The sequence below is a fragment of the Pinus tabuliformis genome, chromosome 9 (genome assembly GCF_031772625.1).
Source record: "Pinus tabuliformis cultivar Carrire ecotype Pingquan chromosome 9, CPIR1, whole genome shotgun sequence".
Classification (NCBI taxonomy): Eukaryota; Viridiplantae; Streptophyta; class Pinopsida; order Pinales; family Pinaceae; genus Pinus; species Pinus tabuliformis.
This window is the reverse complement of record NC_142307.1, coordinates 1,923,550,968-1,923,695,146: the sequence shown is the minus strand read 5'-3', so window position 1 is coordinate 1,923,695,146 and position 144,179 is coordinate 1,923,550,968. Positions and strand designations below refer to the sequence as shown.

At 38.5% G+C, this 144,179-nt stretch overlaps 1 pseudogene; it reads left to right on the top strand.

Moving 5' to 3' along the window:
• Window positions 1-52,095: 52,095 nt before the first annotated feature.
• On the top strand, window positions 52,096-104,938 carry LOC149156638 (putative L-cysteine desulfhydrase 1; annotated as a pseudogene).
• The last annotated feature ends 39,241 nt before the right edge of the window (window positions 104,939-144,179 follow it).

Below are 144,179 nucleotides of genomic sequence, written 5' to 3'. Positions count from 1 at the left end.
CGAAGGGTCGAGAACCCTAAGACTCCAAACCCTTGTGAAGTTTCTGAGGCAGACAACTGTTGAGTGGAGGTGAGACTGGGGTACTACCTCATTAAAAACAAATCCTTAAGTACCGATTCCGCATTGATTCATACAATCAAACAATCAACCAACATATCATAACCTTTGCCACGGTGTGATACACATCAACAGACGGAAAGCCGGGATCACGTGGGCTGGCCCCATCAAGTGGTATCAGAGCAGTGTTTTGAGGAAGTAGAAAAAAATGGAAGTGCCAACACGAGGACATGGAAGAGGTGTACGCCGAGGAGCAGATGAAGGATTGAGAGAACAGATTAGAGTTCTTACAGCTCGTTTGGAAGCAGTGGAGGCGGGTAGGCGAAGAGACCCGGAACTTGGAGATGACAATGAGGAGGAAGCAGTAACTGCTACAGACAGGTCAGATGAAGAAGCTCCAGAATTGAGACTGTTGCGGTCAGTTTTATTAGCCAGCAGCAAACCCAAAACAGAGATTTCCACTTACGATGGCAGTCTGTCCGCAGATGTCCTGTTGGACTGGATAAGCGAACTAGATAAGTATTTTGAAAATGAGGAAGTCAGTGAGGATAGAAGAGTTAGATTCGCTGCAACCAAATTAAAGGGGAACGCCCTCTTGTGGTGGGACAGTGTCCAAGCGGACAGAAAACGGATGAACAAATTGTCGATACGAAAATGGTCAAGAATGGTGGCAAAATTGAAGGGCAGATTTCTGCCGAAAGACTACCAGGTTGAACTATATCGGCGAGTACAGAATTTGAGACAGAAGGGTATGACTGTCAAAGAGTACACAGAAGAGTTTTACCGAGTAAATTTACGTGCTGGTTATATGGATGATACTCCAGAAAAAACAGCGAGGTACGTAAATGGCTTAAGGATGGAAATATTGGATGAAATCAGTATTCTTTCTCCCCGGAATATTGAAGAAGCCTTTCAGAGTGCTGTGAAGGCTGAGGAGAAAATCAATCGAAAACAGAATAACAGGAGAGGGAGAGGGAATGGCAGAGGACGAGGACAGTGCTACGGCAGAGGGAAAACTGCCGCAAACAGCGATGAAGGCAGTAGTTCCAGAACTTCAGGGACAACAGAGAAAGGAGAAAGCACCAGAGGAGGTCGGTCATATCAGCGAGGACGAGGAAATGGCCGCGGAAGAGGGACTAATGTCCAGTGCTACAGGTGCCATAAATGGGGGCACAGATCCTTCGAATGTCCAGAAGTTGAACAAGTAGGCCAGAGAGGAACACTTATGGCACAGCCTGAGGAAGCTGAAGCACAACCCCGGGAGGTGGAAGACATGGCGGAAACGGGGGAAGCTTTAATTTTGAATAAAGTGTTGTTAAAACCAGCCAAGGAGGTGGCTAAACCAACACAGCAGAAAGCACTATTCCGGACAGTTTGTAAATCACATGGAAAGTGCTGCAAGTTGATAATAGACAGCGGAAGTACGGACAACTTAGTTGCCACCGAGATGGTGGAAAAGCTGGGACTGAAGCGGCTAAAGCACCCCACACCTTACAAGGTGTCGTGGCTACAGAAAGGCCACCAGCTATTAGTGGATGAACAATGTGAGGTAGAATTTCACATTGGCAAGTACCACGACACAGTGGTCTGCGATATTATGCCAATGGACGTGTGCCATATACTGCTTGGAAGACCATGGCAGTATGACCGGAAGGTGACACACGATGGGAAGACAAATTGTTATAAGTTTACTAAGGATGGGGTCAAACACACACTTGTACCCATCAAGGAGGAAGATACAGTAGAACCAAGCGGAACAAAGGCACTGTTAATTGGAGGAAAACAGTTTGTGAAACAGGTGGAAGAAAATGAAGTTAATTTTGCAGTTGTGAGGAGGATGAAGCCAGTGTTGTTGAACTTGGAAAAATCAGAACTGCCTAAAGAAATACAGGAGCTGTTGGAAGAATTCCAAGACATTGCGGCTGATGAGTTACCTGATAAATTGCCTCCCAAAAGGAGTATCAGCCATCACATTGATTTTATACCAGGATCAAGCTTGCCAAATACGGCAGCGTACAGAATGAGTCCGAAGGACAATGAAGAAGTACGCAAACAAGTGCAGGAGTTGTTGGATAAGGGACTAATCAGAGAAAGCCTGAGCCCCTGTGCAGTACCAACGGTGCTTGCACCTAAGAAAGGTGGAGAATGGCGAATGTGTACCAATTCGCGGGCTATAAACAAAATTACGATTCGTTACAGATTTCCCTTACCCAGAATGGACGACATGATGGACTGTCTTAGTGGGGCAGCTTATTTTACAAAAATAGATCTGAAGAGTGGATACCATCAGATCAGAATTAGAGAAGGAGATGAGTGGAAAACAGCCTTCAAAACCAATGAAGGGTTGTATGAATGGCTGGTCATGCCATTCGGGTTGAGTAATGCTCCGAGTACATGTATGAGGCTGATGAACGAGATGTTGAAAGAGTTTATTGGCAAGTTCGTGATAATTTACCTGGACAATATTTTAATTTTCAGCAGAACGAAAAGAGAGCATCTTCAGCATATTCGAAAGGTATTTGAGAAGCTGCAGCAGAACAAACTGCTGATAAATTTAAAGAAATGCACTTTCTTGCAGAAGGAGCTGATCTATCTGGGATTTGTAGTTGCGGAGAATGAGTTAAAGATGGACCCAGAAAAGATTGCAGCGATTATGAGTTGGCCGTCACCAAAGAGTTTGTTTGAGGTACGTAGTTTTCACGGTCTAGCAAGTTTTTATCGAAAATTCATTAAAAATTTCAGTGAAATCTGCGCACCAATGCTAGAGACCATAAAAAAGGCCAGCCAACCTTTTTGATGGACCAAGGAGGCAGAAAACAGTTTCCAACTTTTGAAGCGGAAAATAACAGAGAGGCCGATCTTGAGACTACCCGATTTTAGTAAACCTTTTCAAGTTCGTTGTGATGCAAGCGGGACAGCTATTGGCGCTGTACTCATTCAAGAGGACATACCAGTTGCGTTTTTTAGTGAAAAACTAAATGAAAGTCGGCAGAAGTATTCGTCATATGACAAAGAGTTCTATGCAGTAGTCCAAGCTTTAAAACATTGGAGACACTACCTACTAGGCAATGAGTTCGTCTTGTTTTCCGATAATTCAGCATTACAATATATAACGCAGCAGCACAAGTTGAACCACAAGCATGCCAAGTGGGTGGAATACTTGCAGAGTTTCACTTTTGTGTTAAAACACATAAGTGGGCAAGCCAACAAAGTGGCAGATGATTTAAGCAGAAGAGCCTTGCTCTTACAGGAAAGCAGCATACAGGTGATGGGATTTGAATATCTGAAGGATTTGTACCAGATGGACGCGGACTTCAAGGAAGCTTTTGAAGCTTGCCAAAATCCCGTATTGAGGAATACAAGCCCATGGCTAGATTACAATTTACAGGAAGGATTGTTGTTTCGAGGAGGGCAACTATGTATTCCGGACTGTTCGATGAGGGAAAATTTAGTAAGAGAAAAACATAGTGGTGGACTGGCGGGACATTTTGGTATCGACAAGACTTTGGAGCAGCTCGGACATTTTTACTATTGGCCTAAAATGAGCCGGGACGTGCAGAGATATGTAACCAGATGTAAAGTCTGCCAACTGGCAAAAGGACACAACCAAAACACTGGATTATACACACCCCTACCTGTTCCAAGTAGGTCGTGGGATTCAGTCAGTATTGATTTTGTCCTAGGATTACCTAGAACGTAGCGGGGATATGATTCAGTGATGGTGGTGGTGGACAGATTCTCAAAGATGGCTCATTTCATTCCTTGCCGGAAAACTAGTGACGCCACGAATGTGGCACACCTGTTTTTCACAGAAGTTGTTAGATTGCATGGCTTACCCAGGACTATTGTTTCAGACAGGGATGTGAAATTCACAGGACATTTTTGGCGCACCCTATGGAAGAAGTTGGGCACGCAATTAAATTTCAGTTCTGCTTATCACCCGCAGACTGATGGACAGACAGAGGTGGTGAACAGAAGTTTGGGAAACTTATTGCGGAGTTTGATTGGAGAAAATTCATGATTATGGGATCGAGCTCTTGCCCAGGCAGAATTCGCTTATATGATTCGCCCAATCGTAGCATCGGATTCAGCCCATTTCAGGTTTTGTATGGTATGCATCCTCGGGGAATACATGAACTGCGAGATTTGGGACAGCTAGAACGGAGAAGTGCAGATGGAGAAGATTTTGCTGAAGCAATGAATGAACTTCATGAGAAAGTCAAATTAAAATTGCAGGACAACACGCAGAAATACAAACAGCACGCAGACACAAAGCGACGGGAGGTGCATTTTGATGTTGGGGACGAAGTCCTTGCGCACTTGCACCGGGAACGGTTTCCTAAGGGCACGTGTAACAAGTTGAAATACAAGAAAATCGGTCCATGTAAGATTCTGCGAAAGTTTTCAGCCAATGCTTATGAAATTCAGCTGCCACCCGACATAGGCATTTCACCTATATTCAACGTGGCAGACCTGTTCCCATATCATGCCCAGGCGGAAGATGATAGTATGGTACAACCAGAACGGGACACCCAGTTAGAGAGCAGTCCTTGGAAGAAGCAGTTACCTTCGGCTCGGACCCATGAAATTGAAGGGATCCTCAGCACCCAGGTAGCCAAAAAGACGCGCAGAAAGGAGTATCTGCGTTACCTCGTCAAGTGGAGAGACCGTCTAATGGAGGACAGCTCGTGGCTCGACGCGGCACAGATTCAGAAGGCTGGTTACTCGGTGGAGGAGCTCATGGAACGGAGCCATGAGTTCCTGTTACCCCGGGAGCCTGATGTAGGAGCATCTGGTCAACAGGGTAAAGTCAGAGAGAAGGCAGACAAAGTTTCCAAAGAGGACTGAGGACATGGTTTGATGGATGGGCAGTAACACTGCCTTGGTTATTTTCTTTTCTTTTACTATTGTTATTATTAACTATGTACTCTTTTTTTTTATTATTACCAGAACCAAAGAAAAACAATAATGTGGTAGTTTTACTTTTAATTAGGAACAGTAACAAATTAGGAAACATTTCTGTTTTTGGAAACAACCATATTACGGTTGGAAAGATACAAAGGCAAATAGAATGTGTCAGTTAGCAACCAACTGTAGAAACTAATGATATAACCAACAACAGTTATGTAATGAACAACTGCTTTTGTAAACAGAATTATAAAAGGAGCAGAATGAACCATTGTGGGGGTTCCGACTTCGTGAAAACAAACAAGAGCAGAGAAAACAGAGAAATAAATATTCTGAGCATTCATATATATATTGTGTTCAACTGTGTGATGGTGCAGACAAATATATTAAACTAGACTGTTAAGCAGAGCATGTTTCAGGTGTTGCGTAAAGAAAAGCGATAACGTGCTAGAGGAAGCAACAAAGCCAAGCACACACAACCGAATCCCAGGTATGAAATATAACACACAGGCCTTATCGTTCATAAAATCACAGTTCCATATAAATAAGCTATATAGCGAATAGGTACATTACACATATAAAATCCCTGTGTAAGTTTCCATTACATACTGTCGAAAATAGTAAAACGACTCAGGACCACAGACACGGTCATAAACCTACAGTGAACGATAATGAATTTACACCAAGGCTCAACATCGTAATCTCAACCAGAGAACAACGAAAGACCGACTCAAGAACAGAACAGCCTAGGGTCTGCATGTAAGTCCGACCTTGAGGGTCGAAGAAACCCAAGTAATAACTACCAAACAGCAAAGAAAAAGAGCTACCCGGGATTGCAGACTGCCGAGGACATGATGATGGCAACCGTGCACAGTCCCACCTGCAAGGAAATGGGTATGGAAATGTAGTTAGGCCGGCAACATAAACAGTTAAAGAAAACATAAGGAAGGAACAAGAACACAAAAAAAAACCCCAAAGTCGAGTTTACCTGTCCACGGCAACAGGACCTCCAACCAACCCAGAAGAAACACCTACCCACGAAGGAGCCGCGACATAAGAAACAGGAAAAGGAGCATACAAATAAATCTGGCATGGAACATTAATTTACCGAGTTTGCTTGCGGAATTGCCAGCTGAGAACGTTGTCACCGAACCATCGAGAACAGAGCAGTCACCAAAACCGTTGCAGAGGAGCACGAAAGTTATAAGAGGAACAAATTGACAACAGCAAGGAAACAAACCCCAATCATTCACAGGCATCCACGAACTGTATAGATACAGAAACCTTAAAGAGCTCCAAGGAAAACGACTAAAGCAAACCAGAATAATCACTGAGACCCTAACCGCACAGCAACGCTTCGAAACTTACCATTACAAGTAGCAAACGCCAGAGGAACAGGCAATGTCAAACACATAGCCGCAACCACCGTTAGAAGGGTAGCTGGGTATCGAACCAGTGGACCAAACCATCCAGAAACAAAGAACATTACAACCCACAAACAACAACCGGAGATCACATGCTCGCAGAGCGAAAGAGGAATGACAGCGACCGTGAACAACATAAGTGAATAGGCGCGAAGGGTCGAGAACCCTAAGACTCCAAACCCTTGTGAAGTTTCCAAGGCAGACAGCTGTTGAGTGGAGGTGAGACTGGGGTACTACCTCATTAAAAACAAATCCTTAAGTACCGATTCCGCATTGATTCATACAATCAAACAATCAACCAACATATCATAACCTTTGCCACGGTGTGATACACATCAGCAGACGGAAAGCCGGGATCACGTGGGCTGGCCCCATCACATCATTTTGATCCAAAATATACAATGCTCTCTTAAACAAAGTACAATGCATGAGATAGAAATTGAAGTGATGGTTTGAAGATTCAATGCATGAGATAGAAAATCACATTAGAGAAATTTTGAGGTCTAAAATGGGCTTCTTAAGGAATATTATAAAATAATAGTGGAAATAATAAAATAAGATTAAATTACATCATCAAATTTTAGAAAGAAAAAATGAAAATTTGTTTTTTGAACTCGTATTTTCAACTTATCTCCTTACGGTTTTACTCAAATTTTGAGTGGGAGTACTCGTTGGATGCAGAATTTTATTCCTCATCCGAGGAGTACCAATGTTGCATACTTTCGATGGACGCCCCTACATGAAAAATGAGAAATACATGAAAAAATGATATTGCAATCATGTTTTTCATGTATTTCTCATTTTTGATGTAGCATGGTCCATCGTAAGTATGTGGTTTGTTTACTACTTGGATAAGGGATTAAATTATGCATCCAATGAGTGCTCCCACTCGAAATTTGAGTAAAATCGCAAAGAAATAATTTGAAACTACAAGTTGAAAAAATATATATATTTTTTTCTTTAATCTTTTTACTTCTTTTATTCCAAAATTGGTGAATCATCCGCATTGTTGACATCATCCTTTTGAATTTTATTAATTCTTATAAAAAAAATTTACATCATAATTACTCCAATAATTAATATTTTGAAAATTCAAACATTGAATAATGGTAATTGCCACACAAATGCCCAGATGCAATTAGAGCAAGAGCGCATTGGTTATCAAATGCCCACATGCAAGTAGAGCAAAAGTGACATTGCATGATTTAAGTAGTGGTATCTATATCGTTGAATAGTGTATGGTCTTCATCATTTTATAGGCAACATTTGAAGTTTTAGCAATCATATTATTTAAGTTATTATTCCTAAATCTTAGAAATAAATAAATTATTTTATTTTAAATATGTTAGGATTTTTCTATGGTTAAGAAAAGGAATATTTACATTATATAAAACTTAATACCATTAAAATTATCAAACAATTATTAGAATGCAATTTTGTTTTATTAATTTAATTGAGAAATTTAATATTTATTTTAAAAACTTAAAAGATAAAACTAGTAATTAAATGCTCTATTCCAACAAATTCCAATAACAAGGTAGCTCATGGGATTTTGCATCCTCATCTCTCACCAAAAGTATAAAAAGAAAATTATAAAAACAAACGGGCAGAAGCTAGATAATAAGAAAAAAAACAAAACAACCTTTTTATATCTCACTTTCTTTACATTTGCATTCTCTTTATAATTTGTAAAATCTTTATTAATTATCCAATTAAATTACATTTACAAGCCCAGCATCTTACAACCGTTGACTTAATTTATTTTAAATTATTTTAATTGAAAAGGAAAAAAATAAATAATATAAAAAATTATATTAAATTCATAAATTTATAAAATCAAAAAAACTATACACATGAAAATGAAAATGGAAACTTTTACAACATCCAAATTTACAGATGCGGAAACCTTCTTCCGAGAGAATAAGCTTTAAAATGTTTCCAGTGTTACTTCTTCAGACACAAATGTAGCTAAAAAGACCAATAGGGTTCTGTCCAAAATTAGTAGCAGTTTAATGAATATGAACGAAATTCCCAAAATTCCCCAAATATTTAGAAAAAAATTCGTTCTCTAAAATTACATTGAGGGTCAGCGCAATTTGAACTTCCATAACATCTGGCTCTACAATATCATGGATCTGCAGGGCCGGCCGTTCACGCATCACCAAAGGCAGATACATTGCCACTAGTGCCTTCGCTGCTTTCCCCTTCCTGTTTGCTGCCTTCCTCCTGTTGCCCAGCAAAACTTCCTGGCTTCGCGTATCGAAGACAGTATTCTAATACACGCAGCCAAGAAGAAATGAATAGTCGCAGAATTAAAAAATAAAACCCAACTAGCATGCATTTTGAAATGTGTCAATCTTGTAGTTCTTGAACTAACAGAGAGGGTATTGTTTTACTGAACTAATGCAACTAATAAAAATTATTTGTGTCCTCTGCATCTAAATCTTTCAATTTACGGGAATGGCAAACTAGCTGTCTGCGTACCCTGTAAACACTGAAGAAATTTTTAGATACTGTGGACAAGTAATTCAGATAAAGAGTATAAATATGTGAAGTGAATCAGAAAACATCCTTGGAATATATTTCCAGTGCAAACTGAGACAAGCATCGATGAATATACCTTTCACCTTCTCCTCATAAGCATTCTTGTCACTCTGAATTAAGGCCCCAGCACCGAAATTTAAAGGCTCCTCTGCATTCGGATATAATAAAAGTTGGGGAAGAAATATTTCAAATACATTCACGAGATCTGCAAATGCAATACAAGAAGTAAGCAATAGATTGAACATAATAAACTCGCTGTAAACTTGGATGAAAAATCGAGAGGCTTTTTTCTTAGGAATCACAAAAACAAACTCAGTTCCCGTACAAATATAATCAAGAAAAGTTGTGTGGTTAATATATTTCTTCCTTACCAAATGTTGGAGACCATTCCTGTTCAAGAACGTCAAGACAAACTCTGCCAAATCTGAAGTGCCAAGAAAATTAAACCTACTTAGAAAAATAGCAAATGATCATGTTTAAAATGATACATCAATGATCAAATGGAAGAATTAGGGTGACCCAGCACCACCAGTCTTGAGTCTCGCAAAAATTTTCTGTTTTAAAGGGATTCTGCACAGCTAGGTCTTTCATGTATCTCAGATAGCAACATAAAACTAGCCTAGCCAAGCGTAACATTTTTCCCTATGCAGTTAAGTTATATAGTTAGTATCTCACCAGCTTCTTGCAAACTACATTCCAAACTTCAAACTGCATGCACTACAAACCAGAGTTCAATGGATATGCATGCCCTGCATACTGAGGACAAAGAAATGGTGTGGGGATACCCTCTGCATTTGGCTATACATTGGGAATGCCCCTTGTGGGTGTTGCCCATTTGAGACTAAATGAACATCACTTGAAGTTCTTCTCATGGCAAAACAGGGGAAGCCAAACTGGAGAGTAAAGATTGGTGGAAACTCATGGCCATCTAAAATGTCAGCAGATTTTTCAAAAGATCCTTTCCATTTACAATAACCTCTTCTTCAATATGTGACCAAAAAATTAAGAAGCACAGAACTTTAAACCAGAACAAATGAAATTATTGACTAAATTATATATGAAGTGGCAAAATACTAGAACATTTTGCTAGTTTGAAATGGGTACTTACATCTCAGCAATGTTGGGATGGTAGATCCTATTCATAAAACGAATAGCTGGTGGTGTGAATGGATAAGCAGTTGATAATTCCACATAAACCGTCCACACTCCATCTTGGTAAAGACCTAACTAGATCATGACAAACAGTGAATTCTTCTTAACATCCCACCAATCTACTCATTACAAAATTAGACAACGCCATTAAGTTGCAGCAGAAGAGCTGATGTCATGACAACACCATTTGATACACGCACAATAAACTAATAACACAGCCGGTAAAAACCCATCATCAAATCTAATATTGCTATTCCAATAACGCATCGACATTGGGCCAGTCAAAGAATCCTTCAAATTTGCAAAACAGCTTCTCATAAGGCAATCTTCAAATATATTAAAATTTAACCAAGCTAAACCTTAAAGATGCACAAGTTTAGGTCAAGACTTGAGAATTCAAAGGGTTTAACAATAAGTAAATTCATATATGAACTCAGAAATTGAGACAAAAGCCGAAGCAAACAACCTACATGCAAAATGGCAATGGGTTGTGCCAGCGCTAATTGTTCTATTGATAGGAAATAGAATCCAAAAGCACCAAACCATCTAATTATTTAGTTTTATGAGATATGTACAAATTTTCCTATCTTTTCCACTTGGGAAAACTTTAGCAATGTAATTTTTTCCTGAAGTAGCTCAGCTTGTCACCTAGAATAATTCGAGAGAAAAAGAAAACAGTTAACTCTCATAGAGTTCATTCTAGCTTCAATACAATGTAACCTAATTTACTAAATTATTTTCCCTGGCATGGGGTATTTCCTATTATAACTAACAGAATCCAGGTCTCTAATAAACCCAAAAGAAAAGAAGAAAAACAATGGAATTCTAACTTACTGTCTGGAGGTCCCGTGAACTCCACATAGAAATTATTGTTTGAATTCTCTACATTCTTCACTTTAAAGCCTTTCATCATACTGCCATTGACCAACACTTTCCAGTTAGCCAACGCACAACCAACTTCGTATGATTTCATGTAAAAAATGTTATGAAACCCCAAGAATTTCATAAAGCTTGCAGTATCTTATGAAGGAGAAGGGAGAAAACCATGATATGGCATTACTTTACAGTAACTCCAACCCATAACAGATACCCAGATGAACAAAGAAAAAGATATATCATATATTATGGGATTGGCTTTGAAACTTACAGCTTCATGATATCTCTGTTCCTGCGGTTGCCTGGTCGACTGGACATGGTATTCAATTGAATGCAAAACCCAACTGTGCCTTTCCGAGGTATTAAAGATTTAGTTGGGGCATGCAGCCTATAATCCACCACAGCGTTCTGAGAGCTCACCAATAAATTCTGGGGTGGTGGGTAATGGTGTTCTGTGGGTAGTGTTGTAAAAGGAAGAGGGAAATGAAATTCCAAGAGAAGAGACGTAAGAACCCACGAGCGATGAGATGTGAACAGAATGTGATTCAAACTGTAATAATACATATGAAAAATGTGGTCCACAAGTAAATATAAATATCTTTAAATATAAATATAAACGTATATTTATATTTATAATATATAAACATATTCAAATCTTTAAATATAAATATATATCATGATCCAGGTAATTTCTTTCATAATTGTTGTGCTAAAATGTTAAAAAAATGTTTTCCAAATTTTTTTATTCTAAAATAGACATCGCATATAAAATGAATATTTTAAAGAAACTAAGAATAAATTATGTTCAAAGTACTTTTATATACTCATCTTAGGTAACAGAAGCTGTGCGTTATAATTTAGAATTATTTTATAAATTAATAATTAAATTTTATAATAAAAATATATCTATAAAAATTATTTGTAACATCCTCTATAGTTATTTCAAAGTATGTATGATACATGATGGGTTAGCAATTATTCTCCAATGTTTGTGAGAATTACTAGATAAGATGCTTACAAACAATGTTTTAATAAACTTTTTTAATTTAAACTAAGAAAAAGAAAATTACGAATAGCTAAAAATGATTTCATATTGATATACTATATGGATTAATAAAAAATATTTAAAATTGTTTTTGTGTTGTTTAATAAATTAAAATATATTAATTAATAAAATGAAAATATTTAAAACTATGTTTATTTGGTTAAGAGTTTTTTTCTCAATAAAGAAATAGTTTAATTATTCAAAATTTAAAAACGAATGAAAGACTATTTTTTTACTAATTCCATGATTTTCCTCACAATAATGAATTTTTTTTACTAATTCCATGATTTTCCTCACAATAATGAATCAACCTATATTTACAGATAGCAACTAACCATGGAATATATATATATATATATTGAATTATTGAACTTTTCACTTTTAAATCTAATTTATATTAGTCTATTTGCTCTGTAAATAAGTGTTTGTGGTAGCTTAGTCCATATTACTAAGTTTAAACAACACCATGAATAACTATATTTAATACAACTAAATATATTATTGTTCTCAAAGTATGAGAGCATCATGAGGCTACCATTTGTCACAAGATTACATTAATCACCATTAAGTGGTTAATAAGTTTTAAAATATAATGAATAAATATATTTAATACAACTAAATATATGATTGTTTTCCAAGTACAAGAGCATCATGAGGCTACCATTTGTCACAAGATTACATTAACCATCATTGAGTCAAGTGATAACAACGATCTCATTCAAGGACTAATTCCAGAGATTATTTAATACAAATTCAACAATAAATCCATAAATCCATTGTTATAGTCTTGGCCTTTGGCAAAGGCTATAAAAGATAGGGAAAATCTCAATAATTAATCCTAAATGGAATAATGAAACATACAATCTAACTACTAGCCTAGATCCATCTAACTTCAGATCTATCATGTGCCGATAGGGATCAAATCTCTTGATGTGCAAACCTTCTTTTTGGAGTGTATAATTTGAGAAAAGGTTTGCACCTTGAGAGATTTGATCCTTCTTGGTGAATGATAGATCCATAGATAGGTAGATCTAGGTTGGTTCCAATTGGGGGCAACAATGTCAAATTTTTAGATTATCATTATTATGTATATGTTTGAGATAAACTTCGTACTTTGAAATTTACATTATGTTTTCTTTGCTTGACATGACCATGTCATTCTCTTCTTTAATTTAGTCTATATTGTTTGCCTTGAATGGTTTGTATGTCTGTGTTTGGATGCTTCGAGTGGTTTGTGTGTTTATGTGTTTGGTTTTTTACGGTAATGTTTGTGAATGTTGCAGTTGTTTTGTTACACTTCTATATGTGTATGTAATTGTTTGTTAGTAGTTAGTTGGTGATGAAGAAGGGAGACAATCTTGTCACTAGTTTGCAAGAGGATTGATATTGCACATCTATTTCGTTTAATTTTAGGTATCATAACTTTTGAAATTTTATTACTCTTGAAATTCTAGGTATCACAACTTTTGACAACTAATTAATTCTTAATTGTGTCTCTCTAACTCCATAGTGTCACAACTTTTGACATATTAGTATTGACACTATTAGTTTTGCCACCTCTTCATATTGATTATGTGAAAAGGGAAGTTGAACTCAAAAACCATTCAAATATTTAACTCGAGCTATTGTAGTAAACATCATATTGTGTCTCTCTTACTTTCCAATATTAATAAGTTGAATTAATATAACGCAAAAATCAATGGACATTGTCAATATGTTTTGTGCTTACATTGAAATCAATGAACACTATTAATCCAATCACTTTAAAATTAATGTACCATCATACATCCAGTTACATCAAATAAAAATGCAACATCTACACTGAAATTGGTGCATCTAATGCAAACAATCAAATAGGATTATAAAACAACATCTACAATATAATCAATGCATCTAATGCAAGCAATCAAATAGGATTAAAAATCAAAATCTACACTAAAATCATTGCATCTAGTGCAAGAAATCAAATCTAATTAGAAATCAACATTTACATTGAAATCAATGCATCTAGTGCAAGCAATGAAATAAGATTAGAAAACATTTACACCAAAATCAAAGCATCTAGTGAAAGCAATCAAATAGGATTAGAAATCAACATCTACACTGAAATCAATGCATATAGTGCAAGAAATAAATTAGGATTACAAATCACCATCTGCACTGAAATCAATGCATCTAGTGCAAGAAATATTCTTCCCTCTCTCCCCCCTCCATCTATATCTATATCTCCCTCCATCTCTCCTTTGTCTGTATATTCCCCCCACCCCCCCCCCCCCCCCCCCCCCCCCCAAATACACACACACTCTCTCTCCATATCTATCTATCTCTCTCTCCCTCTCTCCCCCCTCCATTTGAGTGCAAGCAATCAAATGAGATTAGAAATCAACAACTACACCAAAATCAATGCATCTAGTGCAATTATTCACATAAGATTAGGAACCAACATTTACACTAAAATTAATGCATCTATTTAAGTGAATAACATTGTATCTCTCTCTCTCCTCTCCGCCTCTCCTTCCCACTATATCTCTCTCTTCTACCCTCTCTTTCACTGCCATATATATATATATATATATATATATATGTATCATTTGTTTATGTATCTCACCCTTGTCACTCCCTCTCTCTCTCCACCTTACTACTTTATGTCTTTCTTCTTCCTTCCCTCTCTCTCCCCCTCTAACTCCATCTCTCTCTCTCCCTCGCTCTCTTTCTTCCTCTCTTTATATTTAAATTAATATTAATATAAATATTAATACTATTAAAATTTAATACCTCTCTATTGCTCCCTCCCTCCCTTTCTTCTTCCTTTTCTCCCCCCTCCATCTATATCTCTATCTTCCTCTATCTCTCCTTATTTTTCCCTCTATATCACCCATTAAATGTAGAATTATCCTGTAGATTCACAAGCTCATGTAATCTACTAAAACAAGAGACAAGAATATACTTCTACTCTTTACAGCAGAAGCCCATAAAGATCGAGCAAAACAATAATCGATAAAATGAAGAACATCAATGGCACATAACACAATAAATATCTGGGTAAAGCCACAACTCAAAACCCCACTAGTTATATTGCATTAATTATAAATCCAAGATGATAATACAATGCTTGTTCTCACAAGAACAATCCCAGCACTCAGTAAAATCAATCTCCCAGCTCACAAGCAAGCTCAAGCCAAATCCAGGCCTCTTCTCTGCTCTCCAAGCTCCCAATTTCCTTGTGCCCTTGGTTAAAGAATTTGGATGAATACAATATGTTATGCTCAACCTGCACAAGTATTTCCTATCCTCCGTCCGATGACTTTCTTTGGCCAATACTTAGCCAAATTTCCAAGTCTCTAAGCTTCTAATTCTTTGCCCAATTCTTGAGAGAATTATCTTTTATTTAAAGGTAAATTCCTCATCCATAACTACGCAATTCCTTCTAGATTTAGTTCCTAATTGCATGCACCATCTATACAACAAATAGTACAATGTCCCTGCACTCTAGTCTCAACTCGGTCTTTTTCAAAATCGACATGCATGAGTTTCTGGTGAGGGAATCTTCAGTGAACTAGAGTACCACTAGTTGAGTGCACTAATGCATTCACTGACTGTTAACTCACTATTATTTCCTCAAATTGTTTGGAACTAATTTAATTGGACTTAACTCAGTAAACTGAGTTAACTAATTACAACTCATACTTAACTCATCCTAGACCGCTATAATATAGGGAGAACATATACATGACTTAAGAAAGTCTTCCAACTTGAAATTCCTAGGTTAACTAAGTCAACTCACTCTAGTCAACTATTACAAGTTGCTATGAGAATAAAATTCGATTTTAATTCTCAGTTTAATTCAAGGACAAATTAAATTGGAATTTTTGGATTCTATTTTTATCATTTCTTGTTGCTATTTTCAACATTAAATATACACACTCTCTCTCCATATCTCTCTTTCTCCCTCCCTCACTATCTCTTCCCCTTCTCTCTCTATCTCTCTCTCTCCTCTGTCACTCTCTCTCTCTCCCTCTTTACCTTTCTCTCTCTATGTATTTCTTCCTTTTTCCCTCTCCCCCTTCCTCTCTTCTTTTCTCTTTCTTCCCTCACACTCTCCTCTCTCCCTCACACTATCTCCCTCTCTCCCTTGTCACTCCCTCTGCCCACCTTTCTCTCTCTATGTGTTTCTTCTTCCTTCCCTCTCTCCCCTTCTAGCTCCATCTCTCTCCCTCCCTCTCTCCTTCTTTCTCTCTTCCTTCCTCTCTCCCATTTGCCTCTATCTCTCCCCCCTAATCCCCTCTCTCTATCTCCCTCCATCTCCTCAACTCTATCACTATTTATCTTGCTTTTATATATTATATTAAACATAATATTATATTAAAACTATTTAACATATATAAATATAAATATTAATATTGATTTTGTGATTTTAATGTATTAATATATATTATATTATATAAAATCTAATATTATGTTTATATATATATATATATATATATAGCCCCAAGGGTTAGCTCAGTTGGTCAAAATCAGTGCCTCGCCATCGAGAGGTCACAGGGTCCATTCTCCCCGAAGCCCTTGGGGTCAAGCCTAGCTAGTTGGCTGCAGGGCTAGATTCCCTTCGAGGTCAATCTGCCCAATTTTTCTGTGGACGTAGCGCTACCCGTTGACTAAGGTGTCCGTAAACCACAACAAAAAAAAACAAACAAACAAAGTAATATATATATATATATGAATATTAATATTAATTTTATGATATTAATATATATTAAATTTAATATTATATTAAAATTAATATTATTATTAATATTATATTTTGTAATTAAACCTTTAATATTAATATTTTAATAAAAAATTTAAAAACCATATAATACTAAATTCTAAATATTATAAAAAATATGGTTACATTGTTAAGTTGGTTTTCTTGGCTATATTACTTACATCCAATTAAACACAAATGAGCACATATAGTTTGGTCCTTCTAAATTATGCATTCTATGTGAAGCACAAGTTCGTGTATTGGATATATTGGGCTTGGAGTCGAAGGTGGATAGGTTGTACTTTTAATTACTTACTAAAGTGGTTCGTATTCCTATCAAACCGATTTATGCCTTCGGAGGTTGTTAAACGATGGACTGCAAATGAATCTTTGGTGGCTTTTTATTTGATCACATTGAGGAACTCAGACTTTAGTAAAATGGAAGTAATGGAGTAGAAACCGATTTATGCCTTGGGAGGTTGTTAAACCATGGATGCAAATGAATAGCTTTGGCAAAACAAAAGCCGAAAAATAAAAAGGATGTAACTAGTTTGAGAATGGAAGAAATCACTCCCAACAATGATGTAAAGAAATTATTAAATTTGAAATTACAATTCTGAAAAATATAGATGGCTAAATTTGTTCATTCTTGTTGTTACTTGGGAGTTCTAACCTAGCAATCTATTCATTTTCAAAGAATCTAGATAATTCCCCAATGAATATTGTGATACCAAGGGTTTGTTCTTATCTAAATCAGATCTATTACAATAAAATAAATACTCAAATATTCATTATTTTGAGATTTTAAAGCAAAAATATATTCTTTCTTAAATATATATGTATTTAACAAACATGAGATCTTCGTTAACATGACAATTTATTCATTTTGAAATGTATAGATCATTCCAAATGACTATGATCATACCAAGGGTGAGACCTCATTAACATGGCAATCTATTTATTTTGAAATAGCCTAATCATTTTAGAATGAATATGATCATACCAAGGGTGTGGTCTCATCTAAATAAGATTTAATAAAGTTAAATGGATTTTAAAAATATTATGCATCAGAGAATATATTAAGTGCATAATTTAAGTTTTAAAAATTCTTCAATTATTTAACCTATGTTGTTTACAATTTTATTTAATTAAATATTATAGTAAGAACATTTTGACTTCCAAAAGAGTTCACTTGTTAAAAATTTGAGTGCTCATTTGGCCCCCAACCTTGCACATGTATCTGTTGAGTAAGCACAAATACAACATTCATATGGTTCCATGCACGCAACCACTAATTGGGAAATGTGATACGTGATATAATTACTAGTATGATATCTTTATTCACGATTGACGAAGAAAACAAATAATTAAGTTCATATATTAAGAATATGAAATAATAGAAAAAAAATCATCTCCCTGGATCGAATTACAGGTCCAGGGATTGGGAGTGGTTGTTGACAAAATTCCATAACAAAATTAAATGTTGGACTCACCGCTGGCTTTCTCTTAGTAGTCGATCCACTTTGGTACAAGTCATCCTACAAAAATTTTCAACATTCTAGGCACACTTATTTGCGCTTCCATCACTTATTATTTCTAAGATTCACTCTATATTATCTCGTTTCTTATGGTCTGAAACTAATATGGTCGGAAATTTCATTTGGTAAAATGGGAAACTATTTCCAAACCTAAGGTACTTGGAGGCTGGGGCATACTGAACACCAAAATTTCTAGTTAGTCCCTGCTTATAAAATCTCTTTGGAGGGCTTTATTTGGTGTTGGAATACGGGGGAGATTATAAAAGAAAAGTATCAAAAGAGAGTGGCCTTCATTGATTGGCTCAGAATAGGTGAGATTGGTAGGGAAAAGGGATCATACATTTGGATGAGCTTTCAAAAGATCAATTATTGGTTTTTGTTAAGAATTTATTGGTCGTTTGGTATGGGAAATAAGATTATTATTGGTCGGGATCATATTTAATGGGTGTACGCAATGAGACGAGATTTTTTGAAGCCACTATAGAGGCACTACATCACAGGGGTATTTTCTACTTGGCACTGGTGATCAGCAGATGGAACGGTTTTCACCCAATTTCGAAAGCGGTTGCGGAGATTGGCTTACATGGAGACAAATCCTTGGAATGGAATAGATACGTCCAGAATTTCACATGGGCTAGGCTATGTAGGAACTTGAGGGGTGACTCGCTTATATGGGGTGGTATGCTACAAAAAGGCTCCATTGTGATAGCATATAACTACAAGTACATAATGAGTAATATATACAATTCTACTGCCACCCCTTGGTTCCTTTGTATATGGAAGTGGCATATTCCTTTGAAAATTATCTTATTTACCTAGTTGGTCTGCCACAATAAGATATTATCTTGGGATAATCTTAATAAGAGGGGTTATCATGGCCCTGGATGGTGCCCCCTCTATGGTATTGCTGGTGAGTCGGTTTCACATCTTTTTCTTTATTGTTATATCACTCAACAGATTTGGTTACAAATACTCTCTTATTGCAGGATTCCTTATAGGAAATTTGAATCTGTGGAATTATGTATATGATGGTGGACAACCAAACATGGATCACACATATTCATACCCCTATTTTTCATATGGGAAACTTGGAGAGCACAAAACAATTGTATATTTGATGGGATACAAATCAATTGCCTTCGTATATGCTCTATGATTCTCAACTGTCTGGACGTACAGGAATCACACATCATGATCATAAAGGATCAATTTGTAATATATGTACCTGCACAAATTTGTTTTTCGGCTGGCTTCTTCGACGGTGTTACCCAGAGAGGACAGTATGGATGCAGAGTCTGGATTAGAATTAGCGAAAGAGAACATTATAAGTTGCATTGGTATGTTGGGGAAGGTACAAACTCCAAGGCGGAGACATGTGCTTTGTGGGGGCTTCTCTAGTTTCCGAGAGAGAAATCTACGAAGACCATCCACGTCTGTGGTGATTCTAAGACTCTTATTGTGTAACAGTCCAAAAATAAATATCTAATTAACTTTTCTAATTAACATTAAATTCAACTAAGAATAGTGCTTACCTGTCGTAGAAATAGGCTTACCGCAACAAGGTTTGGGGACGACTCTCCACCCAACCGTAGGCTCAATTGTGCAAGGATTTGCTACAACTGGCCACCCCCGAGCCCTCAATCAACGTACTACTGCCAGTGACTCCTATGTCTTAAAAACACCATTCTCCCAAGAGAATGAAAGATAGAATCTTGGAAAGATGGAATGCAGGAATGCCTCTCATCTTCCTCACCATCTATTAAATAGAACAACATTGGAAGGGGAACCACATGCACACACTCCATGTGTCTACATGCAACTTTCTTTTGATTTTTAGCTTTCTTGTTTTATTTCTTTACTTTTCTTTTGATTTTTAGCTTTACTGATTTTTTTTATTGTTTTCTTTGTTTTATTTCTATTTATTCTTATTTAGAGCTTTAGTATAGTTATTACTATTTTTATTTTTTTATTATTTTTATTTATTTTCTTGTATATTTTTAAATATCATTTATTATTTAACATTTATGATTTATTATTTTTATTATTTATTATTAAGTGATTTATTATTTATTATTTATATTATTATTATTTATTTGTATTATTTATTATTTGTATTATTTATTATTAAGGGGAGGGATATTACATACTCTCCCCCTTTAAGGAACTTCGTCCCGAAGTTATGTTGAATTATGTATTATTTATTATTTTTATTATTTATTATTTATTATTTTATTTACTTCCTGTTGCCAACACCCTCTGCTGAACTAGTATAACCAGTAGGCATCGAAAGTCCCCAACACCCCGGGAAATCTCAAGGAATCTCTGTCCTTTTTCCCACTTTGGGCACCAGGCTAAGCCTGACCCGGTCTGTATCCTAGTCCAAGGCTGGCCCCAAGGCTCGCGCCTGACTCAGACCTCATCTGCCCCAAGGTAGGCATCCGGTCTGGTACTCAATGACCTCGGGCATCTGGCAAGGCTGGCCCACTCCCTCCACAACTACTAAGGCGCACAGCCCCAGGCATCGAAGTCCTTTACATCCCTTCCAGACTTCGGCATCCCAATCCAATAACAGGCACCAAGCCTAGAACATCAGGCACTTGGCCTCCTCAAGATGGTCCCATAGCTCCTCTAGAGCTATCCATCAAGAGCTATACACAAGACAAAGGAACCACTGGCATATGTAGTGTTGATTGAGTTTTGTCCCCAACCCATATGGTGTTACTTATTCTCCCTCGTGCGTATGGGCTCGCACGAGATCATCAAATAAACCGGCCCTCTCGGCCCATTTGTGGAGTCCTGTGAATCATCACATCTCAACATGCATCCAATGCATTAACCGTACCCTCATAGTATCATAGGAAATAATCCACATGCCAACTCTTGCATGTCATCATGAGAACATTAATCTTTGTTAATCACAACATTATGAATAATAAGGAACTGCATGCTCATGCATGTCATAGATTTGTATGGAACTTTCACATGCTTCAGTTATACGATCAACATAATTATATTTAAGACATATCATGACTTCTCATAAATGAACCACATGTCAATAATCCTCATAGTATAGCATCATAATTCGAGTTGGTGCTGTATGCTGCGTTATGCATATCCTATCCATCATGAGTATTGAACATTAAATACCTATCATCACTTAATGAATGTGTCAATCTACCTTGACATAACGTCATAATACCTATGCATATCGCTATTATCATATGGATACATTATCACTATAAGAACCATATGTAAATCATTATCCTCGTACCATGAAACATTGTCAATATGTTTTCATCAAGTTGTCAATTATTTTTCAATAATCATTTCGACTTCTTTCTACTAGGTAGTTGATCATTTACACCAACAGTATAATCATATAAGTATATCATTAATTTTCACATGAGCCTCGTCATCTTGAGTCTTAATCTCTCATCATATATTGTTCCTTCCCCAAGGAAATTTTGGTGAAATTCCTTGTTTAAGATATTACTAGTGATACCACCATCATCTATCTCAAAATTAAAATCCCTTGATTGTACATCCATTTACCCTTTGGCTTACTGATTGCAATATCGCTATATGCAATCACATATAAACATTTTTTCGTCATGATTTAATTTTATATCATGCTTAATTTACTTGCACGAGGATTGGTTGATTCATGTTGACTTATTTAACAATTAGCACTTCATCCACAAAAATATTTTCTTATCGTGTCGAGTTCGTAAAGTTCATATCTCAATACCACTTGATTTCTTTATCATAAATTCAGTTTCCTCAAGCTGGGCAAAAGACTTTTTCTTATTACATAGTATCATTATTTTAGATTTTGAAACAATTGGAAATACTACTACCATCATTGTCCATGAGAAACTTAAATGTGAGGTGTTATGTGAAAACGACCTCTTTTAACGTTATGGGAAGTCCCACTCATGAGTCAAGTTCAATCTCTATTAATTGACTTTCACTTCTTTTGTCACTATGTACACAATCCTTCTCAAGGTATCCGTATAAGATTTCTAGCAACATTCCTTCCTATATCTTCCTCGTTTATTATCATTTGGTCATCATGCAACTTCACACCTTCACATTTTTTTAAAAATATGTAGATCATCATTATGACCATTACCAATCATGTTTCTAGCTCTACTCTAAAAGAACTTTCTTCTTGATAGAACATCCCTTCATTTCCTCCTACCTGATATTCATAGATATATTTTTCTTTTTCTCCCTATCTTGATTTCCTACTTTTCCATATCTATTGGCTTCAAAAATGGAAGTTTCTTCACTTCATTCTATTTTATTAAATTGACTTGAATTTCTCACCTCCAATCATTGTGGTTTCTGTTCCTCCTCTTAAAACTTAGCACTGATATACTTTGGAAATGTTGTTACTCTTTCCCTGAAAAATAAATTCATTAAGATGGCCACCAAATGTAATCCGCTTATCATCAACATAATAAAATTTCCTGATCCTTTATCTTTTTATCCATAATTCATTCATATAGTTAGTCACCTATGGAAAACTTTACAATGTGGCTCTCCCATTGTTATAGATGTTGTTATGCACACAACTTATCTTCTCCAATCATTCTATTTATCATACCTTCCATGTTCCTTAAAATGACCTTCATTATTACCATGATTTTTCAACTTCATTAGTTGATTGCCAATATTTTCTTTTTTTTATATGCATCATCCTTAGATAGACCTTATAGTGATACCTTTAGAGTACCAAGTCATGAGTATACCAAACTCTTCCATTATGTTTTAAAATAGGTTGTTTCTTCTTGATTTCTTACCCCTATTGTGATACTTCTTCTCTACCACCTTAAAAATCTGATCCAAGTTGGCCATAATCACATGAACTATCATTAGCAAGTTTCTCCTTTCCATTTCTCTTTAGACATCTTTATGCACTATATGCAATTAAACTTGAATCACGAAACCTCATGTAACATTATACTTAACATCTAAACTGAAATCCAAGTCTGTACAATTTTCCATTGAGAATATAATAGTACATGAGCAGATACATGTAATCTGAATGGCAATGGCAGTGCAAAATTAAATTTATTAGAAGATCATATTGAGAGAGTCGTGTTCTTGCAATAATAGACCAGAGAAATGCCAAGCAACTGCTATCGCTAAAGGACAATGAGAACAACAATCCAACCCAATTAGTGAATAGTATGATCAACATTCAAGGAAGGTCATCTCTGTGTTTTTAGATCAATTTGAATAGTAAAATAGTGAACAGATTTCACTATTTTAGAGTACTTCAATTGGTGACAAATTTCAACTTCAATTATCCAAATACTTCAAAAACTGTGTTGTAAAATGAACTAGTGGTGAGTAGTTACACCAGCATTAAAGATTTGTTACAAAAACATGCCAGTATACCATATCAATAGTGCAATCTTTCAGAGAATTATACATCGTCAATTATGGGTAGATTATCACCATCCAAGATTACAAGATTATATATTTTTCCAATGAATTAATGATTCATAACAAAACTATATACTTTTAATTAGGTGAGTCATTTAGAATTTCGCTTTGTTATATGTTTTTAATGGAGAGAACCATTGTAGTTGATTATAGCACTTTTTGTGTTTAGAAAATGATAAGAGGATGCAAGCATAATCAACTCAAGAAAATGAGATAGTGGTTTTACCATGTAATGAGATTCTAATGCGAACAAAGTACCAAAGAATCCGATGTCTATAATGATGCATGAGAAAACCAATGAGGAACTAATGAATGCACCAAACTTTAAGTTATACCAACGTTATTCTGTTGTCAAGAATCCGATTGTTGTAGCTTATTGCCAAGAATATATCAGTCCTTAGATACCAAATTGGATAGCTAATTAACGATTTCTAACAGTGAAATCAAGTCACCCGCATATGCATGCAATGATCGCCAAACACTGTAATAAGATTCATCACTGAAGAAGCATAAAATAAGAGCCAAAATACTTAGATTATTGTTGTGATAATTATGCAGTGAATTTTGAACCAGATATGTATTAACCATGCCAAATTTTTCAACAAAGTTTTTGAAGATTCTTGATTCATTTCAATCTACTGTTTTGGTATATTTTTCCCCTACTGCACGACATGCAATCAAACCATTGCCAAATTTGAAACTGTTTGATTGATCATGCAAATTACTAATAATCACTAATTTTGTAGTATTAAATCATGGAAAACATGAGTTGGAAGGTAATAGTGACGTCTGAATAAAACTCAGAGAATCATAAAATCAAAATTCGAATGAATAATGCTTAAGAATATTGGTGGCATTATTGTTTTAAGAAGGTACTTGAATTCTGAAAGAAAATTTATTCACCATGACTTTGAAATTATATGTCACACCAATATTAAGTCTACAGATTCATGACTTTTATGTGCTAGGATAAATTGAAATTTTGTGCTGTAGAGTGAATTATTTTAAGTATCTGTTTAAGCAATCATAACTTATGTTAGAAGAAAGATGTTATAAAAAAATTAAATGCATTGCTTTTAACAAAATAAATTGTTAAACAAATTTATTGAATGTATCTTGAGATTCTTATGACCATTAAATGATTACTCTAAGGGGTTTTAAGAAATCAAACAGCGAAAGAAATATTCCACACCATAAACAAGAAGAGACACTGCCACCCGGCCCAAAACCGGATCGGATGACTGGGAAGGTTATCCCTCCCCAAAAGACAAAATAAAATCATTTTATTAATAAGATGGTCCACCTGCAAGCGCACCTGCGAAGGCAACACCATATCAAACCCTTAACAAAGCTTTAATAGCTACCGGGTTTTTTTTTTTTTTTTACATTCCTTAATTACAACATAAGGATTGAAACAATACCAGGATAATTAGCCTGTTCATTCTGGAACTTTGAATTATACATATCCACATGATGATTCCTAAGAAATCTACACATGAGGATTCCAATATCCCTGTGACAAGTCCGCGTTGTCCTGGAAAATGCTTATTCATATCTTTATTTTTAACGATATCCGATAATTGGACTAGTCGATCACTGATTCTTTGCCAGATGTGAAATAATGTTTATGTAGCAACACCGGTTTTGTTCCCTCATACTAATGTGGTAGGTGCAAGCCTTGAGAGCTTAGTTCCCAGGTTCGGCTGGCTGCTAGACCTGGCTGAGGTTTGACTAGACTCCAAACCCTACCCGCAGAACCAGTCTTAACTAAACTTCTGAACCTTTTCTCGACAAATGCAACAAAACATAACGTAAAAGAACATTTTAATAGCAAAAGAAATAGTGCATGCTTCAATTATTGGAATTTCTGAGTAATATGTATGGTTCCAAGTATAATATTATAAATGTTCCACATACTCAAAATCTTTCGTGAAACTTTCAAACATTTTTCGAGATCCTGAATTTTCCGAATCTTCCCCTCTTTGAGACCCTGCCGAACTTTTTTCAAACCTGGTATATGGTCTTGGGCGACTTTTGACGAATAGATATCCCTCGGTCACTGCATAGCAGCCTAAGATTTCCTAATTGTAAATCTCCTATTGCAAGGATTTTTGTACCCTCTTTGATCGAAATGGGTTCATGATAAAAGAACAAGAAGGAAAAAGGAAGAGAAAGAAGCAACAAATACAACAATTGGCTAAAAAGATGAGAATTGACAACAAAACGATACCATTACACAAATATAGCCAATACATTTGTTCTTGACAAGGTACTAGATAGATGCTTATGTGGAAAAGAACCTAAGTAAACAGGTGTAAATAGTTGTTAATGTTCACGGAGAAATGAATTCTTCCACACCAGCCCATGTCTAAGGAAAAGTTGCCTATCTCTATGAAATAACTCACACAAAAATCTTGACCCAATATTATTTCAATATGCCCAATAGTCTCCATAAATCCATCTCATTTTTTTATTTATCTTAACCTTTCATTGTAAACATCCCTATATATAAATATTCCCCTTAAAAATATCTTATATTAAAAATAATATAATAATTTATATATTTTATATAAAATAATTAACCATTTAAAAAAAACCATGGCCAAAATCTTAACTTTAATTATAAGCATACCTCCCGTGTCTCCATATTCACTTTCTATATAAAAAAAAATTTTAATTAAAAAAAACTCTTTTACAAAAAAAAATAAGATAATATTTTTTTTAATCAAAATAATTTCCCATCTTTTAAATATATATTACCATTTAACTGCATATTATTATTTATATATAATTATTCTTCCTAACTTTCATACACATCATTATTTTTTTGAGATGCGTTACAAATATTTTTTCATTATCAACATATATCACTATTTACGTGCATATTATTCATTATATATGATTATTCCTTTAACTTTCCTCTATTCCCACACCAGAAGTGAGAATTATATTTTCAACCCCTTAATCCTCAATAACGTTAATTTTTTTATTATTAAAATATAAAAGATAAACGGGAAATGAATATACAATTGAGTGGTTAAGGTGTTTTTAAATATTTATTAACAAGTTGTTGGTACTGGTTGGTATTGCGGGTCCATCGACGGCAACTTTCTTATTCGTTTTGAGTAGTTGCAAGCCAAACAATCTGCACACCAGGCTCACTCTGAAAGCGACAGCTTTTAAATTCCGAAACCTACAACTTTAAGAATGACAATAACATGTAACCAAATTTTTAATTAATTCAAGAACTTTCGTCTCGTCTATCAATTAATAATCAATCAAACTCCGAGTTACAAGTCTGTGAGACATGTGATGTGCTACACTAAGGAGTAATATGCATTACGGATTTTTAAAATTTATAAAAATTCAAACTCAGTTTATACTCCAGAAATGGCGTTTGCCAATCATCACACGGCTTAATCCACAGAGCAGCACGACAAATAACCTTGGGAGAGAAGCTTGCATAGATTTAAGATCATTATAGCAACAACCATGGTACTATAAAAGAATAAAGCTTACTACATATAATTTTGGATTAAAAATTTGTATAATTATTGGTGGACAATAATATAAAAATCCAAAGGTACAACTGTCAAATGAGAAAACTAGGGATTTAGAATATCAGAACCGGAATATGAAAACTCAGATTCAGGCTCTAAGAACCTCTCTGGATGAGAAAGAGAAGAAAAATGATGAGTTGGCACTAGAGGCAAAAGATGCACAAAATAAATGTGAAGAACTCAAAGTGTCTTCCCAAAGGATGCCTGCCCAAAGGATGCTATAAAGAATGACACCAAGTATTAAATCTGTTACAAAGAATTACAGCAGTGTGTTGAAACGTTATCCTATTAAAAGAAAATTGAGTAAAACCATTCATGCATAACAAAACAATTACATTTCACACCAGCTGGGCAATTGTAATGGGATATAAAAAAAACATTTAGAGAATAATGTAAAGTTTACTTATACAAATATTCACAAATCAATCGACAAAACTCAATTAAGTTACCGAATACTCAAAATGAAACAAAATTCAGGAAAAGTCGCACACATTTTAGCTCAATGATAGATATATTGCATACCTCACAATTTACGGTACCTCGTAAGGATCATCAATACCAGTGAAGGAAAGAGTGGCTTTTACAAGAATAGAGAAAATAAGAGGGGTTTTATTAATACTTTTCATGCAAAATGAGATTGAAGTTTGGCTGGATCACAATAAGCACAAGCTCTCTACAGAAATCATCAACATGCTTCGGCAGCATCTCTACCAATACCTTCTCTGCCAGCACTATGAAGCATAGACGGATGTACGGAACCAAGTAATAAATCCATAATATGTACAGGATAAGATTTGCAGCGGAAATTACTCATAGGAATGACTTTAAAATAAACACCTTCAAAATATAACTATGCTAAAAAATTTACATGTATAGCAAGAGTTTGTAGAAAAAAAATATGCGGCCTCCCGGAAGTACCCATCCTGTCTTTCAAAACAAGTCAAGTTAAAAATTCCAACAAAATAATTTTTTTTTTCTCTAAGATGCCCATAGGCCCTAAGGGTTGAGCCAAAGGCTCTGATACCATATGTAATAGTCCAAAAATAAATATCTAATTAACTTTTCTAATTAACATTAAATTCAACTAAGAATAGTGCTTACCTGTCGTAGAAATAGGCTTACCGCAACAAAGGACGACTCTCCACCCAACTGTAGGCTCAATTGTGCAAGGATTTGCTACAACTGGCCACCCCCGAGCCCTCAATCAGTAACTCCTCTGTCTTAAAAACACCATTCTCCCAAGAGAATGAAAGATAGAATCTTGGAAAGATGGAATGCAGGAATGCCTCTCATCTTCCTCACCATCTATTAAATAGAACAACATTGGAAGGGGAACCACATGCACACACTCCATGTGTCTACATGCAACTTTCTTTTGATTTTTAGCTTTCTTGTTTTATTTCTTTACTTTTCTTTTGATTTTTAGCTTTACTGATTTTTTTTATTGTTTTTTTTGTTTTATTTCTATTTGTTCTTATTTAGAGCTTTAGTATAGTTATTACTATTTTTATTTATTTTCTTGTATATTTTTAAATATCATTTATTATTTAACATTTATGATTTATTATTTTTATTATTTATTATTAAGTGATTTATTATTTATATTATTATTATTTATTTGTATTATTTATTATTTATTATTTATTATTATATTATTATTTATTATTTTTATTATTTATTATTTATTATTAAGGGGAGGGATATTACATATTGATGGAATTTTGAGCAATACTTCTTATGGTGAATGATTCACCAGACCTCTGAGGATCGATGGATCATATTAACACTCTTATAAGATCATTCCAAAATTTCCACATTCAACATGTCTATAGGGAAGCAAACAAAATTGCAGATATACTATCCAAAGTTGGACTTAGTGCGGATGCCAATGCCATCAGATTCAGTTATTACTTGGATGGAGCAATCATTGATGAGGGCTTCATAGATTTTCCATAGTGGAGAAGTCTGGGAAACTAAGGGAGCACTTTAATTGACATATGATTATATAATCTGTCCAGCTTTATTTTGTGTTGAAACATCTTAGATATTTTTGTGATGAATTTATCAAACATAGATACAGTTAGTAGTTTCCATACTATGCATGACTGGTTTGTAAGCAACTGTAATGGGAATATTGGATGATATATCTTCTTTTGTCAAAGGATATATTTTTGATCTCTCATGATTGAACCATATGTACTAGTAAAACTTTTTTCTAATATAACCCATATTTTTTTTCTTCTGAAAAAAGTAAAAGGAATATTTAAGATAGTGACAACTAAATAAAAATCTAATAAAATTAGAGATTTTATTTTAAAAATTAGTTAATTTAATTTTATAAATTTATAATGTTAAAGTAGTTAAAAAAAATTAGTCAAAAGTTTTGTACTTGTCCGAGAACACTTGAAATTTCTTTATGGCCATTAAAACTTAATAATTTTAAAAAATAAATAATATATTTTGTTAATATAAACAATATAATAGATACAATAATTTATATTTAAAAAATTAATTAATATAAAGTTGGTGAGATATTGATGGTTACAGTTTTGGTCTCCAACATGAACTGATAAGGAAAAATTGTCTATCTTATTTTTCAATTTTTTTATTGTATTTAATTAATTTTTTTTTTCTTATTTTATAAATTATATTTATTTTACTTATTTAATAAAATTATTTAAAAAAATAATTCTAAAAATATTTTGCATTAGAAAAAGCACAAAGGTAGCCTTTATGTCTCATTTTTGTAACATTTACGTTATCCTTTATAATTAATCTAACATTTATTAATTACCAAATCAAATTACATTTACAAACATTATATCTTACGACTATTAACTTGTTAAAATCTATTTTAAATCACTTTTATTAAAAAAATATCAAATAATATTAAATGATTATTAACTTGTTAAAATCTATTTTAAATCACTTTTATCAAAAAAATATCAAATAATATTAAACGAGGTACTAATTTTTTTTCCTCTCTATATATATAACCAAAAAAATTGTGTTCCAAAGAAATCACATAAAAATAAAAAATACATTAAGATTTAGAAATTTGTAAAAGTAGGAACAAAATTCAATTAACAGTACTGTTTCGTTCATTTTTCCCTTTAAATGACCTTGGAACAAAGTATTCAGTTTTTCATTTCACTATAGGACATATTTTCTTTAACTTTCTTTCGGATATTATTTGACAGGAAGGTAGGAATCTAATAGAATACTTCAAATATTTTATTACTTCAAAAAAATACCAAGGAATTTAACTGAACAATATTAATCTCTTGAATAGTGGAGATGAACAATATCATTTTAAGTTAAAAAGGCACAAAATTCTTGAACATGAGTATGGTGCAAATGTGTTCCAGCATTAGATGTTTCTTCAGACACACATCTACCTCAAAGGGCCAATAGAGTTTTATCCAAAACTTGTAGTAGTCAGTGCAATTTCAACTTCCATGAAAGTTGGATCTAGAATATCATGGGTGGCTTTGTAGGGCTAATTGTTCCCTCATCACCAAAGACAGATACATTGTCACTAGTTCCTTCACTACTTTCCCCTTCCTATTTGCTACCTTCCTCATCCAGATGTGAAGCAAAACTTTCGGGCTTTGTGTATCAGAGACACTATTCTAAAAAACAACCAAATAGAAATGAATGACATGAATGACAATTGTCGCCTGCAATACTTTCATTTGTGATAATAGTTCTTTAGAGGAAGTTACTTCATACAAATATCTGCTAATTGGCATCCATCATAAGCTCAAGCGGAATTACAACATTGAGAAAAGAATAAATGGAGGTTTGAAAAAGATTACTATAGGTGTTGTATCTTTGAAGACAATTCTAGGCTCGGGAACTATGCCAAAGCATCCAAGTAAGGGTTTTAATTTAATTCGATGACCAATGAATCAAACCATTAACACTTGCATAATCCAAAGATTTCTAAGATTTTCAAAGTGTTGATTTTCATTCCTAACAACATACAATTCTTCAATTGATTTTGAAAGGTGAAAGGGAGAAGATATAAGATAATTAAACATTCATATTGAATACTTAATTAATCAGATATAGTATATGTGCATAGATAAACTTCTACAACCAAACACTTATACATTCAAGAGATGACAGAAGGCAACAATTAAATGATGTAGAGGTACTAATTTAAATAGCCTGTTCAATTAGCTAATCTCCATAATGATGATAACTTTGCAGTGGGTTCGAAGGGAAGTTAATATTTAACTTAGCCTTACCATAACTCCTATGATACCTTGAACATATGATGAACAACAGAGATGAATATACCAGAAAAACTCACATGAACACAAGTGTTGTTAAAATTGAAGTCAAAATCCTTTGACTATGTTCAAAAACTTTAAGAAAAGTACAATTATGTATCTTGGCTATCACAAAGGTTATACCCTTATTACTTAAAATTACAAAGTATTTATAGAGTGTAATTCAAAAATATCTAATCTAATATAGTCCTTTACAAAACAAAGTTTTATCCAAATTGATTTGGATATATCAAACTAATACACTACAAAAATAGATTTTTCTGAAACTGATTTGCATATTCAACACTCTATTTGAGGGTGTTGTTTGTAATTGTTGCTTCGAAACATGTTTCTGCTTTTTGTATTCCTTATTTTACTATACTAACACCTGGAAATATGTATTCAACTCCTATTTTTTGTGCTACTTCCCTGAAATGATGCCTTCGGTTTTACTCAATAAGCTTGAGTAACTTGTACCACCTTTCATCATCTGGAATTGAGAATTTAACTACTCTCTTGTAGGATTCATCCACCTCCATGTACTTTTCAAAGGTTGGTCTGCTAATAAATAAATGTTGGATTTCATGTTGGATAAATAAGTCATATTCTAGACCTTATAGAAAATCATTAACACTTATGACTCCCTTTACCTTAGAAAACTTTGACCTGTCTGCTGCTATGTCATGCAATTTATGCTAGTAATTTTCTAGTGGAATCAATTGGCAACTAGAATCTCTCAGAGATGGAAGTCCTTTTTTCTGTAGAATGACAAACTTTCTGTGAAATTTCTTAATATGAGTTTCTAAGTTTTGACATTTATTTTCTAACTATAACATCAAATTTATTTTAGTCAAAAGTTTCTTACTTCTAAGACTTTATCAATCCTATATTCAATTCCCAAGTCTCCCAATTCATCTTTAGTCTTTGAATTTAACACCTTGATAATATTTGTTGTCTCCCCTAGTTTATGATCCAAATCTTCTTTAATTTCTCCTATGGTTTTTTTTATTTCCTTACTAGTTGTTCATGTTCAAAGATTATCTCAATAGATGCCCAGAGCTTTGAAATTGTTGAATTGATTTCAACCCAGATCTTTTCCTTTGCTTCAGATAATGTTTGGCTTTGTGAGTGATTCATTTGAGTATTTCTCAAGTTGCTTGGTTAGCTTGAAATTTTTTTTTATTTCAACTATGTATGCATTATCTGATTTGATTTTGTTCTCTTCCATCCTCTACAATGTTGCCTTCAATTTTTCTATTTCCACATTTCTTAGGGATAAATCTCCCATGGCCTTTGATAGTATTTCAGTGGCTTCCTCATTGGTTAACTTTGTCTGTACTGCAGAAGTTCCTGCACTTGTCTACTGTTATTTTTCTTTTAATAAGATTTCCATATCAACTTCCATTTTTTGTATTTGAATATTTTGCTCCATAATCATCTTCAACATGTTCCTTTTTTTCCTTCTCTAAATTTCCTACTTATTTAGTTTGTGGATGCTCTGTTGTAGGTAGTTTCAGTTGTTTTCTGAGTGATTGGATGTTTGCATTTCTATTCTTGATTACTTCTTCAACAACATTGACATTATTAGGATATAATCCTAGTTTATTGCTAAATCCTCCATCCCTTTTATTCTGGTATCCTGGGCTAAGGAAGACATTCTATCTAGCTTGAGCTGAGAATGAAATTTTTTTTCCCATAGGAAAAATCGTAATTTCTATTAAAATGAAATTACATTTTGTAAATGCATTTAAGCATATTCAAATAGAGAGGCACTGCCTATCTTCAACAAAATTATGTTCAGGGACATATGTGATCAAAACGTTGATACTTTGTGTCCTCGCAGGGAGGTATCAATGGCTGTAAATATACTAAATAAGAGTTCTATATATTAATCTGGCAATTTGTGAGTGTAGATAAAATGTCAAAAAAGAAGCTATGAATATTTACAGATGACATATATATGAATTTTGTTCTTCCTCTGAGATCAGCAAAAAATAAATTTATACTGCGATATCCATAAATGGTCGATGGTAAAATTGGTAGTGTGCACCATCACACTATTCCCAGATCAATCAGTTGTCCAGATCCCTGTTCGCAGCCTCTTTGGATAGCCTGTCATTAGCTATGTTCCGCTCCCTGTAAATATGATGGCATGTAAAAGAGTCAAATGATGTAATCAATCTTAGTGCTTCATCCAAAATATGACTCAAATTATAAGCATTGCATCTAGAAGATTATCTAGCCAATCACAAACAACTTTTGAATCCCCAAATATTTGTAGATCTCTACAGTTTTTCTCCAATGAAAATTGAATGAGGAATTTTGCTGCGGATAATTCGACATAGTTATTAGTGCCTCTGCTGAATCCCATAATAATACTGTATGAGTGATGTGCATTAATATGAAGGATGGCGCCCCCACCACACCCATTCTCTTGTGCAACACTGTCAAAGTAAGCCCATGACCTCTGATAATCAATCGTCTCAAGTATAATGTTGTGTGGTCAAGGGGGTGGTGCATCTTCGGGGATGAGGGAGTAATCAGCCAGCACGCAGGCAGCAATGGAGGGCCAGTGAGGGGAGTCATTCCGGAAGGTGAGTCTGTTCCGGGCAATCCAAAGGGCCCAATAGACAAGAAGAGGGATATTATGTAGCCTGGTAGGGGAGGTAGAGGTGTGTTACACAGTAATTTGTCACCATCCCTGTTACTCCTCTTGTCGTACCTTGGAGGACTCATCCCGGGAGTTATAAGAAGTGACAAAGTCTAAAAACACTTGCATTATGTTCCCCTGAGTATGTACTTCATGTTCCCTGAAGACACCTCCTACAGATTATCCCTGAAAAGTGCTCTTTTTCCATTGGCGCAAGTCCACAGTATCTTACCTGCGCCAATCATGGAGATCCTCAAAAGAGGGCGCGACCATTGGCGCTCTGTCTTAGAGCAACAGTCGCGCCAACCAAGTTTGGTCATGCTTTTTGCCTTAACGCACGCCCGACTGTTGTTTCCTTCATTACATGGAGCTTTTTGAGGATAAAAAATCAGTCTTATGTCGAGCTCTATCCTATCTCCATCTTTAATGGCTTTTGGGGATAATGTTAATCCACAATAGGTGTCCCGGTTCATCGTATCCTCCTCCCTTCTTCATCTATATAAGCTTGTCCTTATGCATTGGACAAGCTAGTGATAGTCGTTAGTCATGGAGTGCTAGATGTTGAGTTCTTGAGTTCTTGGAGGAACGCTAGTGAATGCTAGAGAGGTTATGCTGCCGGAGAGGAGATGCATTGCAAGACACATATAGTTACTCGCCCAGCCAGGAGAGGTTCAACGTCAGAACCATGGTTGTAACTTTTCCTGTTTATTATTAATTAATGAGCGACTGCTATTATAGTTCCAATCTCATTGTCTATTATGGTGATGTGTTGATTTATTTCCTTTCTGACTGAAATATAATTGTGCCTTGGTAGATGTTATGTTGGTATCTGTCTCTTCCTTTGCATGTGCAGGTGTTCGTTTATGATCTGTTGGAGCGAGGGAGCGGGAATATCAACTCTGCTTCAATCATAGCGTTGGACTCCAGGTTGGTCTTCTTAATTCACCTTTGATGCATAACTAGGAACTTGCGTAGCAGCGTGGTTTGATTGTGGCTAGTTCTGTTTTAGGCTAGTGGGATCGCCTCTGTCCGCAGAGGGGATTTACCTATCCAAAAATTTGGCGACTCCACTGGGGAGAAGCTATTTGGAATTTGTCTTGCATGTTAATTTTCTTCTGCTTGCTTGAGTGAATGAGCTTCCTGAGTCAGTTTTGAGTTTATTCTTTACTGTTTGACCCATCTGAGCACTATCAACCCGACCTGAGGTCGTATCATTTATTTTTCTAGCCTGCAAGCTTAATTGGCGCGGTTATTGCTCTGACAGTCGCGCCAGGTGGCGCATGTTGCTCAAAAGCAACTTGCGCCAATCCTGTGGTAGCGCAAGTTGCAGGCTGACAGTCGCGCCAACCCTGTAAATTTTGCCTGTGTGTGGGTGGAAAGCTCTTTCAGTCTCTTTTTATACCTCTTACAGCCTCTGGAAGTGTGTTGAACCTCTGCTTGACTAGTCAGCCTTTATCCTTCAGCTGTTTGCTTATTTCTATTGATTTTCGTCTCAGCCCTAGAACATCTAGTGACTTTGCATGTCTAGCCTTCTGTGGGAAGTTTTGATCTCTTGATTATCCAGTCAACTTGTTGGTTGTGTTCTGCACCTATCCAGTGATTTGTTAAACCTTGATCTTCTATACTCCTAAGTGATTCACTTCTAACCTCTTTGGATTTCACTTGACTTCATTCGAACTTAGATTACATGGTTCAGTGAAAGTCTTTGTGTTTTTCCTTGCTTGCATAGTTCATTTTGGCGTTTCAGAATTGGTTCTACTTCATTGAGTGAACTTGGATTGTGCATATCTCTTAAAATTTGTTTAAATGCATCATGCCATCTTAAAGGAAAGAAAAACAAAAAAATCTTTTGCATCATATTAGTTAGCATTTGTTGTTACTTGTTGCTATTAAAAAGAAAAAGAAAAAATTTCACTTCTTGTTATTAGCTGCATTAGGATCTTTGTTGTTTGTTGAGTGATCATTTCGTTTGTAAAGATCTCAACCCTCCTGTAGATAGAATTCATCGAATCAAATGATATAATTTTGGCATATAGTTTGCATTTAAGAAGTTTTTGAGATATCACATACGGTAGGACCAAAAAACTGAAACATAATCGAAGATAAACTTTAAAATAAAATCAATGAACATAAAAACGCATTGGAACATAACGCAAATACTCTAGAGGTCTAGGTTAGAGACGTGTTCCGGCGTCTTTAAACCTGGTAGTTTATCGTCGAGTGGTTGGGTGATTCCTCCACGGTGAAACGATAGGTGCCAATACGGATTGTGCTCCCACGTACCATCGCGTATATATTGGGAGACCCCTATAGGAATAAAGCCTTTATCCATAGGAAGCCGTGTCAGCCGCCCTACGATTCGCAATGCAGTGAACACAGCATTCACGAAGATTGACCACCCGTACCCTAAAAAGTATTCTGTGGTTTTGCGAAAAGTTTGGCACACCCTCTACCTAGAATTCCAGAGCAGTCACTTTTGATCCTTTTCGGACTCCTTAAACGAAAAGGTGCCTGTGAGCGTCTTGTCACTTCGTGCTCATTAAATATTCGAAGGAGACTAGAGTCATCTTTTATCCTTTTCTCGACTCTTAAAAAATGAAAAGGTTAAGTTCAGTGTCTTAAAATTTATTGGCCACGATAACATCTACCCAATTAGCTTTTGTTTCTGTTAGTTCGAAGTAGGGGTTGTCTCGGTAGACTTCGTAAGTTTCATCCTGGCGGAATTACCAGTTTCGTCTTCTACCGAAACACTGGTTGTGAGTCTTCCTGTGGTTCTAAGTATACAACCACTTAGTTCTCGTGCCCCAGGTGACGAGACTTACCAGTTTCATTGGAACCCTACGTGGGAACCTTTTGAGGACGGTGTCCCTTTCTGGGACCATACTTCTCCTCGTGTGTCAGTCCCACCTGCTTCATCTAACATGGATGATTTGTCCCCTACAACGACCGATGAGTCCGTTGTGACAAGCGGTGAAATTCCCACCCCCACGGACCCTATACATGTTAGTAGTACACCTACTACCACAAATTTACCTCCAGGATATAAAGCTTTAAGAGATGCTATGCCTTCTGGAACTCCGTTTACAAGTCCCATTTGGCCATCACACACTTTCCCTACTACGGAGCCTTTTACTCCACAAAGTCGCAGTCTATCTGTTACCTCTGTCGCGACCACTCCAACGGTTTGTCCAGCCTCTTCGACTCCTATTTCTGGTCGTCCCTCGGCTTCCTTGTTTGGAGTCTTTGATTCCATGACAAATGTCCCAATACAGGGGCCATATGATCCATATTTGTCATCTCAACCGGTTGTTGAGGTCTCAGTTCCATTGTCAATTGACTGGACCTCCACCTCTTTCCATGGTGGTCAAGTTTCATCTGCGCAATCTCCAAAACAACCCCCTCAAGACCAACCAGGGCAATCCTTTCATGGAAACCCTTTCGTTACTGGTACTCCCTTTTCCTCTTCTTATATGCAACCTTCTGGCAACTCAGGTTAGTCATCTTTTCAACAAGTCCAACCTGGTACCCAGCAAGGTTATCCTGCTGGACAAATTGGTCAACAAACTATTAACCCAAGCCAATCCAATGTCCAGTATAGTCCCATTTCTGGACAAGTTACTCAACCACTTGGTCAACCTACTGTCCAGTATTCACAACCCTTTGGGCAAGCTGGTCAGCCTCAAACACAGTTGGGCCAACTAATTGCCCAGCCTTCTCAGCCATCTAGCCTGTTGGGACAACCTTCAGCTGCGCAACAACACTTCCAATCCCTACAGGTAGGCCAACCTCAGTATCAGCAGGTACAACCTTCTGGACAGATTGGCCAAACTCACTATCAACAAGGTTTTCCTTCTGGCCAGATAACCCAACTTATCGGACAGCCTACTGGCACTGCTCAATCCGGTCCGTGGCCCCAAATGGGACCCCAATACCCATCTGGTCTTCAAATGCAGGCTGGGTCTCAATCACAAACTTTTTATCCAACCCAGCCTGGTCCTCAAACTCAATTTGGAGCCCCACCACCGTACGGCTACCAACAACCTCAAGGGCAATTTTCGTTTGCCCCGTACCAGAACTACCAACAACAGCAAGCGAATCCTTCGCAAACTTATCAACAACCATACAGCGCATCTACAGCAGCGTTTGGTAATCCTTATGCTGGGGGGCAATATACAAATCCCTATGGCCAATCCACTATGGGACCAAATCCGTCCGGACAAAATCCATGGGGGCAACCACCACCTGGTTGGAACCCTGGTGCTCCACCCTACCAGCAGCCCCAGATGTCTTTCAATCCTCAATTACCATTCTTAGCAACTTTAGAATTACCGGATGTATCCAAATTAACCAATGATCCTATTCTTCATAATCCTTATTGGCCTCCAGTTCCAACTAAAATACCTGGTGACTGTCCAAAATTCGATGGTAAAGCCAATGAAGACCCGCAAGCCCATGTTATGACTTATCATTTGTGGTGTTCATCTAATTCATGGCTTGACGATTCAATTCGGCTTCGCCTTTTTCAAAGGACTCTCACTGGCTCTGCCGCTAAGTGGTATATTGAACTTCATCGCGGGTCCTTTCAAGATTTCAATTCTTTGGCCATGGCATTTCTCACTCATTTCCAGTTACCCATTCGATACGAAACGGGTACACACCTCCTCACTTCCTTAAGACAAACGACGGCTACGCATATCTCTGATCATATCCATGAATGGAGATGGTGCAGATGCATGATCAAATTTTGGATTCCCGACCAGCTTCTTACCGATTGGTTTACAACTTCGTTCGTGCCTCCGATAGCTCGGGATATCGCCATGGGGGCGTGTGTCACTGAAGAGCAAGCTATTGCTCGAGCTCAGTACCTTGACTTGGTTTATTCTCAGTCAAGTACATTATATGATTATTTGCCTGATGTCCCAAGACAAGGAACGTCTAAAGCCCCGCTAACACCCACTGTTGACGGTATCATTGGTTCGGTTAATTCATCCTCAAAGAAAAATCCGGTGAACCCTGCGAAGCAAAAAACATCTGCTTCGAATGGACAACCTTCCCAGGCATTTCCTGGTTCGAATGTTACTTCTGAGGTTAATGTCGTCCAATCTAATACGGCAAACAAGGCTTCGAAAGAGAAGAAAAAAGGGAAAGCGAAAAATAAGCCAGAACAACCTAAGCAGGAAACCCCAAAACCTCAACCCGAGGACGGCACTAAACACAAACCCAGGTATCCTTGTTTTATCTGCGATGAGGATCACTATACCAAGGATTGCCCGAGGCAGTCCGAAGTTAGTCGTTTGTTAAAAGGCACCCCTGGGACTCCTGCGGTGCTCAAAGAGCCCTTTCCCACCCAACACACTCAAAAAACTCAAATGGTGGCTGACCCTACTCAGCCTCCCTCTTCCTTTGGTTCTCAAGTGTTTATGGCTGGTACAGTACCCATTAATATCAGTACTCGAACGAAAGATTATCCGTCATCTACCGGGAAGGAGCCTGAGGTTCCCTCAAGCGCTCCTCCGTTCAGTTCAGGCCCACTCCACATCGAGAGACCTACCACTGAAATGCCTCTTCGACCCCCTCCAAAAGGAGTACTCCGGAAATCCTCGTACAATCCGAATGCTCGTGCTGCACAACACTACAACATCGTTGAGGACTTAGCACAGACTCCGTCGGCTATGTCCGCTTTAGAGGTTCTCCAAAGCTGCCCTTCTCAGAGGAAGTCCATGCTATCTGCCATTGGTGGCATAGACCCGGCCGATTCGGATTTAATAACTTTTGACTTAGAACGCCACACTCAGAGACTGCCTCCCCAAATCGCCTTCCTCATACAGGTAATTATTGATTCCAAGACGATTCATCGTACAGTTATTGATGAAGGTGCCTCAACATGCATCATGTCTGTTGCCTGTTGGAAAGCTATTGGATCTCCAACGTTGAGCCAGTCTCCCACTACTTTGGAAGCTTTCGATGGAAGAACGTCCCGTCCTTACGGTATACTCCAACGTTTACCGATCTCTTTGGAAGGGAAGACGGTCGAGATGGAAGTTGAAGTCGTTGATGCTACTCTAACCTATAACCTCCTTCTCGGACGTAGCTGGATATACGCAATGCAAGCTGTTGCTTCATCTTTCTTCCGAATCATCCGTTTCCCTCATCAAGGGAAGATCGTTACCGTTGACCAGCTCTCCTTTTTTGCTTCTTCTTCCGAAGGCACCATCCCGTTTGTGGAGCATACCTCCAAATTACCTAAAAGTCTGGGAGCTGGACTTTTCAAAGATCCTGATCTTATGGGTGTTTTTCCACTCCCTCCTCTAAATATCGCCTCTGTCAATATGATCGCTACTGGCTCTGATCCGTGGCTCGTACCCCCCACAGAGCAAGTAGATTCCTGGGGCGACCGGATGCCGTTGAGTCCTGCCGAGTTTAATTACGTTGAAATCATTGCTGCCTCGGCTCTCTCTTTTGCGCTTACTCCATCCTCAGGACTTCTAGATGAGGCTTCTTCGGATTCTCTAAGAGAAACCTTCCTCTCCGACGAAGCTATTATTGAGACTATGTCTCTGGAGGAACCTCCCCGATATAGTTCTCACCATCGTTCCTCATTTCTCCCTGCTTCGCAGCATTTTCTGACATGCCTCGAGCGGTTTGCTCCTTGTCTCCCATCACAAATCCTTCAAACACCTATTCAAATTAATCAGGTTTTCTCTGAAGGAAATATGGCAAACATTACGCGAACCCAACCCCTCGACATCTCTGTTAAACTCGGGATAGTCGAGCATCTTCACATCGGAGTCACTTGTACTCCAGAGGAGATTCAACTTTATTCCAAACTTTTTCGCGAGTTTCGTGATGTTTTCGCATGGTCCTATGAATAAATGCCCGGCATTGATTCTAGTATAGTGATGCATGAAATAATCACGTACCCAGATGCTAAGCCTGTTCGTCAATGTTTACGCCCTGTACACCCTCGGAAGGCTACAGCGATTAAGGCCGAAGTAGAAAAACTTCTTAACGCCGGTTTTATTTACCCTATTCCTCTTACAGATTGGGTTTCTAACATTGTACCCGTAACTAAAAAACAGGGTGCGATCCGAGTTTGTGTCGATTACCGTGATATAAACAAAGCCTGTCCTAAAGATAACTTTCCAACACCATTCATTGATCAGATCATTGACGAGTGTGCCGGCAGTGAAATTTATTCTTTTATGGACGGTTTCTCTGGTTATAACCAGATTAATATTGCTCCTGCTGATCAACACAAAACTGCTTTTATTTGCCCATGGGGGACTTTTGCCTATAAGAAGCTCCCTTTCGGCCTTAAAAATGCCGGTGCTACCTTCCAGCGTGCAATGTCTTATGCATTTCATGACATTCGGCATATTGTGCAACCTTATCTGGATGATCTTCCTGCTCATTCAGCTAAACGTCAGGACCACCCTAAACACCTTCGTGAAATCTTTCTTCGCTGCCGATACTACCGAATCAGGTTAAATCCTCACAAATGTGTCTTCTGTGTTGAATCTGGCAGACTTCTCAGGTTTATCGTTTCTAGAGAGGGCATCCGTTTGGATCCCCTTAAAGTCGAAGTCATCGTCAATCTCGCTCCCCCAACTTCTTTGCATCAGTTGCAGAGTTTGCAGGGGAAAGCCAATTTTTTACGTCATTTTGTTCCCAACTATGCCGAGGTGGCTAAAGGTTTTACACGATTACTGAAGCGTGATACCCCTTTTCATTGGGATGCCACAGCTCAGGAATCTTTTGAGCGTCTCAAGAGTCTCCTTGTTTCTGCTCCATTGCTTCGTCCTCCGAATTATTATCGCGACTACACATTGTATTTAGCCGCCGCTGATACCACTATCGGCATGGTTCTTGTTCAAACTGACGATGATAACACTGAACATGTTATTTATTATCTCAGCCGCAACCTGTTAGACACGGAAACTCGATATGCTTATATCGAAAAGTTGGCACTAGCCGCAGTTTGTGCTGTACAACGCTTCCGTCATTATATTCTTTTGCGTACTACTACTGTGATTTCTGATTGCAACCCCGTGACGCATATATTGTCACGCCAGTTACTGGGGGGCAAATACTCAAAGTGGATTGTTATCCTCCAAGAGTTTGACTTGGAATTTACCACTACCAAGTCTAAGAAATCCCTTGTGTTTGCTGAGTTAATTTGCTCTTTGCCATCTTCTCCCTCGACCTCGCCTGTAGAAGATCAAATTCCAGATGAAACCCTGTTCCTCATTAGCACCCTCGATCCATGGTACGGAGATATAATCACATATCTGCAAACGTCCTCCTTCCGCCCGGGTGTGTCTAAAGACGCTCGGCGGAGGATTCGTCATCAATCTCAACCATACCGTATCATTGGAGATACATTATATCGTCTTGGTGCAGACTCTGTTCTCCGTCGTTGTCTTACTCTGGAGGAAGCTGAACGGGTTCTAAATGACTGCCACTCTGGTGCTTGTGGCGGAGATATGTCCGGATATGCTACAGCCCAAAAAATCCTTCGTGCTGGCTATTTTTGGCCCTCTATTTTCAAGGATTACATCCTTGTCGTCCGCTCTTGTCATGAGTACCAGATATACCAGCGGAAAATGCGAGCGCCTTCTGCTCCGTTGCACCCTGTGGTTTCCGTCGGCCCTTTTGCAAAATGGGGCATTGATTATATGACCTGTAACCCTCGCTCGGCCGGGGGGCATGGGTTTGTCATCATTGCCGTCGATTACTTTACTAAATGGGCCGAGGCGATGCCTACATTAACTGAAGACGGTCACACTGCGGCGCAATTTTTATTCAATCATGTTATTTCGCGATTCGGCGTCCCTCAAGCCATTGTCACTGATCACGGAAAGCATTTCTGTAATCACATGATGTCGGAATTAACAACCCAGCTAGGCTTGCAACACGATAGTTCAACTCCATACTACCCTCAGTCCAATGGTCAAGTTGAAGCTGTCAATAAAATCTTGGTTACAATGCTTCAACGTATCGTTGGTGTGCATAAATCTAACTGGCATTTGATGTTATTCCCTGCCTTATGGGCTTACCGAACCTCCGTAAAGGATGCCACTGGTTTCACTCCATTTCAACTAGTTTATGGACTAGAGGCTACCCTTCCAATTGAGTGTGAGATCCCTTCATTGAAATTAGCCGTCGAGATGCTTCCCAACACCACCCCGTTAGAAGAACGCCTTCTTTACTTAGAACGGTTAGATGAGACTCGTCGCCTGGCCTCTTTGGCCATCGAAACGCAAAAGAAGCGAGTCAAGACTCACTTCGATCAGACCGTCCATCCACGTTCTTTCGTTGAGGGAGACCTAGTCCTACTCTATGATCAAGTGAAAGATAAGCTAGGCGCAGGAAAGCTCAAGTCTATGTGGCTAGGCCCTTATATTGTCAAGAAAGTCCTACAGAAAGGGGCCTACGAGCTGATTGATTATGAAGGAAACCCTCTTGGGAAGCCCCGAAATGGGTTTTACTTGAAGAAGTACTATGTGTGATGCTGGTACATTTTATTGTGTACATACATGTACTTTAGTGTGTTGTGTGTCGATTTTCAAGACATAGCTACCACTTATTGTGTTTTTCGCTTCTTATGCAGATGCCGGATGCACCTTATGTTGGTTTCGCTGATGGTGCCTGCCGCAGTACCCGCGATTTGTCTTCTGCGCCCATGGGTAATCTACGATCCTCATAGCGAGTTAATAGATTGCCAGGGTGTGTGTCTAGGCCATACTACTAACAATGTCGCCGAATACTGTGCTGTAATCGAGCTACTTGCTAGAGCAATTCATTTCGGTATTCGCGCATTGATAGTGAACCTGGACTCTCAACTTGTTGTTCACCAACTCAATGAGCAATATTCCGTCAGAAACCATCATATTCTAAGGCTGTATTTACGTGTAAGGTTGTTAGAAAGGCATTTTTATTTTATTACATATCAACATGTTCCGAGACAATTAAACACATTATCTGATGCATTGGCCAATCATGTATTAGATAGACATTTGCATAATTTGTAACTAAAACAGTATATAAGCAAGCACATGAAAACACAATAATGAACCATAAACATATGTATATATATATATATATATGTGTGTGTGTCATAATGTTTGTGCCGCGCGCATTACATAACCCAAAAATAATACATGTCCAAGTCCCATACAGCCGCTGACAACATGTCTCTCAAAATGTACAAAAATGAAACCTAGGCGTCTAAGCACGGTGATGCTCATGATAGCATGTCACCGCCCGCACCAAACGTCTCAACAGACGATGGACGCGAGTAGATACTCCCACCGTGTGTCTCTGATACGCTCTAGGCACGTCGGCCAATCTGCCATAATCTGGTATTCCTCGAGTAAGGGCCTCAAGGTTCTGAACTAGATCATCCTCACCCTCCACCTGAGGGTCTGCTGCAGGTTGTGCTCTCCGCACATTATGAGGCAAGTCGGCTGGTCGCTCTGCACCAACATCTGCATACATATAGGTGCTGTAAGAAACAGACATGTATTACAAAAACTTGAATATGTAAAAATATTAAAAACATAAAGGGTTCTTACCTAGCTCCTCGTCCCAGTCCTCTCCCTCAGGCAACGGGAGGTCTGGATCTCCAGTAAAATCAGTGCCCGCATAGGGCCAGTCCTCCACGACGATCAACTGGTGTTGGAGCCAAATGAAGAACTCGGGCCTCCAGGCCATCTGCTGGCCCCCACCTCCTCTAGGCATAAGTGGTGCCCATCGAGCCAACCTCGGCTCCCGTGGCACCGGGTCTGCCACTATGCCTCCCGGGATCCGGAATATCGGTAACCGCTCCAGGAAAAACGACACTATAATGGATCCATATCCAAACTGCTTATTGCCATCACGCTTACACTTGGTAAGCTGCCTCTTTATATTTGTTGTCACTGCCGATGCCCAATCAAACAGTGTCGGTTGCAGACACTCAGTTGCCAGCAGTAAGAGATTCTTGCTGGCCTCGTGGGGTGCCTGTATCCCAGCCATCCAGGTGATAGTAAATAATACCACTCGTAGCACCAAATCTGGGATAGTGACAATGTCCACCTTGGCACTGTTGGATCCAAACTGGGCCCCAGGACAAACCCTTTCCATTACCTCACCCATCTTTTCCCCGGAAGGCCTGCTACCGGACAAGATGGGCCGTACACCCCGCCGAGATAGTCCAGTAATAAAATAGACATCAGAGACATCCAACTCCAATGTCTGGTCCTTCAGACGGAATACCTGATCCTCAATATCCCAGGCATCCACGATAAACCTTAATAACTCGGGCTGTGCACGTAGGTATGAGGTAAGGAAGAATTTTTTCAAGCCACATTCTCACAATGCATCCATACATGTGTCATCTTCCATCGCCATGGCATCTATGGCCTCGTGTTCTCTTTCTCTCCATTCTATTGACATTTTGACCGATACCTGCAACCAAAAACCGAAGATGTCATCAATAAATAAATGATGAAATCAAATATCAGAGAAAATTGCAAATCCAACGGTGAAAAGAGGGTAAAATTTTAGTTCGCAGGATTGGCGCGACTATTTTCAAAACAGTCGCGCCAATGGCGCGTCTCCTTTAGAGAAAATTGCCCATTGGCGCGGTCCCGTGAAGAAAACTCGCGCCAATGGGCGCAACCCTAATTTTTGCAATCCTCCTTGCAGAGGATCATTCTGTGGAAGAAAAACTAAATAAATGAAATAGAAATGGAGCTAAAGATGAGGCCTCTTACCTGTTTCAAACGGCGGCTCGAATGGTCTCCTAGATTGGTCGCAATCAGCAGTTGAAATTGGCACCCAAAACCCTCCAACGGTAAACTCACAAGGTAAAAAGTGAAAAGTAATTTTATTTTTTACCATTTCACTATTTGTAATTTCTTTTGGCTTAAAAATAAATTAAAATAACGTTTTGTGGAATATTTTTATGTCAAAGTAGGGTTTTACGTTGTTTTTGTATGTTGATAGGGATTAGTGCCACTCAAGCAACATAACGAGCTCCCTTTTTCGGCTTTTTCGAGCTCGGTAAAACACGAGAAAAGGTTACTATAAGGTCTGCTTTCAGCTCTTTTCTGACCATTTAAAGAGAAAAATATTGCCGAGTCGCTCCTCTTGACTCGTTAAATGTTAATAAGGGGCGGTCGTTTTAAGTTCTTTTTGTCGACCGTTAAAACATAAAAAGATTACCGGGTTTTTGTCGTTTCAAACTTGTTAATGGTTACGAAACGACGTGGTTTTGACCGCTTTTTTACTTTTTCAGGTCAAAATCACTAATTATGAAAAGTACTCCTCGATCGTAATGATCAGGCGGTTCTTTCGGGTATTATTTTATACTTTTTCGGGCCCGAGAGACACAACTTTACGAAAAAGGACATCCCTGGAGTTTCCTTTTCTGCTGTCTTTTCAAACTCTCTAAACATGAAAAGATGCCGAGTTATTCCTTTGTCAAACTCGTTAAAACTTAATGACATCGGATTTTGTCACAACACAAGCATATGCTATCCCCATCAAGCTTGTTAAAAATAACTGGGGTACTCGCCAGAAATGGCGGGGGAAAAAGAAAATTTTTGAACCATAATTATTACCGTGACAGCAGTATGTCGCTCTTGAACATGGCACTTTTCTGCTTTCGTGTCCGGGGTGGGGATATCTCATCTCACATCTTTCACTTGCTTCCATGGATTTGGGTACCTTATTTGACCTCTCATCCACTCATTGCCTCGTCATCATGACCTTTGATACATTGATGTCAAATACTGCCGATTCCATTAATGTACCGCCGATATGTTCAAGAGAAGTTGACCTCTGCAAAGAAACAACCTCCCTCTGATAGTTCACACAATCTTGATTCACAACATTATCTCTCTGTCTCGTGTCGATGATGTGGGAAACATTATGGCCCACCTTCGATCAAGGTCACTTCCTGTCGACTTCAACTCATTATCCAGGAAGTTGATCTAGAGACTCCTTTCCGGTGCCTTGGAGCCTGCATGTCTCAATGGCAGGTTCTTCGTGTTCGACGTGAGGTTTTCATCATTGGCCTCCGATCGAATGATTCTACGGGCGTTCGACTTCAGATCATTAATTCACGCGCCGTAGATTGTACCTATAGTACCTTGAGGACCATTGTCATTACTGGTGGTACCTCTCGCGTCTGTTAACAGTTTCCACTATTGACTGGTAATCAGACGATGTTCATGCATGTTCGACTTCAGCTCATATATTCACATGCTTGAACTTGTACTCTTGTTCGGGTCGAGATGGAGCGCAAGACCCTGGATTGTGTCTGTTGTAATCCAGACGTGATTCTTGATACTTGACTCATTCACTGGATGGCTGCGACCATACCTGAGTCAATTCATTGATCCTAACCAGATGGCTGCGTCCATACTATGGATCTAGATTATTTATGTACTCTCTTATGGATGGCTGCGACCATACCACGTACATCATGTAATTGAACTATCAGTCATGTCTCTTAACACAGATCCTCGGCGGCAGTAACTATATGTGTTCTTATGTGTTCATGTGTGTTCTTGTAAAGCATTTCACCCCTCTCCACCTCTCGGACTTCATGCTTTAGGGGGCATCTGTTACACAGTAATTTGTCACCATCCCTATTACTCCTCTTGTCGTACCTTGGAGGACTCATCCCGGGAGTTATAAGAAGTGACAAAGTCTAAAAACACTTGCATTATGTTCCCCTGAGTATGTACTTCATGTTCCCTGAAGACACCTCCTACAGATTATCCCTGAAAAGTGCTCTTTTTCCATTGGCGCAAGTCCACAGTATCTTACCCGCGCCAATCATGGAGATCCTCAAAACAGGGCGCGACCATTGGCGCTCTGTCTTAGAGCAACAGTCGCGCCAACCAAGTTTGGTCATGCTTTTTGCCTTAACGCACGCCCGACTGTTGTTTCCTTCATTACATGGAGCTTTTTGAGGATAAAAAATCAGTCTTATGTCGAGCTCTATCCTATCTCCATCTTTAATGGCTTTTGGGGATAATGTTAATCCACAATAGGTGTCCCGGTTCATCGTATCCTCCTCCCTTCTTCATCTATATAAGCTTGTCCTTATGCATTGGAAAAGCTAGTGATAGTCGTTAGTCATGGAGTGCTAGATGTTGAGTTCTTGAGTTCTTGGAGGAATGCTAGTGAATGCTAGAGAGGTTATGCTGCCGGAGAGGAGATGCATTGCAAGACACATATAGTTACTCGCCCAACCAGGAGAGGTTCAACGTCAGAACCATGGTTGTAACTTTTCCTGTTTATTATTAATTAATGAGCGACTGCTATTATAGTTCCAATCTCATTGTCTATTATGGTGATGTGTTGATTTATTTCCTTTCTGACTGAAATATAGTTGTGCCTTGGTAGATGTTATGTTGGTATCTGTCTCTTCCTTTGCATGTGCAGGTGTTCGTTTATGATCTGCTGGAGCGAGGGAGCGGGAATATCAACTCTGCTTCAATCATAGCGTTGGACTCCAGGTTGGTCTTCTTAATTCACCTTTGATGCATAACTAGGAACTTGCGTAGCAGCGTGGTTTGATTGTGGCTAGTTCTGTTTTAGGCTAGTGGGATCGCCTCTGTCCGCAGAGGGGATTTACCTATCCAACAAGGTGCACCAATTCATCCATGCCTCAAGGATAGATGCGCCCTCCCAAGTATTGTGAGGAGCAGCCAAAGGTAAAATAGTATTCCAGAGATTCTTTGCCGCAGAACATTCCAAAAATAAATGTGAGATAGATTCATTGCAGCATTTGTAGAGACAACACCAGAATGGGTCATGTTGTGATCGCTTGAGGAGGTTGTCTCCTGTGGGTATTTTGTTTCTTAGAATGGTCCACATGAGCAGCCTACTTCTTGGTGGGGCTTTGAGCTTCCAGAGACTTTTCCACCAAGCTTCGGGTGCATGCGGTCTGCGGTCTTCGGTCAGAACAAGATATCCTTCCTTAGGAGTATATCTCCCAGATTTGGAGAAAGCCCAGATAATCTCATCTTCTCCCTCGATTATTCGGATGTGAGCTTCAGTAAGAGCCTGAATATAGTCGTTCCAATACTGAATCCATTGATGTGGAATGTTCAACCTGTGGGCCGATTTCCAACGCTGTTGGAGGAAGGTAGTATGGTTGGCATCCATAATATGGTTCAGATGGGATATGTTTGTTGCATGAAGATGATTTATGAGATCATTTGGTAGCCTATGCATATTCCCACAGCCAATCCAAGGGTCAATGCCCACCCTTACTACCGAACCTGATTGAATTTTCCAGGTAAGACCAGCTCTGATGGGATCCAGTGCTTTAATCACAGCCTTCCATATGATCGATATCCTTGTAGTGAGTCTTTGGGGCCTTCTGATCCAGTCCATAATCTGTAACAGGGTAATGTATTTAGAGACAGTCACCTTAGTCCAGAGACTAGATGAAGTAATGAGCTGCCATCCGAGTTTTGCAGCCAGAGCGGAGGAGAAGTCCTCTAGCTTCTTAATGCCCCAGCCCCCCCATCTTTTTGGTAGATTTAGAGCATCCCAATTTACCCAGGCGTAAATCTTTCCCGACTGTTTGCCCTTCCAAAGGAGTTTGCAGCAAAGAGCTTGTATCCTAGATAGGATGCCTCTAGGGATCCAAGCCAGTGACATCCAATAGAACAATGTGGCCTCTAGAACGCTTTTTATGAGCGTAAGTCTGCCAGCCCTGGAAAGATATTTGAAGTACCAGGTGTTAAGTCTCTTCTCCATTTTAGCAATGAGCCAAGTCCAGTCAGCAATTCTGTAACCCAAGGGTTTTAGCTTGTATCCCAGGTATATTAGCCCCTCCTCCAGTCTCAGGTGGGTAAAATGAAATCTTTGCAATGCAAAATGGGTCTCATGGGGTGTGTATCCTGCCGCTGTCATAGTAGATTTTGAATCATTGATTGTCATCCCTGTAGCCACTTGAAATAATGAGAAAGTAGCTTTCATGATTGACAAATCCCCAATGACTCCATTTAGAAAAATAAAGACATCATCCACAAAAATTAGATGTGTGAAAATACAGTGTTCAATGATTTTAATTCCCTATAGTTTGCCCCTTCTGTGTTTTTCTTTGATAAGTCTACTGAGTCCTTACATGACTAGGAGAAAGAGTAATGGTGATAGAGGACAGCCTTGTCGAAGACCTCTTTCTAAATAAAAGAAGGGAGATGCGCTTCCATTAACTAGGACAGTGAAGGGTATGTTAGTAATGCAGCTCATGATCCATTTAATAAACATGAATGGGAATCCGAGATGAGTTAACAAAATTCTAATATATAACCAATTTACTCTGTCGAAAGCGTTTGAGAGGTCAACTTTAAGGATCATACCTTTTCATTTCATGATATGCAGAGTGTGTAATACATCCTATGCAGTTCCCACTACCTCATGAATTTGATAGTCTTGTAGGAAGGCAAATTGTTTAGGTGAAATATGCTTGGAAAGTATGGGCCTCATTCGATTTGCAATAATCTTCGCTATGATCTTGTATATGCAGTTACACAGCGAAATATGCCTATATTCATCATATGAGGTCAGTTTATCTGATTTGGGGATGAGCGCAATAAAAGTAGAGGTGAGCGAAGTAGCCAACTTGTCATTTATCCTGGTATCCTTTATGACTTTTAGGAGGTCTGCGCCAAGAGTCTCAAAGAAAGCCAGGAAGAACTCAATTGTCCATCCATTTGGACTAGGGCTTCTGTCTTTTTTGAACCACTTGAGAGTGGCTTCCAGCTCTCCCAGAGAGACTTCCTTTGTCAGTTCCCTTTCCTCCTCTCTATCCATAAATTGTGGGAAGAGTTGTGCCACTTGAATAATTTCAGCCAGGTTTACTTCCCGAGGCACATTATAGATTTTTTTGAAATATGAGTTTGCCAGTGATACCAGATGTGGGAATGTGTTGACAGAATGGCCATGATCATCCTTTAGTTGCCAGATTGTGTTAATAGCCTTCCTCCCATTAGCATATTTGTGATGAACTTAGTATTATCATCCCCTTCCTGCATCCAAATTGCCCTACTTCTCAGTCTCCAGACTTCTTCACGATCCTTAATAATTTTTCCTCCAGCTGTGTAAAGTGAGGAGATCCTCTCCTTGTGTTCATTTGATCTGTATATCACCCCATGACTATTTTCAAATGCTACTATGTCAGATTCGATCTGCCTAAGGGATTGATCATCCAAGATTCTTTTATTGTGTGCCCAAATTTTGGACAACTTCTTCAGCTCCGAGAGATTGTGCACAAAACCGTTTATAATGTTCCCCCAGCCCCAGGTGGGTTGGACATCCAAAATTCTGTGACCATACAAATGTAAGAGGCTTCCTTCAGCCAAGCTGAGCAGAATTTATATGGACCTTTGGGTTTAGCCCGACCCCCATCTATTTCCATGTATATTGGTAGGTGATCGGAGATACCTCCCGATCCCACCCATTGTCTGATATTGTAGCCATATTCCAATAAATTCTCCTTGACCAGAAAACGATCTAGTCTGTGAGCCAGGCTATCATCCCTTGTCTTATTGTTCCTCCAGGTTGCTTGGATCTTTGCAGAGGGGATGTCTATCAGATGGTGGGATTCCAAAGTAGTTTCAAAGTATTCCGAAAGAGGATCTCTTTGTGCTCGATGACCCTAGGATTCAGAGTGGCCGATTGAGAAGTTAAGATCTCCACCCAAAATGATATTGTCCATTTGTAAAATGTCAGATCCCAGTAATTTGTCCCAGAAATTGGGCCTGTGGTGACACAGTCCATAAATGTTGAAGATTCGAAAATCCATACCTAGATCTACTGAGTGTATATCTGCGCCTTCCAATAGTTGAGTAGTTTTATGGAGCGGGAATTGTATCCCATTGCTATACCCCCAGATCTGCCATGGGCATCAAGACAAGTAAATGCCCATCCAGGTAGCATTGTTCCAAGGGTGTGAGATATGGCATCAGTAGGTCCAAGAGTTTCCTGTAAGAATATGATATCTAAATGGTCTACCGCAAGTAACCGACGAAGTGCTAATTTTTTATTGGGCCTAGCTATCCCTATACAATTAAATGAGACAATATTCATGGGGGAGGCACTATGGGGGTGTCTCTTGCTCTAAGTACCCTAAGGATGGTAGATGCAATCTCATCTCCATCCAAGCTTTATGCTTTCGTAAGAGAGGAAAGTCGACCACGTGGGATCTTAAGCAGAAGAGGGGAGGGGACGAGGTCGAGCCCAATGTGGTCTGATGCCTGATGCTTAGTCTTAGATTGGGTTAGATACCTAGTGGAGGGGAGACCAGAGATAGATGCAGGTGGAGGAAGTGAAAGTGATGCAGAAAGGGTGGGAGGGGTGGGGGAGAAAGAGGAAAGGGGGGAACCAAGAGGGCAGGACAAAGGGATAGAGGACGAGGGGAGGGCAGCTGATCCCAAACCAATGCCAGGGGCTGAAATAATAAAATCAAGAACAGAAGAGCTTAAATGTGAGGAAACAGATGTGGAAATGCGCTTACCCGAAGTGTCTGCATCCCCGGCAGCCGCCTTGGATCTAGTGTGTGGAGGAGAAGGTGGTCTATGCGGAGGTCTGCCTCACTTTTTTAGGATAGGCTGTGAGGGGGCTGCCTCCTTGACTGAAGGTTCCGCCTGGACTTCTAAATCAGCATGTTGGGGCTGTTCCCCATGCTTCGGCGATGCCTGAACTGGTGGCTCCTTTCCAGGTGCCTTCCTATTTGCTTTCCCATTGAGAGGGTAGTCTTTGAATAAATGCCCAACTTTGTGGCATCTCCTGCAGTTGAAAGGGACTTCCTCATAGTCAAGAGTCTATCTCCTGGTGGAATTCCTCCATTGAATGTTGATATGCTCCAACAGACTATTCGTAGTATCCATATGCACCAATATCCTTGCGTATGCCATACACCTAGTGGTCTGGTAGGATTTATCAAATGTTAAGAAGGTACCTAGGGCATTTCCAATGCGCCTAAAAACATCCTCCATCCAAAAATGTAATGGTAAACTAGGGAGGTGGACCTAGAGGGGGCCAACATCCACCCGTTCTTGTTCTGGATCGAACAGGGGAGTCCATCTTCGCAGAAGAACCGATGCCTGATCAATATGCCATATCGTGGAGAGCACCCAATTGGTGTGTTCCAACTTGTCAAAACATAGAGCAAACCAGCCTTTTACAAAGGTCTGTACGAAAGGAGGGTCATTCAGGTGATGGCCCCAAACCTCAGATGCCCATTGTTGTAGCCTCTCTACACTGTAATGTCTACCTCAGACTCGACCCACTAAAACCTTCTCAGTTGTATCCATGGAGTCGAGCAGCTGCGTGTCCTTAGTCAGTTTGAGGAAGACCTCGCAGACTTTTATCTTGAGGCACTTCTTCTTCCTAGATGCCCTTGTTCTCTCTACTTCGGTGTCGTCGAGTGTGGGGGAACCCTAGATCCAGGCGGAGCCGTCAATGGCACAGAGGCAAAAATGTCGGAAATGGGGGAAATGCCTGTGAGGTTACCTAGTGGAGGAGCGGACGAGGTCGGCGGAGCGATTGGGGTGGACACAGGAGTTTTTGAAGCCGAGAGGTGGTCCACCGAAGGGTTGCATGAATCAGTCAATGGCAGATTCGAAACCAGGACCTCCGAGAGGGTTTGATCGCTAGGGTTTGGTGGGAGGTCCATGAAATTGAGCGAGGAAGGTGATAAGGGCTGGGAGATGAGGTCTGGCAGAGACGGGGCATCTTTCGGGAGGGTTACAGAGGAGACCTTGGTGCCGGAGATGGAGGGCAAAGCGTCAATGGCTTCGGAAAGTTCACCGTCGAAGGAAAAAAAACTAGCCAGAGAAGAATGTGGTTTTGTCCAGATAGGCACATCCTCCAACGGATCCATCGAATGATCTATTAATTCTTCCATAACTGTCACAACCGATTTGCATAAACTGCCTGCAGGGGTGATGGGGCTCCCATAGTTGTAACTGTAATGGCGATAGTGGCGGGCGTAATACAACTTAGCTAAAAAACAAACCCTTCAGCAAGAAAATGTCGCATGTGATCATGCCCGTCAGAGAAGCTGAGGTGGGTTACGAGCTGTGCAGTGGAAGCGGGTCCATTACGGTGGGAGAAGATGGAACTGTACTACATCTTCTGAGCTTGACCACAGATGGTCCCAGCCTCTAAGGACTGCCATTTTATTTGGGAGAATGTGAAAAAAAATGTGATTGAATTTTTCATTTTCATTTTTCACTGAGAATGAATATTGTTCAAGGAAGTCTGTAATTTTGGTACTGCCATAGTTGATCTTATTAGCAAGGAATAGATCATCTCACCTGCTTGGTTATGAAGATAAACCTGATCTATTGGATGTATTTGTTTAGTATCAAAAGAAAACACATGTGTCTTATAGTCATTTTCACTTTCAGAAACCGAGACCTTTGGCTGAAGGATTTCTAGTTGGAATTTCTCCCTGTCAGGGCAGCAAATATGATTTGCTGCCCTAAAGAAAGAGAAGTAGAAGAAGTAGGAGAATCCATGGTTGCTTCTTCAGCTTGCTATAAGGAAAATATAGGCTTTCCTGATAGTATCACTGTAGTGGGTTCCTCTAAAGTTCTAGCCTCTGATGATCATCTCTTTTGTATTCATTGATTTCCTTCTTTTGAAAACTTTGAATCCTAATGTTTTAATCCTCAAACCTGTGGATGACATACTTTCTCTTGGTCTTTTAAGTTACTTTTCCTTTAGTCTTGGAGTTTCCAATGATGTTTGACTAGATATGTGTTCTTCAGCTTCTTACAGTGTATTCCCCTCCCATTCTTCTTGATTTGCGTACTGCTCAATCTCTGGTTTTTCTATATGAACATTAGTGTTGATTTATGTTCAGATCTCATTGATGAAATTAATCCCAGGGGGTCATAAGGCGAACTAAATCTTACTTTGAATTTCATTTGTTTGTGTAAACTGTCCACTTCCTTCTTTGTTGCTTTAGTATTAACAATAAATGGACCAATTTGTGCTTTTAACTTAAACAGAGCTTTATGTTTCCTTGACACAAAATGGATTCATCCATATTCATTCTTTGCCTTATTAATTCCAAAGAAAAAATCCTCATAGGCAGGAAAATTGGTAGTTTATAAGGAGGAAGTTCACAGCCATAGACTCTGATTTTTCCAAAATTCTGATAAAGATACCAATCTCTAACCTTAGATTGCTCACTGAGATGTAAAATACTTTTAATTTATGTGGAAACACTAGGAACTACATCATTACTCAAAAGACATAATGCCATATGTAGAAACTGATTAACAAAATCACTAAAACAATATTCTTCTGTGTTTTTCCTAAGTAGAGAAGTCCAGTGGATAACTGATTGTGGTCTGCCTTATGAGTCCAACTTTTGTAATGGGAATTTGAACCTCTCTAATTTATGATACAAAAATAGGCTGATGTTTGAAATATCCTTCAACATTGAATTTTATAAATTGGTCATGGATGACCTCTGATAAAAAATGGCTAAAATTAAACAGGAATGTGGGTTTCTTTTTAGAAGAAAATACTAAGAGATATACTAGAATGAATTCATCCACCCATTGATCAATTTGATACCCTAAAAGACAAGAAACCATAGAAATAACTTGTTTGGAAATTTATGGAAAAATTGTAGAAGCGTTTGGTGGATTCGTTCGGGGAATTCTGAATTTTTATGCGGAAAAGACTCAAAAATATGGGCTTGTTGTTGAAAGGTAAGTTTTTGATACATTTCCATGAGGGAATCAGTTGAAAAAGGATGAAGGGAACCTTGAGGATTGATCTAGAAATCTTGACAAATGGACTCAGAGGTTATAGAAAACAAAATTTCATTGTTTCTGGCAACTATGGCTCTTTGAATAGGTAAATAGTGGTTTTCACACCAGTTGATGAATTTGGGGAAGCGATGGGTTTGGGGGAAATAAAATTGAGGCAACATTGATTCCTAGAAGAAAAATTCATCACTGGCATCCTCAAATTTCTGGTATGCCCAATTATGGAGCTCATAAAGAACGAATTCACATTGAGTTTCAGTAATTTTGAACTATGTATCAATCAGAGGAAGTTCATTGAGATTGATTACAAAGGGTAGGTTGGAATTTCTACAACTACTTTGGATTTCCCCTTTTGAGTTTCCATTTCAAGAATTAAGAGAACAAAGGATAATTTAAGGAATTACCCCATTGAATCAACGACTGGTAACACTGGTGTTTGTTGTAATTGGTTGCTTTGGCATGACAACGCATTCTTTCTTAGAATAGCATATGGATCAACATTAGACTAATAGTAGAGATTTAAACTTATCAGAGGTTTTTAAGTGTTTTCTCTCAATGACCATTATTGGAGCGTCCACATTTACTTGTCAGAACATTGGCTGGAGCATATTTAATAATTTAACGTTTAAAATTATTAAATTATCGATAGATTTAGCAGTGGTTATTTTATTGAAAGCATTGGTAGTGTGATAAACTAGCGGAAGTGTTAGCGGAGGCATTCACAGAGGTGGTTTGCGGGGATTGTGGGGGGGGGGGGGGGGGGTTCCCGCAATTGTTGAGAGAGTGACACGTATTCATGGGTGGTAAGGCAAAAACCATTTTGGAAACCCCCCCACCTCCTCGTCCCCTACTTTTTTAACCATTGAGAGTGCGTGGGGTCCCACAATTGAGTTATAGTCGTTGATCACGGTGGAGAAGATTTAGGGCATTGGAAACTGCTTGATGTTTAGTTCCTTCGGCAACAGTAACTTTATTCAAATAAAATAATCATTTAAATAGTTTTTCACCAATAAAAAATTTAAAAGCGACATTTAGACTTGCGCGCTTATTACAAAGTGTAGGAAGAAATTTTTGACTTAATTTTTAAAACTTATGCACTTTAGAAATTAAATGCATATGTCAAAATAAGTTACAATAATGGGCTTGAAAACAATTGTAAGTTGATTTATCTTTGCATTTGGGATTAAAAAAAATCTCTTTGAGACTCTCGTCAATCATTTTATTTTAGATGGATGTGAGGTTTGGGCTAACAGTTTATCTAGAGAGTCATGGAGGAATATTGAACAAATCCAAAAGCACTTTATAATCTACAACCTCACGATTAAATGAAATACTCTCTATCCTATCCTCCTGATTGAAGCAAGTCTTGTCTCCATTGAAAGCATGGTTATGACAATGTATCTTATGTATAAGAAAAAGTTATACATCATTTTTTTTGTTTTTTGTGTGAAGCTCGCCTTTTTATTACTGCAATAGAGATTTAGATGAGACATTTCTTTGTGCTATTCGTCTACCCGTTGGGAAACCAAACCAATAACACAAATAAAGAGTCTTATGGTTACAAGTGTCCCTTGTCAATAGTTTGGATGACAAAAAGAAAACATAACCTCTGAGTACATAGAGATGCAAGAGAGCAGAGTTATGGGAGCTCTACTTGGCAAAGTATATATGACTAAACTATGAAAAAATTGAGCTACCCATTAGCAATTACAACACAAAATGAGGCTTTACTAAAATATAGAAGTGTTTTGTAGAGAATCACCAGTATGGAGAGCCACCACTAAACTGTATGAACTGCAATGAAATCCATACGTGCAAAGCCAACCTCAACTGCACCACCCATGAATCACTGGTTGAACAAGAAGCACATCCATGATAAGAAGCAACCATAGAATAAGAAGAAGTGTGATGAAGGGCATATCGTGATGAACCATTATAAAACCACACAGAAACAAATCACCCACTAACCAGATGCTATTCAAAATCCTTGACATTAATTGTGAGCCACCACAGAGCTGTCATAGTAAGCTCGTGAGATTCGGCCACCCCATCGACATTATCCCTAAAGAAATAGAACATGAGCCAAACAATCCATGTGCACAAACAACGAAAACCCCCATTGGGAGCCATGCGTTACATGAGACACGAGAGGGAGGCTTTCAATTTCCACAATTGACAAAGTCGAACCTCCAATACGAAGACCCAATTTCCACAATTGACAGAGCCAAAGCTACAATATTAAGGCCATTGCCAGTCAATAGGAGAGCTTCTTGTGGATTGAAGAATAATTAAATCTTCCTTCTCATCGAGAGGAAGTCGAGCACCATCTGTGAGAGACGCACCATTACAAAGAATAAAAAATGCCAAGAAAGACTCCATATTCCCCATGCTCTTGGAGGAGGTTAAAAAGTGTCGAAGTAGAGGACAACAAAAATACTGACACTCCACCTTTGTGAGGACTAATGCAAATAACAAAAGGACAAACCAGTGAATGGAGGGTGTCACACGAAATGAGTCATTCTTGCGGACAAGACTGACCTCCCTAGTATCTAATGATATCTAGCGACAATCAAACCAATCAAACTCTATCTTTCTCTAGATATGCAATTTATAAACAAAGGCAAACAAGTGTTTTAGGCCTACCTTGGGTCCAATGCAAGTTTGTGGAAGCCTCGCTCCGTTGATCCAAATGAGCTCCCTTGTAGAGAATCTGCAAACACAAACAAGCACACAAATTAAATAGCACCTGAAAAGCCAATATAATAAAGCATACTTATCATGATCATCAAGGAATTCACGAAAAAAATCACATAAGACAATTTGTTGAGAAAAATGAATCTGATTGTATTAATTTAAATCAAAGAAGAACTTTACAACCTGTGCCTTGATGATGTACAAGCTCCTCCCAGGGTCCAACAAGAAGTCTCCTCTACTTTGACAAGTTTCACTCTCTTCCCAATGAATCCAAAAGGTATGTGATCTCTCCTCTCAAGCTTAACTAGGAAGTCTCAATTCCAACAACATTTACCCTCAAAAATGTTCAGCTTCTAACATCCTTAGCAACCAGCCCAATGCCTTAATTTATAGTGCAATGGAGGGAAGTTACTAGGTCCTCCTTCAAAGGGATAAAGCCCTCCTTCAAAGGGATAGCTCCTCTCATCAAGGGATTAGCTCCTTCTCTTTTGGGATGCATGAACCACCTAAGAGCGAACAATCCACATCAAAATTCCTTCTAGAATCATCTATAATTAACCCAAAGTGAGTTTTTTTAGAATAAACTTGCACCTTTTTAACTTTCACAGGGGTCTGCACCCACTCCTTTAGAGACAGAGTGGGCAGGTTCATAGGTAATGTGAACAGGGGGTGCGAGACCACAGGCAACAGTGAGAGAAAGTGCGGAACCAGAGCTTTGTTGATTTTTAATGTCTTTCTCTCATTTTCAAAGCTTGACATGAAGAGCTGAGGTCTGAGACTTGCTTAGGAGGACAGTATAAGTGATGATGGACCCATACTGACTGCAAATAGTCATGGTGACAATATTTTGTGTAACAGATTGCCCCCTAAAGTGCGAAGTCTGTAGTAGATGAGGATTTCATTTATCATTTAGGAAGAGTGAAGTACTTTATCATTTCGAGGATCATCTTGTGGAGAGCCCGGTTGGAACCTGTAAAAACATTCAATGCAAAATATATATATGAGATCATATCATCGCTGAGGTAGGCATTCCCATACTTAGATCCAAACTGACTAGAAAACTAACTACTTCTCTAATATAGGAATGATCTTGTAATACATCACAAGTATAGACACATGTAGACACTGTATGGACATAGCCATCTGTTTATGAATAGTCCATAGTATAATGAATACAAAATTCCTCGCAGCCTGGATGGCAGAAACTAGATCCAGGGTCTTCATTTCTATTTCCCGAAATAGTACGATTCTATCCATGCGAATGAATGTGTTGAAGTCGAACATGGTAGAAACCACTTGATTACCAGTTAATGATGTAAACTGTTAACAAGTGTGAGAGAAACCACCAGTAATGTCAATGGCTCTCAAAGTACTCAGTACAATCCATGAGATGTGAATAGATGTGTTGATGTCGAACATGTCACAGAATCCTTTGATCGAAGGTCTATGATGCAACCTATCGTCGAAGGCGAGAAACCTGTCATTGAGGCATGCAGATCCCAAGGTACTGACGATTTCTAGATCATCTTTCTAGATAATGAGCTGAAGTCGATAGAAAGCGATCCGTCGTAGGCAAGCCCACAACACGAAATCATAGATCAAGTTTGAAGAAATTTAGTTGCAAGGACTAACTCATGGATGGTCAAAATGGATGACAGATATTTCGCAGATGAATGGCTTATTTGCACTGACCTCTTGAACACATAACGACACAGCAGATGGTTTGGTGAAAATTGACCCAAACTTAATACCCGGAAACCGGCTGAAGACTTTCAATATTGTTTGATCAATTGTTAGGCAAAGGATTTCCCAACCCAGGTGAATAAAAGTGTCGTGTTGAAGAGTGGTTACAAAGTATCACAAACAGGCTCATTTTTCTCTCTTTTCCCCCACCATTTCTGGCAAGTACCTCTTTATTTTTGACAAGCTTGAGGAGGATAACATTTGCTTGATTATAAGCTCATCCTTCGGATGAGTCCAACTTTGTTTAAATTCGAACCCTAAGAAGGAGTGATCCGTTCCTGTTTGTAATTGAACAGGTCCTTTACTGTTAAATTTTAACGAGTCCAGTATAGGAGAAACTCGGCGTTTCTCAATTTTAGAGAGTCTGAAAAAACTTAAGAAGACTCCATGGTTGTCCTTTTTCGTAAATTTGTGTCTCCCAAGCCCTAAAAAGTATAAAATAATACTTGAGAGAACAGCTTGATCATTACGACCAAGGATTACTTTTCATAATTAGTGCCTCTAATCCGAAAAAGTAAAAAAGCGATCAATGACACGTCGTTTTATAACCAATATCGAATTTGAAACGACAAAAATCCGACAATCTTTTCATGTTTTTACGGTCAAAAAAGGGTTGTAAGTGGACCGTCTTTTTAGTTCCATTTTAACGAGCTTAAAAAGAAAAACTCGGCAATCTTTTCATATTTTAGGAGTCAGAAAAGAGCTTAAAGATGACTCTAAGGTTTCACTTTTTCGTAAGTTTTAACGAGTTCGAAAAAATGATAAAAATGTACTCATGGTTTTCACTTTTTCGTAAGTTTTAATGAGTTCGAAAAAATGATAAAAATGTACTCCTACGGCCGACTTTCAATTTAAACGAGCAGGAAAAGATGGAAAGAACTTGGCATTTTCATTTGTTTTACGAGAATGAAAGATAGCTAAATAATCTCGGGATTTTCATGAGTTTAACGATTCTTGAAAATAACTAAAATTGACTCGAGATAGGTTTCATTTTTACAAAAGCTTGAAACAGAGGAAAACTATGCTTCAAAGTAGTTTCATTTTTACACAAGCATGAAATAGAGAGAAAACTGTGCTTGATGCCCCCTAAGCGTAACTGCTAGAGTGCATGCCCCCCAGCTTCATTTCATTCAACTAAGTACATTAATTAATATTTGGATGGAATGAAGGTTCAGTTACGAGATCATTTGAAAGACTCGACCTACAACTGTAAGAAAATTATGCAAAAAACTGAAATAAATAACCTAAATATACAACTTAACATTTATGAGATCTAGTCAAACTCTCGACTCAATTAGAGGAGGATTTGTTTCATTTTTTAACGAGCTTGACACAGGAAAAAAACCAGTGTTGATAATATCGGTATCGGGAAAATATCGGCGAGGGTCCAGAAAATATCTTATCGGCAATATCGGCAAAATATCGGCAAATATCGGCAAGCATAAAAAATATTTTTTTCAAATTTTTAAATATAGCCGATATTTTGCCGATATTTTCAAAATATCGCGATATTTTGCCGATATTTTCCGATATTTGCCGATATTTTCAAAACAGAAAATATCGCGATATTTTCTCGGTGATATATCGTTTTGCCGAAAATATCGCGATATTTCCGAATATCGCCGATATTATCAACAGTGAAAAAAACTATGCTCGGATTCGGTTTCATGTTTACGCAAGCTTGAAACGAAAAAATATGCTTGTTATAAGTTTGCATGCCCCCAGCATAATGACACAAATCGAGGTACATGCCCCCCAAGCTTCATTGCATTCAACCAGGTGGATGAAATGAAGGTTTACTTTTGAAATCTTGGAAAGACTCGTGGGAGTTGTTTCATTTTTTAGTGAGGTTGACACAGGAAAAGAACTATCCTCAAAACCCTTAAACCAAAGATTATGGGTTCGATCCCCAGTGGAGTCGCCATTTTGTCACACGAAATGAGTCGTTCTTGCGGACAAGACCGACCTCCCTAGTATCTAATGATATCTAGCGACAATCAAACCAATCAAACTCTATCTTTCTCTAAATATGAAATTTATAAACAAAGGCAAACAAGTGTTTTAGGCCTACCTTGGGTCCAATGCAAGTTTGTGGAAGCCTCGCTCTGTTGATCCAAATGAGCTCCCTTGTAAAGAATCTGCAAACACAAACAAGCACACAAATTAAATAGCACCTAAAAAGCCAATATAATAAAGCATACTTATCATGATGATCAAGGAATTCATGAAACAAATCACATAAGACAATTTGTTGAGAAAAATGAATCTGATTGTATTAATTTAAATCAAAGAAGAACTTTACAACCTATGCCTTGATGCTGTACAAGCTCCTCCCAGGGTCCAAAAAGAAGTCTCCTCTACTTTGACAAGTTTCACTCCCTTCCCAATGAAGCCAAAAGGTATGTGATCTCTCCTCTCAAGCTTAACTAGGAAGTCTCAATTCCAATAGCATTTACCCTCAAAAATGTTCAGCTTCTAACCTCCTTAGCAACCAGTCCAATGCCTTAATTTATAGTGCAATGGAGGGAAGTTATTAGGTCCTCCTTCAAAGGGATAAAGCCCTCCTTCAAAGGGATAGCTCCTCTCATCAAGGGATTAGCTCCTTCTCTTTTGGGATGCATGAACCACCTAAGAGCGAACAATCCACGTCAAAATTCCTTCTAGAATCATCTAGAATTAACCCAAAGTGAGTTTTTTAGAATAAACTTGCGCCTTTTTGAATTTCACAGGGGTCCGCACCCACTCCTTTAGAGACAGAGCAAGTAGGTCCGCAGTGTTGGCATTATGATTCAGGTGTTGTCCTTGATGGCAAACCCATTCAGGTGATAAATCAAGAAGGACGCAGGAAATATGTTCAGCAAGTGCGTCCCCGTAGGTATACCATACAGAACCCGCGTCCAGGGACGCAGGCCAGCCGTTCAGGAGGTGCGTCCGCCCAGTGCACACATTTCAAGGCAGAGAAAAGCACGTGGGGGTTTCTTGTGTGGTATCTAGCCGACGGTTTTGTGTTTCTATGGTGTCGGCTCGTGGTTTTGTTCCATGTTTTGGGGAGAAGCTTGCCTATATAAAGCAAAGGAGTTCATTTGGATTACGCATCATCTTGGTTGAATATCTTTTGGTGAGATCTAGTCCAGATCTATGAAGGCGAATCTTCTAATGGACTGTGATCTCTATGGCGCATGATCAGATCTGTGGATCTGAGTGTTTGGGTTGGTTCTGAAGTCCTCATATCTTTTATATCTGAAGGGACGCAGGTTCAGTGAAGGGAAAGTGCGCCGGGACGCAGTACAGTAAAGGCTCAGGTGCGTCTCTGAGGCAAAGGACGCGGCGCGACTGTGTTATTGGGTGCGTCTCTGAAGCAAAAGACGCGGCGTGATAGTGTTTTTGGGTGCGCCGGTCGCAGCAAAGCATAGAGGAACAGTGCGTCGGCACGCAGAACAGTGGAAGGTAGACTGCGTCCAGTCGCAGGTCACAGAAAGAAAATATGCGTCCCTGTCTTAAGATGATCTGTTGACTGTATATTTCTGTTCATAAGGTGTTCTGGGTTATTTCTGTAATTACTGATCTGATATCTGTAGTAGACTGTATCTGTTGTATACTTGCTGATCTTTTGATTCTTCATGAAAAGAAGTAGGGGGTTGTAGCTCCCTTCCAGGAGAGACTGGAAAACGAGAGAGAGTTGTAGCTCTCTGCAGGTTGCAGCCTGCGTGCTGGTAAAGGACTGCACCAGTACAAAATCATTGTAAAAAGAATTTCTTGAAAGAAGATAGAGACATATTGCAGCAGGTGGTTTTCTCCCGCATTGGGTTTCCACCTTACATCTTGTGTTCTTTGGTGTGACTGTCTATTTTCTTTATTCATGCTCATTATTTTATGGTACTGATATGCAAGAATAATTCAAAAGATCAAATAAGGAAGATTTGGTAAATTGCTTGATAATACTGATTCACCCCCCCTCTCAGTATTATTTCCAACAATTGGTATCAGAGCAGGTCCTTCAGAAAAGCTTGATCGCTTGAAGGTAGATCGTTCATCATGAGCAACTACGAGAGAGAAGCATCAATCAGGCCACCAGTTTTTGATGGGACAAACTTCAATTATTGGAAGGTAAGAGTTACTGCATATCTTCAATCTCTTGGTACTGAAGTTTGGGACATTGTAGAAACAGGCTATGCTTTTCCTTCAGCTACTCCTACAGATCCAGCTGAGAAAAAGAAGTATGAAACAAATGCAAAAGCAGTCAGTACTCTATTAGGAAGTATATCCCAAACAGAATTCATGAAGGTAATGCACTTCAAATCAGCAAAAGAAATATGGGACAAAATGATCACAAGCTATGAAGGAGATGAACAGGTAAAACAAGCCAAACTTCAAACTCTCAGAATTCAATATGAGACTCTCAAGATGTATAATGATGAAAGTGTGGCTAATTATTTTCTTCGGGTAGATGAGATTGTAAATTGTATGAAAAATTTGGGTGAAGAAGTAAAGGAGTCTCTAGTAGTTCAAAAGATTCTAAGATCATTATCCCCCAAGTTTGAATCCAAAGTATCTGCAATAGAAGAAAAAGAAAATCTCCGTGTTCTTACTATGTCTCAGCTACATGGAATTCTAACTGCTTATGAAATGAGAAAGGGAGGACCATCAGACAGAAGGGAGGCTGCTTTTAAAGCATCAGGCAAAGAAGATTACTATGAAGCAAGCCATGATCCAGAAGAAGAGGAAGAAGAATCAAATTTTGTCAGAAATCTTCAAAGAGGTTCTGGAAGGTTCAGAGGTAAGCTACCTTTCAAATGCTTTGCTTGTGGAAGAGTAGGTCATTATGCTGCAAAATGCTCTTATAAGGATAAAGGAAAGGAACCAGTTAGATGGAACAAGAAACAAAGCGCAAATAAGAAAAGCTACTACACCCATGAAGATAGTGATGGCTTATCAAACAGTGATGAAGATGAACAAGGTAATAAATATAGGTTGTTAATGGCATTTGAAGATGATGATTATGAGGATGCTGTAGATGTGGATAACCTTTATGATGAAATTACTAGACTCAAGAGATGCATAGAAGAAAAGAACATGATTATTGATACTCTACAATTCCAAATTGATGAAAAAGAAAAACATCTTGAAAAATTAGAAGGTGAAATTGTTGGTCTTAGAAAAGAAATTGAGAAAACAAAAACTATTAATCTCAAGTTTGTCAAAGGATCTGAAACTTTGGATGAGATTATCAGTGTGCAGCGGTCTCCACTAAATAAGACAGGTTTGGGCTATAATGGAGAAACTTCTCAAGCATCCACTTCAAAAAGTTATCTTGATGCAGCAAGAAGAAATGAGCAAGAGCACAAGGAAGATCATCAGGTAAAGCAGGGACAAATGTCAAGCAGAAACTATCAGGGGCAATCCAGCTTAAGGGTGAACAAAAGCCACAACCAGCCACAGGTAAAATCTTCTCAATTTGGTTCAAGAATAGATGAAAATAGAAATTACAATCAGTTGGCTGGTAGATCCAATAATCGCAGAAGCTTCTTCAATGGACAATGCTTTTCTTGCCATAACTTTGGTCACAAAGCAGCTCAATGTGTTGCGTATAAAACAATCATGACTAGGGAAGCTCAAAAACAAAGAAGTATGACAGGGATTACAAAAAGGACCTATAACAACTTTTCAGCTCTTGAAAATGAAGTTGAATGTTCTATTTGCAATAATTTTGGACATAAAGACTTTGAATGCAGAAGCAGGTTTCCGGAAAGAAAGGTACAAGAGCAGAAAAAGGAACAAGCCTCAGGCGCCAAAACATGGAGAATAAAGGAACCTCAAACAGAAAGATGTGGGATAGCATTTTATGCAGAAGGACAAGAAAATCTATGGTACATTGACAGTGGATGTTCGAAGCATATGACAGGTGATAAAGAAAAACTTGAGTCTTATTCTAATTTAGAAAAGGGAAAGAAAGTCTCTTTTGGAAATGATACTCCTGCAACTATAAAAGGAAAAGGTATTGCTCCTTTAAAAGAAGATGTTAAGGCTGGAAATGTTTTGTTTGTTGATGGATTGAAGCATAATCTACTAAGTGTCAGCCAGATGTGTGATCAAAGAACCGAGGTTATATTCAGATCAAATGGATGCCTTGTTCGTGATCTTGATACAGGTAAAACAGTTCTCAAAGGAAAGAGAACTCCAAATAATCTATACATATTTGATGAAGGACAACAACAATGCTATCTAAGCAAGAATGAAGAGCACTGGTTATGGCATCGAAGGTTGGGACATCTAAGCTTCTCACAAATAAGGAAAGCTTGCAAATATCAGGCAGTTCGCGATCTTCCAGATATCAAAATTCCTGACAACACCATATGCAGATCATGTCAGTTTGGAAAACAAACCAGAACTAACTTTCCAGAGAAAGAAGGATCAGCCAGCATGCCTCTTGAGCTAGTACATACAGATGTATGTGGACCATTCAGAAAAAGAACACCTAGAGGAGAGGAATACTTGATATTATTTATTGACGATTTCTCCAGGTTTGTTTGGTTAGGACTTATGAAGCACAAAGATGAAGCATTCGAAAAATTCAAAACCTTCAAAGCCTTGGCTGAAAATGAATCAGGTCACAAAATTAAGTGCCTCAGATCTGACAGAGGTGGGGAATTTACTTCAAATGAATTTTTCGATTTCTGTGATGAACATGGGATAAGGAGAGAATTCTCTACAGCTAGAACGCCTCAGCAAAATGGAGTTGTTGAAAGAATGAACAGAACAATCCAACAAATGGCTCGTGCTATGCTTGATGAATCAGGAACCCCCGCAACCTTCTGGGGTGAGGCTGCACATACTGCGGTTATTATTCTCAACAAGACAAATGTCCGGGTGAACAGCACTCAAACCCCTCATGAGCTCTGGAGTGGTAAAACTCCTTCGGTAAAGCACTTCAAAATATTTGGGAGCAAATGCTATATCAAGAATACTGAGGAGCAGCTTGGCAAACTTGATCCTAGAGCAGATGAAGGCATTCTTCTTGGCTATTCTCCACATAGCAAAGCATACAAATGCTACAATAAAAGACTTGGCAGAATTGTTGACAGCATTGATGTAGTGGTTGATGAAAAGGGATATATTCCTAGGCAAATACATCGTGAAGACATCGAAGAAGATGAGAGCTACCCTCAAAGACAGAATGATGAAGAAGAAGAACCTCAAGAAGAATCTCAAGAAGAACCTCACGAAGAAGCAGAAGAACGGACAAGAATAGAAGAAAAGACTCCATCCAGATATGTTCAGAAGAACCATCCAGAATCTCAGATCATGGGACAAAAAGAAGCAGGTATACAAACTAGAAGAACAGTTGCAGAAGCTTCAAGCTATTTGGCATTACTTTCCTCCACCGAACCACAAAATGTGAAAGAGGCATGCAAAGATGAATGTTGGGTGAAAGCAATGGATGAAGAACTTGAGCAAATCGAAAAGAACAACACTTGGGAGCTGGTTCCTAGACCAAAAGATAAGAATGTTATTGGAACAAAATGGGTCTTCAAAAATAAATTGAATGAAAATGGAGAAGTAATTAGAAACAAAGCCAGACTCGTTTGTAAAGGGTATGCGCAGCAAGAAGGAATAGACTTTGAAGAAACTTTTGCTCCTGTTGCAAGACTTGAGGCCATCCGAATGTTCCTTGCTCTCTCAAGTTTTCAGAACTTCAAAGTATTTCAAATGGATGTGAAATCAGCCTTTTTGAATGGAGACTTGGAAGAAGAAGTGTACATTGAACAGCCAGATGGGTTCATTCTTGGAAATGATCCAAATCTTGTATGCCGATTGAAAAAGGCTCTCTATGGTCTCAAACAAGCTCCAAGGGCTTGGTACTACCGGTTGGACAAATATCTTCATCAACAAGGTTTCTTAAAAGGTTCAGCAGATAGCAATCTGTATATAAAAGTTGAAAATGACAAATTGCTAATACTTGTTGTGTATGTAGATGACATTATTTTTGGCAGCAATGAAGAAGCTATGAGTCAAAGCTTTGCCTCAGTCATGCAGAAAGAATTTGAAATGTCCTTGCTAGGAGAACTGACATATTTCCTTGGTTTGCAAATCCAACAGAAGGAAGGAGGAATCTTTTTATCTCAAACCAAGTATCTCAAGCAGATTTTGAAGAAATATGGCATGGAAGATGCAAAACCAGTATGTACACCCATGGTCACAGGATGTAGTCTCAGTGCAAATGATGAATCTGCAGCAGTACATCAACCAACCTACAGATCTATGATTGGAAGTTTACTATATTTGACAGGTACCCGACCAGACATCATGCATGCAGTTGGAATAGTTGGAAGATTTCAGGCAAATCCGAAGGAGACTCATCTTCAAGCAGTGAAGAGAATTTTCAAATATCTTCAAGGGACTCAAAATTATGGCTTATGGTATCCTAGAAATACAGATCTTACTCTTCATGCCTATACAGATGCAGATTGGGCCGGAAGCGTGGATGACAGGAAAAGCACAAGTGGTGGTGCGTTCTTTATGGGTCCCAGACTGGTCTCTTGGTTCAGCAAGAAACAGAGTTCAATTGCCTTGTCTACAGCTGAAGCAGAATATGTTGCTGCTGCATCTTGTTGCACCCAACTCCTTTGGATGATGCAGAATTTGCAGGATTATCAAATCACTTGTACTCCTCCAATCCCTATCTTATGTGACAACACAAGTGCAATCAGCATCTCAAAGAATCCGGTTATGCATTCAAAAACCAAGCACATACCAATCAAGTACCATTTTCTCCGGGAACAAGTACTTGAACAGAAGGTCAAGTTGGAGTATGTTCCTTCTAAGGAACAAGTTGCTGATATTTTCACCAAACCGTTGCCCAGGGACACTTTTGAATACCTCAGGCAAAAGCTGGGGGTTGTTGATGCATCATCTTACTGTTGATCATCTTCCTATTGGTGGTATAGGCTCAGGGGGAGCACATAATGCATTGTTGGCATTATGGAGAAGGAGATCTTGGAAATAGCTGCAATATGTCTCTATCTCCTTCATGATGGATTTCTGGTTACAGATCTGGAGATGCATAAGCATAGGGGGAGCATACCCTTTGCCCTTGATGTCAAAGGGGGAGAATGAAGCTGAAGATTATGTGGTTGCCATCAAGTCCAAAGGGGGAGATTGTTGGCATTATGATTCAGGTGTTGTCCTTGATGGCAAACCCATTCAGGTGATAAATCAAGAAGGACGCAGGAAATATGTTCAGCAAGTGCGTCCCCGCAGGTATACCATACAGAACCCGCGTCCAGGGACGCAGGCCAGCCGTTCAGGAGGTGCGTCCGCCCAGTGCACACATTTCAAGGCAGAGAAAAGCACGTGGGGGTTTCTTGTGTGGTATCTAGCCGACGGTTTTGTGTTTCTATGGTGTCGGCTCGTGGTTTTGTTCCATGTTTTGGGGAGAAGCTTGCCTATATAAAGCAAAGGAGTTCATTTGGATTACGCATCATCTTGGTTGAATATCTTTTGGTGAGATCTAGTCCAGATCTATGAAGGCGAATCTTCTAATGGACTGTGATCTCTATGGCGCATGATCAGATCTGTGGATCTGAGTGTTTGGGTTGGTTCTGAAGTCCTCATATCTTTTATATCTGAAGGGACGCAGGTTCAGTGAAGGGAAAGTGCACCGTGACGCAGTACAGTAAAGGCTCAGGTGCGTCTCTGAGGCAAAGGACGCGGCGCGACTGTGTTATTGGGTGCGTCTCTGAAGCAAAAGACGCGGCGCGATAGTGTTTTTGGGTGCGCCGGTCGCAGCAAAGCATAGAGGAACAGTGCGTCGGCACATAGAACAGTGGAAGGTAGACTGCGTCCAGTCGCAGGTCACAAAAAGAAAATATGCGTCCCTGTCTTAAGATGATCTGTTGACTGTATATTTCTGTTCATAAGGTGTTCTGGGTTATTTCTGTAATTACTGATCTGATATCTGTAGTGGACTGTATCTGTTGTATACTTGCTGATCTTTTGATTCTTCATGAAAAGAAGTAGGGGGTTGTAGCTCCCTTCCAGGAGAGACTGGAAAACGAGAGAGAGTTGTAGCTCTCTGCAGGTTGCAGCCTGCGTGCTGGTAAAGGACTGCACCAGTACAAAATCATTGTAAAAAGAATTTCTTGAAAGAAGATAGAGACATATTGCAGCAGGTGGTTTTCTCCCGCATTGGGTTTCCACCTTACATCTTGTGTTCTTTGGTGTGACTGTCTATTTTCTTTATTCATGCTCATTATTTTATGGTACTGATATGCAAGAATAATTCAAAAGATCAAATAAGGAAGATTTGGTAAATTGCTTGATAATACTGATTCACCCCCCCTCTCAGTGTTATTTCCAACACGCAGGTGATGTGAACAGGGGTGCGGGACCACAGGCAACAGTGAAAGAACGTGCGGAACCAGAGCTTTGTTGATTTTTAATGTCTTTCTCTCATTTTCAAAGCTTGACATGAAGAGCTGAGGTCTGAGACTTGCTTAGGAGGACAGTATAAGTGATGATGGACCCATACTGACTGCAAATAGTCATGGTGACAATATTTTGTGTAACAGAGGGAGATAGTCAAGAATATGGGCATGGTGGGAGGTAGGCACACACATTGCAGAAGGGAGAAATGGATTTTCTTGGAAGCACACCTAGTCTGTAAATAGACATGAGGAAATTTGCAGGTTGGCCATGACGCTACCCTTACAAAACTCCAATGAATACCATTCCTCTTAATTATGAGTCGCCATGATTAACTTGCAAGCTACGAGGGAGATCTCATATGAAAAATTAGAGTGAGAGAGCAACACATCACTGTGAAATAAAACCAATCGTGTCAGCTTGTTATAGAGTTTTCCTGAGCCAAGTGGTTGTAAAATCTATGAGAAATTCACATGGTTAATCCATATGGTGAGAATTAACATCTGTGGTGGGGGAGAAGTTAGACAATATTGATGTCAATAGGTTTCTTAAAATTGCTTCTAGTTTTTGTTGAATTCCCCACCTTTGACTAAAGCAAGGGTAGCATAAGGACACCCAGTCTTGGCCAGATCATTGGGAAATAAAGGAAGATATCATCTTGTACAATTCAGACAATATTAAAAATATTATTACTTTCAAAATTTAGGAGAAACTGAGGGGAAATAAAGAGCATAAGGGAAAAACGAAACTATGATATTATATAGGGGTGATCACCCCAATCTCAAAAACAAATATCTTTGTCTTGGCTAGTGTTAAGAAGAAAATGAATATTGTGAAGATTAGAACTAATTCTCATGTGTTTCATAGCGTAGCTAGGCATTGGTCAATTCTCAAAATTCCATGAGATGAAAGAATTTGTCACCTTTGTGATCCCAAGAGGGTTGAAAATGAAAATAAATTTCTCTTAGATTATTCATCTTATACTCACAATTGATCTAATTTTCAAAATATTTGTCACACTATCCACCCTCTTGACCTTTTAACTCAACAAAACTATGGTGATCTCAAAGCCCTTCTCTACTTTCTTTTAGCATAGAAATAAATATTAAAGAATTCTAATTAATCTCTTATCTTTTAAGATCTAACAAATAACATAAATCATAATAGACTTCAATTATCATCATGATTATATTTAATGTTTAAATTTAATAACAAATTAGATTGCTTCTTAACTGAGATATATGTTTTTTTTTTTAACTTTACAATAACCTTCAAAATTAAATTAAAGTAATATTTAAAAATTAACACTTTTTTGAATATGTTTTTTTTTTTACTTTAACTATATACTTTCTTTAAAATTAACACTTTTTTAAAAGTATTTTTTTGGTAGTTTAACTATATACTTTCTTTTAGGTTTTTAATTTAATGTTTATTAAAAAAATATTTAAAAATTTATAATTATTATGAATCAATTTTTTTATAATTATTTTCATTAAATTTTTCAATATTTGTTCACATACTTTTATAATTTTTATTATATAACCAAACATTTTTATTATATAACCAAACATTTTTAATACAATTATATTTAAATATGTCATCATGTGATCCTGGATCCTCAAACAATTCGAATCTCGATGAATGTTAAGAATGAATGACAGAATTCAAGAAATCTTATAGCTATCAGAAATAACCTCTTAATAATGGCAATTTGTAGTAAACATGGAGAAACGAGGACCTTCGGTCAAAGCGCGCTGACCGTTGGCCCGTGGAGACCGTGCATGGTGAAAAAATGGCAATTAGGAAGCTCAGATCCGGAAATGGAGGCTGTTTCTGATACGCGATTAGCGCTAATCGTGTATCGCTGGGCAAAACCCCTCCAGAAGGAAAGGTCCCGAGCACTTGGTCATAAGGGAAAACCAGAAAACTGTGGGAAAGCACTAAAACCAACAAGGCAGGTCCCGCGCTCAAAACCGGCGTAATATCAGAGGCATTTCGAGTGGTAAATGGATTTGGCCAAGGACCCAGCGATTCCATACAGTGAGTGACGAGTGTCCGACAGGGAGAGAGAGAAACTGCTTACATTGCAGACTAACAGTCGAGCAAATCAACCACGCGATATAAGCGAAGACTGTAGGATCTGGGGGCTCTAGATCAACGGTGGAGGTTCAACCTGATGGATGACCGGACCCGAGGGAGAAATAAACTACGACACATAATATTTGAAGTCCAATTCGACCGATGAAATGACAGAAGGATCCATTTCGCAGGCATCTGGGAAATAGCAGAAAAAAACGACTGTTCAAAAAGAACTAACACTCAGCTCGCAAAGTGACAGGTGGCTACCTCTCTGTGAAGCATTACACAACGATGATGACATGGGGCAGAGGAGTCCCAGCAGACAGAGGCAGGCGATCCAGAGAGCCGGGAAGCCGAAACGAACAGTCGAAGGAAAAAACTAGCTTTAAAGCCACGAGCTGACAGAGACATGACAGATAGTGAGGCAAAGAAGCAGTGAAGAAGCCCAAGGCTGAGAGACACAGAAATAGAGGCAAAGTTTCAGATGACAAAGAAGCCGAGCTGACCATCAGAGTAAGGACAACATCGAGCAGACAAAAACCAAATGAGGTCGAAATTCGGTAAGGGAAGTCTGTGAACTCTAAGGACTTGGGTATTCCAAGTGCCATCCTACTGATCATCCTCTGTCAAGTGAGACTCAGATTGAGCTCCTTATTGTAAGACTCTGCTTTAAAAAAATAATAAAAAGGCCACCACTGAAGGTTGGACCAGGAGACGTAGCTCAGGAGGATTGGGTGAACTCATTAAATTTTGTTATGTTTATGTTTGCTTACTATGATCTCTTACTGTTTCATGTGTCTGTGTATTTCGCAATCTTATCAATCCGTTGCACAAGATAACATAGACACACACACCAACACATGAGTCTGTAATACCTTCATTAATTTCCTAAGGTCACCTAGGGGTGATTTCAGATCAAGTGGTATCAGAGCTATAGGTTGTTAAGGTTAGACAAGCTTGTGCTAGATTTAGTTGTTGAATGCTAACTAGATCGAAGCTCAAACTAGGAGAAGGAGAGTTGGTCGAAACTAATCCTGAAATTGGAAGAGTCTACCCTCAGAAGACAATGTCGGAGGAAGGTTCCATGGGCCCAGACCCTCAATTTATAGATAGTTTCCTGGCCATGAGATCCATGGTAGAGGAAATGTATAAGGACTTTAGAAAACATAAAGATGAGGAATCATCAGGCTCCAAACAAGATAAAGGAGAAGAAGAGTCTCTCCTCCATGACCACTCAAAAGGCAAAGGGAAAGAAGAAAACTTTCTCACACCTCCTAATAGCCCTGAACATAAAAAGAAGACATCTTTGATTAAAGTAGATGTTAAATTTGATTTACCAATATATGATGGAGAGCTGAATGTAGAAAAGCTGGACAATTGGATCAGACAAATTGATGTTTATTGCAGAGTGCAGAGTATCGACTCAGACAAGAGCAAGATTTAGCTGGCTAGCCTACGCCTTGGGGGCACTGCCTTGGTTTGGTGGGAAGGCAGGACCCAAGCTGACATGAAGAGACATGGTAAGACTCTTTCTGTCTGGAGTGAATTTGTTTCTGCAATCAAAAAGCAGTTCTATCCATTGGCCTACATGCAGCAAGCCATGATGAGTTGGCAAACTCTTCACCAATTGAAAGGGAAAAGTGTACAAGGTTACACCCAAGAATTTAGGAGGAGAGCTTTGATTCTAGGAATCTCATTAGACTCACTTGTGACTCTGTTGAAGTACATTGGTGGTCTACACAGCTACATGAGGCACACTATCCTCATGTTTAATCCCACTAGTATAGATGAGGTATCTGTTCAAGCTACGCATCTAGAAGCTAGAGGAAAGAATGGGAACCCAGAGGTTGGAGGATCATCCAAGCCCATTGCAAGCAAGAATAAGGAGAAAAGAAAACAAAAATGGAAAGAGAGGAAGGCCAACACTACACAGAAAAGCAAGTCATCATGCACTCACTGTAAGAAGGATGGGCATGTTGATGAGCACTGTTGGATTTTGCATCTGGAGCTGAGACCTAAGAAGTTCGAGGGCATGAAGAAGAACACTATTTCAGCTATTCAGAAAGATTTGGGGTCAGATTCAGGAGATGAAACAACCATTGCAGCCACAGGTATAAAAGGTAAGAATTCTGAAGTATCTACTAGTAATTCTGCACAATCTACTATTGATGAAGAAAATGAGAGAAAAATACATGAACATTTCCATATTCGAGTTATTTCCAAACATCAAAAGGTTGATACTTTGTTTGATAGTGGCTCACAAGTAAATTTAATTTCTGAAGCAATTGTAAAGAAGTTGGGATTACTGACTACACCTCACAAGAAACCATACCCATTAGGTTGGTTAAGTGATAAAGCACAACTACAAGTGACTAGACAATGCGAACTCAAGTTTTCTTTTGGGTCAGCATTTGTAGATGAGGTTGAGTTAGATATAATTCCTATGGATATATGTGGAATTGTTTTAGGAAGTCCTTACTTGTATGACAAAAAAGCTATTTTCTATAGAGCTGAGAACAAGTATCTACTCGTTAAAGATGGAATAGAATACGTTGTAAGAGCTCATAAGCTCAAGAATAATTATACTCTCATAAACTCAGGGCAGATGAAACGAATTGTAAATTCATGCAAATAATTTTTACTAATGGTTGTAAAGGAAAAGAAACCTGATAAAACCAATGTATTTGAGGGTTGTGATGCTAAACAGCAAGCTGATTTAGAAAAAGTTGTTTCAGAGTATGATATCATGTTTCAAGAACGTAAAGGTCTGCCACCCAAAAAGGAAATAGTGCATGATATTAATTTGCAGCAAGATGCTCCATTGCCTAACATTGAGATGTATAGGTTGTCCACTTTAGAGAATGTAGAAATCAAGAAGCAGGTGCAAGAGTTACTCGAGAAGGGGTTCATTAGACCTAGCACATCACCATGTGGGTCACCAATCGTTTTGGTGAGAAAGAAAGATGCCTCGTGGAGAATGTGCATTGATTGCCGAGCATTGAATAAAATAACAATAAAAAATCGTTATCCCCTTCCTCGCATAGATGATCTATTAGATCAATTAAAGGAAGCTGCTTATTTTTCTAAGTTAGACTTGCATAGTGGATATCATCAGGTTAGAGTTGCAAAACAAGATGCATGGAAGACTACTTTCAAAACAAAGCAGGGATTTTATGAGTGGCTAGTTATGCATTTTGGCTTAACTAATGCTCCTACTACTTTCATGAGAATAATGAATGATGTGCTTAGACCTTTTCTTGATGATTTTGTTATTGTATATCTGGATGACATTCTTATATTTAGGAAAACATGGGAAGAACATTTAAAGCATGTTAAGCAGACACTAGATGTTTTGAAAAGAGAAAAACTTTATGTTAAACTCTCAAAATGTGAATTTGGCAAAACATCTTTGAATTATTTGGGACATATAGTAGGGGGTGGTGAATTGAATATAGATCCCTCTAAGGTGGCAGTCATTGTAAATTGGCCTAAACCCAAATCTGTGACAGAAGTTAGGAGCTTCTTGGGAGCAACACAATATTGGAGAAAGTTCATTTCTAACTTTTCCTTGATTGCAGCTCCCTTACATGCTTTAACAGGATTGAACAAGGTGTTTCAGTGGGGAGGCAAACAGTAGAAAGCCTTCGACACCTTGAAAGAAAAGATTATTACAACACCAGTACTAGCACTAGCAGATCTTCAAAGACCGTTTGAGATCCAAATAGATGCCAGTGACTATGCCATGGGAGCAGTGTTGATACAGCACGGTAAACCCATATGTTATCATTCTAAGATGTTTAACTCTGTAGTAGTTAACTATCCCACATATGGTAAGGAATTGTATGCATTAGTATAGAGTGTGAAAAAGTGGAAACATTAATTAATGGGCAAAGAAACAGTTATCCATATTGATCATCAACCACTTCAATATCTACACTCCCGAACTAAGTTGCAGCAATCAAGACATTACAGGTGGATGCGGTTCCTACAACAATTTCGTTTAGCCATCAGATATAAAAAGGGCATACATAATAAAGTTGCAGATATGTTATCTAGACCCATTATAAATGCATCTACTATACTTAATCATAATTCTGTATTACATGAAAGTTACACTGAACAATATTCTCAAGATATAGACTTTAAAGATGTATATGCAACTTTAAGTCAAGGCAAACGAGTAGAAGAATTGGATTATCATATTAAGGATCAACTCTTGTATCATTGTGGGAAGTTATGCATTCCACAAACTGAAAGAGTAAAGATAATTCGAGAAGTACACACTTCTCTAATATTATGTCACTTTGGGGTAAAAAAAATAGTTACACAGCTGCAAAGATTTTTTTATTGGCCAAAAATGAACGTGACAATTTCTAGATATGTAAGAGGGTGTACTATGTGTGCTAAAAGCAAGCCCAGCAATAGGAAACTAGGCTTTTACACTCCATTGCTAGTTCCTTCTCATCCTTGGGAAAGTGTTTCCATGGACTTTGTTGGAGGACTACCTAAATCTAGGAAGGGTCATGATTACCTGTATGTTGTTGTGGATAGGTTCAGCAAAATGTGTATCTTAATACCTTGTAATAAATATATTAAGCTAAGCAAACTGCAAAACTGTTCTTTCAACATGTATGGGTTCATTTTGGATTACCCACTTCCATTATATCTGATCGAGACACCAGATTCGTGGGGAAGTTTTGGTCAAGTCTGTGGGAACTGATGGACACCAAACTGAAGAAAAGCACAATTTTCCATCCACAAACTGATGGCTAGACAGAAGTAGTCAACAGGACGGTGATCCAGTTGCTCAGGGGATATTGCAGCAAATATCCCATGCTTTGGGATGAACATTTGTGTTATGTGCAACATGCTTACAATCAAGCCAAGCATTCTTCCACACAAAGATCTCCTTTTGATACCTGTTTTGGTTTCACACCAAGGTCTACCTTGGATTTTGTCTTTGTTAAGGACACAACAGTTGAGGGACACAACAATGTGGACAAGGCAACTAGGTTCATTAAACAGATCCAAGAGATCCATCAAGCAGTACAGGAACAGCTGGAAAAGAGCCAAGCCAAATGCAAGGCAAGGCATGATAAGCATCGGATGGAGCATAGTTTCCAAGTTGGTGATCAAGTCTGGCTGTATATCAGCAAGGATAGGATGCAAGGTGAAGGTAAAAAGCTAAAACAAATAAGGTATGGACCTTTCAGGATCCTTGAGAAAATTGGTGAGAATGCTTTTCGCCTTGATTTTCCAGCTTATATGCACATCTACTCAGTCGTCAATGCAAATAGCTTGAGACTATTTGAACCTTTGTTAATTGAAGATCCTGAAGAGCAGAGTTAATTTCCTTCTATTGATGACGTATTACCTGAATATCTTAATGAATTGCAGGAAGACGTAGTTCTAGACAGAAAGGTGAGAACGACGTGTAGGGGAGATGTTGAGTACCTCAGAATTGGGTGCAGGGGTTCAAAGCCAAGCAGTGAAAAATGGATAGAGATTGGACAGGTGATAAAGTTGTATCCTCACTTAGTCGATGCTTGAAAACCAACTTTTGGTGGTCCAAAAGCTTTTTCAGTGGGAAGGCCGTGATCCGAATTGGATCCTCAAACAATTCGATGAATGTTAGGAATGAATAACAGACTTCAAGAAATCTTATATCTATCAGAAATAACCTCTAAATAATGGAAATTTGCAGCCAACACAGAGCAACAAGGACCTTCAGTCAAAGCGCGCTGATCGTTGGCCCATGGAGACCGTGCATGGTGCAAAAATGGCAATTGGGAAGCTCAGATCTAGAAATGGAGGTTGTTTCTGATACATGATTAGCGCTAATCGTGTATCGTTGGGCAAAACCCCTCGAGAAGGAAAGGCCCCGAGCGCTCGGTCACAAGGGAAAAATAGAAAACTGTGGGAAAGCGCTAAAACCGACAAGGTGGGTCTCGTGCTCAAAATCGGCAAAATATCGGAGGCATTTCGGCCGGTAAGTGGGTTTGGCTGAGGACCCAGTGATTCCATACACTGAGTGATGCATGTCCGGTGGGGAGAGAGAGAAACTGCTTACATCGCGGACTAACGGTCGAGCAACTCAATCGCGCGATATAAGCGAAGACCGTAGGATCTAGGGGCTCCAGATCAACGGTGGAGGTTCAACCTGATGGATGACCAGACTTGAGGGAGAAATAAACTACGGTGCATAAGATTTGAAGTCCAATTTGACCGATGAAACAATAGAAGGATCCGTTTCATAGGCATATGGGAAATAACAGAAAAAAAAAGACCGTTTAGAAAGAACCAACACTTAGTTCGCAAAGAGACAGGTGGCCACCTCTCTGCGAAGCGTTACACAACGATGATGACGCGGGGCAGAGGAGTCCCAGTGGACAGAGGCAGGCGATCCAAAGAGCAGGGAAGCCGAAATGAACAGTCGAAGGAACGAACTAGATTTAAAGCCACGAGCTGACAAAAACAGGACAGACAGTGAGGCGGAGAAGCAGTGAAGACGCCAAAGGCTGAGAGACACAGAAAGAGAGGCAAAGTTGCAAAGGACAAAGAAGCCGAGCTAACCATCAGAGTAAGGGCAACATCGAGTAGACAGAGACCAAATGAGGTCCAAATTCGATTAGGGGAGTTTGTGAACTCTAAGGACTTGGGTATTCCAAGTGCCATCCTACTAATCATCCTCTGTCAAGTGAGACTCAGATTGAGCTCCTTATTGTAAGACTCTGCTTTAAAAACATAATAAAAAGGCCACCACTGAAGGCTGGATCAGGAGACGTAGCTTAGGAGGATTGGGTGAACTCCTTTTTAAATTTTGTTGTGTTTATGTTTGCTTACTGTGATCTCTTATTGTTTCAAGTGTCTATGTATTTCGCAATCTTATCGATCCGTTGCACAAGATAGCATAGACACACACACACCAGCACATGAGTCTGTAATACCTTCATTAATTTCCTGAGGTCACCTAGGGGTGATTTCAGATCATCATGTATACACTTTCAACGATTATTTCAATATGTGTTTAAGCAATCTGGTTTATATAATAATTAAAAAACACCACATCATTAGAAATGCTACTTTCATTCTTATAATTATAACTTTGAAGTAATGAACTTTCTGCCATGTAAAAGTTATGTGTTTCTTTGACCCCAATTAAAAGCAATTCAATACCATTAGTTTATTAGCTTCATTAATAGTTTCGTTTGTGTTTTTTTTTACTGTAGAGATTTTTTTTATCATGACCATTATGCGTTGATTTTTATGATGATGATGATGATGGTGGTTAACGTCCACTGAGACCAAATTGGTCTATCGGACCTATAATTTTCTTAGTTCTTAATTGTCTTGCTTCTCGTCTTTGTTGGCGAGATTGGTGCTGTAGCTTTCTTTTTTTTCTCTATGGTCTTCCAACTTCATTTATCTTGCATCTCCTTCATCTCTTCTGGTTCTTCTGACATTGGTGTCTTAGTTTCGCGATTTGTTGTGTTTGTCCTTTTGAAGATAATTGAAGAAGAAGTTTGGTCTGGGAGATCTGTTTTGTTGTTAAATGTAGATTTATTTTGTGCGGTATTGGAATCCTCATAATTGTTGATGCTTGAGGGGTTGTCGAGTTCACTTTTTTGCTGTTGGGCGGGGCTTTCCCCTGCTTGTCTTGAGAGTTGTTTCTTTCTTGCCCGATTTCTTGCGATTCAGAGTTTTTTGTAGAGTATTCTTCCTTGGTGACAGTGTAATGTTCTTTTTTTGCTCCTTCCCACCATGTAGATCTGTGGTGATTCTTTCTAGCAGAATTTTTCTAGGAGGCTTTTAGGCAATTTTTAGCTAGATGGCCTGTCTCAAAGTAGGATCGACATCTGAAGAGGACACTTTCATAATCGAGTTTCTGGTTCCACAAATAGTCCTTACTTGTTAGGTTTATTTCAGCTGGGAATCTGGCATTGAAGTCCATTTCCACACAGATTCGTGCATAGGTGGTTCTGGCATATTCCTCTGTTTCTAGGCACCTGCAGTAAAATTTCCAAATTGCATTTCCAATGGCTTTTAGCAAGGAGAAATTATAGAGATGCAAGGGTAGGTTTGGAAATCTCACCAAAATTGGTGTTGAGGTTATGACTGTTGTTGAGGGATCGAATGATGGGTTCCATGGCTTCATGAATAGGCCTGAGTTTTCCCAAAACCAAGGGTTGGAATCTAGAATACATTGTTTGCTTTCAGGGTTTTCAAAATCTACTATAAAGAAACCCCTAGCGCAGGGGTAGATATTAATTTCATCAGAAATGACAGGCTTCCATACCTCCGAGATCCAACTGTGAAGAGTTGTTAGCCACGACCAAAAACCATTGAACTAACAGATTATGGCACTTTCAGAAAAATTCAAAGCCTCATCGAGTGAGGCCTGGACCACCTGGACAGTGAGAGCTATGGCTTCACTGACGATATGGGCAGGAGCTTGCCCCCCACCTAGAGGCTGATGGAACTGAGCCAACAACTATCTTCATGAAGCTGGGAGCCATAATAGGTCTAACTATATATATATATATATATATATATATATATATATATATATATATATATATATATATAAATATATATATATATATATATTTCTTAATTTTCATTTTAATTATTTAAATCCATATTAATTTTTGAGTTTTTATCATAATTATTTAAATCACCATTTAGTTGTTCTATGCTTGAATTTATAATTGGTTATATTGTTTAATGTATTGTTTATTAGTTTGAGATTAATTTTCAATTTATGAGTTTTTTAATTAAATTAATTTATAGAGGTGTAAAGAGGAGAGGGATTTTTCTAAATTTGAAAGAAAAAAGAAAATTAAGTATATTTAGGGATTGGGCATAAATCAAACAACTTTACAAAGATGTATGAGTTGTATGGTGATCACCAGATAAGTAAGAATTTGAATGTCGCCTCAATAGTAGTTATTGGAGATTCACTTATTACCATATAATACTCAAATATAAGAGCCATGTTGGAGACCTTCTCATCTAAATATTATTTCCACATCTTCAGAGGGAAAAACAAAAAAGCAGGCATTCAAGAAAACAGGGCATGTGAAGTAGAGGCAAGGCAATGGGAATTGAATGGTATACTAGAATAGTGACTTATCCCATGAAGCATATTGGTAGGAATAGTGATTTATCCCATGAAGCATATTGGTAGGTATATTAGATACTCCCTCCCTCAAGGATTGATGAGCAAAAGGAACAAGGATCAAATAAGGATAGGCCATAATTCTCCTCATGTTCTCCATATACTTCTCCACATCTCTCTCATAATCAATACTATGTCCAACTGTCAATGTACAATTTGTGTCATGCATCGTGAGGTCGAAAAACGATGACATCATGAGCTTACGCCAATAGAGACAATGCACCAATGAAGCACAAATACCATCCATATATGGTCATTCTCCCACACCATGGCATCAATTCCTTTAATGAGCAGACAGATCAAATCCAAGCTAAGCAGGAATGATAGAATTCCTAATGTGTGGGAAGATCCATGTGCAGATAAGGCATTCATGACCAGAAAATTTGGATGGAATTGGCTTCAGGCGAATCGAATTCTCGAGAAGAAGAACATGAGAGATATATCAATCATTACGGAAAGCATGTGATATAGTTTCAATGGTGTTTGGGAGCCCATTATCCTAAGGTATCAAGGATGGTATGTTTTCCATGGGTGAGTTGGCTTGGTGCTTGAGATCACAAAAATTTGCATTGTCGCATAGTCAGAATCTCAAAGTGGTAGTTGGCTTGCTCCCATCAGTAGCAGTGGAAGGAATTAACACCTTTGGAAATTATTTTAGAGCGCAAATGTATTCTTCTCTCCCCGACAACTTGAAAGGCCTGCAAATTGAAGATTTCTCCTTCTTTCTACGATAGCTCTTGTCCTCCTTTCATCTCAGAGAGCCAGTTATGAATTTATGGGCCTCTCTAGCTGAGCTCGCAGCCACCTCAAGAAAGATATATTTTCATCTCAATAGTGTGAAAGGAAACCTTCCTTTACGCTTACCCTCCAAGCTCTATATCGCTTTTCAGAGAAAAATGTGTCATGGGGATGGCTCTTTGATCATTTGCGAGTCATGTTGAACTAAGACATGCTTCCCTTAGTCTCTAAGGGCTCGCTTCATTTCCCCATATTCCCTCATCCCCCATTTGGAGGAATGAGGAGATCAGGGAACTCAAAAATCAAGTGAGCCAACAGACTAAACATATTCTCTTTCTCCATGAAGAAATTTAGAGCAGAAAGAAAAATAAACCAATTATAACCAGCAATCGATTGGTTCCAAGGCCATTACATTGATTTGAAAGCCTAGAGAAATATGGATGTGGATCTTGTGATAAAATGTCAACTGACCCACCAAGTTAATCCATGTTTACACGATGCAAATGTGTCCTAGTTTCTAGACAATTTTGTAGAATTTACAGTTGTTGCAATTTTTTCCTTATGTGTGAATAGTGTAGGAAAGTAAAATTAGTTTTTGAATCTCCATCAAAGATACATTTTGAAGTCACAACATCTATCCACCAAATGTAAAAACTTCTTATTTTTCTTGCTACATTCTGGGTGCAGTTTTAATGAAAATCCGATTCATCCTTGTTTAAAAAAAATTATAATAAGAAATGAAAAATAATGAGTTAGATTTTTAGGGCATTTGAATTGGTGACGGCTGTGAAAATAATTTTTTATGTGCAAGGAGGTTCAAGGTTCAAATATCTCTCATTCATGTGTGCAAGACCAACCTAGTTGCCAATTACTTTAAAAAATAAAAATGATAAGATGAGGAGTAATGGTTTAAATAGATGTGAGATATGCTTCATATATTTTGATGAATTCTCATTAATTGAATTAGTTTCATAATAATAGTTGAAGTTGGATTCATCTATTCTTTGATCCCAAAGAAAATCAATAGAAAAGATTCTAATTACTTAAAAAAATAAAAATGATAAGATGAGGAGTAATGGTTTAAATAGATGTGAGATATGCTTCATATATTTTGATGAATTCTCATTAATTGAATTAGTTTCATAATAATAGTTGAAGTTGGATTCATTTATTCTTTGATCCCAAAGAAAATCAATAGAAAAGAATAGAAGAATAGAACAAGTGCTCCCATTTGAAATTTTGAGTAAAACGCAAGGGATATAAAAAAAAAGAAGTTTTTCTTTTTTCCCTCTAAAATTTGATGATGTAATGTAATCTTATTTTATTATTCCCGTTATTATATTATAATATTCCTTAAGAGGCTCATTTTAAACCTCAAAATTTCTTTCATGAATACTAGTAAGCAGAAATAATACATTCAGGTCCTCTAACTCAAACATGAAATCTAAAATATCTAAAAAAACACTGAATTTTAGAGCTTTTCCTACCTTTGCCATATTCTTAAGAAGACAAAGATTTATTTAATAAAGCCTGCCATGTGAGTGAGATGGATTTGTTAAACCTAAAGATGAGAGAAAAAAATTGAAGAAGCACGTGACAATGCTCTTAATTCTGCACTCAAAAACCTTTAATTTCACAGAAATTTTACTGCATTTAAAACCTTTAATTTTATAAACATTTACCTGTACTTGGAACCATTAGTTTTATAAAAAAATAATTTTTCAAAGATTTACTTGGACTTACGAACCTTAATTTTCCAAGTATGAACTGGTATTTAATGTGTTTAATTTTACAAAGGTTTCTGTATTTAAAACCTTAAATTTTACAAAGAGTTACCTAAATGTCAATATAGCAAATCCTCAACTAGAAGGTTGAGTATGTTTCTTGTCCTTGCGTCAAGTTTCATCACCTGTTTATTTAAATTAGCATGTTTACAACTTTTAATTTAATCAATTCGAATTAAAATGAAATTTCTGGACAATTTACCTTCATGAACACCCATTCTTGAAAAATCTTGCATGCTTTAAAGTTCACAAAAATTTTAAAGAGATGTGAGATACTTTCAAACTCCTAAAAAAAACTTTTGATGAGTAAATTGTTAGCCTAACAGTCTCAACAAAGTGTTTGGTTATAAAATGTTGATTTGTGATGATTTCATTGGCTATGGACTTTAGACTTTTGACAAAGATCAACTGGTATTGATGAATCTTGACAAAAATACATATACAAACAACAAATACTTCATATTGGATATCAGGGTTCAAAGTATTTAGCGAAAACACTAGTTGCTTTACCTCACTGGCATTGCATAGTGAAACCAGAGCACATAGTTGTGATGATGATGATGATGGTGGTTGTTAACATCCATTGAGACCAAATTGGTCTATGGGACCTATAATTTTCTTAGTTTTTAATTATCTGGCTCCTCGTCTTTCTTGGCGAGATTGGTGTTGTATATTGGTGTTCTTTCGTGGCAGAGTTGGAATATGAATTCTTCTTTACCCATCAACCATATTTTTTTAGACGTTTTGGGCCTTTATGCTTCTTGTCAGGTAACGTTATGTTTAAAATTCTTCCATTTAAGAATGATGTTCTAATAATAAATTAACCCTTCACCAATAAAGGTTTTATTTAAAAATTACCCTTCCATAACATAGTTATGTTAAAAACTTTCACATATTTATTATAATGAAAAAAACAAAATGATCATAACATAAAAATGACTTATTAAATTTTGAATCTTGGTTTGAAATTCCATGAAACACTCACAATAAAATTTTGGAAACCTGAAATTAGATGTCATTGACAAAATAGTTAATTTTATGAATGCAAATTGATCTCTCACACATTTAAGGCCCCTACCAAATGGAGGAGATGAAAAAACTGATAAGATGCACAAATTGGTGAACAAATATTTGCTCAAGATTATAATATATGATATTCTTAAATTTATATTAAAAAGATGCATTAAAAAAAAGAGATAAGTTTTACAATTTAGTATTGAACAAGTTGGTGAACAAACACTCAAAATTGTGATATATACCATTTTTAAATTTAAATAAAAACACATATAATATATGATATTTTAAATTTATATTAAAAAAATACATTAAAAAAATATGTTTTGCATTATAGTATTGAAAAAATTGGTGTACACACACTCAAAATTGTGATATATAAGATTTTTAAATTTAATTAAAAGCATAAATTTAAAAAATTGAATAGAGCGTTCTTACACTAAGAAAAATGAATACACTTTAAATCGTAATGTCTCCAAAATTTAATATATATATATATATATATATATATATATATATAAATAATATTATATAAAATTCAATATTAATTTTTTTTATTTAACATAATTATTAATTATTTTTTATCTTTTATAAAATATATTATATAAAATTAAAATTTAATGAAAATTATTTAGTAATCATTTAAATTTATATTAAACCATCAAAATCTCTATATAATACCTTTCCCCTCCTGAAGGTCCTACTCATTAGAAGCCTATGGAAAAGTTTATTCCATTGATGCTGCTTCTATTTCTGTGCTCAACTCCCTCTTCCTCTTCTTAACCATAAGAGAATCCTCCAATGGAAACGTTTCTTCCATTGCTGCTGCTTCTGTTTCTGTGGTCAAAGTTTAAAGGCATTTTGTGATATTTTTTTCTTTGTTTTAACTTATTATGTATAGATTCTTTTTTTTTCTTTTAATTAATTTAAAATGTCGGTGTGCAAAAAGCAGCACTTAGAACTCTTTACTCTAATTTTCACTATGTTGATGTGCATAAAGTGACACTTAGACTTCTTTATTCTAGTTTTATTAAGCCGATTTGGCAGATAAAGTATTATAACTTCTTTATCATCTCCATTAAAAGTCAACTAAGTTGTACTATATCATGTGAATTTTGGTTGTTTCTTTCAAGTGCTCTGTGATATTTTTTCCCATTTCACCTAATTTTATGGTAATTGTTTTCTTTTAATTAATATAAAATGTTGATATCAATAAATGACACTTGAACCGTGTTTTGGTGTATATTTAGTAAATTTGTATAATTCATGATTTCCATCATCAAACATATCTAATGATAAGAATTGTACTGGTTCAAGTTTACTTCCAAACTCTTCTCTATGTGATGTTGAAAATTTAATAAAAATATAAATATACTTTTGACAAATGATAACAATGAATAACATTTAGTTCCTATAGTATATAGAGATTATATACCATCTTATTTTAATTTAATTGTTGAATTAGTAAAGTAGATTAAATGTTATTTGCTCCCAACAATGTTCTTGAGGACTATATGAAATGAAAATAAAAAACTAATATATACTATCCTATAATATAAATCAGATTATAAAATATATATTATAAACATATAACTATAAAATATTTTAGGTTATTAGGGATAACTCGCAATCTATATATATCCCATGATATCTTAATTAGATTTTGAATTAGTAAACTAAACCAAATGCTATGTGCTCTCATCAATATATTCTCTAATGTGACATGCTCCGCTTTCCGTTCTCACATGCTTAATCTTTTATCTTACTTGCCATTCTTTAAAAAAAAAAAAAAAAAACCTATTAACACGTATAAGATTACCAACGTTGCCTAATCTTTTACCTTCCTTACTATCCTTAAAAAAAAACCTCTTAACACTTGTAAGATTACCACGACAACCTTGGTTTCGTATTTAGTATTTAGAACATACAATTTTCTTTAGAAAATTTTAATGCTACTTAAAAAATAATCATACCATTTTAGAAATATATGTATTTTACTTAGAAATTGTAATTTTTACTTTTCTCAATTGTGATTCATTTTATTTAGAGGAATTTATTCCTATTTCTTAGGGTATTGTTGTTGTCATTAATGCGAGATTGGTATTTGTTCTTGAAGTGTATGTGGAGGCGGAGTTTGCCAAGTGGTGCAAGAGCCGAAGAGTAGAGGGTGTGCTTGCTGTGAATGTGTGAAAAGAGATCGTTGGAGTAAGAAAACATGCGTGGAGTAGTAGGAGTCCGTCACAATTTCTTGGGCGTTGTTGAGAATCGAGTTGACGGATGCTAAGACGATGTCCATGATTGTGCACAACTAATCTCATCTACATCATTGGAGGCACCTTGATTAGGTAATTTTTTGGGCAGATAAAAGCGGCCCACTTGAATCTTGAATGCTCTACTGCGCGTTGCTAGTTTAAGTCACTATCTCCTTAGACGTGTTTGTTCGTGGTATCACCGTCTGTCTACAACTTCAGTGGTGCCCGTAGCTAAGGTGTTGAAGTCTCTAACTGAGGTGTTGTAGCTCTCTGCTGGTTAGGGTTGTTTGTTTTATTGATCTGTGGTGATCGAGTGCGGTGGGTGATCCAGTGTGGTCAGTTTCCTGCCCAAGGAGATGTGCAAATTGAAAGTAGTCATGTATCCATGGAAAATTATTTTCTGTTGTGAGTAGAGAAGCACAAAAAGTTTGTTTTTATTTTTTTGGCCAGTGCTATTAGCTCCTTTTACGGCTCCCTTTATGGTCGCCGATGATTTGGAAACTGTCTGCCTCCGATTCCAATAATTACGGAAACCATCTGCGTTGATTAATTTCTTGTTGGGAGCTCCTGGAGTGGTCCGTTACTCCCTCTACAGTTCTCTACCACGTTTTGTGGAACACTTGACACATAGCCAACAAAAGCTTGATGGAAGCTTGGCTATAAATACTTATGCTTGGTCCCCAAACTCACTACTCAACCCCTTTAGCCTTACACCATCAAATTAGAGTGAGCAGAGCTTGGAAGTGCCACACGGGTGAGAGAAAAAGTCTGTAGAGGGTGAATGGCCTCGTGTCTTTGAGTAGTTAGATCCGTTGTGTTGTGCACTGTACTGTTTGGCATTAGCGTTATTATTTGTATGCGTTTTGAATGGCTTTGCGGGAGCTCTGATCATTATACTCTCCCCCAAGGATTCCAACAACGTTCAAGGACCCAATATCTCCATTCACAAAGATTTTTCCGTGTCGTTTTCTGATGGAATAATAGCTACTGCAATAACTGCAGCAGGCCCAACAAGCAGCGATTTGTAGAGGAATACTTCGTCTTCGCAGACAAAAGGGAAGGGACTGCCTCGAAGCGTAGCGGAAAGTCTGGTATCGGAGTGTGAGTAGCATCAATGGCCGGAGGTATGATTTATTGGGTATTAAAGTTTTTCGATTCTTTTAAGTGTTTATTCCACATTATAGAATCGTTATTATGCTTACATTTGGTATCAGAGCAATTTTTATCTCTGCCTTAGTGTTCATAGACATGCTCTGTTTGGCTAAATGCCATATTTTGAGAATTTTCTGAATTAAGGCATTTATTTGGAAATATGTTTAATTTTTGCTTAATTTTTATGCTTATAATATTTATTTGGTTTAGTTATATGCAATTTGGATAAATGTTGTGCAAATTTATTAACTATGCTCATATTTAATTTGCTTGAATTGATTATTTCTGCTCTAATTAAAGCATGCTATTTTGGATGAGTATACGAGACCCATCGTTGAATGTTATGCATGAATATTATAGTTTTATTTATGCAAATTATCATTATTCTCATATCAAGCTAATTTTTATGCATAAAAGAAATAATGTCTAGTGATCCATATAATTTTTAATTGATTAGAGAATAGCCACAACATCTCTAATTAAAAAATATTATATATTATGATTGATTAGGATCACATAAAGAATATTTAGACATTAATTGTAATTAATTATACTAGATATAATAATTTTTTTCCCACTGGAATTTTTATTATATTTATATATAATTAGTTAGGATAAAATATCAAATTATTCATAACTTACCCACATGAATTATGAATTAATAGTTTTATCATAAAGTTCAAATCTAAGATAGAATTTATATCGAATTATAATCATAATATACCCTTTAGAATTATGAATTAAGTGAATAATTTGATAAATTCTATCATAAAGAATAATTGAATCTGCTTGAATTGAAAATTTAGTCCATAGACAATTTTTATGTCATTAGATTCAATTTTAAGCATGATTTACATTGGTAAAGCATGAAATTTTATTTAGGCCTCAATTTTAACATAAGCATGTAATCTTTAATTTTATGTAGTTGTACAACCTGCAAATTTCTTTAATATTCGTTGTGATATTCCTGAACTTAAGGGAGATAACTATAAGGTCTAGAAGGAGAGAGTTCTCCTTCATTTGGGGTGGATGGACATAGACTATGCTATTAGGAAAGATGAACCACCGGCACTCACTAATACCAGCACTGCAGCGGACATCACGCTTTATGAACGATGGGAACGATCTAATCGCCTAAGCATGATGTTCATTAAGACTAAAATTTCAGCTGGTATTCGTGGTTCCGTTGATCAGCATGAAAAGGTTTGAGACTTGCTGAAAGCCATTGATGATCAATTCGTCACTTCAGACAAGGCATTAGCAAGCACCCTAATCATGAAGTTCTCATCCCTAAGGCTCACCAGTGTGAAAGGTGTAGTCCCTCAATTGAAGAAACTCGATGTTGAAATATAGGAGTCCTTTTTGGTGCACTACATCTTGAACACCCTTCCGCACCAATACGGACCCTTCAAAATCTCATACAACACACATAAGGATAAATGGTCAATTAATGAACTCATGACCATGTGTGTTCAAGAGGAGGGGAGACTGGTGATGGAACTGGGAGAAAGTGTAATGTTGGCAACGCGTGGAAAGGGAAAATATCAAGCCAATCAGAAAGGGAAAGGTAAAGTACCTCCCCAAGCCGATATCAAGAAGGATTCCAAATGTTTCTTTTGTAAAAAGAAGGGACACATGAAGAAGGAATGTGCCAAATTTCAGAAATGGCTTGCGGACAAAGGTAATCCAATCTCGTTTGTTTGTTATGAATCTAATATGGTTAAAGTCAATATTAACACCTCGTGGATTGATTCTGGATCAACAATTCACATTTCGAATTCCTTGCAGGGTTTGAAAGACCTAAGGAAGCCAGTGGGAAGTGAGCAAAGCATCTTATCAGGAAAAAATATGGGCTCGCATGTGGAAGCTATAGGAACGTGCTATTTAACTTTAAGTAGTGGCTTTGTTTTAGAATTAGAAAAGACCTTTTATGTTCCAAGTTTTTCTAGAAACTTGATTTTAGTTTCAAGGCTTATACCTTTTGGATATTCCTTTAACTTTTTAGAAACATCCTTCAGTTTATTTTATAAATCTGATTGTGTTGGGAATGGTATTTTGTCTAATGGTCTTTACTACATTAATTTACAAAACAATGTCACTTATGATTCAATGCATGTTCACACTGGTACTAAAAGATGTGTTATTGATGAAGATTCCTCTAAATTATGGCAATAGAGATTAGGTCATATCTCCATAAAAAAGAATTAAAAGATTAGTAAATGAAGGGGTACCTAATACTCTGGATTTTACTGATTTTGAGACTTGTGTGGACTGCATAAACGGAAAGAAGACCAACAAGTCAAAGAAAGGTGCAAATAGGAGTTCAGACATATTAGAGATTATACATACTGATATATGTAGTCCAGACATGGACTCACATGGTCAGAGATACTTCAACTCTTTTATAGATGATTACTCACAATATATGTATCTCTACATGCCTCATAAAAAGAATGAAGCATTAGATGCCTTTAATATCTTTAACGATGAAGTAGAGAAACAATGCGGCAAACAAATTAAGATCATGAGATTAGATGGAGGTGGAGAATATTATGGTAGATACATAGAAGATGGACAAGCACCTGGGCCGTTCGCAAAATTTCTTCAATAGCATGGGATTGTTGCCCAATACACCATGCCTGGTTCACCCGACCAGAATGGTGTAGCAGAAAGAAGAAACCGAACATTATTGGACATGGTGTGGAGTATGCTTAGCAGCTCCAATCTTCCTAAATCCTTGTGGACTGAAGCACTTAAGATGACAGTGTATATATTAAACCGAGTTCCAACCAAGGCTGTTCCTAAAATTCCATTTGAATTATGGAAAGGTTGGAAACCGAGTTTGCGACATATGCGCGTTTGGGGATGCCCGTCTGAAGTAAGAATATATAATCCACAAGAGAAGAAGCTAGACCCAAGGACCATTAGTGGGTATTTCATTGGATATGCTGAAAGGTCTAAAGGTTACAGATTTTATTGTCCATCTCACAGCACTAGGATTGTGGAATCAAGAAATGCAAAGTTTCTTGAAAATGACTTGATCAGTGGGAGCGATCAAACCAGGAACATAGTTTCTAAGAAGGATAATTCAGAATCTCAACCTTCCACCTCAAGTGATAGATTGGTTATTGTTCACACCACCCCTCAAGTACAAACTGGTGCTAAACAACCAATTGTTGAAGTTCCACAAGCTATTGACGACATTCTAGTAGATTAGGTAGTTTAACAGTTGCCAAGAATTTTTGAATAATGAGTTGAACTACATACTTCTCAGGAAGATGATGGTACAACATTAAGAAGATGTATTAGACCATAGAGATCAGGAATTCCTAATGATTATGTTGTATATCTGCAAGAATCTGACCACAACATTGGAGCCAAAAATGATCCCTAGTCTTTTTCACAAGTCATGAGTTGCAAAGAATCAGAATTATGGTACGATGCCATGAAGGAAGACATGAATTTTATAAAGAGTAATGAAGTCTGGGATCTTGTTGAGTTGCCTAATGGTGCAAAAGCCATTAGATGTAAATGGGTCTTTAAGAGAAAGAAAGACTCATTGGGCAACATTGATAGATACAAGGCAAGACTTGTTGCTAAGGGATTCACCCTGAAAGAAGGAATCGACTACACAAAGACTTTCTCTCCTGTATCTAAGAAATATTCCTTGCGCATTATTATGGAATTCGTAGCCCATTTTGACTTGGAGTTGCAACAAATGGATGTGAAAAAGACATTTCTCAATGGAGATCTAGAGGAGGAGGTTTACATGAAACAACTTGAAGGATTCCCCTCTAGTGATGGTGAGCAATTGGTTTGCAAGCTCAAAAATCATTACACGGTTTAAAACAAGCATCCCGCCAATGGTATTTGAAATTCCATAATGTAATTTCTTCTTTCGGTATTGTAGAAAACATTATGGATCAATGTATATACCTGAAAGTCAGTGGGAGTAAAATCTGTTTTCTTGTTTTATATGTGGATGAAATTTTGCTAGCAACCAATGATAAGGGTTTGCTACATGACGTGAAACAATTCCTCTCTAAAAATTTTGATATGAAGGATATGGGTGAGGCATCTTATGTCATTGGCATTAAGATCCATAGAGACAGATTTTGAGGCATCTTGGGTTCGTCTCAGGAAACCTATATTGATAAAATTTTAGAGAGATTTCAGATGAAGGATTATTCACCAAGTGTAGCTCCCATTGTGAAAGGTGATAGGTTCAATTTGAACCAATGCTTGAAGAATGACATTGAAAGGGAACAAATGAAGAACATTCCATATGCTTCTGTTGTCGAAAGCCTAATGTATGCTTAGGTCTGCACAAGACCTGACATTGCATTTGTTGTGGGAATGTTGGGACGATATTAGAGTGATCTGTGTTTAGACCACTGGAGAGCTGCAAAGAAAGTAATGAGGTACCTTCAACGAACCACAAACTACATGGTTATGTATAGACGGAAAAACAATTTGGAAGTAATTGGCTACTCAAATTCTAACTTTGTTGGATGTGTTGATTCACGCAAATCAACATCAGGATACATTTTTATGATGGCTGGTGGAGCTGTATCATGGAGGAGTGCCAAGCAGACATTGATTGCCATTTCCACTATGGAAGTCAAGTTCGTCTCTTGTTTTGAGGCTACTTTACATGGTGTATGGCTTAAGAGTTTCATTTCTAGGCATAGAATTATGGATTCTATCTCTAAGCCATTGAGAATGTATTGCGACAATTCAACTGTTGTTTTTATAGCTAAAAACAACAAAAGTGGGAGTCAAAATAAACACATCGACATTAAGTATTTAGCTATAAGAGAACGTGTTAAAGAAAAGAAAGTGGTCATTTAGCACGTCAACACTGAGTTGATGATCATTGATCCTTTGACTAAGGGCCTGCCACCGTTGAAATTCAAGGATCATGTAATGAATATGGGATTTGGTTTCATTATGTAGTTTCTCATTGTATGGACAATGTTATTTTAATGAAATTCTTAATTATTGTGATGTTTTCTTCATACTTATGTGCACCTTAATTTGATTTGAGAGAATTCATCTGTGTAGGACCAAGAATAAACATAAGGTTTATTCATTAAGAAATTGTTGCCACATAAATTATAATAGATTATCGCTATGATAATAGAGGACTTATCGCCATGATAATAGAGGACTTATCGCCATGATTCATGTATCTATTACTTAATATAGATTATCAATGGGTTTTAAGATGAGACATTAGATTGGAAGTATGGACCAAGTGGGAGAATGTTAGCTCCCTTTACGGCTCCCTTTACAGCCGCCGATGATTTGGAAACCGTCTGCCACCGATTCCAATAATTACGGAAACCATTTGCCATTGATTAATTTATTGTTGGGAGCTCCTGGAGTGGTCCATTACTCCCTCTACAGTTCTCTACCATGTTCTATGGAACACTTGACACATAGCCAACAAAATCTTGATGGAAGCTTGGCTATAAATACTTATGTTTGGTCCCCAAGCTCACTACTCAACCCCTTCAGCCTTACACCATCAAATTAGAGTGAGTAGAGCTTGGAAGTGCCACACGAGTGAGAGGAAAAATCTGTAGAGGGTGAATGGCCTTGTGTCTTTGAGTAGTTAGATCCATTGTGTTGTGCACTATACTGTTTTGCATTAGCGTTATTATTTTTATGTGTTTTCATGGCTTTGTGGGAGCTCTGATCATTATACTCTCCCCCAAGGATTCCAACAATGTTCAAGGACCCAAAATCTCCATTCACAAAGATTTTTCCGTGCTGTTTTCTGATGGAATAATAGCTACTGCAATAACTGCAGTAGGCCCAAAACTAGCAACTTGTAGAGGAATACTTCGTCTTCGCAGACAAAAAGGAAGTGATTGCCTCGAAGCGTAGTGGAAAGTTTGGTATCAGAGTGTGAGTAGAATCAATGGCCGGAGGTATGATTTATTGGGTATTAAAGTTTTTTGATTCTTTTAAGTGTTTATTCCACATTATAGAATCGTTATTATGCTTACAAGTGCATCACTCGACCCTGTTATGAGTTTTTTGCGGTTACGATTGCTAGCTTATCCTTATTCTCCCCTATGTTATTGTTGGCATACTTACTTTGATGAAAAAAAACTATCGACCTTTAACAACAGTAATAACTCCTTTGCTTCCATGTAACACCATTATTTTATACTGAATCTTCTGTAGCATCTATATCGACCTTTACCCCTTTGGAAATTGTCAAATTGGAAAATGGTCCCTCAGAATAGTAGTTCGAGACGACAAGGAAAATTGTCTGAAAACGTGACTCAAACATTGAAAAGGGTTGAGGTTATTGAAAAAAGACAAAAAAAAAATATTTGAGAAGGGGAATATGAGGGGTTGATCAGAAGGGATTTTGGGCATCACGAAAAGGGCGTGGCCCACATCAATAATGGAATCTTTGGTTGCTTCCCTTCTTCCGTTTTATCTACACAGGCGAAGTGGGCATGCCTATTCTTACAACAACCTGACAATTTTTTCTATGGATCTCTTCCTAAGGGGCTCTCACAGTCCAGATAGATGATATGTACACTGCTTATTGTTGCTCATGGTGATAAAATTTGTCTAGTAGATAACGTAACCACAACAGTGATGATAGTGTTGTAATAGGTTTCCTGGGATTTCATGGAAGGTAAATTTGAGAAGGGAGATGTTGTGTTGATGCTTCACTTTTACTATGGAGCCGTGAAGAAGGCCATACAAGCTTGTGCAATTCATGCAGGTGCCCAGGTAATCGAAGTTCATTGAACTTTTTCGGTGACGTCGAAAGAAGAGACTGTTGTGAAATTTAGGAAGTCTCTGCAGCAGGGTAAGGCCCAGTCCAGGAAAATCAAATTATAAGTCCTTGATCATGTGACATCTATGCCATCAATTGTCTTTCCTGTTGTGTGTGGAGCATGATTGTTCAAAGGTATTTGTTTCAACCGGATGTATACCCCAGGAAGTCTTGTACACCCCTCCACGCAGGGGGGACTTGTCCCCCCTGCGGGGGTCCGGGGGGGCCGATCCCCCCCGGCTAGGGGGTCTGGGGGCCAGCGGGGGCTCGGGGGCAACGCCCCTAAAGCTAAAAACAAATGTAAAATTTCCTTGTAAAAGTATAGTAATTTCTAGTCAATCTGGGCCGTTCATTAGGCGGATGATCTGACGGTAGAACTTATGTTTAGTTTAGGGTTTTTTTCCCTAGAAGGCAACCTCTCTCTTTGTATGAGGGTATTGTATTTGAGGCTGTGAAATAGATGTGTATTTTGTGAGCGAGAAATAGAGAGGTGAGACTGTGAGAGAAAACAGAGGATATTACAGCGGATTTGCTGTAGATTGTGTCTCTTCATTTTGCTAGATAATAGAAAGGAAGGACTTGCTGTTCGGGGTGGACGTATCCAAAACTGGGTGAACCACATATATTTGTGTCTCTCTTGTTTTGTGCATTTTCTGTGTTTATATTTCTGCAATATTTTATGTGTTCCATTGCTCCGTAATATATAATTTTCTAACAACTGGTGTCGGAGCCGAAGGTCTATTTGGCTGATAAACTCGCAGGAAAGAAGGGTTCCTGGTCCTAGTGGGAGCAATGGCGGAAGATGGTAAGTTTAGGGTCGAGAAATTTAACGGCCAAAACTTCTCGCTGTGGAAGATGCAAATGGACGATTATCTGTATCAGAAAGATCTATACCTACCATTGGGCGGAAAAACAAAGATGCCGACGGGTATGAAAGACGAAGAATGGAACCTTCTCGATAGAAAGGCACTTGGAACAATACGGTTGTGCCTTGCTGCGTCAGTCGCCTTCAACATTTCGAAGGAAACCACGACAGAGGGTTTGATGCAGACGTTGTCGAGACTATATGAAAAACCCTCGGCCTCAAACAAGGTATTTCTTATGAAATGGTTATTTAATATGAATATGTCGGAAGGTGGATCTGTTGCAAACCATTTAAATGATTTTAATACAGTTACAAGTCAGTTAAGTTCTGTAGGGGTAAACTTTGATGATGAAGTTAGAGCTCTGTTATTCTTGTGCTCATTACCAGAAAGTTGGAATGGTTTGGTAATGGCCATTAGTAACTCCGTTTCTGGATCTAGTACTTTAAAGTTTGATGATGTTGTCGGTGCTATCCTTAGCGAGGAAATGCGACGGAAAAGCTCCGGTGAGACATCGGGAAATGATTTGAGTGCAGAGTCTAGAGGAAGAAAAATGGAAAGAGGAAAGAGCTCAGGATATCGCAGTAAATCAAGGAAAGGCAGATCCAAGTCCAGATCGGGGATAGTGTGCTGGAAATGTGGAAAGAAAGGACACCTAAAGAAAGACTGTAGATCTCGGAAGGGAAAAGAAGGAGATGCACAGCAAGAAAACAATCATGAAGCAAATGTGACAGGTGAGGTGTTACAAGATGCTTTGATTCTTTCTTTCGAAAATATTACTGATTCTTGGGTGGTAGATTCAAGGGCTTCATTCCATGCCACACCTGATAAGAAATACTTTCATGACTATGTTCAAGGATATTTTGGACAAGTTCGTCTGAGTGATGATAAACCCTGTAAAATCGTTGGAATGGGGAAGGTTCTTGTAAAACAGCAGAATGGAAACCAATGGCTATTAAAGGAGGTAAGGCATGTTCCAGATCTAAAGAAAAATCTGATTTCAACAGGGCAGTTAGGTGGTGAAGGTTATGTGACAACTTTCACAGATAAAGCTTGGAAGGTCACCAAAGGAGCCCTGGTAATAGAAAAAGGCGAAAAGGTTGGTACATTGTATTTATGCAATGGTATTTCTAACTCTGTTAATGCTTTAACTTCCAAAGGAACAGATGCAGCATTATGGCATCATAGGCTCGGACACATGAGTGAAAAGGGGATGAAGATTCTTCACTCAAGGAATTTGTTGCCGGGTTTGAAGAATGTTGATTTGGACTTCTGTGAGAATTGCATTTATGGAAAATAGAAGAGAGTCAGATTTCTCAGAGTTGGGAAAGAAAAGAAGAATGAAAAATTAGAGCTTGTGCATACAGATGTATGGGGACCTGCTCAGGTATCATCTCTCGGTGGCTCTCGTTATTATGTTACTTTTATTGATGATGCAGCTAGAAAAACTTGGATTTATTGTATTAAGAATAAATCTGGTGTATTTGATACTTTCAAGAAATGGAAAGCTTTGGTTGAGATTGAGACAGGAAAGAAATTGAAGTGTCTTAGATCAGACAATGGAGGTGAATATTGCAGCAAAGAGTTTGATAGGTACTGTTCAGAGCATGGAATTCGCAGAGAGAAGACAGTTCCAAGAACACCACAAGAAAATGGTGTGTCAGAAAGGATGAACAGAACAATCATGGAGCGTGCAAGATGCATGAGATTGCATGCAGGATTGCCTTTACAGTTTTGGGCAGATGTTGTAGATACTGTTGTTTATGTAATAAACAGAGGGCCTTCAAGTTCCTTGGATGGTGGTGTTCCAGAGGAAGCATGGACAGGTAAAAAGGTAAACTACTCCTTTTTAAAGCCTTTTGGTTGTGAGGCCTTTGGCCATATTGATAAAGAAAATAGAACAAAGCTTGAGGCAAAGTCAAAGAAATGTACCTTTATTGGATATGGTGTTAATGATTTTGGTTATCGCTTATATGATTATGAAAATCACAAAATCATTAGGAGCAGAGATGTAATATTCAATGAAAAGGTCTTGTATAAGAATCAGTGGCAGGAAAAGAAGAAAGAAAACAAAAACAAAGAATACGCAGTTCTTGATGAAATCACTGAAAAAGTAAAGGTGCCTGAAAATAATAATAATCAACAACCACAACAACACCAACCACCACAGCAACGACAGGCACCCCAAACACCTAAAAGTGGTGTTAGAAGATCTACCAGGATAAGTAGACCCCCTGAACGATACTCTCCTTCATTATATTATTTATTGTTGACTCATACTGGTGAACCCGAATGTTATGAAGAAGCAATGCAGGTTGAAAGAAGGAAGAAGTGGGAGGTAGCCATGGAAGAAGAGATGGACTCCTTAATGCATAACCAGACTTGGGATTTAGTCAGGTTGCCTGCTGGAAAAACTACATTGAAGAATAAATGGGTTTACAGGCTGAAGGAAGAAGATGGAGGAAAACAGAGATACAAAGCTAGACTTGTGGTGAAGGGGTTTGCACAGAAGAAAGGTATTGATTTTGATGAAATATTTTCTCCTGTTGTTAAAATGACTTCAATCAGAACCATTTTAAGTCTTGTAGCAGCTGAAGATTTGCATCTTGAGCAGTTAGATGTAAAGACAACCTTTCTCCATGGGGATATGGAGGAAGAGATATATATGCAGCAGCCACAAGGATATGAGGTGAAAGGGAAGGAGAAACTAGTGTGCAGGTTGAAGAAGATCTTGTATGGCTTAAAACAGGCTCCAAGGCAGTGGTATCTAAAATTTGACAAGTTTATGTCTGAACAAGGTTATACTAGATGTCACTCTAATAATTGTGTTTATTTGAAAAAGAAAATTGATGGCATCTATATTATATTGTTATTGTATGTAGATGACATGGTTGTTGCAGGATCTAACATGCAGGAAATAAATGTGCTCAAAAGAAAATTGGCAAATTCATTTGCAATGAAGGATTTGGGAGCTGCAAAACAAATCCTTGGTATGAGAATAACTAGAGACAGGAAAAATCGTAAATTAACATTGTCTCAGAATGAGTACATACAAAAGGTGTTGAAAAGATTTAACATGCACAATGCAAAACCAGTTAGTACACCTTTTGCTAGCCATTTCAAACTTAGCAAGGAAATGTGCCCAAAGACCCAAGAAGACATGGATTATATGTCTAAAGTTCCATATGCATCAGCAGTTGGAAGCTTAATGTATGCAATGGTCTGCACAAGGCCTGATATTGCACATGCAGTGGGAGTTGTAAGCAGGTACATGAACAATCTAGGAAAGGAACATTGGATGGCAGTGAAATGGATTCTCAGATATTTGAAAGGTACCACAAATAAAGCATTATGCTTTGGTGGTTCAAACATCTCCCTACAAGGATATGTTGATGCAGATATGGCAGGTGACAGAGATAACAGGAGGAGCACTACAGGATATGTATTTACTGTTGGAGGAACAACTGTCAGTTGGGTTTCAAAAATCCAATGTTATATACCTAGGGGGGATAATATGGGGTACCAAGGGAGGTACCCAAGGTAATAATGTAATAATGGGATGGGCCATAGTAATAAATAAGGTGGTTAACCCATGTCATGTAAGGGACCACAAGTAGTTAATAATAATGTAATGGGCCCATGGTATTAGTTGATGGTATGAGGGAACCATGGTAATGACCCATGGTATTGTATGTATGAGGCCTATATAGAGGCTAGAGACTCCACATGGGAGATAGTGAAGGATTATTGTATGAACATGCATATGGCTTGTGGAGTGTTCTCCTTCCTTAAGGAGTGAATGTATGGTGTTGCCCTACTTTAAGGGTTTGATCAATAAAGTGAATCATTTCTATACTTGGATCTTATTATTCTTGGGTTATTTCTATTATCATAATATCTTTGGGTCAGATCTATAACATCCAAAGTGTTGTTTCACTTTCAACAACAGAAGCAGAGCACGTTGCTGCTACAGAGGCTAGTAAAGAAATGATTTGGTTACAAAGGTTTATGGGTGAATTGGGTAAGGAGTATGATATGGGCACGTTATACAGTGATAGTCAAAGTGCCATTCATCTTGCAAAGAACTCAGCATTTCATTCCAGGACTAAACACATACAGCTCAAGTACCATTTCATACGATCAGTGTTGGAAGATGGAGAGTTGAAGCTAGAAAATATACACACTAGCAAGAATCCTGCAGATATGCTAACAAAAGTTGTAACCAGGGAGAAACTGAGAACATGCTCAGTTTCAATTGGTCTTCAAGGATGACGATGAAGATGAAATATAGCTAGGTCCAAAGAGGAGTCATTGTCCAGCAAATGAAGCAGCAGTGGAGTTGATACAATCATTCTCCAAGTGGGAGATTGTTGTGTGTGGAGCATGATTGTTCAAAGGTCTTTGTTTCAGCCAGATGTATACCCCAGGAAGTCTTGTACACCCCTCCACACGGGGGGGTTCGGGGGGGACTTGTCTCCCCCGCGGGGTCCGGGGGGGCGATCTGTTATATACCTAGGGGGGATAATATGGGATACCAAGGGAGGTACCCAAGGTAATAATGTAATAATGGGATGGGCCATAGTAATAAATAAGGTGGTTAACCCATGTCATGTAAGGGACCACAAGTAGTTAATAATAATGTAATGGGCCCATGGTATTAGTTGATGGTATGAGGAAACCATGGTAATGATGCATGGTATTGTATGTATGAGGCCTATATAGAGGCTAGAGACTCCACATGGAGGGATAGGAAGAGAAGTATTCTTGTATGAACAGGCATATGGCTTGTGGAGTGTTCTCCTTCCTTAAGGAGTGAATGTATGGTGTTGCCTTACCTTAAGGGTTTGATCAATAAAGAATCATTTCATATTATTTCTGGGTTTCTTTGCATTATCTTATACTTTTATATCAGATCTATAATATTCTTGGGTTAGATTCACAACAATTGGTATCAGAGCTATATTTTCTTATCAGATCTACAACAATTGGTATCAGAGCTACAACAAGTGGTATCAGAGCTCTTTCTTGGGCAAACCGTGGAGAAATTATTTTTCATTTTTGCAGGGTTTCTCGAGTGGTGAATTTGCAGATCAGATCTGTACGTTTTGGTTCAAGATCTGCAGAATCTAATTGTAGATCTGTATTCCTTGTGAAAAAATAGCCGATTTCAAAAAAAAAAATCGGTTGAATCGGAGTCCGGATGAAGGAGATATCGCTGATCTAAAAATCAGTGGGGTTTGCAGAGAATTTTTAGGGCCAGCGAATTTGCGGCGCAGATCTGGACGTCCTGGTGCCAGATCTGTAAGATCTAATTGTAGATCTATCCTTGTGACAAAACACCTGATTTCAAAAAAAAATCAGGCGAATCAGAGTCCGGATGAGGAAGATATCGCTGATTTAAAATCAGCTCTTTTTCAGAAATTTTGGGTGACGACGGGAAAATTGCAGCGCAGATCTGGAATTCTAGTGCCTGGATCAAAATTTCTATCACATGGGCAGATGTAGAATGATGGTTCCATTTCTAAAAACAGGTCATAATAGAGATTTTGAGCAATATTGACGGATTTGTGGTCATTTCAAATTTTCGCCAAGTTTTTTTTCAAAACCCTCTTCATGGCTTCTAGCAAGGTTCTATATTTTACAGGAACAGATGATGGTCCTACTATTGAAGAATTTATACAAAGATACAAGTCCTCACATGGGAAATATTGGAGGCTTCCAATAGTATGTAATGTGAGCGATGAGGCTAAAAAGTGGTGGTTATCACTTGACCACCAGCAGATGGCCAACATGTCAGATGCAGATTTTGAAAAACTCTTTTTGGACAAATGGTCTCGGGCTAGAAAAAAGGAGAATGAGACACATAAGGGTTTAATTGCTACGGGTATCTCCTTATTGCAGGTTCATGGATGGATTCAGAAGGAGAAAATCATTGTATATATAAATCCGAGTTGCAAGCAAAATCTCATAAATATCAACTTGACAAAGAAATTGCAAGTCCCAGCAAAACAAATTGAAAATACACAGGTTGATGATAAGGATGTTCAAATCTATAAGGATTTGAAGCTTTCTATGGATAAGTATGTGTTTCATGGTGATTTTTATGCTTCAGAGATGGATAATATCGATGTTGTTTTGGGATATCCTTGGATGGAATCTGTGAGTACTATCAATATTAATGTGCAGAAAAAATTCCTGAAGCTATGGTATAAAAAGAAGAAAATTACATTACAAGATATTTCCATCCATAAACAGGTAGAGCGCATGGAGGCAGAAGCAGATGATGTTCAAGGGACTAACATATCAGATGGTGAGCCTTTGATTATCGACAATCAAACACAAACAGAGGCTGCAGAAGAAAAGGTTACAGGTGATGATACATTAGAGGAGGGCTCAGTGGTTGAAGTCATATTGAAAAAGAAGACACCACAACAGGCACCACAGCAGGGTGAAGTAAAGAAAAAGCCATCGTGGGTTAAAACTTCAACATATCATCACCCACATCACCCCGCAAGACAACCATCAAGATGGACGCCAAGTAGTCACATGAAGGATAGCGAGGTGAGAATATCCATCCACTACACATCAACACAGAAGAGCTGCCACGGTCAACTTCCATCTCATGCGAGCAAGGCACCAGCGAGATCGAGGGTTCACCTTTCTCTTGGATGGCTAGATGCACGTGCATGGTATTAGTGGACTACTCTTTTGAGTAGATCTTATTATTTGTGTTCTTCCCATGTTTCGGGGACGAAACATGCTTAGGGGGGTGGAATGTTATATACCTAGGGGGGATAATATGGGGTACCAAGGGAGGTACCCAAGGTAATAATGTAATAATGGGATGGGCCATAGTAATAAATAAGGTGGTTAACCCATGTCATGTAAGGGACCACAAGTAGTTAATAATAATGTAATGGGCCCATGGTATTAGTTGATGGTATGAGGAAACCATGGTAATGATGCATGATATTGTATGTATGAGGCCTATATAAAGGCTAGAGACTCCACATGAAGATGAAGAGAAGTATTATTGTATGAACAGGCATATGGCTTGTGGAGTGTTCTCCTTCCTTAAGGAGTGAATGTATGGTGTTTCCCTACCTTAAGGGTTTGATTAATAAAGAATCATTTCATATTATTCTTGGGTTTATTTGCATTATCTTATATTTTTATATCAGATCTATAGTATTTCTGGTTTAGATCTACAACAATTGGTATCAGAGCTACAACACGATCCCCCCTGGCTGGGGGGTCCGGGGGCCAGCGGTCCCTCGGCGGGGGCTCGGGGGCAACGCCCCCGAAGCTAAAAACAAATGTAAAATTTCCTTGTAAAAGTATAGTAATTTCTAGTCAATCTGGGCTGTTCATTAGGCGGATGATCTGACGGTAGAACTTATGTTTAGTTTAGGGTTTTTTCCCTAGAAGGCAACCCCTCTCTTTGTATGAGGGTATTGTATTTGAGGCTGTGAAATAGATGTGTATTCTGTGAGCGAGAAACAGAGAGGTGAGACTGTGAGAGAAAACAGAGGATATTACAACGGATTTGCTGTAGGTTGTGTCTCTTCATTTTGCTGGATAATAGAAAGGAAGGACTAGTTGTTCGGGGTGGACGTAGCCCAAACTGGGTGAACCACGTATATCTGCGTCTCTCTTGTTTTGTGTGTTTTCTCTATTTATATTTCTGCAATATTTTATGTGTTCCATTGCTCCGTAATATATAATTTTCTAACATTTCCCATAAAAGAACTTATTAGGATTTGCAGGGAGGAGGGTTTGGACCAGGTTTTTGCAGATGGAGCTCATTCTATTGGGAATTTGGTAATTGATATGCAAGACATCAATGCTTTACACTAGTAATCTTCACAAATGGTTTTTTTGTCTTCCGTCGGTTACGTTTATTTATTATTGTCGTTCCCTTCTTCCTAATCTGCATCACCCAGTTGTTTCGAGTGAATATGGAAATGGATTGGCTATGGAGTCTGCCTGGATTGGAAACAGGGGCTACAGTTCGCAGCTTTCTGTGCCTGCTACGGTAGATTTTGTTAAACAATTTGAGAGTGGTGTTGAAGGCATCAGGAAAAAGAATCATGATTTTGTTGTTCGCATGGGAGAGATGCTTGCGAAGGCCTCAGATACCCGTTTGGGTGCTCCTCCAAAATTGTGCTCAGCAACGGTTCTTTGACGTTGCAGCCCGATAGCCGGCATGCAGAGGCATGCTTGGAAGTCACGTATGTCGGTTCCAGATGCTAGTTGACGACAATGGGGAGCTGACTGTGGTACAGTGAATGCGTATATTTGTTGCGTAGTGTGGCTGCTGATATGTTGTTGCATGAACAGTTGAGATCTATTGAGAGTCGCATGTATAGAGTAGAAGAGTTGTTCCAGTCCATGTAGGAGGTATTTCGAAGGCCAACTTTAGAAAGGCAGAGAAGCTAAAATACAAATTCACCCAAAACACACGAGTTGCGGCTTTTCTATTGATCATAGAAAATTTGATTCTTACAATGAACTTGGTGAAGTGTATTTAAATCTTTTTGACTAGCGAATCGCCTAAAATATCTTGACATGCACACACACTTAACTCAATTAACTCACACTCTAAATATGGACTGCACTTAACTCTTTATCCATCACTCAACTTGACTCAACACTCAACACTCAACACTTAGTTAACTGACTCTCTAATTTTAGTCAACTCCTCATGCGAGAGTAATTACAATTTCTAACACTCCCCCTTAATTACGACCGTATGACTCAACATAACTCAAACATGACTTAACTTGATTCAATTATCATTGAAACATGCCTGTTGGTCTATGTCTCAGCAAGGCTTACAATGACTCAAAACTTGTACATTTTTGCATTTTCTTTTTTCTCTTCTTCTAAGATCTATATCCTCGAAATTGCTTCATTCTCTATTCAACCTCAAAACTTTTATAATTTTGCATTTTATTTTTTCTCTTCTTCTAAGATCTATATCCTCCAAATTGTTTCATTCTCTATTCAACTTTCTTGTTGTAGGTGTTCTTCACTTGTTGTTGCTGCAATTTTTCTTTGACTTGTCTTGAACTTGTTTTGAAAAACAATGTGATCATGTCTTCTACACCTTCCTCTTCAAATATTGTTCAACTATGGACTGTTTCCATAACATTGCATCTTCAAACTGTCTTCTTTTCTCTGCTTCTTGCGCTTCATATTCTTGACTTTCTTTCTCCCATATTTCTTAATAAAAGAATCTTATCTCTTCTTGATTCCATTGTTGAAAAATGGTTTCAATGCATTCATCTTTGTCTTTCATATCGTTCTTTTCACTTTCATCATCAGGTATTGCTGCTTTTTTTTCTTCTATAATCTGCACACTCAAGATCAATATTCACCATTTCAATCAATTCTTTTATTCCACGTGCTACTTTAAGACTCGCATCAATTTGTTCTATTGGTTTCTAAATCCATTCTTCAACAAGCGTCAAATCTGCATCAAATTTATTAACAACCTTGCTTTCAACTTTTTTTCCCATGATATTCTTAACACTCGCATATTCAAAAACAATGTTAAAAACATCTTTAATATGACTCCCTTCAGTGAGAGCTTCCTGCTCTACATCTGTCTTCTTTTCAACTGCATGGAGGTTTTCTTCCACTGTTACGATGTTAGTGGATATTCTCATAGAAAACTCTTCAATCACTTTATCTTGTTCTTAATTATCAGCTGCTGCTAGATGACATACTGCTTCATGAGCAGTTCCAACTGCTTCATATCTTGTTGCTACAATGGTAGCTTCAACCTTCAATGTTTCATCAAACATTGTGCTTACCATATTGCCACAATCAATCTCCGTTTCAAAAAAGAAACAACACATATCACCAACATAATGGTCATCCACACTATGGTGGGATATCCAAGCATCCATGTGCTCATTGACAATTTCAACTTCATCAAATCCATGAACTGCCGTTGGATTTGCCAATTCACATCTCACTTTGCAGTCATCGTTCACATGAGTCTCATCACAGTGGGATTCACAATCATTTGCATCATCCATATTATAGTGGATTCCTTGAGCATTTATACGCTCTTGGTTTGCTTCACATACGGAGGCTCCTACTTCTCTCTCTACAATCTTTGTTGCATATTCTTCATCCATATGCATGCTTGCATAATGGGTTTCAATTTTATGGTCTTGACAACCATCATCCACTTTTGAGTGGGGTTCTCCAAGCTTTGTTTTCCTCTCAGAGTCTTTCTCATATACTCTCATATCTACGGCTGACTTCTTTGCTTGTGACATAACCTGTTGTTGCATGTCACTCTCCTTTGTGCCAAACTTTGTTTCCAAGATCTTCCATGCTTCCTTGGAAGTTGTAGCTTTTGCTACCTTGCACAAACACTTCTCATCCAATGCTTGTTTTATAAAATTCAGTGGTAAAGCGTCGCATACTTCATCATATGGGTTATTAGGCTCGTACTCAATTAACTCTTTAGCTCGAATAAAAGTCAACATCTTGATAACCCAATGATCAAAATATTCACCTATAAACATCAGAGGTGGTAGCATATTAAAGCTACACCAATTACCCTTGATTTCTTCTTTGTATTCTGCTAGACTTCTTAGTTCCTCGGTTGTGATATGAACCTTTCTAAACGCAAGGTTGTCTTCCATATCGCCCTCGAAAAAAATACAATTTTCAATATGCATCCCCGTAAGGCACACTCTTCACCAAAAAATTGTCATACTTGACAAAACACAATTTTTTTTTATAGATTGACTAACTTTTTAAAAACAAAACTCTCTGATTGAATAAAATCCTTTTCTTTTAATTCTCTTCCCCTTACAAAAATTTCATTTATAATATTTTTTTTTAACTTAAAAAACACTTTCTATAAAGTCATTTTCTTTGAACCCAAATTTTGTTTTCTTAATAAAAAAACCCTTAAAAAAATGCTATGAAAACTTTTTTTTTTTTTTAACTTTAATATATATAAACAAAACTTTTTTTTCAACTTTAATATATATAAACAAAACCTTTTATTTTGAAGGCCCTTTTATAAATATAAATCAATCCTTTCAAAAAGTTTCCAAAACCTTTATAAAGAAAGCCGTTTTCCTTTTATTTTAAAGGCCCTTTTATAAATATAAAATCAATCCTTTCACAAAGTTTCCAAAACCTTTATAAAGAAAGCCCTTTTAATATGCTCCCTTTTTAACACTCCGTATATCCCACTTATCACTTTGAATTATGTAAAACTTATGTTGAATAACCCCACTCACCATATAAGTATTCGTACTTTTTATGAAGAGTAATCTCGCTTAACTCATGATGCGGTGCGTGCAAACGCCATCAACGATATAGAAATCGTGCGTTAATCTTCTAACCCTACCAATGTAAGGTTCACACGGGGTTCTTAAAAGCGTGTAATTTTTCCTCACCGTGGTGGTTAATATCTTTTTTTTTCTAAGTAAAGACTATCTATTATATTAAAAAAGGGGGAAAATATTTACAAAGAGGTATGGACCTCTGAGGGGGCAACAGCCATCCCTCTGTCACAAAGTCTGCTGCATGCAGCACTGAAATGTCTGATTACAATCCATGTGGCGGTTTTCATACTGCAATAACCACAAAAATGACTATCTTGCTTATCCGACCATACAACATTTCTGAGATTTTTATCAAAGACTGGAGATAAACACTTATAAACTGGAGAAACGACCACTGTGAGAGAAAACATAGTAAGAAAAAAAATTGGAGTAACAGCTGCTGTGCGCCATTGCAAAAAACCAAAAAACTCCTTCTGAATGAAATTTTATGCCTGAGGAGGCATGTCTTCATCTGCATCCATGTCGCGCTCGGTGGTGCTGACCCCTTCAACTCCCATAATCTCCTCGTTCTCCTTTTCAGCTTGCTCCGGCATCGACATCAGGTGACCCATATTGGCTGAGGAAGACGCAGGAGCGCATGGGATAATTTCATCATTAGCTGAGAGCGAATGCAGGGGCGAATCTCCACGCATCTCTTCAGTCTGGAGCGGGTCCGGGGCATTGAGGATGTCACCAGCTTCATTTTCATGCGAACTACTGGGGCTGAGAGAGAGCGAACTATCCTTGATGTATTCCTCTGAGCTTGAGGAATCCTCTTCCTCCTCAGAAAAAATAACCGTGAGCAGGGCAGAAATTGTGGGCTTATGCAATTTACTTTTGAATTTGAACTTGCAGGAATGGAGTGAATTATGCAAAGATGGACCAGAGTGTTCAGACGAAGGGGATGACGGGGATTTGGAGGCAAGCGGAACGATGCAAGGAGGATTAGGCACCCCTCTGCCCCTATTACCCCCACGACCACCATAATTGCTGCCTCTACGGGGAATTCCTCGCTGTCGTGGGGCCATTGCAAGGGAGCAAGCCGGATAATGGAAATAGAAGCCCAGCAAACACCAAATAAACCAGTATTTGGAGGACTGAACCTTTCTGAAAGACTGAACACAACTGAGACTCGAAAATTCTGACTCTGTTGGCTTGAATTGAAGAAAAACAAGCGACCCGCAAGCAGAGACGTGAACTATACCATAGAGATACCCAAAAACCAGAGAATAAACATACCAGATGCAGTGCGTTTGCGTCGTGAACCAGGGGAAGGAATTAACCAAGAGTCTGCGCCTTTGGAGCCAAGGGGGTTTCCAAACTCTCCTCTCTGTCTCAGGAACGAACTGAGCTCTGTTCTCAGGATCGAAGGTGCCAGAGCACTGCCAAAGGAATGTCTCCGGCCTACTATCTAACTCGCCAAAGGAATGTCGCCGGCCTAAAATCAAATGAACCATCTTAATAATCGAACCCCGCTTGCCGTGAGCACAGTGAGGCAGTAAATGCCTTAAATGCACTACCATATCTTCACCCATCGCAACCTCCAGGACGCCAGGTGCCTCCTTCGCTCTCTTGAGCATTTACTCTGTCCTTACCACTCGCATCCGGGTGTGAAATTTCCTGCTGTTGCATGTCTGTGTTTACAATATTTCTGAAGACGGAGAGTTGATTCTCTGAGACCAAGCTTGAAATAGGGCCTTCATAGAAATCCTTTCCACATTCTACTCCTAGGTTCGCAAGAAAATCCGCGAGTTTATTCCCCTCTCGTCTGATGTGTTTAAAGGAGATCGCTGGATGAATGGTAAGCCAGTTTTTAAGAAGCTCTAGTATGTTGGCCAATCTCCAACTGCTACTGATTTTGTGAACTGGTGCACCTTGCATAAGCTTTGTGGACATGTTAATAAGAATTTTAGAATCCCCTTCCACAATAAGAGGGAAAAGTCCTCTGTCCTTTGCCAGATTTATCCCTCTCCATAAGTCTTCCAGTTCCGCCGCGTTATTAGTGTTCCATCCAATTGACCCAGCATAGGTGATTAATGGAGTCCCCTGGTAATTCCTGATGCTTCCTCTGTATCCTGTATCTCCAGGATTTCCCTTCGATGCACCATCAAAGTTAAGCTGGTAAACATTGTATGGTGGAGGATTCCATCTTGTTGAGGCACTTAGGGTCCCTGAAGCATTGATTTTGGTTGATCCCATTTGTTGCAGGTGCATTTGCCAATTGCTCCATATGGCTTGTTCTTGAGGGAGAGAAGGGAAGTCTTCTGCATTCCACTTTTTAATCGACAGGGTTTCCATTAGATTCTGATGCAATCCTTTCCAGACCTGTTCCACCGTTTGTGCTTGATCCTTAAATATCCTTCTATTCCTTTCCTTCCAGATATTCCACATGACCAATCCTGGTATTAATTGCCATAATGTGTTTAAGAGCTTGCTTGTGTAGGGTGCTTGAGGCCAGGTACGTAGTGTTTCTTTGATGTCTCCGAGCACTCTTCCATCCTTCTGACATCTAAAGGTAACTTTTTCCCACAGTTGTCTTCCCATGAAACAACCTTGCAGAAGATGGATGGCTGTTTCCTCTGCCTGCCTACAGATCGGGCACATGGAAGGTCCAGCAAAATTTCTTTTTCTCAGATTATCCCATGTAAGAATTCGGTTGTGTGAAATCAACCAAAGAAAGGTTGATACTTTCGGCCATATGACTGGATTCCAAATTCTCTCCCAGACTGGATCCTTATTAAGCTGATCCTTGATGATGATTTTGTAGGCTTCTTGTGTTGTGAATATGCCTTTCTCCTCATATCCCCATCTTAGAGTGTCCAGGCCTACCACATATGGGATTTTTCTTCTTTGGAGTTCAAGGGAGAGGGCCTGTTGAATCTGCTCCGGACTGTGGGGTAATATTTGATTAGCATCTTTCCATTCTCTATGATCTTGAGCATTTTGCGTGTTCCAAAATCGACTGACTTTCTCATGATGTTGTATATCTTGGTCCTCTAGTCCTTGAATTACCTCTCTGAGATTGGGAAGCTGCTGCCATGAATCCTCCCAAAACCTCGCTGTATGACCATCCCTGACTTCCCAAAAACTGTGTTTTTGAATTAATTCCCTGTGTTGAATTGCTGAGTTCCATATCACTGATCCTTTGCTAATTTCCGTCATTCTGATTCTTTCCTCCAGGGATTTGTTACTTGCATATTTAGCTGTCCATAGGGTTGCCCAGGGTGTATTGGGAGCAGAGAGCCATCTCCACCAGATTTTAGCTCCCATTACCTTGTTACTGTGTTCTGGGTCTCTCAATCCTATGCCTCCTGCTTTCTTGGGAAGGCAAGCTTTTTCCCACTTTACAAGCGCCCATTTTCTATTTGGACCCGATTTCCCCCACAGGAAATTGCGCTGCAGCTGTTTGATGGCCTTGAGAACCCATTTGGGTGCTGCTAAAATAGAAAACAGGTAAATAGGCATTGATTGAATCACTGCTTTAATCAGAACTAACCTGCTGGCCATATTGAGTGCACGGTGAGTCCACAAAGACAGCCTAGCTTCCAGTTTTTCTAAAAGGTTGTTCCATGATGCATGCTTAAGAACAGAGGCAAACAGAGGAGCACCCAGATATTTGGATGGAAGGGAAGCTATAGTAAACCCAAGAATACGAGCAATAGATCGTTGAATGGAAGGAAGGGTATTGAAAAAAAATATTTGCGATTTGGCTTTATTTATGAGAGCACCGGACGCTGCCGAGAAGTCTGCTAGAATGGAGTTTAACACACGAGCTTCTTGGACAGACGAATGCCCAAAGAGCATATTATCGTCAACGAACTGCTGGTGGGAGTAAGCAGGGGCATTGGGGAAGGCTAAGCCTTTGAGAAGGCGAGTCCGAATAGCTTCTTTGATGTTGCGTCCAAGTCCTTCAGCAAGGATGACAAAAAGGAAAGGCGAAATGGGGTCTCCTTGTCGAATTCCCCTGGAAGGTCTAAAGGTAGGCGAGGGGATACCATTGATGAGTATGGAGAAGAAAGAGGAAGAAATTAAACTGCTGACCCATCGAATCCATGAGGGTGCAAATCCGAAAGCTTGGAGAATTTTTTGCATGTATTCCCAGCTAATACTATCAAAAGCCTTAGATAGATCTATTTTGAGAATCATACCTGGTTTGTTGGAGAGCTTGAGAGAATGGATGATTTCATGGGTAAGAATTATCCCATCCGTGATTTGTCTACCTTCAACATAACCTGTCTGTTCAGGGGAAATGATGAGAGGAAGCAAGGGCTTCAGTCTGGATGCTATTACCTTGGACACGATCTTGTAAATAATATTGCATAACGCAATTGGTCGATATTTTTCTGGAGTGCAAGCATCTTCTTCTTTTGGAATTAGAGCAATGAAGGTTGCATTCAAACCTGGATACATCCACCTCAGCTGACGCGATTCTTCTACCACTTGCCAGACTTCCCATTTGACCAACTCCCAGAAGTGATGGAAAAAGTTTGAAGTAAAGCCATCAGGTCCTGGGGCTTTTCCTGCCTTGAGATGGTGGACCGCTTCTTCAACTTCCTGAAGGCTTATTGGCTTGAGCAGAAGGGTGTTATGCTCTTCAGTAATCAATTTGGGTATATTTTTGATGATTTTCCCAATAGCTTCTGTCCTATTTACAGTCGGCTCTTGATTCATTTTTTTGAAGTAGTTAAGGAATACTTGCTCTATACCCTCATGAGTTTCGATTTTGTCACCTTGCTCAGTTGTAACCCTGGAAATTTGATTTATCATTCTCCTTTGCACCGTGGATTTGTGGAAGAATTTTGTGTTCTTCTCACCCTCCTTCAGCCACCTGACCCTCGATTTTTGTCTCCAGAGGGTTTCCTCCTGTGATTCTCTCTCAAGGAGTTGATTCTCTAAGGTTTGCTCTTGCTTGCTGAGTTCTTCCGTGCGCCCTTCAGAGATTATTTTTTGCTGAATCACTTTCATTTCTTGATTGATTTTCTCCTTTTCTTTAAATATATTACCAAAAACAGAGTGATTCCATTTTTTGATTTCGCCTTTGAGGTATTTCAACTTCCTTTGAAACGTGGACATTTTTGTACCTTCTGTAGGATTGCATTTTAACCAGGTGGCTTTGACAAAATCCGTAAAGTCCGGATGGGAGAGCCAGAAACTTTCAAATCGGAAGGGGCGTTTTACATGACATCCAGGTCGGTTCCATTGTAGGGCGATCGGCCAGTGATCCGATCCAGAGAATGGAAGGATTGAAGCTGTAAATTCCCCTCCAACATGAACTGCGTTATCAGAAATTAGGAACCGGTCCAAGCGCGATGCTATCTGCATTGGAGAAGCCCTCTTGTTGCTCCAGGTGTGAATGCCATTATCTGTGGGAATGTCTATAAGCCAGTTGGTCTGTATAAAATCCTTCAAGAGAGTTCCATCTCTGTTCGCGCTGCACCGTCCTCCCTTTTTTTCTTCCATTGAGGCAATCATATTATAATCGCCCCCAGCGATCCATAATGGATGTTGCCTTTCTTTATTGATATTCGTCAGGACCTCCAGGACTTCAGATTTTTGCTGGGTTTCTTGAGGAAAATACACATTAGAAATGTGACCAGAAATATTTGTCCCATTGATATGAAATGTAGCTTGGATGAAATGCTTATTTGCATGTATATTTACAAGTTGAATCTTTCTTGCGTCCCAGAGCACTGCAAGTCCTCCAGAAGCTCCTTGAGCATCAACAACAACGACTGTACCTGCTGGCCAGGCCTTTACTGCTATTTTTTCTAAAACTTTTGAGCTGCATTTTGTTTCCTGTAGAAAAAGAATTTCTGGTTTTTCTTCCATTAGCAAATTTTTTAAGAGTTTTCCTTTCCTTGGGCAGTTAAGCCCTCTAATATTCCAAGAGATTAACTTCATTGAGAAGATTTGGGGTTGGTGTTGAAATATTTGGTGAGCTTAGCATATCTGCCTGACTCCACCAGTACCTCACCTATCTTGATGGTTCTCTCCAGGGTGGTTTTCCGTCCCCTTTTTTTGCTATCCTTGGTGATGAATTTCCCGTCCCACTGACTGCCGATTTGAACTCCTAACGAATATTTTTTCTGAGCTTTATTGAGGACTGCCACTAGATTGTCCACTTGTGTATCAGGGATTTTGTCGAAGTTCCCAGTTTTACATGCCTGTTCTAAACCCAATATATCAAGCTCCCCAATATCTATGGCTTCTGTATCCTCCTCCATGTTTTGCGGTTCCTGAATATTGCCTTCTGCTTCCTTTTCTCTTTCAGTGTCTGAAGTTGAACCATCAATTTCCATATCCGGGTGGATCCCTATTTTTGAAGTTGTCTTGAGCCTACTGCCTTCTAGATCGTTCTCTGTTTCCTTTTCTTTTAGCTTTGTTTCTTCTCGGATTTTCTTCTCTGTTGCATTCTCTCTCTTATTAAGGGACGGGTTAATAGGATCTGACATGTCCTCATTTTCTAACACTGCAAAACTGTTACTAGTTGACGGCTTGGATGTGTCTTCAGGAGCTGTCTTGCCTACTGGTTTTTTTGAGCCTCTTCTACGATTAGTAACCTTAATGAAGCCATCATCAGGAGGGTTATCCTGTGCCGCTTGAGTTTTTGGCTTGATATTTAGAGGGCAGTCTCTAAAGAGATGTCCTAGGTCATGACACTTCCTGCACCTAAAAGGAACATGCTCATAATCAATTAGCTGGCTACATTCTACATCTTCGTGGAAGAGACTTACCGTATCAGGCAAAGGTTGCTTCAGATCCATGTAGACGCAGATTCTTGCATATGAGGTATATCTCTGTGTCCTTGTTTCTTCTGCAACTTTAACAAAATCGCCCAGGGCTGAGCCTATTGCTTTTAGAGTTTCCTCTTCCCAGTATTCCAAGGGTAAAGAGTACAACCTGATCCATACCGGTGCCCAACTCAGATCCTCCTTGTCCGGGTTGAAGCGTTCTGTCCATTCTCTGAGAAAGAGCCCAGCCGAGTTAAAGAAGTAAGGCCCCCCTTCGAAGACTCTGTTCCTGTCTTCCAGGCAGTTGAAGACCGCAGTAAAGAAGCCTTTCGGCCCAAGATGCAAAGTAATGTGTCCTTTTGGGTGCCATTTTACATTTATCCAAGTTCTCAGCGCTCTTTCATTAGGCCAAATGCCTATGAACTTGCCTATGAGCGCATGATCCTTCATGTATTGGATTCTGGCATTGATCCTGTGACTTGGCAGCTCCACTTTTGGTTTTTGAGCCGCTACTTGCTTGCATGTCGATGAACTAGCTTTCGATCTTCCGTGCTGATTGTCTTCCGTCTGCTGCTTCTGCCCTTGACTTGTTTCTTCCTCATTATTCACCGGTTCCGAGTTTGAGACTGCTGGTTTCTCTGGCGGCTTGTCGTTTCTTAGGGGAGGCGCCCCGCCTCCCCCTTTGTGGGGGCCCATTCAACCACCGGTCAAGACCCCTGTCTACAATACCCTCGCTTGTCGTATAGCGAACCAGGGATCCTCTGCGCTACAGACCTGCCGTTGCAGGAGATTGCCAGAACCCTAGGTTTCGCCTCTCAGAGCTCTCCCGCGCTCTCCCTCTCCCCCCTTGATTGCAATCTGGTTAATATCTTTATGTGTCATAATCCCTGGTATATAATTTACAAGTTGCATTATAGTATTAAATATGGGAAAATATTTTTTCTCCGACCGATGGTTGTTAGTCTGGGAAAATATTTTTTTGGGAAAATATTTTTTTCTCTTAGTGTAATTTTGTTTCGATATTGATTTGTTGGAAAGATAAAAGAGACAAAAATAAATTCATACATAAAACATGAGTTGGGACTCTTTTATTAATCACACAAAACTTTATTTTTATAATAAACCCGGTAAAGATGTTTAAACTTTTTCGACATCCACACACTTAACTTAATAAAATTACACTCAAAATATTGACGGCACTTAACTCTTTATCCATCAGTCAACTTAACTCAAAACTCAACACTCACTTAACTAACTCTCTAATTTTACTAACTCTGCATGCAAGAGTAATTACAATTTGTAATGGTGCCTGTACCAGATGCGGGTCGACGACGATGGAGAGTTGATTGTGGTGCAGTGAGTGCGGATATCTATCGCGGAGTGTGGCTACTGATATGCTGCTGCATGAACCGTTGAGATCTATTGAGAGCCGCAGGTCTGGAGTGGAAGAGTTGTTCGAGTCCGTGCAAAAGGTATTTCGAAGGCCAACTGTGTTTGGCACATCACTGTGTGTGTGGCTGTTTGAGAACCTGCATAATGCTGTGGCTATGACGTGTGGGAGAAGCTGCTCAATTAGCAGCGTTGGAAGTTCTTTTAAAGTTTTGTATTGTTCTCTCTATCTCAAAGGCTGTACTCTGCTCCCTGGAATCTGCGAGGAGGAGAGAACTTGCCCAGATATTTATTTGCGTGGTGCGGTGGTCTGGCTGAAGAATTGTTTACTAAAGAAGCTGGAATACAAAACCTAAAAGAAGAAGAAAGCGTCTTTAATGTTGTGATTCTGATGAATGGATGGACAGATCTGTGTAATTTTCTGTAGTATTGCTGGTTTGTCCACGTCTTCAAGTCTTTAGAAACGACAAAGCCTATGTTGGCTGGCTTGATCAACTTAAGGATTGTGTGATCCGCGTTATTGTGGCGACATTACTGTTGATTTGATCTGTGCGTTGTTGCGTGCTCTAGAGAAGAGCCCTTGTGGCTGAGATTGAAGAGCTGATTGGATGAGGAATTGGTGATTGTATCGCCTTGAGGCTGAGCGCGTGAGCGGCGGTGGTGAATTACTACTTGTTGAATTGTAAACCAACCAGCATAAGCCGTGTGGAGTTGAATGGTGCTGCTGGTGCATGTTCGTGAAGCATCGTGGAGCGATCTGTTGTCGACAATCTGACAGGGTCAGATCGAAGGCAGCATGCAATATATGATCTTGGATCTGCCCACAACATCAGTGTGGGCATTGTTCTGGTGAGCTGAAGTTTAGGGCGGTCTGTCCATGTTAAATTGACTGGTGTAGCATGGAAAAAAGGTATTGTTAAACCTCCTGCGTGTCCGCAACAGTGAATGGCGTGGCCCTTTGTTGAATGTTTGCAGACCAGTTGTTCTGCATTCGTAAAAATGGATATTGCATTACTGTCATCGCTTGTGATTATATTATTATTTGGTATTGTATATTTCTTTTGGTATGGGTACAGGTGAATAAGTCTGGGAAGTTTGTATACATATTGAGATTCAGGACCTGAAGTCGAATTTGCCATTCTAATTGATGACAGATAAAGCATGGAGATCCCAGATCAATATGCCAAAGTTAAAAAAGGAGTGATAAAGACTCAAAAGTACAAAGTCGATGATATTCAGGTGGAAAAGCAATGGTTTGTTTTAGCATATGAATGGTATGGTGTATCCAAGATGAGTGCCAAAGGATCCAAATGGACTTGAAAATTTGTTTGTGTTTATAGAATAGACTCTATTATGTTGTAATGTGAATCACATATGTATTAGTAAGAAATTTTATGTAATGTTTATAGTGGTCTTTGTAAAGTATGTACCTGGTAACTCCAAGAGTTGGAGTGTGTAATGTAAGCCTGATGAGGCATATATACAACCATAAAGTTTGTGGTAATCTTAAAACCACTTTGTATTTGCAATGTTGGTTTGTGGTAAGCCAGAAACCATGTGTGAGAGTGAAGTTGACAGGGATCCCTGTAGGCATGGTTTAGGGTCAGCCAACAAAACCCTTGGCATGGTTAAGGGCGAGCCGAGAAAACCGGTTAAGTTGGGTCTCTGGTGAGCCTTGGTGGCAGAATTGAATGCCTTGGTGGCACAGTTGAGCCTTAGTGGCTGAATTGAATGCCTTCATGGCTGAATTGAGTGCCTTGATGGTAGAGTTGAGCCTTGGTGGCAGTGTTGAGCCTTCGTGGCTGAATTGAGTGCCTTGGTGGCAGACTTGAACCTTGGTGGCTGTGTTGAGCCTTGGTGGTTGAGAGCCCTTGTTGGCATGGTTAAGAGTAATATGATAAAACCCAGAGTATGGTTATGGGTAATCCAATAAAACCCATGATGATGATGGAGGGGGATTTGTAGGTACAGGTACATGTATGTAATTATAATGGTTGACATAACCATGTATGTAAATGTCATTCTAGTAGATTGGCGGCTGCAGCAGTTGGCACCCATGCATTCTGGTGGATGGTTGCTCATTTATATGGACGTCGACATGTTCTTTTGTTATGTTTGACCACAATTAGGCTTTGCAGATTGAGATCGAGACAAGTAGTCATTAAGGCGGTGACTTGGAAATTGTAATTCCTACTTGTCTCATTTGTGATTCATTCTATCTATAAGAGTCTATTCCTATTCCTTACTATTGTTATATCTAGATGTTCATAGATTGGTGTGTGGTTAAGATATCTTCTCGACCAAGTGATTGTATGTCCAAGATAGTCTATCTATCTTGAAACAACACTAAATATATTTATACATAACCTTATTTGATGTGAATATACAATATAGTGAACAATATCAAAATTTAACTATTTTAAGTCTAAAAACTTCGCATCCACGTACAAATAAAAGTAATTCTCCTAAAATGAACCTTCGTGACAAATACTATTAACCTTTCTAACAATTAGTTGTAGCCTTTTCATGACTTTCTAACACATACTTTTAGCCTTCGCGACTTCTTGTTGCACCAATAGTGCGGCCTGTATGACGCTCATTTCGCGACTTCTTGTTGCACTAATAGTGCGGCCTGTATGACGCTCATATGACTTCCAAATGCCAGACTTGCCCAACCTGTGGAGTGGTATCTATTGATTATTGGGCACTGTAGTGCCTCTCAATTCAATTTGTGGAGTCGTATTTATTGATTGATGGGTAGTGCAGTGTCTCTTAATCCAACTTATGGAGTGGTACTTTAGTCCAACTTGGAGTGGTATTTATTGGTTGTTGGGTAGTGTAGTGCCTTTTAATCCAACTTTATATCTATTGATTGATGGGTAGTGTAGTGGCTTTTAATCTAACCTACGGAGTGGTATTGATTGGTATTGATTGATTGTTCACTATTGTATATTAGTGAGAGAGATAATTTTAGGCAACCACGCCGAGTAAATATAATATTTTTCTCTTTTTTAAGAATTAATTAACATGAATAATTATGAATATTAATTAACATGAATAATTATGAATAATCAATTATTGAATACTCTACAATAATGCAACAAGAATATTATGAGTTATTAATCTTAAATATTATATCTAAATCAAAAGTGTTAATTTTATATTTGTTATGATTCTTTTATGTTGAAGAGAAATGAATATAAAAAGCAAAACTTGGAGTTTTCTATTACATGGAACTAATTAACACCATTAAAATTACAAGACAGCCATTAGAATACAATAGCAGGTCATTTTAATTTACTGATGGGAAATCCAACATAACTAACAGAGAGATTCATCACACAAAAACTTAGCGCTTATCTTAGAAATTCAAATGAAAAATTATCAATTAAATACTTGCTAAATCTCTATTTTAACAATTTCTAGTTACAAGACAACTTATAGGTTCGTTGGCATCCTCCACTATTGGACAACAAAACCAAAATCGCCAAAAAAAACCAAAATCACTTATAGAGCAAAATTATAAAAAAGAAGAAAAAACACTCTGTTAATGGAAAACCAAATCTGACTAACTTTTCTATCTTAACTTTTTTTAACATTTACATTATTTTTTATTAATTACAAAATTAAATGATATCTTTCAACTATTAATTTATTAAAATTTAAATCACTTTTTATGAAAAAAGCTTTTAAATATATTTTAAATCATTTTTATTAAAAAATATATATATTAAAAATTATTTAAACTCTATCATTAAATTCAGATTTATATATATTCAATAATATCTCATAAAACTAAAAAAAATAGATGAAAATAAAAAATTCTTAACAAAATATGACCACCTTTTTCCAAGAGAAAAAAGACATTGAGATTTGAGATTTAACGATTTATAACTGTAACTGTAATTAAAACATTTAGGAAGTTAAAAACAAACAATAAGCTAAACAAAAGTCAATTAACGCACTTATCTATTCATCTTTCATTTAAATGACTCTGGTACAAAGTATTTAGTTTACAATAAAGCTTAGCATATTCTGCATTGCATCATAGTAAACATTTTCATAATTATTCAGTTTACACTCAAGTTTAGGATATTTTGCATTGCACCCTAGTAAACAAGTGCCTTTTCTTTGATAAGAAGAAGAGCAGGGATCTAATAAAAAACCTCCCATCCATTTGTTCCTCGGAGAAAACACAAAGGAATTTTACTGAATATTATTAATTTTCTGAACAATTTCAACATAGGCATGATATAACATTAATCTTAAAAAGGTCCAATGTTCTTGAACATGGATATAGTGTATATGTTTCCAGCATTACCGTTTTCTTCATACACCAGGGTTCTGTCCAAAATTCGTTGCAGTTTAAAATTCCCGAAATTCTAAGCAAAGAAAATTTCCATGTTCTCCAAAATTACATCGAGGGTCAGCCCAATTTGAACTTCCATGACTGCTAGATCAGATACAGGTTAAAAACCCATCATTATATATAATAAAATAGCAATCAAATTAAAGGTAAAAAAACATCATCAGATATAATATTGCTATTTCAATTTAGATTTATTTTATAAATTATTAATTAAAAAATCATATAATTATTTCCAACCTGGATACTTAGTTCTTGCAATTAATCCAAAGAGTTATAGAAGAATATTGAATAAATCCAAAAGCACTTTATAATCTACAACTTCAAGATTAAAGGAAATACTTCTTATTTTATCCTCTTTATTGAAGTAAGTCGTGTCCCTATTGAAAGCATGGCAATGACAAGGTATCTTATGTATAAGAAGAAGTTATACAACATTGATGAAGAGGTTTCCTAAATTGCTTATAAATCTTGTTGAAACATCCACCTTCCACTCAAGCATGGGTAGCATAAAGATCCCCTGTCTTGGAGGAGATTATCTTGTAATATTGAAAATATTATTACATCATCTTGTAGAATTCAGATAATCTTGAAAATATTATTACTTTCAAATTCTAGGGAAATAAAGAGTAATAGGGAAAAAAGAAACTACTATATTGTAAGGAGGTGATCACCTAACTACCATATTACAAGGAAGTGATCACCCCAATCTCGAAAACCAAAATCATCTTTCTACTAGTGTTAAGGAAAAAACTAACATTGCAAAGATTAGAACTAATTCTCATGGGTTTCATAGTGAAATTGGGCATTTCTCGATTCCCAAAATGCCATGGGATTAAATAATTTATAGTCTTGTGATCCTAGGAGAGTTGAAGATGAAAAACACTTTCTCTTAAATTGTCTATCTTATATTTACAATGAAAAACACTTTGTCTTAGGTTGTCCATCTTATACTCACAATCAATCTAATTTTCAAAAATATTTGTAACACTACCCAACCTCTTAACCTTTTAACTCAACAAAACTATGATATCTAAAATTCTAATTAATCTCTTACCTTTTTAGAGTCCAACAAATCATAAAAATCTTGATAAACTTTAATGGTTATCATCATTATTATATATTGAATATTTAAAATTAAAATTAAAATTTAATAATAAATTATATTACTTCTTTCACTTGAATATATGTCTTTTTAGGACTTTACAATAACTTTCAAAATTAAATTAGAGTAACATTTAAAAAATAACTCTTATTTACATGTGTTATTTGATACTTTAACTATTAAATAATTATATACTTTTTTGGGTATTTAATTTAATGTTTTTTTTAAATAATATATTTAAGAATTTATAATTATTATCAACAATTTTTTTATAATTATTTATTTAATTTCATTAAAATTTTAAATATTTTAATGATACTTTTATAATTTTTGTTATAAATATTTTCATTTACAAAGTAAGCTTAAAAAATAATAGCCAAATATCTTTAATACAATATATTTAAACATATCATCATCTGTATACTCTCAAAAATTATTTCGATGTGTTTAAGCAAAGTTTGCTGGTTTAAATAATTAAAAGTAAAAAAATAATTTTTGTTATAAATATTTTCATTTACAAAGTAAGCTTAAAAAATAATAGCAAAATATCTTTAATACAATATATTTAAACATATCATCATCTGTATACTCTCAAAAATTATTTCGATGTGTTTAAGCAAAGTTTGCTGGTTTAAATAATTAAAAGTAAAAAAACCATCGTATTATTAGAAATGTTACCTTCATTCTTATAATTATACTATTAAGTAATGACCTTCCAGCTATGTAATGTTACTTTCTTTTTTATACTTATAACTTTTAAGTAATGAACTTTCATTTAAGTTAAGTAAAAGTGTATGTAATTTTTTTGAATTCAATTAAAATCAATTTGGTAGAGATTTTTCTTAAATCAATGTAAGTTAATTTTTATTAATAAAAATAGATAATATTAATTTTGTATCTCGACTAAATAAGCTTTGTAAAAATAAGAGATATGGGAATGAATTTCTCAACATATAACATTGGAGTATTGGTTGAAAACCAAGACAAAGCATATAACATTGGAGTATTTGTTGAAAATGAAGACAATGACATAAAAAACTAACATGTTCAGACCATATACCTTACACTTAAGAGCCACGTAATGTGTATACATTATAACATTCATTTGTCCAAGAACCATTTAGTGGATAGAAAGGAAACCAACAAACATAGTCTTTACACCCGCAATCTAGAGCCATATAACCACAAACGAAGTAGCAGATGGAAGTATGACCATCAAACATTCTGCCAAAGTACCACATAATGCAAGACTACAAAGATATACTTGTAAACGACAAAAATATGAGTCTCAGTGTGATATACCAATTTCGCACCAACCACGAGCAACACAACCTTCCCATTGACATTAAGTGTGTACAATCGGCTCCAATGACTGAAAAGCATGACAGGATAAGAGCCCAACCAGGTGGCAGAGCACCTAATAACCCAGGAGTGAAGCACAGTGGTGTGGAAACTTACAATCTCCATACCAATTTGTGCTGGAAAGGTCACATGTATAACACCAACCAAAAGCATTAATGATACGCAAATGCAAATTTTGTTTGCACCAAAAATCTTAATATCCAAGAAGGCCACAAAAACCACTGCATAGCCAATAAATCCCGTGTTAAGAAAAATAAGAAAATACCACCTACAATACTTCAATATGATTTTCAAAATGGCAACAAGAACACCTGATACCAATTTCTAATCCTAGTTACATGATATAATAATGAGTTCTTAAGCAGTGTCAATTGACGGATCAATGGGGTCACCATGGGGATCTGTAAGATCACCAGAAGTTGAATATGCCACGAGAAAACTTTCCACTTGAGTCAGTGTAGAGTGCACATTATCTATACAGAACCTTTGGTTTCATAACATGCGTTTAATGTCCTCCAATCCATAGAATAGATTATAGTTTTCAACTTTCTTGCCTTTAAATATTAAGTGTAGCAATGTTTCCATTTGTTGGTGCAAGGCCAAAGAGTAAAGGAAATGGAGTTGCCTCTTTTGGAATCTACCTGAATCTAAAACCCCTTTTACATCAACACATATCACTTCTAAATTAGAATGATAAGGGTGTTCTCTTGTTTCTTTTGACTCCAACAAAAGAATATCCTTCCTCACCTCAAGAGGAACAACATCAAAAAATGTTCCAACTGAGTCATAGGCAAAAGGTTGAATTCTTTTGAATCCAATGTTGCCTAAACCACCGCTACTTCTCATCATTCTCTAACGAGGAGGCGTGATTACTGTGGCAAGTGAACAGGGAAAATAACTACAACAACCTTGACTTGGAAAACAAGAAAACAGATGGAGCACCGGCCTTTGACCCCTTGACCAAAAGGCTAACAAATCACCCCAATGGCCACATCGGAGGACCAAATTCAAGTATATTACCCAATTCAAGACAACGCAACGACATATAACACTAAATTCCCCATAACCAAACCAAACCATAAAGATTCCCAATACCTAAACTAACAATTGTGGCAATTCCTGCTTCCACAACATATAATGCCCTTAGCAAAGTGAGAACCATAATAATTAAAGAAAATACCACTAGAATGAAACCTCACCTCCATTCCCACATTACATCTACCTCCGCTACCCCCATAACCTTTACTCCACATTTATAACCTTTACTCCACGTTTATAATGATGAGACCCCTTATCTGCGTCCCAATGCTCCGCAACGGTACTCTGGCATACCATAACCAAATCGAGACATTTGTGTATTGGGCACAACTTACAACGCTGCCCTAATTCTACCCTCATTTGCATCCCATCTAGGAATTAATTTATTAGCTTCATAAATAGTTGTGTTTGGGATTTTTTTTCCATTGATTATTTTTTAGAATGACCATTATTTGTTGACTTTTTTTTAAAATATGGAATTAATTTTGGAGTTGTCTATTGGAGATTCCGGTGACAGAATCCGGTGGAAGAAATTGAAGTTAAATCTTGATTTGTTGCAGTTAAAATGGTTTTTTAACTGCATATTTGGATTCAGCACCCTGAAAAACCCCTAGGACGCTTTCATTGTGCAGAAACTAGCTATCAAACTTGCGATTCCAATAAATTCTTGCCGGATTTCGACCGGAAAAACCCGCCGGAAAGGTTTTCAAAAAGTCGCGTTATAGACAACTGCATTAATTTTCATTTAAAAAAATATTTAAAAATTTTCCTTTCTTTATTAATCAATTTCTTAATTTTCATTTTAATTATTTAAATCCAAATAAATTTCTTAATTTTTATTTTAATTATTTAAATCACCATTCAAATATTCTATGTTTCAATTTCTAGTTGGTTATATTGTTTTTAAGTTTGAGAATAAATTTTAGTATATGAGTTTTTTTTAAATTATATTAATTTATAATAATAATTGAAAAATAATAAGTTAATTTTCTGGAACAACTCAATTGTCCGTGAAAATAATTTTTGTGTGCAAAGAGATTCGGTTCAAATCCCCACATGTTTTTATAGTAGTAGGTAATAAATAAATAAATTGAAAAATAATAAGTTGAAGAGTAATTATATAGGAGATATGTTTCATATATTATAATGAATTTTTATACTGAATTCTCATTAATTAAATTCGTTTCATAATAATAGTTGAAGTTGGATTCTTTGTTCTTTGACCTCAAAGAAAAAAAAATAATTTAAATTTATAATCTATCAACCACCAGAGGTCAAATAAAAGAATTAAATTTATAATTTATCAACAACCAATTGAAGTGATTACATTGTATTGGGGATTAAATATTCTTAGATCAAGAGGAATCAAAAGCCTTAATGCAATAGAAGACATCTCAATTCTAATCCTATAGATATATAATCAATTGAACTCTCAAAATGTTCAAGGGGTGTTTATTGGGATTTAGGCAAATGTCTGGTTGTTTCATTAGAAATTGAAATGTTAAGTATAAGCGGGAGGGTTCTATGAAACTCCCATGTCCCACGAAGTTTAGAAACATACGCTTTTTCTTAACCATGATAATGGAGGTTGAGTACAAGTGCACATAGATGTTAAGGAGATAGGATGGGCAATATGGCCATCTCTTCCTCTTCAAGTTTTCATGCATGAATTGAATTATAGTAAGCATGAAGAGATGGATTGGAGCAATGAAGGTGAGATTTCATTTTCATATTTCATATGAAATCAAAAAGAGCATATAGATTATTATAACACATTTGCTAATTTTTCTATATAACACATTTGCTAACTTAATGAACAACTAGGTCGAGAATAAAATTTTAAATATATTTTAAAATTAAATCAGATATGTTGTATATTTATTATAATTTTAATATAATTAGATAGTAGAATTTAACTTTTCTATAATATTTTTTCTAAATTATTTTCTATTTAAAAATAATTATGTTTTTTAATTAAAAATATATATCATATTTACGAGTGTTATTAAATATTTATTAAGAAATATTAAATTAGTATGTTTTTTTAATTATTGATTCTAGTATAAAAAACATGTTGTGGTGTCAAGTTATGTTATTTAAACATTTTGATTAAATTAAATTATAAAAAAAAAATTCAAAAAGAAAATAACTATAATTATTAATACTCCATTAAAGTATATAACAATAAAATAAATAAATAAATAAATAAAAATATAATTAATTAAAATTAATACTTAAACTAGTATAGATCTATCTTAAATCTAGATTTGCTAAAAGTCTAGAGGGATCAAACCTCTTTTAGAATGAAAAAAAAAATTGATCCCTCTTGGCACTTGTTAAAATGAATCTATGCTCTTTTATATATGTGTATGTGTTTAATTTTTTTTTTTTGTAATTACTATTAATAATAATAAATTTAAAATAAAATTATTATTTATGTTTCCTTTTCTCAAATTTTAGTAATATGAAATGTTTCATCATGTTGATGTATAATATGGATTGATAACTATAATGAATGTCTACCAATATAAGTTAACGAAACATAAAGTATATGGTCGGGTCTTCGTTGTTAAAGCAACTCTGCTATTGAGAGGTCATAGATTCAATTCTCTCAACATTCTCGGCGTGAGGCTCCATGACACCTATGTTGATTGTACGAAAATGAATTTCCCGAAGGAAAAATCATAACATTTATATTTAAAATAAATTTTAGATAATAATGATTCTATTGTAGCTGCTACAACAACCCCAAATTTTTGACATATTCTAAAATTTGGATTCTCCGCTGCTTTAAATTTCCTGAAGTCAATTAAGTGATAAATGTTTACACTTGCTAATTTTGCAAAATGAGAATATCACATGTTTCCGTTGTTTTTCACATCGTGTTAAACTTTAGCATAGTGCAACACTATTAATTAGTGCTACACAAGACTGTTCTCTAGTGTAATGCATCACACACAAAATCTTGATAGTACAATTTCCTTTATGATAATGCAACCCTCAAACCTTGTCACACTGCCTTAAGCCTTTTCATAAATATTATGATGATAGTGCATTTAATGCGCACAAATTCTCTCGAATATGCGAAAAATCTATATAAGGGCAATACCCCATATCATTCTTACCTTGCTCTATTGTTGCTAGAGTTCCTTGGTTTGTTGGTGCAAGGAAGCACAGTTGATCATGATCTGATACTGGAGATCCCGTCGTTGCTGGGAGACCAACTGTCATGCTAGGGTTTTAGGTAAATCCTCACACATTTCCTTATCTTTTCGTATTGCGCATAACCTTTTACATTCTGACCCCTGACCTTCCAATTACCCTTACTTCTTTAGTGCTTCTTTATATGTTTTAACTACGCCTTGATCTCGCTCTTTTCCTTCCCCTCTTTCAATTTTTTTTCTTCACCCTTTTCTTTTACACTTAGCCATTGTATGTTATTCAACCCTATAGCACAAACTGACAAGTTTCCCTTCATATTGATGCTTCTCTTTCCCATAATGTTCCGCAACAATCATGTAGCATTGAAAATTCCTTCAGTTGACATTTATACTTTCTCTGCACAATGACTAACCCAAGCCTGATTTTTAAATTTATCTCTTCTCCACCACCACTACTCTTCATTTGCCACAATGACACATACTAATTTAACTTGGTGCACCACGATAAGAAAATGATATTCTCGCTTATATTTTTTATTCACGTAATTGTGCAATCCTATTGCCATGACCTACCTTATCTCCTTTTGATATAATATACCTTGTCACACATTTTCTCTTAGTCATAACATTCTTATGTAGCCTGCACAATAGCGCGTTAATTTTCTAAACATAAAACCTATCAGTTACGCAAGGAAAAATCTTGATATAGTTTATGAAACACGTTAATTTGAATTTATTTACCTGTTGTAGTGGCTACAACCACCCTCTAAATTTTTTCCTATCCTTCATTTTAGAGCCTCCCTCCTAAAATCACAACAACTCATCTTACGCTGACCCAGGTACTTGTGCTTTGATTGGGCTTTATCTTCTGCTTATGGCTTATGTTTTCTAACTTACCTTTCTATCTAACCCACAAGCCGATCTATTCACTTGGTTTTAACCTGGTTCTAGGCTTGCCTTAGTGAATTGCGCAATCCTTGAGGGAAACTAGCCTTGGTCTTAGGAATTGCATAGTCCAAGCCAACAATGAGCCTTCAGCTCCAAAACTACGCAGAGCTAGCTGATATCTTTCCTTCAGCTGGGAAAATACGCAGAGCATGAGAGGCAGCTAGGGCCATTCAGCCTAGAAATTGCACAGAAGATTTCCCTCAGCAGCTCCTTGATTCGTGAGTAGTGAGTTGTCCAGTTTCCCTGGGAATTGCACAATATCTCTGTACATGCATGACACCTTTTTTTTGAAAGAGAAAAAAGAAAAAAGAAAGAAAAAGCATCCCTAAAAAATAAGGATCTATTTTTAGCAATCGGAGATGGCACTTGAGTTATTTTTGGAAACTGCTGCCAAGTGTCGCTTTTTCCTAGATTTTTGGCCTTCGTGTCATAACCCCTAAATCGACCAAGTCTATTTAATGGACGCTGACAAAGCTCATTTCACAATTGATATTGGAGCTCTAGCATTCTCAAGGAGGTCTAGGAACCTTCCACACAGTTGTCGTAGCTTTTCCAGGTAAGTCTTCCTTTTCTAGTCGTTTGCTGCTTTTTCTGTCACTTTTGTTTGTTTGGATTTTGAGAGTGTTGTTTTACCTGTTTTATTGAATGACCACTGGCATTTTGATTTGTTTTAGCTTGCAGAAGTGATGTTCTAAGTTTTCCATTTCCTTTCCCAAGCATCGCATGCATTACCCATTTTTTTCACTAACAGTCCCCGTTGTGGCGTTTACCTCCACATACTTCATTGTTCTTCAGTTTGATTGATTCCTACACTCGTTTTAGTTTCACGCATCATCATTCACTCAGATCTACCCCATCTTCACTTGCACTTTCATATTTGCTCATTTTCATGTTGTCATTGGGTAGATCTGAGCTTCCTTGGCTCAGATCTAGCTCTTCCCAGGCATGCACTGCACATTTCTGGATCGTAAGGCTCTTCCTTGGCTTTAAAAATTGTGCAGAGGTTTCCAAGGCCTGGCTCCAACTACACACTGTGCAGTTCCAGGATCCAGTGCCGAGCCTTGGTCACTAGGATTGCGCAGTGCGCAATCCTAGCTAGTCTAATCTAGACTGAATTGCGCATTGTGTAGTTCCAGTTAGCATCACATCCCCACTGGCAACTGGGAATGTGCAATGTGCAGAACCAACTGGCCGTTAGTCACCTCTGAGAGCTAGTATTACGTAATTCTTCCCAGCAGTTGCCCAATTTGTTGTTTGATCTGTTCTTGAAGTGCTTTTGGTTTCACGCTAATATTTGCATGCCATGAGTGTCCTCTTTGTCTCCAGGTACAACAGTTGTTGAGAAACTCTCCAACAGTTATAGGTAACATGGCTTCCAAGAGAGCTACATCAAAGGATACTGTTGAAAGTAGCACTCGGGATGTAGCTGAGAAGGTGTCAGTGAATTTGCTAGTTTATGCAGACTGTTCATTGAGAAGGGCATGAAGTTAACATGGCAGGAAATCAAGGATATCTTTATAGGAGACTTCAAGATAGATATAGAAGACTGGAATGTGTATGTCAATATCCACTAGTCAGACTTACATAAGGTTGCATGTAGGTACCCGACCTTCCCATGTGTGGACATCATCCACTGGATTGTCTCAGACACAGATCTCGAGACTATGACATTGAGTAGTGTTAGTGGAACACAACTTGCTACATTTAGGATAGAGAATTATCATCACATGTATCACTTACCTTAGTCGGTGAACCACATGGATGAAATTTTCTATGCCACCCACAACTACGTGAACACTAGGGATATTATAAAGTGTTGGGTGAAAGATCCATCGAAGTTCAGATCGACACCCAATCATGTTTACAAGACGAAGTCACTCAGAAAGGCCTACTAGTTCTTGATCATATTTGCATGCAGATTGTATGGTCAAGAGAGAACGAAGACCTTTCTGCAGAATTGGGTGGTTGTGTTGGACCAGTTGGTGAATGATGGAAAACCATTCAACTAGTCAGATCTGTTGGCTCATCAATTGAAAGTCCATGTGACTAACACTCGGAATCCACCCAAGGATGAGCAAGTGAGATTCTACATGTCTGCATATTTACTTGATGCAATCTGTGCCCAACATCAGTTTCTTGGCATGGGTTGGATATGGACACCACAGGAGCATGCTGTTAATATTTATTGCAAGCTGCTTTCTAAGTGCAACTACTGAGGAGTTATGGCGAGGCTAGCTAACCATTTCATCACCCCAGTGTACAAGTTGATATTTGAGTAGGATCCACCTTGCATGTCCCAAGAAGCGATGGAGGCAATACTTAACATTGCAAATTGGTATGCCTCACTCAGTGGCACCTTCATCAGGATGTTTGGTGGAGAGAAGCCTCCACATGTTCTACCAAGGTATGCCATGGACAAGTTGGTCATGCAAGAGGTCACATATCACATCTCCATAGGGTTATCAACATGGCTGCATAGGAGGAAGAAGGCACCATGGCCTGCTCTTCCTTTGTGGATTGGATTGTACGATATTAAGAGCTTGAAGGATGTAGATGTCAAAGCCAATGAGATAACGAAGTTTGAGTTTGGCACTAGAGATTACAATCTATATGATCCCCATAAGATTTGCAAGAACCACTGTGCGAGGGTGTATTATCCATGGATCCATGGGGCATGTCATTGGGCAAAGGAGGATCCTTGGAGGTATTGTTACAACCACTCCAAGCTCAATGAACCAGTCAGTATAGCCACAGAATGGAAAGCTTCTCTATAGGGAGAAGCACCACAGGATGCAACAACAATAACAACAATAAGCAGCAAACCAGCACAAGAGAAGGGTAAGAGGAAGATTGTTGGGCATGGGATCCCCCGCAGTAGGTTTTGGGGCTTAAAGCCCGAGTTTTGGTCAGTTGTATTGTAAGACTCTGCGAAGTGTGGGCGTGGAGCGCGAAAGTCTAGGATGAGTGATAGGGTTGTTCGCCCTAAGAATTGTAAAATAATGTAAAGTTGTGTCAGCCTACCCATGGTTCATGGACCATGGGATTGTATAAATAGAGCGAGGCTCTAAGTGTAAAGATAGTTTTTTGGAAAGCAAGTAATAGATAGATGCGAAGGCATGGTTAGAGCATAAGAGGAAAAGTTGAAGTGTATTGGGTCGTAGTAGTAGGAAGAGGCTCTACAGCTGAGTGCACAGAGGCCTAGTAGAGTCCGCAGCTGAGTGCGCGGACCCCTGCAGCTGAGTGCGCAGGGCGGAGTTGGGTCTGTAAGTGGGATTGTACTTGAAAAAGAATACTAATAAAGATAAGTTTGATTCAGAATATTGTGCATCTATGTTTCTGTTTATCTTTATGCATTTATACTATTTATGATTACGCGCACTTACCTAAATGTTGAATGAAGTAATAAGAATATTGGGCCCTCACAAGTTAAGTTAAGCACTAATATAATAGCGCAGTAAGAATAGAGATCAGGGTAGTACTTTCTTCGTGCCCTTACAGAGGTGCGCGGAGGTAGTGGCACAAGTCGCGAAGGATAGACAGTTGTGCGGAGTAGCACAAGCATGTAGGTTCGGACCGCGAACCTCCAGAAACTTCATCAAGACATCCCTAGGGTGTGGAAACCTGGTTCCAGCACCCTCCCATACTACTTCGGGTGAGACCTCAGTTCGCGCTCCGCAGACTATTGTCGAAAGGGCCAGTAGTACCGGGATTTGCTTGGCTAAATCACTTCTGAACCTCGGTCAGGCCTCACTAAGCTAACAAATGGTTTCGTTGCCGGGACCGGGATCTGCATAAGGGATGTCTGATGTCGTGCCAGTAGAACCCAACAAAGAATGAAACTAAAGAGTGGTTGGACAAGAAGATTCATGAGTTCGCAACACAGGAAAACAGAACTCTGCAAATATCTAAGAAAAAGTGGTTGGATCGCTACACGTATACGGAAATCCACAAGATTTTCTTTGCATCCTTTCCTTCTAAACTATATGAGTGGATCACGAGGTTAGCTGATAGCCAAGGAAGGTGTAGGCTCGACCAACCGATAGTGTGGACTCCAGAATTAGTGCACAGACTGGAAGCCTTAGAAGATAAGATAGTGCGAGTTGTGGACCACTGGCTCAACCGAATAATAGGAGGATTTATCACTGAGTTCGCAGTGGACACGACCGTCAGTTACAGTGAGGTAGAGCAACATTTTCTCAAGGGACCGCGAGGTAAGTATATTAAATCTTTGAATACCTGGATTAAGATGTTGTTATGTGAAAAGCGGGTTATGTGAATAAATTAATGTTTGGGACTACGCGGAGTGAAAGAATCTACAGAAGCGGAAGTAGTGAAGAATTAGAAAATAGTCCTTTAATTTCACCCTCGTGGGAGAGTGAGGACGAGCTCGCGAAAGTTTCTCTGAGAAGCGCGGTCAGTTTGATAAGGCAACGAATTCCATGGTTACCACCCACACCACCACCCACTTCACCTCCTTCACCCCCATCTCCACCCACTCCACCTCCACCATATTCACGGTTCAGTATGTCGAGCGTGATCAAACTACCAGTATTTAGAGGAGTAGGGAATGAGGATCTAGACCAATTCTAGTTCATGGTAAGAGCAGTATGGGAAGCACAAGGTGTCACATACGACAACATTAAGAAGGATACATTGGTGAGCGCGTTGCAAGATCACACATTAACATGGTACATCAAGCACTCTAACGACCACCCAAACATAGGGATAGAAGAGATCCAGAATGCATTGAACAGAGAATTTAGCAGGCCAAAATTAGAGACACAGTCAATCATCGGGTTTAAAGAGATCGCGATGCATTCGGGCGAGACCCCCTGGGACCTGGACCAAAGGCTAAAGAGTACGATCCATGAGGCTAATATGACGCTAGAAGATGCACATCATTGCGCATGGTTTGTAGCATCTCTAACAACAAACTTGAGGACGACGCTGTCACAGCAGAACATTTCTACCCAGGCTGAAGCGTTGGAGATGGCGATGAGATTAAATGAGGCCTCGATACAGGACCCTGGGTTGAGAGTTCAACAAATCCATGTGCAACTATAGAATATGTGTTTGGAAATGCAAATCTTGAAGCAGGATAGGGCACCGCAGCCAGAGGTGCGCAAGGAAGTATGGTGCATAAAATGAAAAGGCCAGGGTCATGACAAGGATCAATATCTAGTGTTCACGAACTACGTGGCAGGAGGAGGGCCAATGCCGTTGAGATCGGAGGTGCAGGCAGGGTTGAGCGCGACACCCACTTTATGGTGCGCAATCTGTCAAATAGGAGGGAAACACATGACGGACAATTGTCATATGCTGCATAAATATGCATAGACACGCCAACAATTGTTTCGTAATTTCTACAGGTCAGTAGGCCACGATGAGTGCACTTTCCGTAGTTATGAGCTAATGATGGATCGAACCCCAGCCTATAGAATGAAGACCGAAACACGAGCCCTCGACCCAGATGCGGGGATGGCGCGTGCTGGATTTCAGGGGCAAGGTCGAGGACGTGGTGGAATGGGACTAGGAAGGGGCCGTGGATAGTTAATTTGTTACAATTACGGAGGACTAGGGAACTATGCCCGCAACTGTACCAACCCAACGAGGATATCTTGTACGTGTTGTGCTCAGTTTGATCATGAAACAATACTTTGTCCTACGTTGATCACAAAGATGTGCAAAAAAGGGGTATTCTAGCTTCCCTTGACTTAGAATATACAAATGATGAGGTCTGAACCACGCAAAGAGGACCCGAATGTAAACATGATGCTCAAAAGTGGTGTGACCATGGGAGAGGATAAGGGAAAGTAGCCAAAGGAAAGTAGGTGGGTTCGCAAGGTTCTTGCAAAGGAACCCGAGTTTGACTTAGAATGCGCAAAGGAGACATTCATGGAAGATAAGAAGAGCTTCGCGGAGGCCTCCACTTCAGGTAGTAAGGATCAACTAGAGCCAGGAATGGATCCTTCAATGCTTACTACATTTCTCGAGACATGCATGAAACTGTTGCACGACAACAAGGCAATTAAAGGACTACAGGGACTGATCACTAGGTGTGCGGGGTCAGAGGAACCATGCGTTGTCCGGAAATTGGGGAAGCATGCATTGCGCACTAGAAGAGAAATGAGGTTGACTGCAAAGATTGGGGAATATGAAATGGATCAGGTAATCCTAGATTTGGGTTCAGACGTGAATGTATTACCGAATCAAACATGGGAACGTATGGGCAGGCCTGCATTACAATGGTCCCCTATTCAATTACGAATGGCGAACCAACAAAATATTTTGCCCATGGGAAGGTTGGAAGGGGTAACAGTTGATATTGAAGGCACGAGGACACAGACGGATTTTGAAGTGATAGAGATTATCGATGATAGCAATCCTTGTCTTGCGTTGTTAGGAATAGACTGGGAAATTAATATGAACAGATTCATCAATTTGAAGAAGTGCAAAATGATCTTCCAGAAAAAGTCGCTATGTGTAGTAGTCCCACTGGACCCAGCCGAAGGAGCGTGCTACACTGAACTAGTGCGCGACGATGATATTGATTGTATTTACAAGATAACTGCATGAGACCAGGATTGGGTGAATCCGACTGCAGATGGGAGGATCTCATGGGAGAGCGAAAGCTCCTGCACTTCGGATTCAGACAAAGAAGTAGAGCACTGGCAGAATCAGTTGCACGAAGTGACAACGTTGAATTGAAACATTATGATTAGATCACTGCGTTGCATGACAACAGAGGCATGACAGCTGCCGAAATATGATGGATTGATATCGGTGGATGAATTCTTGAGAAAATTTGAAAGCGCAATACCAGAACAACAACGGTTCAATGCATTGAGATGGGCACTGTGCACAACACTCAGACGATGGTGGGGTACACATCAAGAAAAATTTTAGGACTGGCGTAGATGTAGAAGGATGATGTGCCTATCATTTGGAAGCCCCTAGCTTCGAACGAAAGTTGGGTAGCCAGGACGGAGCAGCTTGCGCACCCACCTATGTCGATGGGTACAGACGTGTGATGTGCAATCCACACAAGCACACCCCAAACTAAGGATCAAAAATTGGAATAGGATGCAGCAACATGAAAGGAAACATGCACCACAAACGTTCCACTTAGAAGCATTCAAGAAGGTTTGCGGAATCCTGAACAAAGTTCACCAGGCGAGATGAACTGATTGGGACCTGCGCTTACCAGCGGTTCGCTGGGCCTATAGGGCCATGTGCAAAAACCTGAGAGCGGAGGTGATTCCGAAGCTAAAGAATAGAGTTGAGACCATAATTTTGGAAGAAAGGAATCCTCACGCAATTTCTCTCACAGGTGGGACAACACGCGAGGACCCGGATGAAGGAATTATGCAGTTACAGGAAGCCATTCGACGAGGGAACCTTAAGCTTCACAAACTCAAAGAAGATTGTGTATGACTAAGGTAGAAAAGCATGTTAATAGACATGAAAATAAAAAAATTGGAAACCGAAATCGCGCAAGCATGTCATGTCGATAGAATGACAGGACAAGATATGGGCAGTTGTACTACTGCATTAGAAGATTGTCGCTGAGAATTTGTGGCTCTACTACCATGGCTGTGACCACACCTTACCAGACAAAGTAACCAAGGGAGTGCACCGCATAAGGGAGAACGTGCGTCGCTGACTGTCGTGAGGGTAATTGAGGAGTGCCGGCAGACTAGGTTGGAAGGTGAGTTGAAGCCTCACACAGGTGGTGCGACCACCTGAATTTCCGTAGGGAGCACAATCTCAGTGCTCCAAGTAGTTGAAAGAGAGCGCAGGGCTATAAAAGACTTTGTATGGGAGCTGCGTGATAAGGAGGTTGTGTGCACGATCAGTATGTCACAGGGGTCATGCCCAAACATAGGGGACTGCGCTACTATGCAGGTAGGTTGGGAAGTGACTGTTGGTGTCACTGTTCATGATAAGATGTCCAATTTAAGACAACGAGGAGTGGGCGGCGGGCAATTAAGACACGCAGCCAGAACTAGATTTGGAATGATCTACCACCAATCTAGCATTAATGGGCCGAATGTCGGGGGAATGATCGAATTTGAATTCAAAAAGGCCTATAAATCACAGGTGGCTATCCAGTGAACAACGCTTGGCGTTTTGAGAATTCAGTTGTTGCACTATCAAGTGGGTATGGACCTTACGAATTTGGAGGCTTTGAGAGCAAGTTCAGTGTTTGAGACATTGCAGAACGAGACACAAGACTTCCTAAATAGAATGATGTTGACAACTGAGGAAGTCGCGCAGAGCCCTACGCTGCCAGTGGGGGATGCACCGGAAATTCCAAAATTGCTCCGGACAACGAGGCCCAAAAAGGATCCACAAGCAGCAGGACTAGTCTACATGTCTCCGCGAAATCTGTGGTTTGGTAAACTGTCTATGGAAGACAAGGGCAAGACTGTTAATCTTGAGACAGATGATGAGGAGGAGGATCTCCAGGCTTTCGTAGAAGAGATCGAGGCAGATGAAGAAATGGAGGAAGACATTTAGCCAGTGCGCGTTGTAGCAACACTACCCAATTATGTTCCTCCGCGAAGAGGGAAAGCAAAAGTACCCAAGGATTTGGATACCGTTAAGGGTGCACTCTAAACCCCGATCCTCCCAGATGGAATTTTGTTTGAGGGTTCAATTCTGGGCTTTGTGCCCACGATGAAATTTGAAGAATGGGACCTCGTGGAGAGCGAAAAGTTCCCACATCTGGAGGCTAGCAAACTCATTAAACAGAGCAAGGAGGGGTCAGTTACAGTGCTAGAGCTGAGGAAATGGTTGTGCGGTGTGGAGGAGTCCGAGTTACTCCACCTACTATGGATTCCACACTTTCACCGGGCACCGATCACGCTCTTTGTCATCAGGAAACTACTTTTCCTGGTGCACGATGGGTACTTGTGGCTAGAGGAGCCTATTCCCATCACAACGGAGCTTATTCACAGGATTTCTTGGCTTCCGTGTATGGGAAGGGACCCCGCGGAAATAGCTGGCAAAAGCGGAGATTCGGTGCTTGCAGAGGCCATGAAGAAGAAGTACAAGTTGGAAAAGAAGCATAGAGGCTACGTAATTAGTAGCATTTAAGACAAAGGGGTGCACGTAGCCACCCAGATGCTGGCCGGGAAGGTGATGAGAAAATGTCGCTGCAACGAAGTACTAGCAATGGTCGTCGCACTGGCCGAACAATGAGTGGAGGGGGTCTAATTCAACTGGGCCGAATTCCTCTATGAGGAATTCCTAACTAATTGCAAAGAAGCTCAAGAGCAGGGTAAGACCTTCCACTACGCGTGGTTGCTCTTGTCTATCTTATTAGTAACAGGGGAACTGCCTAAGGACAACCAGTTCCCTCTCCTTGAACAAGACCTGCCAGAGGTGACAAATACGCTCTAGGTGATGAATAACACCACGCGAATCCGCGATACTAATATCTTTTGGGTGCTCATGGAGGTGAGCGTTCGGATGTGGATCAACAAAAGGCTACACCTATCCCCGACAGTGTACGACAGTCTGCGAAACTTTGCAGACTTCAAGACGGATATGCACAATGTGTATATCAAGGCACGTAAGGATGCGACGCAAACTTGGACCAAAATTCCTTTCATCGTGATTGATGATGCTGTTTTCACTGTGCTCGAATCATGGCCGCTCGAGTGGTGTGCCCCAGATCTGGCAGCGCGTGATGAGACAACGATATGAAAACAGAAGGATGCCACCAAGCTGCTGGCATAGCAGAAGCGCAACGAGCAGTTGGCTGAGGAGGTAAGGGCTTCCCATGAGGCAGCGAAGGCCACCGCAGATTAGACCAAGGCCATTGAAAAAGCAGCAGCAGCACCGGCAACCGGGGCCACCATGACGCAGGAGGAAAGAGGCTCGAACCCGACCACAAGACAGGGGAAAAAAGACACAGTGGCAAGCGCGGACCCAAGCACGACATCTACACAACTGAAACGGCCACACGGTACAGAATGAACAGGGCCACGGAAGAAGACCAAGGCTTCCAAACTGGATGGTGAACCCATTACACTGATAAAGGGTGACCTATACGACATCGACGACATAGTTCGCGAGGTCACCAGGGAAGTGCTCCAAGAAGCAATGATAGAGCAGCAAAATGTGTTGGGGGCCCTTAGGGCGCAACTGTAACAACTTTAGGTGTGACCCCGCCAGGAGGAAACGGTAGCCGTTTACAGTGCCACAGGAACATCGGCAACAGAGCAGTTGTTGTGAGCCAAAATGGCTAACACCTTCGCATTGCCAGAAGGAGCATTGACAGTGGACAACATGGAGGACAAAGCCGCGGTGACCTAGATCAAGGGAGTTGGCCTAAACTTGGCTGCCCTTCCGTGGGATATATTATACCAACTATAGGACGGAGTGACGACAGAACTCCACACTAGGGAAGGACGCGCTGTACAAATTCTCAGTGAACAACGAATCAACATCGAGCAGCTTAGTTTGCAACACGATGAAGCGCTAGCGCAGAATCAGCAGCTGGAACAAATAGTAGAGGAAGCATGTCGCCGCACCCTAGAGCTAGAAATTGCGACAAATCTACCAGTACGAGTGCGAATTCACAAATTGGCTAGTGGATTCCGTGAGGCAAAGGAGGAAGCAATGAGGATATAGCTAGACCTCAACCTTCAGATTTCTGAACTGCGATTAAAGGCGCAGTCATCCATGCCCCCGGAAGTTAGGGAACAATGCACTGGTGCTATCCAAAAGGGGCTGGAGGAAATAGGATAGGTAGTGTAGGACTGTACTATAATGTTGGAAGAATCCCTCACGGTCCTCACTTCCTTATAGGAGGAACCCACCATACAATGCCTAGAAACATAAGCACGGGAGTTCCAAGTGCAGTATGACAGTGTGCGCGGAACGACACAGACAGTTGTCCTGACCCAGTGGTTAGCGAAGCTACAACAAGCGAAGGCGTTGAAGGAACAGGTGGATGCCGTGTGACAGAAAGAGGTAGTACTTAAAGCACGCATCCAGCCGTGGATTGATGAGGCCTTTCACATCACTGCTGACATCAAAGGAAAGCTTGCACAAATGAAGGTGATGCATGCCTTAAGACAGGGATTTGCCCCTAACAACGAGCATTCAGTAGAAAGAGTAGAACAGATCCAGCAAACAATAGAGCAGTGTGCTGCGGACCTTCACATAGCCTAGGCACAGTTGGAGGGGCTCCATGCTAAGATCGCCGTGCTAGCAGAGTGACTCAGGACGAGTCACGATGATTGTGTTGGGGGCCTGTTGGGCATGGCATCCTCTGCTGTAGGTTTTGGGGCTTAAAGCCCGAGTTTTGGTCAGTTGTATTATAAGACTCCACGAAGTGCGGGCGCGTAGCACGAAAGTCTAGGATGAGTCATAGGGTTGTCCACCCTAAGAATTGTAAAATAATGTTAGGTTGTGTTGGCCTACCCATGGTTCGCAGACCATGGGATTGTATAAATAGAGCGAGGCTCTAAGTGTAGAGATAGTTTTTTGGAAAGCAAGTAATAGATAGATGTGAAGGCATGGTTAGAGCATAAGAGGAAAAGTTGAAGTGTATTAGGTCGTAGTAGTAGGAAGAGGCTCTGCAGCTAAGTGCGCAGATGCCTAGTATAGTCTGCAGCTGAGTGTGCGGACCCCCGCAGCTGAGTGTGTAGGGCGGAGTCAGGTCTGTAAGTGGGATTGTACTTGAAAAAGAATACTAATAAAGATAAGTTTGATTCGAAATATTGTGCATTTATGTTTCTGTTTATCTTTATGCATTTATACTGTTTATGATTAGACACACTTAACTGAATGTTGAAAGAAGTAATAAGAATATTGGGCTGTCACAAGTTAAGTTATGCACTAATATAATAGTGCAGTAAGAATAGAGATTAGGGTAGTAATTTCTTTGTGCCCTTATAGAGGTGTGCAGAGGTAGTGGCACAGGTCGCGAAGGATGGACAACTGTGCAGAGTAGTGCAAGCACGTAGGTTCGGACCGCGAACCTCCAGAAACTTCATCAAGACATCCCTAGGGTGCAGAAACTTGGTTCGAACACCATTCCATACTACTTCGGGTGAGACCTCAGTCCGTGCTCCACAGACTGTTGCCGAAAGGGCCAGTAGTACTGGGATTTTCTTGGCTAAATCACTTTCGAACCTAGGTTAGGCCCCAGTAAGCCAACAAAGATGTCGAGAACCTAGAGATTGAGCAAAGCTACAAGTTCAAAGAAGATCCTCTCATTGAGAAATAAGATTTGGTAGTGGAGGAAAAGAGGAAACAACACATAAAGATAGCATAATGAAGGAAGAAAGAAAAGCGAAGGTTGGAGGAAGAAGAAAGGAAGTTGCAGGAAATAGAGAAGAAGTTGAAAGAAGAACAGGAGCTAATGAGGAGAGAGAGGGGAGAGAAGTAGAAACATGACCAGGAAGAAGGGAAAGGCACGATGACAAAGAAAACTATGGCCATACAGGTTGACGAGTCAAAAAAACCAACAGATGAAGAAGAGGGTGAGCAGATGCAGGATCAAGAACTTTCTTAGCAGATTGAGCAAATGGTTGAAGGAATGGACATGGATTTGGGACAGGAGCCATAGGACCAAGATATCGACCTCATGTCAAGAGCATCTGAGACTGCCCCTTAGTCCCCACCACCTCTAGTATCAAAACCAATCCTGAGCGAGCAAGGAGAGGTTGTTTTCCTTGATGATGGTCTAGTGATGGATGTGTACAATCTATCATTTGATGAGTTGCAACAGAAGATTATATAGGCACGAAGAAATATTTTCCCAGATGATCACACATTAGCTGCATTTATGAAGGAAAGGGTGATAGTGTCAGATGTCAGAAATCATCCAGTTGCCATGGTCGATGCCACTATGGCTTATGTAGGAGCCATGAGCTCAAATGTCAAGTTCTTGTTAGCAGAGAATGAACAAATGGCTAAGAACTTACAAGCGGAAAGGAAGAAAGAAAAACAATCTACAGGCTTCGCCATGGGAGAAATGAGGAAAAGGATACTTGTTGAAGTATCAAGTCTTGAGGACACCATGCGGAAAATTTATGACAGATTTGTCAGCATGCATAAGAAAGTTGTCCATCTATTTGGTTTCCAGTAGTAGAGCATAAAGATTTTCCAAACTCTCAGATACATACACACTGTTGTCGCCCATGCGCAAGAATGGATAATGAGATATAAGGGAACCCCACTTCACTTTCCCAAGATGATGAAGCTGCAGGCAAAGCTAGACAAAGCAAATATCCAAATGCATATACAGAACTATGAGTAGCTCGCCCTACTTTTTAATAGCATATAGTATTCATATGCACGATTGTTCAAGAGTTTGGATGTCATGGTGAGAATGCATAGGATTCTGTCAATCCATTCCCTCACTGTAGGCAAGGAGAAGAACTAAGTTTGACTAGAGATCAACAAGTACATGGAGAAACTAAGGTGAGAGGCCACCAATGATGAATTTGAGATGAGTGCAAAAAACATGAAGAACTACATTGGTGGTCTTGCCCTAGTCAAGACCATGTTGTGCATGCTTCAAAATGAGTTGGACAAGGGTTCCAAGACCATATACCCACAAGCTATGGATGCAATAGTTCGCTATCAGAAGGACACTATCAAGTAGTATTAGTATACCAAGCTTGGTATTAGTATGTCACCGAGAGTCATCAAGTGGATGTTTCCGAGTTTGTCTTTCCCAAAACTTTTGAGTCATAGTGTTTTGTCTTATTACGCTGTCTCTAATCTATTTTGTCTCACATGGGTACATGTGGAAAATGTATATTATTTGTAAATATGTTGTAAGTGAAATTCCAAGTGTCATTAATGGAATGTGAATAGTCACTATGTAACGTAATGAGTTATTTGTAAAGAAGTTGACCAATCATGAGGGTAGTCAAAGAGTCAGAGGGGAATGTTAAGGGTCACCTCACCTTTTGTTATAAATAGAACCTTATAACTCATAGAACATGATTTTGGGAGCCAAGATTTTGGCTAGGCTTAGGCTTAGAGAAGGCTTGGGAGTATTGTGACGAGCCTTGGCTTCTCCACAACATAGAATGAGTATACTTCTTTGGAGGAGCAAGTGTTCTTGACTGTAATGTTCCACTATTGGGGCTAGTGGCTGTCAATGGTGTATGTATGGATGGAACTTTCACATATAATAATATAATTGAGCTAGTATGTTTTCATGCATACGTTATTATTGTAGTTGGACTATTCCGGTTTCTTTAGCAATGTAAGTTATTTAACTTACGCATTTGCTTATGAACTACTTTATATGAAATTCTATGAATTTGGTTGAAGGCATGTTGTTGGATTAACCCGCCACTTTGGTTTGTGGACTATTCCGCTTCTAACTTGTGATGTCATTCTACTCGTGTGCTCCTTTCAGGTTGCGTACAATTACAAGCTTCTAAGGGACACACTTCCTTTTCCCCTCCATGTGTTAGAACCCCCATGCATCTCACTTGACTCGATGTAGTGTCAAACACTTGATTCTGAACAAATTCATCATACTTATCTCTGTGCGCTATTGCGGCCAAGGCACTACATTACCACCCACTGCTGGGACTCCTGCTCCAAACGGTCTGAGGTATAGTTGGGACTTCTTACCGGGGAGATCCCCTTCAGTATTGGTGGGTCCAGCATCATCAACATTTCTAGCGCTAGAAGGAGGGTCAGATGACAAGCTGAGCCCTCAAAGTCTGTTTTGAATATATGCACATTATTCATGACTTACATCACAATCTCAACCCCAACATGTTTTTCTCATGCTCATGATTTCGAAGTGTTGAAGGATGTTATAGATGAATTTTCACGACTTAAATATGATGGTGAAAGCGGAACAACCCTGTTAATTCACGGGGTTTCCTTTTTGGGTTTTTGTGACAGGAATGAATTCCCCTCAGACGACAATGCCTATGGGTTGTTCGCTTACACGTTCGAAGGGAGTGTTAAGAAATGGTGTCTCACATTTCTCGCAACCTATATTACACTCTTTAAATCACATGATCAGAGAGTTAGGCCATGCTTTCTTGTGTTATGACCGTAAATCACTCAATCACAAAATTATAAATTTGCGAAAATCACCTAACAAATCTGTTGCGCACTTTTATGAACACTTCCATCATCTTTGTTTTTTATTTCCAGAAGATGAAGTTGACTGGAAATTTCTCACTGAAAGATTTTAGGATCTTCTTCACATCTCAAAGAATCCACATGAGTTAGAATATTTTTAGCCCCTCCCAGCATACCTCAGTGTTAGAGCTTCTAAATCTAAAATGAACAAGGTTGCTGCCACAAGTGACTTTCCGTCTTCTTCTCATAAAACAACTCTAGCTCCACAGGATGAGGTGGGAGAAGTTGCGAATCCACCTGTCGAATTGTCACCTCCTCCCACCCCACCTGCCTTGGATTTCTACACATTTTTTGACTACAAGCCTAATTATTGTCATCTGGTATCATTTACTCGACCTCCGTCCACTAGTCCCTTTGGTCCTTTGGATTTTTGTGTGTCGTGTTCATCCGTTCCGGACTCCACATGCGATGTTCATGAGGATCAAGTTATGGACGGAATTGGTGTTGGGCAGGAAACCTGCACTATCATTTTTTATGAGTATGTGTGGGAATCTGAAGAAGAATTCGCAGTGAAGGATGACCTCCTTCTGTCCATGCCTCATCCTCTTTATTCTTACATCTTTTGTGATTCTTCCATTTCTAATTTTTCTTGTGAAAATTTATCCTTAGATGTTTCCACTTCTAATCATTCACGAAACACGCAGGATGTCAATATGTCATTTGATTGCAGAGAGGACAAATCTTTCTTCCCAAATTTACTTGACCTCTCATCTTTCATTTCTGGAAATTCATAGGGTGAATTTTTTGTTTCTCATCAACCCCTCTATGATTCGTCAGATCATGAGGATATCGATGTCCATCTCAAATTTTCTAAGAATCCATGCA